A 144179-nucleotide genomic window follows, 5' to 3' on the forward strand; every position below is an offset into this window, starting at 1 on the left:
TGTGTGTGTGTGTGTGCGGGTGCGTGTGTGTGATGCATTTAGGTGTTGAATGCAAAAATCATTGCATGAGAGAAAATACACATGAAGGAAAACAGATTAAATATGAACCACTGGCAGGGATTTGGATAAACGACACAGAGAGGCTGAGGGAGGTTTCAAGAACAGATGAGTTAAAGTGCTTAAGAATAGTAAAATAAAGACATTGCCAGAGACAATAGCGATATAGATCAGCGTGAACAGCAATGTCAGATCGATGGAATTTTGGTGTGAGTTCGAATCAGATTTGTTTCTGCAGGTTTTAACCTGAGAGTGTCATCAGCAGATTGTTGTCATCATTAAGTCTGTATTTCACAGTTCGAGATTCAAACAGCACATGACTTAAGACAGTGAAGTACTTTCGGGAGCAGTGTGTAGTTAAATTTAATAATGGTCAGGACATGGTGTCAGGAATCAGCTCATGGCTAAAGGGTTCACCAAAGTTGTGATTCGTCTGTTTCAAACACAACCTGCATGCTTCACCGACACGCACCAATCCCCACCGCCCCCCACCTCCCACACTCCAAAACTCTCACCACCATGATTTGGAATTATACTGCTGTTGCTTCAGAATCGTTGGGTCAAATTTCTGGAATTCACTCCCTACTGGCATTGTGGGTAAACCCACAGCAAGTGGACTGCAGCCATTCAAGAAGGCAGCTCACCACCTTTTCAAGGGCAAGTAGGAATGGGCTATTAATGCTGTGCAGCCAGCGATGCCCACGACCCAGAAATGAATGAAGAAAGATATTGGCCAGGGACGGGATGGAGCCCCAGGAAGAAAATGGAGTTTGTAAATATAATAGACGACAATGACCTCCACACTCCCAATATTTAAATAACAAGGGCAGAGAGACAATGGTTCATATCTGCAACTGAGTAGGTCAACATAGAGACCCATGAGTAATACAACCAGATGCAAAGAGGGAGACAGGAATTGAACTGGATTCAAAGTCTCACCAGGAACAGTATTGGGGGCAAGAAGTGTAGACTACACGAAAGAACACAAATGCAGTCATAACTGGTTTATACAAAAAGTATCTGGACAGTGAGACTTACCAGGTACACCAACGATAGACAGGAGAGGATAATAAATATATTGAATAATGCGAAGTGCACAATAGATCCGCCATGATAATGACAACCGACCATAATACATAGAAAGATACCAAATAAAATAGGATAAACTCCTGTCCATTGTTGGAACCTTCCAGTCTAATGTTCTCAGATTCTGATCCATTGTTGGAACATTCCAGTCAAATATTCTCCTGTTCTGATCCATTGTTGGAACATTCCAATCTAATATTCTCAGATTCTGATCTCTCCTCGCTTCTGTCTGGAGCTGCTGATCCCTGTTAGTGCTGTTGGTGATTCTCCCGCTCATGCTATGGCATAACACATTGAACGGCACCCATTTATGATTAAAAGATGGGAACTCTCCACTGGGGTATTTAGAACCCATGGAGACTGACATTAATCACAATCACTGAACAAACAGGCTCGGTTAACCTCTTCCTTACATCACATCTCATATCACAATAAAAGGGAATAATATTTACTCATTCTGGATGGAATGGATGAGGGTTACTGGATGGACTATGAATCGTACATTTAAAAATATTTTTCCTTGATTGTACGTGTACTGTAAGAGCACTGCAGGTTTGTTCATGTCCCACTCTGTCTATAAAAGGAGACAGGGTTTAAATGTCAGACGAGCTGCAGAAAATGTCAGGTGAGGAAATTTCTGGATACAGTAACTCAAGGGAGAAAGTGAGGATTGCGGATGCTGAAGATCAGAGTCGAGAATGTGGTGCTGGAAAAGCACAGCCAGTCAGGCAGCATCCGAGGAGCAGGAGAATCAACATTTTGTGTGTAAACCCTTCATTAGGAAAGCGGCTTGAGGCCCAAGGGTGTAAAGAGATAAATGGGATGGGGTGGGGTTGGTGGGAAGGAAGCTGAGAATGTGAGAGGTAGATGAATGTGGTATGTCGGAGAGGAGGGTGGAAGGGATAGGTGGGAAGGATAATGGACGGGTAGGACACATCAACAGGGCCGTGCTGAGTTGGAAAGTTAGATTTGAGATAAGGTGGGGGTCGGGAAATGAGAAAACTGGTGAAATCATCATTGATCCCATGTGGTTTCAGGGTCCCAGGGCGGAAGATGAATCTTTCTTCCTCCAGGCGTCGGGTGGTGAAGGAGTGGAGGTGGAGAAAGCCCAGGACGTGCATGTACATGGCGGAGTGGGAGGGGGGAGTTAAAGTGTTCAGCTACGGTGCAGTTTGATTGGTTGGTGCGGGTGTCCCACAGATGTTCTCTGGAGTGTTCCGTAAGTTGGTGTCCTGTCTCCCCAGTGTAGACGAGTTAACATCGGGAGCAACGGATACAGTGGATGTCACGTGTGGAAGTGCAGGTAAAAATCCAATTGACGTGGAAGTTTCCTTTGGGGTATTGGACGGAGGTGAGGGGGAGGTGAAGATGCAGCTTTTACAACTCCTGCGGTGGCAGGGTAAGGTGCCAAGATGGGAGGGTGGGTTGCTGGGTGGCGTGGACCTGATAAGGGAGTCGAACCGGGAATGTTCTTTATCGAGCACAGGGAGGGTGGGGAGGGAAATATAACACTGGTGGTGGGGTCTGTTTGTAGTTGGCCCAGATGGGGGTCGATGATGCATTGCATCTAGTGGTTTGGTAGGGAGGAAGATGAGGACCAGGGTGTTCGTTCCCTGTTGCGTTTGTAAGGGTGGGATTCAAGGGCGGAGGTGCAGGAAGTGGATAAGATGCGCTGGAGGGCATCGTCGACCACGTGGGAGGGAAAATTGCGATCTTTGAAGAAGGATACCATTTGGGATATACACTGGGTTCAGAGTGTGGTACTGGAAAAGGCCAGCAAGGCTGGCAGCATCCGAGATCGCTTTTGCCTGAAACATCGATTTTCCTGCTCCTCGGATACTGCCTGACCTGCTGTGCTTTTCCAGCACCACATTATCGACACTAACCTTCAGTACCTGCAATACTCACTTTCGCCAACACACTAGGTTCAGCGACTTCCATAATACTGCCTTGAATTCAGTTCTCCCTGCTTTAGAAAATGTGTTGCTAAATTTGAAAGAGTGCAGAAAACTTTTACAAGTATGTTGCTGGTGTTTGGAGTGGGTGATGTTGAGCTACACGGAGAGTACGAATAGGCTGGAGCTATATTCCCTGGAGTGTTGAGTCTGAGAAGTGACCTTACTAAGGTTTATCGCAGTGAATCCCAATTCTCCAGGGAGAGCAACGTCAAAGGCCAGTGAAATAGAAGTTTTACTCACATTTGAAATGGACAATACCACATGGGGCAACACGTTACTGAACGATGGAGATAGATTGAAGAATGGGACTGGCCGGTGGAGTCAGAATTTGGAGGGTCCAACCACAAGAATGAGAACAAAACTAAAAGCATTGCCATATCAGTTGAAGTAATCAGTTCTATCACATTCTCAATCCACCTCAGAGAACCAGCCCAGACACCATAAACCCAGAGAAAATATCTGTTCAGCATGGAGCACTATGCAGACCATGCTCGTGTATTGCTGAACACAACACGGCAATCGGTCCAGAGTAGGACACTGTGCCGACCTCTGAAGTGATTGATCGATAAACCCAGATGAGATATGTGTTCAGTATGATATACTGTGCAGACCGGACTGGTGTACTGTGCAATAAAATCCCTAATCTACACAGAGTGGAAAGTTATGCAGATCACAGCAGTGTATTGATCTATAAGCCTAGATGAGACATGCGACCAGGGTGTGGAAATGTGTCCACCACCCCAGTACGTTTCTCAGTAACACTGCATGAGATCACTCACCAGCGTACAGTATCCTGTAACATTAGCCAGTGCTTCCAGGAATGATTGGTGAATGGGATATTGGTGTGAGTTCAGGAGAATTTTGGATTAAAATTTGTTCTGCAGTATTGTAACTGGGAGTAGGATCAGCACAGACTCCGACCCATTGGGCTGAATCTAACAATAATTTGTCTCGGTGCCATGTTCGTTGAATGTGATAGAGGGATCGTCAACACGAAGCTGAGCTAGTTTCCTGGTGCTATGGTATCGAACTCACCTCATTAACAACCATCCCCTCCCCATGGTGTCCCTCTCATTCAATGCCAGACTGATTCTAACACCCATCATGGCTGGAGGTACTCACCATCGCTCGGATACCCTTGGATATTCCGTGATCCCTGGCACTGTGGCCAGCTTTAAAAGGCCAAACGGGCACATTTTTGAGCTTTCTCTCATAGGAACTGCCCTGCAATGTTTACCCCGAGCATGGCAGATAAGGGGCAATTACACCACAGTTTGTCGGCAGGGGCACGGAGGTCCTGGCGGATGGGCTAGTACAGAGGGGGAACATTCTCTTACCAGAGGGGGGCCACATCACCAGACCCAATGAGCATGATCTGAGCTCAGTGCAGTATCTGCGGTCTGAAGAAATGTCCAGCAATACAGGACAAACATCAATAACCTTCCCCGTTCTGTCAGGATAAGGGTCACCGTATTCTCTCTGCTCCCTCACTTTCACTGTATATCTGTTATAGTACCTACCCCATAACAAGGCTGATCCTCCAACATTCTCACTGCTGCATGTAGCATCTTCCCCCTCTCTCTCTCTGCTTCTCTCACCTTCACTATACCCCCCACACTAACAACACTGCAGGGATACAACACTGTGGACAGACGCCCCTCCAAAAACCTCTTCATTCCCCCCTCACACCTACACCAGCACTAACAGCAGGACCTCCCACACCCAACCTCCCTCCCTCCCTCCCACCCATTCCAGGAGAAACAGCCTAGAATAGGACAGAAAGGGCCAAGCCTGGTGGTGGAGTGCCCGATAGCCGTTCCCTCACTGGCCATGTGGGGAGGACCCTGGTACGAGCCGGAGAAGACCGGGACGCCTCGTGTGGAGATTCTGAAATATCCACGTCCCACCGACCGAGTAAGGAGCAATGTTCAGTGAAGGGAAATTCTCACGTTAAATCCATTGGTAGTTCCGTTTCCTCCTGGCCCAACTTAGAAGTCGTGACCCTGATGGCATCTCCATTTTGTATCGAGCTGCTACAAATGGAATCCAGGCGGTGGGCAAGAGGGTGGGCTCACAACACATCGTCACCACCACCTCCCAGGAAGGGAGCACGGAGACTCAGTCCTACACCTCCCCCTGTAAACAGCTCAGATACTGAAACTAATCTGTGATAGTTACTGCTCTCCCCACTTGTCCTGACGTCTTCAATAATCTGTGCTCATACACACCGAGGTCCCTCTGCTCCTGCACCCACTTTATAAAAGCACAGCATGTTTTCCTTCCAAACTGCATCACCTCACACTGTCTTGCATTGATCGCCGTATGAAATATACCTGAACTCTACACCAAGTTGGCGTTGTCCTGTTGCTGTTGCACTCCATCCTCCACACACTTCACAATTCTTCCAGATTTGCTGACATCAACAAGCATCGAAGTTGTCATAGTGTCACACGCCAGTCAAAATAACTGAAAGAGAATGTGGTGCTGGAAAAGCACATCAAGTCAGAAAGTAAGGACAGCAGATGCTGGAGATCAAAGCGGAGAGTTGGTGCTGGAAAAGCACAGTAAGTCAGGCCAGAATCCGGATTTTTGACAGGGCTGATGAAGGGCCTATGCCTGCAGTGCTAATTCTCATTGTCTTCGGATGCTGCCTGACCTGCTGTGCTTTTCCAGCACCACAATCTCGATTTTGATCTCCAGCATCTGCAGTCCTTACTTTCCCTTACAGAACAATTGAAATACTGACAGATTCACTGATGTGATCAAGGTGTACACTGATACTAAAGGAGCGTCAGAAATAACAACACACATTCCAAAGAGCCATTTAAGAAAACTGACATGCTGCAAACAGAGAAATAGAAATAATATTGTACATTATACAGAGTGGGTGAAATAGTGAGAATTTGCGACAGAGAAAGAGAAATACCGATTGACTCCCATGTTTGTCTCATGTCAGTGTATCTCTGTGTGTGTATTTATTCATATGTCTGCATTTTCGTGCATGTAATAGTGCATGTAACTGTGTGTATTAGTGTGTGTGCGTGTACCTCTGTGTGGGAATGGTCTGGTGGTCCCTGCGTTGGTTAAAGTGATGGAATTTCACACTCTGCTGGCCTTTCCACTCCATTGCACAGACAGTGGCGGAGGGTGAAAACCATCTGGAAGGAGGGAGGGCAGCAGGTCACAGCATCATACAAACTGACACCAACATCAACAGTACACAGACAGACAGACAGACCCAGTCACACACACACAGACACACAGACTCTCTCTCTCTCTCTCTAGACTGGTGTGGAGAGGATTTCAATTGTACTGAGGATCATATGGAGAAATGTCGTGCTCCACAGCATTTGTCTTCAGACGTCTATAAGTGAACCATTGTGGAAGAAGATGAGATCATTTGATAGCATGCTCTGCACGTTCTGCTACTTGCATTTTGATGCTCTGCACTCTGACAAATGATAAGCGCGAAAGCATTTTTAATGACCCAATGGTGCCAGCAGGTCAATGCCAGACATGTCCACCTCCTTCTCTAATATCTCAGAGACAGCATTGCAAGGGATCAGACAAACTCCTCTCTGTTGCCAAGGCTATTCTTTGAAGCATGAATGTGGGTGATGCACAGTTATTGATGCATTCTCAAGCAAGCGATGAGTTTTCTACTTCCCCTGTAGTTCAAAGATGTGCAGATTAAATAGACTGGCCATGCTAAGTGGTCCATAATGCTTACGGATGTGCAGCTGAGATGGATTAGCTATGTGAAACGCAGGGTTAAAGGGATGGGAATGATTGTGGGACTCTCTATGGCTGGTCAGTGTGAACTAGATGGAATGAATTCCAAACTGAATGGATTCTATGAAGCCTACTGTTTGCACAGTGGAGTTGGTGAACCAGCAGAGGATTATTTGATTAGATTACTTACAGTGTGGAAACAGGCCCTTCGGCCCAACAAGTCCACACCGACCCGCCGAAGCGTATACCACCCAGACCCATACTCCTACATCTACCCCTTCACCTAACACTACTGTGCACAGTGGTTAGCACTGCTGCATCGCAGCGCCAGAGACCCGGGTTCAATTCCCGCCTCAGGCGACTGACTGTATGGAGTTTGCACATTCTCCCCGTGTCTGCGTGGGTTTCCTCCGGGTGCTTCGGTTTCCTCCCCCAACACAAAGATGTGCAGGTTAGGTGAATTGGCCATGCTAAATTGCCCGTAGTGTTAGGTAAGGGGTAAATGTAGGGGTATGGGTGGGTTGCGCTTCGGCGGGGCGGTGTGGACGTGTTGGGCCGAAGGGCTTGTTTACACACTGTAAATAATCTAATCTAATCTAATCAGATTATATTACATCATTTTAAACGTACGAACAAACAAGGTGTTATTCCCCATTTCAATTAATCGCCTGTCTCCAAAACAAGAGAGATCCCCTTACACAGTCTTTGAGATAGAGTTTGGTAAACTTTTGATTAATAAGTGAATCAAGGGTAATTGGGAGGAGTGAGGAGTATGAGGTTGAGAAACAAATCGGCCATGATCAAGCAGCAGAGCAGATTCGATGGAGCTAATTCTGTTCGTGTTTCTTATGATCCTTTGATATCTGGAAATAGCTTTGTGAGGGTGCTGTGCAGGCTGGCTTTGATAGATATTTAACCAAAATATAGTCAGTGGTAATGTGGGGCATGTTTGGCACATTTTGCACATTCTCCCTCTTTCTGCGTCGGTTTCCTCGGGGTGCTCCGGTTTCTCCCACAGTCCAAAGATGTGGAGGTCAGGTGAATTGGCCATGTTAAATTGCCCATAGTGTTAGGTGCATTAGTCAGAGGGAAATGGCTCTGGGTGGATTACTCTTCAGAAGGTCAGTATGGACTGGCTGGGCCAAAGGGCCTGTTTCCACACTGTAGGGAATCTAACTTACTCTAATTGAATCTAATCTGATCAAATATATTATAAAATAAGCGCCTTCTAATTAAGGCTGAGTTAAGGATAATCTTTTCTCCTTGCCGATTTTCACATTCCCAGGGAACAGTGACGACTGGGTTACTGAAGGTATTCAAGGCTGAGCTGTACTGACCATTGCTAGACAACAGAGTCAGTGTTTATTGGCAACAAACAGGAAAAGGTTGCTCAGACACAATCATATCAGCCAAGAGCATTATTAATGTTGCAGCAGGCCTGAGGGGGCGATTGGCCAACTGATGATCCTAGCTCCTGTGTTGTTCTCTCAATCCACTCCTCAATGCTGTTACAGAGGGAGAGAAAGACCACATTCAGCCAGTAAGGCAATAAGACAGCGGGAGACCATTCTGACCGTCTAAGGAGTTAGACAGAAACGAGGTGCTGGTATTCAGCCCTCCAGTACACACTACACACCACAGGACGAGGCCATTCAAACTGCCTTCGGTGCTGAGCATTCACAGCAGCCTCTTGAATATAGCAGGAAGTAGTGCTTCGAGATTAGTATTGGTTTGCAGGTTGTAGAACTGATATATATTAATCTCTGAGGTACACCACCACAGTTATTTGGATGACCCGATGGATTGAAGCTATATGAGCTAATTTATCAAGATAGTCATTCAATGCTTTGTCAAGTGGAGGCAGGGAGTCAGCAATGGGATACAGACAGAGGTGGTTTAGTGCGAAAATCTTCAGCAGACACTGTTTAATGTGGATTATGAGAGTGGGTGTTTTAGAAGAAGGATATAAAATCAGTAACTGTTTAAATGGTGTGAGATTTCAGAACTTAGTGACACACAAGGGATTTGTGAGTACTGTTGTATGAATCATGTGAAGTTAGTCACCATGTGTAGCAAATGATTAGGAAAGTAAATGGAATGATGCTGCTAAGGGTATCGGGTTTAATCGTAGGAATGTTTTACTGCATTAGTATAGGGCATCGCTGAGATCACGCCTGATGCAATGTAAAATGTTTTGAATCCTAAACTGACAAAAAGAAAGATTCAAACTGAGGAAGGACTCCATTCAGACCCAAAATGTTAACTTTGATTTCTCTTCACAGAAGTTGCCATATCTGCTGAGAGTTTCCAGGAAATTCTGTTTTCGTTCCTGATTTACAACAGGAAGTTGTGTGTCGAATTTTATATTGATTTTCAGGTTGAAAAACTGAAACCAGTAGAATGCTCCAGGAATCAGTTTATATCTGTTATCCAACGTGCTTTTGGTTTCTGGAAAAAAAAGATGCATTACATTTAGAAACTTCCAAAGATACTTCACTTTATTATTTCTGAGTTGAAGGCTTTGTATTATGAAAGATATGCATTTTAGGTTTCAGTGTAAGTGTTCTTGCTATTGTACTAAACAAGATCTTGAAAACCGTGCATCAGGTGAATACCTGATGGACATTTCCTCTTGTTTGGGAGATTAAAACTAGGGAATTCATTTTAAGAATAAGTATTCACTTTGACACAGATATTGAAAAGTCATTAACCTTTTTTTATAAAAGGTAAAAGAATCATAGTCACAGAATCGAACATCATGGAACCACACCTTTTGTTCAACTAATACTACCAGCCTGAGTTTGGCCCATATCCCTCCAAACCTTTCCTATTTTTGTACCTACCCAAACATCTTTTAAATGTTGTAACTGTACCTGCACCTGCCACTTCCTTTGAAAGTGCATTACACACACTAATATCTCTATTTAAGAACAAATTGTCCCGCATGTACTTTCGAAATCTTTCTCTTCTCACTTTAAAATATTCTCGCTGGTTTTGAATTCCTCCATCCGAAGGAACAGAAACATGCCATTCACCTTAGCAATATCCCTCATGATTTTATAATGTAACCCTTGGATTTTCTGCCCTCCAAGGAAATAAGATCCAATCCAATCTCTCCTTATACCCCAATCCCTCCGTTCTTAGTAACATTCCGGTAAATATATTTTAACTCTCACAAGCTTAATAATGCCCTTCCCCTGACTGAGTGATCAGAACTGGACCCAGTACTCCAAAAGAGGCCTTATCACTGATTTGTACAACCTCAATATGAAATAACGACACCTATTGCGAAACGTCTGAGTGACGAAGGCAAACATGTTAAATGCCTTCTAAAATACTTTTTCCACGTGTGATACAAAGTTCAAAGAATTATGTACCAAGATCCCTCGATCTCTATGGCCTGAAGTACTACCTTGGACCGTATAATTATTTGTTTTACGTCATGAACTTGTTTATTTTACCAAAATGCAGTACCTCACATTTAGTTTATCTAATCTCCATCTGTCACTCCTCAATCCATTGACCGAATTGCACAATATATTTATGCAATCGCAGACAATTGTCTAACTGCCCAATATAACAGCAATCTTAGTGTCATCTGTAAATGTACCAACCATGCTTTCGATCTTATCATCCTAACCTTTTACATCAATGACAAACAAAAGTCCATCCAGTACTGATCCCGGTGGAACATTGCTTGTTATAAGCTTCCAGGCGAAAGTAAAATCCTCTATTCTGTCTCCTTCTGTAAAACCGAATTTACATCCAGTTGTCAAGCTTACCCGCAATCCCATGTGCTCTAACTTTATTAATAGGTCTACCATGCTAATGTTCATTTAAACAACATCTACCATTCTGCTACAATCAATCTTTCTGTTAACTTCATTTAAAACAAATTAAAATCATGTTTATAAGACATGATTCCTCTCATACAAAATCTTTCTGACCAACACAAATCAGCCCTTCTCTCTCCATGCATGTGTTAGCGCGGATGAAATCATATCAGTCCGAGCCGAGAGTGCGGTTCAACAATCGGTAACGTTTATTGCTACAGTAACGCCGGCGGAGACCAACCGAGGTCCGAATCTCGGCTGCGCTGCTGTTCCCGCGCGCAGCTACATATTATATACTTTTAGTTGTCAGGATGTGTGGAATTTGAGGATGAATGGGATGATAGTTCCCCATCATCACTGGAGTAGGTGCAAATAGAATGTTTCCCGCCATCCCAGGAGAGTTGCAGGGCACGCACAATAGGGTGCTAATTGGTTTATGTAAAACCGGTCCGGGTATTATCTGCTTGTCTTTCTCTGTGAGGGCAGGGGCTAGCACCCCCCTTTGTTCCCTTGGGGTGTTGGTGTGTATTGGTCTGATATCAGTCTCTTGATGTGATTAGGAGATGGGTTTCCATATTAATTAGTTCCAGAGTTTTAGTCTATGAGTCATGGGTAGTGTTGGTATAGTGTGGATTTTATCTGTCCTCTGTCTCCTATCTCCCGGTCACATGGACGGACCGGCAGCTGCTGAGTTCTGTGGGTTTAAAGCTGCGACTGCTGTTTAAAACACAAAATGAATTCTTATAGTTGCCTGATGTAGGCATAGTCCCGTGGCAAAAGCAGGGCGGCTCTGATGCCCGCTTGCACATGTAAATCTTATCTTTCAGAATCTCTTCCAACAACTTACTCATCACCAATGTCAGACACACAGTCTATGGTTTCCATGCTTTTCCTTCCGGCCTTTCGAAAGGCGCAGCATTAGCCATCCTCCAGTCCTCCAGTACTTCACGTGTGTATAAATGATTCAACTATATCTGCTGGGTTCCCATAGTTTAAAAGAACAAAGAGCAAAGAAAAATAACGAAGAATATTTCAGCACAGGAACAGGCCCTTCATCCCTCCAAGCCTGTGCCGATCCAGTTCTTCTATCAAAGCATATTTTCTAAGGATCTGTATTCCTTTGCTCCCTGCCCGTTCATATATTTGTCTAGATAGATCTTAAATGATGTTATTGTGTCCACCACTAACACCACTACTGGCAACGCGTTCCAGTCACCCCCACCCTCTGCATAATGAATTTACCACATATACCTCCCATCAACATATCCAATCTCACGTTGAACTCGTGGCCCCTAGAAATTCAGTACACCACTCAGGGGAACAAAATCTTCTTGCTATCCACCCTATCTATACTTCTCATGATTTTGTAGACATCATTCAGATTCCCCCTCCCCGGCCTCTGTCTTTCTAATGAAAATAATCCTAATCTACTTCTCTTCATAGCTTGCACCCTCCATATCAGGTAATATCCTAGTGAACCTCTTCTGTACTCTTTCCAACTCATCCACATCGTTTTGATAATGTGGGCGACCAGAAATGTACCAGATATAATGCTGAACCATAGTCTTATTGAACTGTAACAGGATCTGCCAAATCCTGTACTCAATACCTAGTTCGATGAAGGAAATCATTTCATATGTTTTCTTGACAAATCTATTAACCTGCATTGCCACTTTCAGAGATCAAAGGACTTGAACACCCAGAGATCTCTCTGCACATTAATTTTCCTCCAGACATTTCAACTTACTGTATAATTCGCTCTTGAATTGGATCTTCCAGAAAGCATGACCTCGCATTTGACAGGATTGAACTCCATTTGCAACTTCTCAGCCCAACTCTCGAACCTACATATCTTTCCTTCCACAACGCCCTGGCATACACATTATCTGGTCCCGGAAATTGATCAATCCTTATGGTTTCTCAGACCTTGCACGCACAACAACACCCAAATCTCTCTGCGCTGGTCTTTTGTTTTCACAATCTTTCTCCATATAAATAATCATTAGCTTTTTTATTATTCCTTCTGAAGTGCTTGACCACACACTTTATTAAAATGAACTCTATCTTCCAATTACACAGTGCAGATTTCTTACATCCTAATCACACCATGCACTCCAAACTATCTTTACCATCATCAAATATGCATTGTTTGCATTCTACACCTCCCGCCCCCCCAACAAAAACAACTTTAATACAGAGAGTAAGCAACTGGGAGTCCAAGGGCTGACATTTGTGGCACTCCACTTATTATGTCTCTCTGTACTCACACAGACATGTTCATCAAAACTCACTCCTTTGTGTTCAATCTCTGAACAATAACCCACAAGTTCCTACTTTGTGCAATATACGCTTTAGATGGTACTTTACAAAATGCTTACAAATCTAATTACATAATCTAAGGGTTCACTTTTATTATCACTGCTTCTCCTTTTCAGATAACTCTATTGAGTCTCTTTGATTCCATTAAATTATTCTAAATCACACTATAATGGATACGAGCAGTTTCCTAATAATAGACATAAGGCGACCTGGCCTTTATTTTCCTGCTTTCTGCATTCCTACCTCCTTGAAGACTGAAACAGAAAGGTCTAGGAAGGGGAGGGAGGAGTCCGAGACTGTCCAGGTGAATTTGAGGTCGGGGTGGAAGGTGTTGGTGTAGTGGATGAACTGTTCAACCTCCTCGTGGGAGCACGATCGGGGTGGAAGGTGTTGGTGTAGTGGATGAACTGTTCAACCTCCTCGTGGGAGCACGAGGAGGTTGAACAGTTCATCCACTACACCAACACCTTCCACCCCGACCTCAAATTCACCTGGACAGTCTCGGACTCCTCCCTCCCCTTCCTAGACCTTTCTGTTTCTGTCTCAGGCGACCGAATCAACACGGACATCTACTACAAACCTACCGACTCCCACAGCTACCTGGACTACACCTCCTCCCATCCTGCCCCCTGTAAAAACGCCATCCCATTCTCCCAATTCCTTCGTCTCCGCCGCATCTGCTCCCAGGAGGACCAGTTCAAAATACGTACAACACAGATGGCCTCCTTCTTCAAGGACCGCAATTTCCCCCCCGACGTGGTCGACGGTGCCCTCCACCGCATCTCCTCCACTTCCCGCTCCTCCGCCCTTGAGCCCCGCCCCTCCAACCGCCACCAGGACAGAACCCCACTGGTCCTCACCTACCACCCCACCAATCTCCATGTACAGCGCATCATCCGCCGTCACTTCCGCCACCTCCAAACAGACCCCAGCACCAAGGATATATTTCCCTCCCCTCCCCTATCAGCTTTCCGTAGAGACCACTCCCTCCGCGACTCCCTTGTCAGATCCACACCCCCCACCGACCCAACCACCACTCCCGGCACCTTCCCTTGCAACCGCAGGAGGTGCAACACTTGCGCCCACACCTCCCCCCTCACTTCTCTCCAAGGCCCCAAGGGAAACTTCCATATCCGCCACAGATTCACCTGCACCTCCACCCACATCATCTACTGCATCCGCTGCAGCCGGTGTGGCCTCCTCTATATTGGGGAGACAGGCCGCCTACTTGCGGAGCGATTCAGGGAGCACCTCTGGGCCACCCGGACGAACCAACCCAACCAACCTGTGGCACAGCATTTCAACTCCCCCTCCCACTCCACCGAGGATATGCAGGTCATTGGACTCATCCACCGCCAAACCACAACAACCCGACGGTCGGAGGAGGAGCGTCTTATCTTCCGACTGGGAACCCTCCAACCGCAGGGGATGAACTTGGACTTCACCAGTTTCTTCATCCCCCCTCCCCCCACCTTGTCTCAGCCGGATCCTTCCAGCCCGGCACCGCCTTCCTGACCTGCAGTCTTCTCCTTGACCTCTCCGCCTCCACCCTACTCCGACCTATCACCCTCACCTTGACCTCTTTCCACCTATCACATTTCCAACTCCCCTCCTCCAAGTCCCTCCTCCCTACCTTTTATCTTCTCCTGCTGAACACTCTCTGCTCATTCCTGAAGAAGGGCCTGTGCCCGAAACGTCGAATCTCCTGTTCCCTGGATGCTGCCTGACCTGCTGTGCTGTTCCAGCAATAAAGTTTCAACCATATTTCAACAAATGCCTGGAATATGTCTGGAGTACATTGTTTCGAAATCCAGGAAACAGACCATTAGGTTTTGGCGGATAGTTTATCCGTAATCATTTCCTTTATCAAAGGGGTTGTCCTGAAGATAAGGCCTGCGATCCTTTGGGATATTCTCTGTCGAATAAGTGTCACAACTAATATAAAATAGTTGTTTGAGTTATTTGAGAGTTTCCGTTTTTCCTGTGTGGAATTTCCTGATGTCATCTTCCAATTGTTCCAAAAAAGGTTTTAGATTTTTTATTATTATTATTTTTATTTCCATATGCAGCCTCGTGCTGTTTTTGTTCATACTTTGCAACAATTGACCTTCCTAAATCAATTGTCTCCAACTTTATTCGCTTTACGTCTTTCAGCTTGTGGGCTCTAAAACTATAGTCCCAAACCTCTGGTCTACCAGCAGTTTTCATCATGTGCTCCTTTGTTTTCATTGGGTACACACCCTGACTATTTTTGCTAATCATGCAAAGTTTACCATCTCATCAATTCCTTTTTGATGTTTTTTAAATTTGTTCACGGAATTAGGGCATCATTGGCTAGGTCAGCATTAGTTGCCGATCCCTAATTGCACAGAGGGCAGTTATGAGACAACTACATTGCTATGTGACTGGAGTCACATGTAGGTCAGATTAGGTAAGGATGGCAGATTCCTTCCCTAAAGGATTTCAGTGATCCAGAGAGGTTTGCCCAACAATTGACAATGGATTTATGGTCATCATGAGATTCTTAATTCGAGATTGTTTTTACTGAAATAAACTTTCGGCATCTGCCGTGGCAGGATTTGAACTCGGGTCCCAGAACGTTATCGGGGTCTGTGGATTAACAATCTAGAGATAACACTACAAGACCATCGTCTCCCCGTCATGTTTGATCATTGTGAAATGTTAATTTAAATATCTGTCAACGTTATCAACTGGAATTCCTTTCAATCTATTTTCCAGCTCATTGTTAGCAACAAGTGCTTAAGCTGTTGATTATAACATAAGAACTAGAAGCAGGAGTAGACCGTCCAGCCCTTCAACCCTGCTCCATCATTCAATAAGATTATGGCTGATCTTTTTGTGGACTCAGCTCCACTTATTCAACCTCTCACTGTATCCGTTATTTTCTTCCATTTTTAGAAAAAATATACCTTACTTTAAAACAGTTTCCTGAACAGCGTCAATTACTTCACTGGGCAAAGAATCCCACAGATTAACAACCCTCTGGATGAAGACATTCTTTCTCAATTCAGGCCTAAATCTGCTTCCTCTTGTCTTGCAGCTGTGCCCTCTTATCCTAGCTTCACATGTCTGTGAAAACATACAGTCTATTTCTATCTGATCCATTCCCTTCATTATTTTATATGTTTCTATAAGATTCCCCTCTCATTGTTCTGAATTCGAACTAATATAATCCCAATCTACTCAGTCTCTCCTCATAAATCAACCCTTCTCAACGTCGGAAACAACCTCCTCTGCACCTCCTCCAGTGCCTGTACATCCTTTCTCAAGTACGGAGACAAAATCTGCACACAGTACTGCAGATGTGATCTCACCAGCACCTTGTACAGCTGCAACATTACCTCTGTGCTTTTAAACTCAACCTCTTCAGCAATGAAGGAGAAAATTACATTTGCCTTCCTAACCACTTCTTGTACCTGCAGACCAAAAGTCTGTAATTCATGCCTGATTCTTCTCAAACCTCCAAGGGGTTTTCCCATGTGGATTCAACTATGATCAGCTGACGATGACTAACATGGAGTTTCAATGGATTGACAGATAATAATTGGGAAAGTAATGAGTCAAAGTTGCTTATATCCCTGTCTAACAGGGAGCTTCACGTGTGACGCATTGGGAAGTGAATGAAAATACAAGCAATGACACAGTACCATCAACTGTACAGGGGCTCAAATCATGGTCAAGGAGGGAAACAGAGAGAAAAACATTCATTTTAAGCACAATTCTGGAAGGGAAAACAAATTTGAGGGATCTATGAGAAATGACTTAAGGAATGGTACTAATTGGAGATGTGATGCCAGAGAGAGACACTGATAAGAAAGAGAACTTTAAAATGAGATATTACCATACCAGAAGCCACTGTAGGTCAACGATTATAGGGGTGATAAGTGAATTATACTTCGTGTGAGTTGATGGACAAGCAGCAGAGTTGAGGATAAACTGAGGTTCATGGAGAGTATGAAGTGAGACGCCAATGAGACGATTATTAGAATAGTTGAGACTGGAGCAGACCGAGACATGGATGAAGTTTTCAGATTCAAAGTGTCTAAGGCAGGGATGCATATCGAGGCTGCAATAGAGCTGGGAAATGGGGAAAGTTTTGTTGACAGATGGGAAAATTAGGAAAAAACTCAATTCAGTTTAAAATAGAATGCTGAGATTGTACACAAACTTGTTCAGGCTCAGGTAAAATCTAGGAGAGGAATAAAGTCAGTACATGTGGAGGATCACAGCAGAGTTTGATGATATGGGCTCCTGTGTTATAACAGAACAGTCAGTATTGATTAATGCAGCAATGATCTATGGAGCAGAAGGCAGATATAGAAAGGAATTTATACAAAAAAGAGCATGTCACTAATTTTATCATTGATATGATACATAGAATAAGTACTTGACAAATTAAACAATGTTACAGCCTCCAAAAGATTGATCACCAAAACAAAAGCATGGCCTGTGTAAGATACAGAGCACAGCTCCCTCATTGTCTGTGTGCAGAGATGGGGGTGGGGGTGAGTGGTATTGAACATTTCAGGAAGGATGCTGGATTACAGTTATGCAGGAATTCGTGAGTTTACATCTTGAATCCTATCTGCAGATTTGGTCAGTCGTTTTTGAAAGTATGCAAATACCTTGTATGCTGCTATAGGAAGTTTACTCAATTGAAACTTCAGATATTCAGGCTATCCTTTTTGAAAAGATGATAAGCTGGATTTGTTTACATGAGTGCGCTCAGGAGAGAGGAAAGAATTTATAAAGTACTGTATAATATTCACAATGTGCATATGAAAATGAGGATGTAAATTATTGGTGGCTCCACCTACAGTTTAACATTGCTATTTATCTTTTGATATCATAGATGAGTTGTGTACGATTTTTTTAAACACTGTGTCAAAGAATGTACAAACGGAGGCAGCCGAACTGGGAGCATGCCATTCAGCTCCTTGTGCTTACCCTGATTTAATAAGGTTACGCTGAGCTGATTATAGCATTGAACCTGCATTCCCAACTAATCTGCGAATCTGTTCAACCCTTTCCTGAGCTAGAACCGATCTACTTCTGTCTTAAAAAGGTGTTTGTGGTCTCTGCTTCCACTAAATTTTCAACTCGAGAAATGCAAAATAAAACGACCTGCAGTAAAGGAAAGTTAATTGCTGTTTGGAATGGGTGATCCCTCATGTTTAATAAATGAACTATATGTTTACATGCTATACGTAAGTCGAAGCATTCTATCAACAGTTAATCTGTCAGGATCCAATAGAATGTTTATCAGACCTTAAGCTAACATAGTCTATTCAACAAATCAAGTCTGCTCCACAATTCATTACCATCATGGCTGATTGATGGTCATCAAATCCGCCTTCTAGCCTTATCCCCATAGCTCTTGATTCCCTCACTGCTCAGAAATCTGTCCACCACCTGCTTTGATTAGACTTAGCGGTAGAGTTTCAACAGGCCTATCATCCAGTAACCCTCTGAGAGAGAAGGCACTCCTCACCTCCCTCATAAAGATATGCTCTCTTTGACTGAGGCTATACCCTCTGGGCCTGGACTCTCTCACAAATTGAGACAACCTTGTTGGCAATGAGCCTGTCAAGCTTACTGACAATCTGTTTTTGTTTTCATTGAGATCTCCTCTCATTCTTTCAAACTCCAATGAGTTTTTCTCTAATCTACTCAAGCTCACTCCATAAGAAAATACCTCAATTCTCAGGATTAATTCTGTGGAGCTTCTCCCATCTGCTACCAATATGTCTGTTATCTCCAGTACATATTTCCTTAGAAAATTAGACCAGAACCGTTCACATTTTTGCACGTTCAGTCTGCATAGAAACGTGTACATGTTTAGAATGATATTTATGCACCGCCACGTTTGAAATAATTGCTAATAGTGCATTCGAATTTCCTGAAATTGCTGAATTGCATGCCAACTTTTTAACTGTCAAGCCGAGGGCCTGAACTTCCTGAGTCTTTTCTCTTTTAAATTAGATTCACTCTTCTATTTTAACTGAAAAAGTTAATCAGTACAAGCTTTCCAACGCTATATGTCAGATGTCAACTTTTTGTGCACTCACCTTATTTTTTTCTATCTCATGATAAACTCCTTGCATCATCCTCACGATTTGCCTTCCCACTTCTGTTTGTGTTACTCTCAAATATGGAGGTAGTACTTTCATTTCTATCAGCCAACTCATTGTGCGGTAAATAATTCCGGCCCCAGCACTGATCCCTGTGGCACTGCACTGGTTAAAGCTCATTATCCCAAAAATAGTTCCTAGATGCTTCTCTTTCAGCGGATCCGCTCTGCAGACATGTTATACTCAATTAAACTATCAAGCGAGAGCAGGAATTAAACCCTGCTACTAGTATCGTTCTGTTTGATAGACTAGCTATCTCGGCAACTGAACTTGCCAACACGCAGTGCCTGATACAACTGAAACATTAACATCTACATTTATATTCAATGTTGTTCACAATAACTGATACAATTCTGTGACGTTGCCTCGTTACTTATTGTACCTGCATAAAACGTTTTGCAAATAAAGCAGAAGTGCACGCAGAAGATTTCATTGCATTATATAACTCTGTCATCGCTCATCTTATTTTCTTTCTTCTGTTGGACGATTTCGCAATTCCGCATCTCAGACATTTGCTTCATCTTGTTCATCTGACCTCCTCATTCCGTTTGTCAAACCATAAAAATGTAATGGAGATGGATTATTTGCATAAATTTAAGGGTGGGGGTGCATGTATTCATATTCCCGTTAAGAAGGGGATTAAGCATTTTTGATGGGAGAGGAGAATGTTGGATACAAATCGGAAAGGAGTCAGTCATGATCTTGTTGAATGTCAGAACACGAGGGGCCAAATAGCCCACATCAGCTTCTAGATTCTATGTATATTCCTGTACAATTACTTTCCAGATGACCTCCTTTTCATCAATATTACCTCGAACATGACAGTACAGTATAGGCCCTTTGGCCTTCGATGATGTACCGACACACGGAGCCAACTTCAAAACTCCATGTAACCTATACAGATTAAAAATGACAGGTAAACAACACTCAGCCCAAACCTCATACTATGATTTGTTTTTCTCCATGTTACAATACCAAGGCAGCAGGAAACTCTTTCCAGTGCCAAAAAGACATCAAACACCTGAATTTCTTTGTCTAAAGTGGGTGAAGACCTCTACAATGAAAACATATCTCTGACCAGATCTCTGTAAAGAAGGGAATTCTTATACCACACGGTAAGAATGCAATTACCTTTAGCAGAGTGAAATGTAGACTGAGTATTCTTTTTGAAATGTCCATCACTGTGTGATTCAGGGCAAAGGGGGAGATGTGTTTTCAATAAGGTTTACTCTAAGAAGGAAACTTTCCAGAATGAGACGTGAGTGGAAGTTGTAAAACATCGTGAATGGAGAGGCCGAGCCACACTGAGACCAGAGGAAAAGTGGCAGCACAAAATGCAGCTTGATGCTAGTGCAGGGAAGGCAGACTGGATCAAAGAGCTTCAGGTGATGTTTTTAGGGACAATAATGTGAGAGAATATGCTTTGTAATTGGAGAGGGAGAACCTGGAATCAGGAAGGGGAGACGAGCAGGGAAGAGGATGGAACAGCAATGGCAGAGGTTTCTGGGATAATTCAGGAAGCACAGCTGAAATTCATGCCTAGAATCTGCCAGTAGCCCCTGGAATAAACATCCTAAGTCTGGCCCGATATCAATGCTCATCAATTTGTGATTGAATAGTATCCTTGAGAGCTTTACTCAACCATGGGTGGTTCAACTCCTTATCAAGTCCTTCTTTTTGAGCAGAAACAAATAATTGCTGAGCATTATGGGATATTTACTTGAACGTCTGCCCATGTGTACCCACTGACCTTCCTCTGGGTTTCTATCCACATCACGCTTCTGACCAGATGTGAGTCAGAACTCCCCCATTTAATGTGTGGTTCTTTTCAATCATTCAGATGGAACTTCTGCATGTGGCTGGACACATAATAAGCGGATGGTGACTCCTTTCTCCCAGTTTCTCCGTCTCTGACGATTCTGATTGATGATGCCACATTCTCGTGAGCTGCCTCTGATGTGAGAGCTTTTCCTTCAAACCAGGAACCCCCTAACTACAGGGCGTTATGCTGTGACTGACCTATCTCCCACATTGCCGCCCCCACTGCACTCTCATTCACTTGTACTGTTTCAAATCAGTCCCCACACAGTTGGAGGCCGGCACGGTGGCTCAGTGGTTAGCACTGCTGCCTCAGAGCACCAGGTACCCGGGTCCATTTAGAGCCTCGGATGTCTGTGTGGAGTTTGCACGTTCTCCCTGTGTCTGCGTGGGTTTCCTCTGGGTGCTCGGTTTTCCTCCCACAGTCCAAAGATGTGCACGGCAGGTGAATTGGCCACGCTAAATTGCCCATAGTGTTAGATCCATTAGAGCGAAATGGATCTTCAGAGGATCGTTATGGACTTGTTGGGCTGAATCTAATCTAATCTAAAACATCCTGTAATTGCTGCTCACAGTGCAGTATCCTTCACACCGGGGAGACAAAACAAAAACTGCTTTGAGGAACACTCCCACTCTGTCTGTAGGAATAACCCTGACCCTCTCATTGCTTCCCATTTCAATAACCTACCTTGCTCTCATGCTCACATTTCGGTGCTGAGCTGCTGCAATGTTCCAGTGAAGTACAACCCAAGCTCGAATAACACCTCACTTTACACTTTGGTACGTTACAGTCTGTAAGAGTTAATATTCAATTCGATAACTTCACAGCCTGACTTCACTATGACTGTTCTCCATTTTCATACATTCTCTGTCCTAGTCTCGCAATGACCATGTGTGGTTGTGTCTTCTTTATCTTGCACTCAATAGAGAGAACCCATTTCCCCCATTCGCATCTTTCCCATCACCTTCTCGTTCACCACTGTTAAAAGCCCAATTATCTTTTGCCACACTCTGTGTTGCGCATCACTCGCTCCCCCACCTCTGCCAGGGATTAAAAATCCCATTTTCCAATCCTTTTACGTTCTGAAGAAGTGTCACACTGGACTTGAATCGCTAACTCGGTTTCTCTGTCTCTGCAGAGTCTCCAGGGTTGAATAGGCACAGTACAAATTTCCAAATAAACAAATAATTATGGGTACTGGAAATAAGAACACAAATATTCCTGGAGAAACTGGACCCGAAAGATGAACTCTGCTTTCATTCCACAAGATGCTGCCAGACCTGCTTAGTTTCTTCAGCTATGTCTGTTTTTCAACTAGTTCCACAGACGTCTGTCACAGATGCTCAAAAGCTGTGTCCAACACGGAGCGCTGTGTACCAGGGAAGTGAACAATAACACCAGGTTCACAGATTCATTGGCTCTGAAGGTGCACAAGGCTGCATCATGGGCACTGCAGAGCTCTTCATCATGGTCAGGGAGCGAAACAGAGGGAACCACATTCATTTTAAATGTAGAAGATGTCATTACGGGAATGGAAAAGATTGAGATGAATAAGTTAAAGAATTTAAATAATGTAACAAATTGGAGGCGTGACAGCATGAAGAGATCCTAACAGAATAAGAATGTGAAAATGGAAATTCCACCACATCAGAAACCAGGTTAGATCACGGAGTACAGTGCTGATGAGTGAATGGGTCTCCGTGTGAATTGGGAGACAGTCAGTAGAATTGAATAACAGATATTGCAGCTCAAACTGGGCATTCATGTAATGATGTAGATCACATCAGCAGCAGAACTTTGTTCAATCACAATCAGTAACTCTTTTCCCTGGGATAATCTCTCAATCTACCATTACCATCAAACTGATCCATGGTTCAGTAAGGAGCGTGGGTGAACATACCAGAGTCAGAACCATGTGTACCTAAACCTGATGACAAACCTTTAAAGCTATGGTATTTGACCGGTTACATTCCAAATAGCAGGACTAACATCTGATAGAGAGGACAAAATTATCTCAAGACCAACAGATCAGATCTAAGGTTTGCTGTTTTGCCACATCCAATTATAAATGTCAATGGACTATTAAACAACTCACTGGAGGAGAGGACTCTAAAGTATCTCCATCCTAAATAATGGAACAGCTCTTTACATCAGTGTATAAGATAAGGATATAGTGTCTTCACCATTAGCCAGGATTTTTGAGTGGATTATCCACCTCACCATCATCTTGATGCCCTCAGAATCACAGATGGCCGTCTTTAAACAATTCGATTTTCTGCACGTGACATGAAGAAACATCTGAACACAGTAGATACGACAAAGGCATCGGGCCCTGACACCATTCCTGCAATAGGACTGAAGACTTGTGCTTTACAACAAGTCGTGTCCCTGGAGAAGCTGTTTCATTCCAGCTCTAACTTTGACATCGCCCTGGCAAGGCGGAAAATTACTCAACTCTGCCAATCCCCTAGAAGGGAAAAACTAAAATCTGTCCAATTACCACCCCCTCAGTCCGATCACTATAGTCACATTAGTGGCTGTGCTATTTGACAGAGTTGCCAAGCAGCACAGTGTGGCTTCTGATAGGACCCCATGTGGAGATGGTGCTCTTATGGAAATATCACTGGATTACTAATCCAGACCAGGCTAATTCTCTGGCAGCTGGTGGAAGTTAAAAACAATTAATACAATATCGAGATCTAAACTCTGGTGTCAGGAATAGTGACCTTGAAGCCAATGTCAATTGTAAACAGAATTCCCTTCCCCAGTGTACTTTCAGGAAGTGAGTCTCCCGTGCTTTCCTGGTCTGCCTACAAGTGACCCCAGACACACAGACATGTGATAAACTCTTCAATGGTCTCTGAAGCTTCCAAACAAGTCACTCAATTGTATATAACTGCTCATCGTTCTTAAAGGATAAACCGGGACAGAACACCCGGTCCCAGCCTTGTTGTTGGAAATGGGAATGAGAAACACAGTCCTGACATCCCCGCAGAGACCTCCTTCCGAACGTCTGAGAGCTTGTGACAATATTTGCAGAGCTATCTCACAGACTGCACAGAAACATCTGGAAAGGAGGAGGTCATTCAACACATTGAGCGTCTCCCAATCTAGATAGTGGAGAAAATCTCCTCAGTGCGATTTGCCCCGTACAGTGTTCATATCACTTAACATGTTTAAACGTCGGGATATTTAAAATGGAAACTGCTGTAGTTGCTTTGGTCCATCAATTTTGATCCACCCTTCAATATACAGGCAGTTCGCCACTAGCGCATGTTTATTAAACATGACTAGTATGCAACACAATTTGTGAATTGTGCATCTTCTTTATAAAGCGAGCTCCCATTCACTGTAACGCAATTCCATCCCCGGCACCAGCTGAACAGCAAAACCCAGCCTCAGGATCCTCTATCTGCAAAATGCACACTCAGTGTGTTCACTAAAGCAGGAATGCAATCTGTTCTGCAAGCCTTGAAACCGAGACTGAAACTAGGAATTATTGTCTACATTTAGAATGACCTTTATTTCAAACCGGAATTCCTTGTCAGCATCATGTGGTCTGTCGGCTCACGCGCTTTCTGATGAAGAGCTTGGTGAAAGGTACAGTGCTGTAGTCCGTGACTTTTGGGTGAAAGTGCAACATTTACGGCATTGTTTCATTACAATATATGATTTAAAGATTTTCTTAGACTATGCTCGTGTGTGTTAGATGAACTTAAATTTTTAGTTTTTACTGATTTATTTTTGGGGGGGTGGGTTGTTTGCCCCTTCCCCACTTTTTTCCCATCGACGGCATTATTAATATTGCATGATTTTCTACAACACGGTGTTCCACAGGAATACAACTACCATGTTATTGGAGAAAAAAAAAACATGAAATGATATCTGATCCTCCTCTATCTTCACACGATACTCCTGCTCTCTGTCTATCCCTTTAATTTCCAGAAATCCTCATTTATATTCGGTGTCTTGGCTTCTACAGCCTTATGTGTCAGAAAATTGTCCAAGTTCAGCAATCTCTGAGTGAAGATATTTATTCTCATCTCAATGCAGAGTGGCCTGTCTGTACCTAATTTTGTGGCCCCTTGTTCTTTGACGTCCCAGTCAGGGGAATTATCATCCCTGCTTCCGATCTGTCTCACCCTGTCAGAATTTTAGATATTTCATGGAGATCACCACTCATTTGCCTAAACCCCATGGAATACAGGCCCAGCCGCCTCAAACTCTGTTCGCACAACAAGCCTGTCTTCCCAGAGATCAGTCTGGTCATCCTTCACTGCTCTCCTTCAATGTCAGATTTGTCCTTTATTGGTAAGGAGAGCAAAACCGCACAAAATACTGCACAATGTTCGAGATGGGGTTTCACCAAGGACCCTGTCCAGCTGCAGTAAGACATCCTTACTCCTGTACCCAAATACTCATGAAATGAATGTCAAAAGGGCTATTTATCTTCCAAACTGCTTTCTGTTTCTGCAAAATTGCTTTCAGTGACTGGTGTACAAGGAGATCCAAATCCTTTTCAATGTTACAGCTACCCACTTGGTGAGTCTGTGCACACTGGTCAGTGTGTCAGTGCCATTCCCAGTATTGACTTCTGCTTTCAGAACTCACAGCCCTGCATGGCCTTCACAGGTCGGCGCAGAAGGAAACAAAATGTAGCTTTCGGTCCTTTATAGATCAACACTTTTCAATCAATCCATTTTCAATTGATCTGCTGGCATTCTATTGTTCCCAACAAAGTGCACAACGTCACATCTCCCCCCTTTTCTCTCCTTCTGCCACGTAGTCGGCCAGTCACTCCAGTTGTCTCAAACACCTTGGAGCTTTTTGACATCCTGCTCACCCACTCACAATCCAACATCGTTTCATACCATCAGCAGACTTGGGAATATTGCATTTGAGCCCCTCAACCAAAGATATGATGTGTATTGGGAATAGCTGGTCCGAAACCCTGATCCTTGCTATATCCTCCAAGCCTTCCATTCTAAAAAGAAGTTTTATTCCTACTCACTGTTCCCTGCCAGCTCTCCCATTCTAAAACCATGACCACATATTAGCCCCAGTCCCATGGATTCAAATTTGCACAACAGGCTTGGGGCTTTATCAAAAATCTTTCTGAAAATCCAATCATATGCATTGATAGCTTCTCCATAATTTTGCTAAAATTCACTTTCTTAAATATGATTCCCATTTCATAAATCTATGTTGACTTTGTCTATGCCCATTATATTCTGTTACAATACTTTAGCAACTGTTTAGTTGCTAATTTCATTCTATTCTCTTTTTCTCACCAGACTAAATTTTCATGCTATTGTTGGGAATTTTTTTTTTTGCTTTGGTATCTTCCGCAAAGACAGAATGAAGTAGTTGCTTCATAGTTCTGCCATTTCCCTGTTCTCCATTCTCCATTCTCTGGTTTCCGGCTGTACTGAGCTGCAATTGCTTTATCTTACCTATCACACTGGCATATCTTTAGAAGCTATTACAGTTTACTCGCATAACTCTCATTGATATACTCTTCGGAAAAGCATCAATTTCTGTCTTGAACAGTTTAATGATGAGCATTCCACAATCATACAATCACAGAAGCACAGACTCCATATCGTTCGAAATACAGCACGATCTACATTAGTCCCACTTTCTGACAGGAGGACCAGAACCAGGCATGTTATGACACTGCAAAAACTCGTCCAAGTACTTGGCATTGTTGTGGAGTTACCCGTAACAACCATTCTCTCTCTTCCGGACCCCAATATCTTCTGGATGACAAAATATCTTTAAATTCTCTCTAAACCTCAAGCACTTCACTTGTTCTCTTGTTCCTGACTAAAAGGAACAGCTGCTGTCTATCCACTCTGTCCATGCCCCTCGTAATCTTATCTTTCTGAATCACGTCCCCTCAGCCTCCTGTGCTCCAAAGTAAACAACCGAGTTTATCCAGCCTCTCTCCATTGCTGATTCGCTCCATCCCAGGGAACATCCTGGTGAATCCCCACCAAACCTCATCCTCCTCAGTGTAATGACATCATTTCATAATGTGGCATCCAGAACTGCACACTGCATACCATCTTGCCCTAACCAAACTCCTGTATAACTCTTATAATCTATGTCTACGATTCCTAAGCCTTTTTAGCTCGACTATTAACCTGTTCAGCCACATTCAGGGATGTGTGGAAAAGCACCCTCTGAGATTCTTAGTGTGCTGCCATTCATTGAGTCCTCCCCTGCCGGGTTCCTTCTACTAAAGTGCACCAACTCATATTTATCAGCGTTACATTCCATCTGCCATCGATCAGCACTTCTGACCATTCCGTCTGTATCTTCCTGCAACATAAGGCCTTCCTCCTCGCTGCCAACCACCCGGCCAATCTTTGTGTCCAACTCAAACTGATTTATCACACTATCCCCCACTCTACATTCTCATCTCCAAAATTTATGATAACCATAAATGATAAGGTTAAAAAATCACACACAAAACCAGCTTACAGTCCAAAAGGTTGATACGATAGTACTAGATTTCGAAGCGCTGCTTCTTCATCAGGTGGTTGTGCACTTTGAAAGCTTGTACCTCCAATTAAACCTATTGGACTATAACCCTAGTGTTGTGTGATTTTTAATGATCCTAGTTTCAAACTTCCAGCTCATCACTGTCCCCATGACTTGTCCAGACTTGTCCGACCTGCCTAGCTCCTTTTCCACCTATCCATTCCACCCTCTCCTCCCTGACCTATCACCTTCATTTCCTCCCCCACTCACCCATTGTACTCTGTGCTACTCTCTCCCCACCCCCACCCTCCTCTAGGTTATCTGTCCACGCTTCTGGCTCACTGCCTTTATTCCTGATGAAGGGCTTTTGCCCGAAACGTCGATTTCGCTGCTCATTGGATGCTGCCTGACCTGCTGTGCTCTTCCAGCACCACTAATCTAGAATCTGGTTTCCAGCATCTGCAGTCATTGTTTTTACCTCGTTGATTTTTAATGTTGTCGACCCCAATCCAAAGCCAGCTCCTGCGAATCACAAATATTTGCTTGGATCCTTTCCATTCAGCTAAAATGCTTGGCTAACATTTACTACCTTCCATTTATCTACAATGTCTTCAGACTCTGCAGAATGTACCGGAAAATAAAACATAGTCATCGACTGTGCAATTAATACGTCCATTAGTGCCTTAGTTCTGACATTATGATACGAAGTAAATCTGTTTTTTCAGACTTAGCAATGTCCCATCTAGTTGCATTTTCAAGTACTGCCCTGTTACTGATATAAATTGGCTTTATGTCTATAGTTCCATACGCTCCATCTGATCACTTGATTTTCTCGGTGATTTTCTGCATTTTCCTCCATGAAGAGAGATATAAAATAACTGGTTATTTTCTTGGCCATTTCCTTGTTCTCTACAATAAACTCTCCTCTCCCGATTACACACTTCCACATTTGACATTGCTTTTGTTTTGTTTCCTTTGAATTATAGATAGTAGATTGTTGCAGTCTTTGTGTTCCTGTTTGTTAGCATGCATGTTCGCATTGTGATTTCCTTATCAGCTTCATGGGCCTCGTTTTCTGAATCATCAATGTCTGAGAATTCTCAGGTTTCCTCAATTTCTGGAATTCTTCTGAAGTCACTTCCTACGATTAATACAGTATTTAAAATGTTACGTTAACCATCATCAAGTCACTATGTGGTGGTTGTAAGTTCAATAAAGAGAAGTATTATTCCGAATTTGCAGTACTTCTATAAATCTCCGGATCCTGACCAAATCTATTCAGGAACTCTGCAGGTGGATAGAGAAGAAAATATAGAGCCGTGGTTGGTACTTTTGCAACATCGCTGGCCAACGTGTGAGGTCTTGGAGGACTGGAGGATAGTGAATGCTGGGCCCTTATTCAAGGAGGGCGACAAAGGTAAACCTGGGAGCTATAGACCAGTAGAACTAACATCGGTACAGATAGTTATTTAAGAAGATTCTGAGAGATAAGATATGCAGAGAAAAACGATTATCCGATTGAGATGGACGGAACACTATTTCATTCATTTAATTGATTATTCTGTTAATTGATCTACTCTGGGGCTCGGAGTTTTCTGAGAAGTCTTCTCCCCATTCAGGAGACAAGGCAAGGAGGCATGGGTAGAGTGAATGTACCCAGTCTTTTCTTCCCAATGTTGGACAGCAATCACAGACTGGAGGGCATCAGTTTAAGATCAGGGGGTCAGAATAAAAGGGAAACTGACGAGCAATGATCTTTACACGCATCTTGATATGCATATGGCATGAGCTGCCAGGGAAGTGGTTGAGGTGGATACATTAACAACATTTAAAAGGCATTTGGACAAATATACGGAGAGGAAAGGATTAGAAGGATACAGGGCAATGGCAGGGAAACGGGTTGGTGTGAATGGACATTTTGTTCAGAATGGATCACTTTGAGCTGAAGGACCTGTGTCCGTGCTCTTGGACTGTATGAGTCGAACAACCATTGCTTTTCTACCACTGAATGTTATATTGTACTTTCCCAATTTACTGGAGTGTACTTAACCCTCTACCCTCCAGGCTTCCATGATGCTTGACCAGAATGTTCACACATTCGATATTGTATTCGGGCGCCATGTACAATGCACCTTATTAACGTCACTATTTCTCAAAAGCTGCTGCAGAGTAAGGTTAGTAATTAGTCTTTCTTACCACACAACACCGACTCCGGAATAACCTGCTCTATAATTTTGTTCACAACATACACTTCAACCCAACTCATATACACTTATGGAATTTATTTTTCACAGCATGAGCAGTCACTTAGTTCTGGCAGTTTAGATACAACTTGAGACCATTCAATAAGACTGCAGTATTCACAATACTTGTATGTGTAATTTCCAGAGCACATGATGTTCAGATTTTCTGCTACCGTTTTGGTTTAGATATATAAAACGCCAATGTTTGCTTCTCATTGCTATTTGTAAGCGCTACCTAAACTAATTCTGTGAAAGCTGAGGTAGATGGTCTGTGTCGTTATTAATGATAGACATGGACAAGACATTCGGGGAGGCTCACCTCGACGCTGGGATGATCTGATTAAATGTCCAACAATACAGGACAAGCATGAATAATCTTGCCCGCTCTGCCAGGATTAGTGTCACTGTATTCTGTCTGCTCCCTCACACTCACGGTATACCTGTTATAGATCCTACCCCCGAACATAGATCAAGCTCTGTCTCCAGATAAGGCTCAGGCACTAACACTCTCACTTTTGAATTCAGCAACTTTCTTCCTCACTTTCTCCGTCACTTATGCAATAGCCTCCACACTAATAACACGACATGGATACAACACTTTGGACTGACTGACTCAGAACACCTCACCATGTCACCCCACCTGGACCAGCACTAACAGCAGGGCCACCCTCTCCCCCCTCACATCCTCCCTCCCTTTCTTGCATTCCAGGAGAAACAGCCTGGAATAGGAAAGAAAAAGGCCAACACAGGTGGTGGGGTGCCTGATATCTGTTCCCTCTCCCCTCACGCCGTTTGGGAGGACATTGGTACGAGCTGAAGAGGACTGGGGCGACTTGTGTGGAGATTCTGAAACATCCACGTCCCACCAACCGAGTAAGGATCAGCCTAGGGCAATTCTCACTTTAAAACCACTGGCAGTTCCAACGTCAGCTCTCTCACTCTCAAAAAAAAGATACCTCCCTGCACAGAGATGCAGGCATAGAATTACCTAGAAATATCGGTAAATACCCCAATATACTAACATGTACAATATGTACAAGAAGACAAGCATACACACATATAGAAGCACACAAAGACATATACAGTCACACAAAATGGAAACAAACACAGATAGAAATACACATGCTGGTACACAGACAAATGTAGGCAAACAAATGCTCATATAACAAGCAGATGGACACACACACACGAACACACACAGACACACACACTCGTCTCATTAATACACAAATAGATCAGACTTTGATTTATAAGGGGATCGTGGATTCTAGGCAAAAGGCAGAAGAATGAGGTTGAGGAACAGATAAGAAATTATTGCATGGCATATCAGACTCGATGGATTGAATGACCTAATTCTGCTCCTTTTCTAATTCTCGTGTGGTGTTATGCTATCAGGCGTTCTCTTCCTGTGACAGCAGCAGAGGCTGGGTTGATAAGTATTTGATTGGAAAGAGACAGTGGAAATGTGGGACAGGTTTGGAGTGCGGAATGGCATCTGTCTATTCCTAATTACTGTATCTTTTTATTCTGAATGAAGGTGGTGATTTGATGTTGGGTTAACAAAGTTAAAAATAACGGGTCCTGCAATGAAATAGCATTGTGCTCTCTGTGGTGTCCTCCTTCAGGCTATCAGTATAGATTGTAAATAACTGATGCCATCGGGCTCATATCTGTGGTACTCCAGCAGATACACATTTACCATAATGATCCATTAATCCTGATTCTCCGATTTCTCTGTGTTAAGCAATCGTAATCCCATGCTAATACATTATCCGTCAGACTATAAGCTTCTGTCTTGTGTAAGAACCTTTATTTTGTGATACCTTGTAGAAAATATCTGGAAATCCTTGTGTCTACCAGATCCTATTTATCAAATCCGCTTGTTACGTTCTCAGGGATCTCCAGAAACACGTTGCATGAACTTAAGGGCAAAATATAATTTCCCGTTCACAAAACCACACTGACTCTGCTGAAGCTTTTCTAAATGTCCATGCTGGCCAGGTTTTCCAAACTAAATTGGTCCCATCTGCTTGCAATTAGCGCACATGCCTCTAAATATTTCCCATTCATATGTTTGTCCAAATGTCTTTTCAATGTTACGGCTGTACATGCATCTTCCTCTGGCAGCTCAATCCATACCCTCACCACCCTCTGTGTAAAAAAGTTGCTCCTTCGTCCCTTTTAAATATTTCCCCTTTCACCTTATGCTATACCTTCTATGTTTGAACTCCCCCACCCTGTGGAAAAGACTTGGCTATTCAACCTATCCATGCCTCCCATGATTTTCTAATTTCTATAATGTCACACATCAGTATCCTACACTCCATCTGATGCTAACTTCAAGATTAAGTATTTAAAAGTAAACATCGCAAATTTGAAACAATACTAAAAGTGGCTGGTAAATAATACAATATCCAAATTTCACATTGTGATTTGCTTTTCTCCATGTTACAATGCTAAGGCAGGATGAAACTTTTACTCGTGCCAATAAGTAGTCAACACCTGACTTCCTTTTTCTAAAGGGGGTGATGATCTCTACTGTGAAAACTTACTTCTAGCCAGATCTACATAATACCACAGAGTTAACATTCACTCTCTTGGCCTCCCTATGATCTTGACTGGTTGTGTCTTCTTTATCTTGCACTTAAGAGAAGGAACCCCTTTCCCCCATTCATATCTTAATTTAAACCCGTTTTACATCATCCTCTCGTTCACCACTGATAAAAGTCCGTTTATCTGTTACCACACCCTCTTTTCCCTGGCATCCATCCCTCAACTCTGGCAAGAGATCAAAAGCCAATTTTTCAATCATTTTCAGTTCTGAAGAAGCATCACACTGGACTTGAAACGCTAACTCTGTTTCTCTGTCTCTGCAGATGCTGCCAAATCTGCGGAGTTTCTCCAGAAATGAATAGGAACAGCACAAGTGTTCAAGTCAGCAAGTAATTATAGATACTGGACATAAAAATGCAAACATTGCTGGACAGACTGGGAGCTTTTAGAAGGGTCACTGGAAGAATAAAATCGCCGATATTACAGATAAAACTGGGTTAACATGTGATGCTGTAAAATCACAGCAGCAGCAGAAGTAGAATTTTTTTCAATCATAGTCTGTTACTTTTTCCCCAGGATAATCCCTCAGTCTACTATTACCATCAAGCCAATCCATAGTTAAGTGACAAAGGTGTGTGAACATGCCAGAGTCAGAACCATGTGTACCTAAAGTTGATGATAACTCGTTAAAGCTACCGCACTGGATTGGTTACACTCCAAACGGCGGAAAGAACATCTGATGGAGAGGGAGAAATGATCCCAAATTAAAAGATCAGAACGAAGCTCTGCAGTACTGCCACATCCAGGGATAAAGGTCGATGGAACAATAAACAACTTACTGGCGGAGAGGACTCCTGAAATATCCCCATCCCAAATAACAAACAGTCGTGTACATCTGTGTAAAAGACAAGGATGTAGTATCAACACCATTCTCAACCAGAAGCGTGGTGTTGACGATACACCTCAACCTCACCATGATACCCACAGAATCACAGATGCCAGTCATAAACCGATTCGATTCGCTGCCCGTGACACGAAGAAACAGCTGAACACAGTAGATACGACAGTCGCAATGGGCCCTGACACCATTCCTGCAATAGGACTGAAGACTTGATCTGCACAACAAGCCATGTCCCTTTGGAAGCGGTTTCATTCCAGATCCAACTCTGACATTTCCCTGGCAATTGGAAAATTACTCAGCTACGTCCAGTCCCCTAAGAGGAGAATAATTACAATCTGATCGATTACTAACCCCTCTGTCCCATCACGATATTCAAACCAAAGAGAGTCATTTCCGACATTATCACCTGCTCAGTGTGGTTTCTGGTAGGTCCAGAAAGATGGTGGAGATGGTGGAGTTGTGGAAATGTCACCGAATTATTAATCCAGACCAGGCCCATGCTCTGGCAGCTGGTGGAAGTTAAAAACAATTAATAAAACATCAAGTTGTAAAATCTGGTCAGTAGCAGTGACCTTGAAGCCAATTTGTAAACAGAAATTTCCTTCACTAATGTACTTTGAGGAAGTGAATCTCCCGTGCTCTCCTGGTGTGGCCTAAAACTGACTCCGAACACACAGATATGTGATACACTCTTCAATTGTCTCTAAATTGGCCAACGAAGACACTCAATAGCATCAAACTGCTTTGAGGTCTTAAAGGATAAACCCAGACAGAACACTCGGCACCAGCATCAGTATTGGAAAAAGGAATGGGAAACAGAGTTCTGTTGTCCCTGCAGAGACCTCCTTCTGAACATCTGAGAGCTTCTGATAACATTGACAGAGCTTTTCCACAGACTGCACAGAAACATCGGGAAATGAGTAGGCCAATCAGCACACTGAGCCTTCTCCAATTCCAGCTCATGGAGGAAATCTCCTCAATGCAGTTCACCCAAACAATATACATATCCTGCAACGTGATTAACCACCAGAAAAATATAGTAGTAGAGTGTGCTACCCCGTTCAATACAATGACAGCTGATCCTTTATCTCCACACCGTAAGCCTGTTATCGCCACCGTTTTACTGTCTCGAAATCCTTGTGTATAATCAGTGCCTTGGTTTCCACAGCCTGATCTGGGAGAGAATTCCCCAGGCTCACCAGTCTCTGTGTACAGATAGTTATTCTCATCTCAATGCAGTGTGTCCAGTCTGCACCTAATACTGTGGCCCGTGGTTTTAGACATTTCAGCAAGTGGAATTATCATCCGTGCTCCCAATCTGTCTCACCCTGTCAGAGCTTTATATATTTCACTGAGATCTCCATGCACTTTCCTAAACACCATGGAATAAAGGCCCAATCGCATCAAACTCTGCTTCCACAACAAGCCTGTTATCCCAGAGATCAGTCTGGTCATCCTTCACTGCTCTCCCTCAATGTCAGGTTTGTTCTTTTTTAGATAAGGAGACCAAAATGTACACAATACTGTACAATGTTCGAGATGTGGTCTCAGCAATGCCCTGTACAGCTACAGTCAGACACCCTTACTCCTGGACTCAAATCCCGTTGAAATGATTATTTATCTTACGAACTGCTTTCTGTTCCTGCAATATTGCTTTCAGTGACTGGTGTACATCGAGATCCAGATCATATTCAATGTTACAGCTCCCCACTTGCTGGGTCTATATACACTGGTCAGCGTGCCAATGCCATTCCCACTATTGACTTTTGGGTTCAGAACTCACTGCCCTGCATGGACCTCAGAGGGCTGAGCAGACGGAAACAAATAAAGGATCATAAGTCCCTTTATAGATTAACATTTTTCAACCAATCACTTTTCAAATGGTCGGCTGCTGTTCTATTTATCCAACGAAGTGCACAACATCACATCTACCCATACTGCTCTGCATCTGCCAAATACTTATCCATTCACTCCACTTATCTCAATCAATTTAGAGCTTTTCTACATCTTCCTCACCCACTGACAATGCAACATGGTTTAGTGCTGTGAGCATGCTGGGAAATATGCATTTGGTTCCCTCAACCAAATGTTGAATGTGTGTTAGGAACAGCGGGGGCCCAATCCCCGATCCCTGAGATACACCATGAGCCTACGTCTCCAATAAAAGGGTCCTTTTATTCCAGTGTTTCTGAATCAAGGGCTCATTTCCTGCAGCTTGTACAGTCTGACTTGCCTTTTTTCCCCTTATTTTCTCACTATCACTTTTCTCTCTATAACTTACTGACCTTGTAGCTTGGACAGAATCAGCAGCAACGAGAGCCAAACATGCAGACTTTGAATGGACTCAGGGCATGGCCCTCTGGAGGCCTCAAGTGGAGCACAGTGTATGGACCTTGAGCTGGTCCCAGTGCAGAGGAGAGTGTGTCCCTGCTTACTTTTCCTGAGCAAGCACAGGATCTGGAATTGGCGACTGCTACATCAGCAGGGGAAACGTGTGTGACGGAGGCCCAGTAGCAAACGGTGATGCCAGAGGATCGGGGACTTCGTTGTTGGTTGGGTGGTGCGTTGGTGCTGATGAAGTTGACGATGGAAGGGCATCATGGCAGCATCGCTGAGGTTGGCACAGCAGTAAAAGACATGTCTCTGACATTGGAGGGTCTGGCACTGGGGGTGACGAGACGGTGATGAAAGAGTCTTGGCCCAGCGGCAAAGGTGGCACCTGAGGATCAGCAACTTCGACGTTGGTGGCCTCTGGTGTAGATGGTAATGAAGCTGGTGTCTAGTAATGGGGGATGCAGGTGTCACCAATAGTAAGGAGCTGACTCAGGACCCATGGACTTTCTTCCAGCTATAACTTTCTTTTTCTTTCAATATTCAGTATTCAGATTATTTGAAACGGTGCAGTTCGATGCGGAAATGTCTTGTATTTACGCTGTAAAATACACCTGAGAGCAAACTCCAAATCGATATCAAAATATTCTACTCATTGTTCCCTGCCAGCTACGCCGTGCTAAGGCCAAGTCCATACGTTAGCCCCAGTTTCATAAGCTGTGATGCTGCACACTAGTTTTGGGACTTTACCGAAAAACTTCCCAAAAATTCAAATACATTACATCCATTGCTTCACCATAATTAACTAACCAGCCAGTATCTCAGATATGATTCCCATTTCATAAATTTATGCTCACGTTGTCTATGTTGATTAGTTTCAGTCCCAATATTTTCTATAAAACCATGTATTTACTAATTTAATTCTATTCTTTTTTCACCTGACTTGGGTTTCCTAGTCATGCTGTGAAGGTTTTTCTTTTGTTTGTTGATGTTTTCTTCTGTGAAGACAGAATTGAAGTACTTGCTTCACAGTTCTGCAATTTTCGTTTTCCATTCTCCATTCTCTGGTTTCAGACTGTAATAAGCTGCTATTTATTTGTTTACTTTACAAGAACATACTTTTGGAAGCTATTGCAGTTGAGTAGTACAACCTTTATTAATACGTGTTTTCAGAAACCAGCAATTTCTGCCTTAAGTTGCTCAATGACTACCCCTCCACAATCATATAATCAGAGAAGGAGATATTCTGCACCATCAAAAATACACCACGATATACATTATTCCCACATTCCTACATGCAGCCTGTAGCCGGGAATGTTATGAGAGACTGCTGCTGGTCCATGTACTTCTTAACGTTTGTGAGGTGACCCAGGACAACACCCCTCTCAGGGAGTGCATTCCAGACCACAATACTGTCTGGGTGAAAAACAATTGTCAAATTCTCTCTAAAGCTCAAAGGCTTCACTTTAAATATCGTATCCCTTGTTCTTGGCCTTTTAACTATAAGGAACAACTGCTGTCTGTCCACCTTATGCATGACCCTTGTAATCTTATCCTTCTGAATCATGTTCACTTCAGCCCTATCTGCTCCAATGTAAACAACTCGAGCTTATCCAATCTCCATTCATCCCTGATAAGCTCCATCCCTGGGAACAGCCCGGTGAATCTCCCATGTACCCTCTCCAGTGCAATCACATTCTTACTGTAATGTAGCTCCCAGAACTGCACGTAGCATTCTATCCATGGCCGAACCAATGGCGTGTTTAGATCATATTATGTATGCCTCGATGAATAAACATTCCCTACAGTCCCATGTGCTTTCTTAACTAGCTTATTACGCTGTCAAAACACATTCAGAGATGTGTGGAGAAGTTGAAAATGTGTTGCTGGAAAAGCGCAGCAGACCAGACAGCATCCAAGGAGCAGGAGAATCGACGTTTCGGGCATAAGCCCTTCTTCAGGAATGAGGCTGGTGTGCCAAGCAGGCTAATATAAAGGGTAGGGAGGAGGGCCTTGGGTGAGGGCATTAGGAATGCGATAGGTGGAAGGAGGTCAAGGTGAGGGTGATAGGGCGGAGAGGGGGTGGGGGTGGAGAAGTCGGGAAGAAGATTGCAGGTCAAGAAGGTGGTGCTGAGTCTGAGGGATGGGAATGAGATAAGGTGGGGGAGGGGAAATGAGGAAGATGGAGAAATCCATATTCATCCCTTGTGGTTCAAGGGTTTCTAGGCGGAAGATGAGGTGCTCTTCCTCCAAGCGTCGTGTTGCTATGGTCTAGCGATGGAGGAGGCCAAGGACCTGCATGTCCTTGGTGGAGTGGGAGGGGGAGTTAAAGTGTTCAGCCACAGGGTGGTTGGGTTGGTTGGTGCAGGTGTCTCAGAGGTGTTCTCTGAAACGTTCCGCAAGTATGCTGCCTGTCTCCCCAATATAGAGGAGGCCAAATCAGGTGCAGTGGATGCATTAAGTGATGTGTGTGGAGGTGCAGGTGAATTTGCAGTGGATATGGAAGGATCCCTTGGTGCCTTGGAGGGAAGTGAGTGGGGAGGTGTCGGCGCAAGTTTTGCATTTCTTGCAGTTGCAGGGGATGGTGCCGGGAGTGGAGGTTGGGTTGGTGGGGGCGGTGGACCTGATGAGGGAGTCGCTGTCCCGCAAGTCCCTCCTCCCAACTTTTATCTTAGCCTGCTTGGCACACGAGCCTCATTCCCGTAGAAGGGCTTATGCCCGAAACGTCGATTCTCCTGCTCCTTGGATGCTGCCTGACCTGCTGTGCTTTTCTGGCAACACATTTTTCAGCTCTGAAACTCCAGCATCTGCAGTCCTCACTTTCTCCACCATGTGTGGAGAAGTACCTTCTGAGCTTCCTAGTGTGCTGCCTTTCATTGAGTATTCCCCTGCCTGGCTCCTTCTTCCAAAGTGCATCCCCTCATATTTATCAGGGTTACATTCCATCTGCCATCGAGCTGCCCATCTGACCATTCCATCTCGATCTTCCTGTAAAATAAGGCCTTCCTCCTAACTGCCAACCACCTGGCTAATCTGTGTCAAACACAAAATTACCTATCACACGCCCTGATTCTCCCCTCACACGACCCCTCCACATTCACATTAGATTAGATTACTTACAGTGTGGAAACAGGCCCTTCGGCCTAACAAGTCCACACCGCCCCGCCGAAGCGCAACCCACCCATACCCCTACATTTACCCCTTACCTAACACTACGGGCAATTTAGCATGACCAATTCACCTGACCTGCACATCTTTGGATTGTGGGAGGAAACCGGAGCACCCGGAGGAAACCCACGCAAACACGGGGAGAACGTGCAAACTCCACACAGTCAGTCGCCTGAGGCGGGAACTGAACCCGGGTCTCCGGCGCTGTGAGGCAGCAGTGCTAACCACTGTGCCACCGTGCCGCCCACATCTACAACATTTGTGAATACTACAAATAATAAAATACACTGCAATGCTCCCTGTGGTACACCAAAAGACACTGGTCTATCTCCACCACATTTTCTGCTCTCCAGTTCTCTGGAACCTCCCTTGTGGTCAGATTTGACTTAAACATTTGGGACAGATAATTTCACACTTGTCTGAAACATTATCCTGTGATACAACTCATCTGGACTTTATATCATCCCAACTTGCATCTTATTTGAGAGCTCACAATGCATCTTCTCGAAATCTGTAACTGCATCCTCCGTCTCCAAGGTAAAACAGATAAGAAGCTCGCATGTAATAATCCATTAATGTTCTCCAGCTTCACACACTGATCGCCCCATTGGTTTATAATTGGCTTTAATTGTTGCCAGGTTATTCTGTTCTACTTTATTTTTTTTAGTGTAGAATATCTTGGGATTCTCCCTCACCTTGCCTGCTGAACTTCTTCAAGGACCTGTGTTAGTCAGTCACCTGTGTATGACTTTTCTACGTTTCCCTGAAATCACGTCTTATTCTTTGAGACAGTAGAGAACACGGGTATAATCTCACCCGCACGCCATGCAGCCTGTGCAGAAAGTCTTTACTTCTATGTTCCCGTTCTCTTTAAATGAAAGCCAACTTCACTTTTAACTTTCCATTTCCAAATATCCCTCCTGAACCGCGTTGGTTTTAATATTATTTACTACTCACTGTCTGATCTCTTAACGCTGAATATCTACTTATATCACATCTACTGGTTTTCCGTTGTCTCTGTCTAAAAGAAACAGCTTCAAACCATTTTTAAATAAAAGTAATTAAAGGTGATTTCCTTTCAAGGGAGATCCAAGATATTGGTTTGCCTGATCAGCTCTACACCAGAACCCAAACAAAGTGTTGCATTCATCCTCTCTTTCTTACCCATTTTGGTAAAGATACTGATCCGCTGTATTGTTGTATGTCAGTTCACGTGAGTAAGGAAAATGATTAAGGGTAAAGGACCACGTGGATCGCAACTAGCAGGCACTGCCCTGCAGCAAGGGATACACCCACGGCTGTGGCGTCGGCCTCTATGAACCCGCCAGGGGACTTACCATTAACGCAGAGCTTGGTCATGGAGTACGCAAAACTCGGAGAGAAGATTGATTCAGAGATGGAGGAGACCCAGACCAGCCTGGAACCGATCTCGGCCAAGCTGCAGAAGCATGACTAGTAGATCCAGCGTCTCAGACACATGTCATGGAGGTGGAGCAGCGGACTGCGTCCTCTGAAACTGCAGTGGAATCCTCAGCAGGTTGGGTCCAGGCCTTGAGATGGCGAGTACCGGGCGTGGAGGAGCAGGTGAACTTTGAAAATCGAGGCCATCATAAGAATATCTGCCTGGTCGGGCTGGCCGGTCGGGAAGAAGAAGGCCAGCCCGTCAGTTTTTGGAGCAATGCTCCAGTAGTTTATGAAGCTGGAATTTGAGGCAGGTGGGTGCAGGTCGAGCAGGCAGGTCGCAGTGCACAAGCCCGGGTCAGCCCCCGACCCCCGCCCAGTCCTTGTGCAACTCCAGCACTGGGGAAGGATCTACAGGCTCTTATAGCCAAAGGATCACGAATTATGTTTTTCCAGGACCTTTCTTATTACCGTGACCCACAAGAGGCTGCCCTTTGATAGGGTAGAAAGGAGGCTGAGGGAATTGAATATTCACTATACTGTAAGATATCCTACAATATTACGGTTCAACCACGGAGGGTCCGTGTTTAATTTTCACTCACGAGAAAATGCAAAGGACTTCCAGGACACCTTAAGATAGATTGGCTGGCTCAAAATATATGGACAATCGTGTTCTCTTTGTTTCTTCTGTCGTTTGTCTCCTTTACCTGGTTTCTTTTTTTTAATATGTGTGGGGTCCCATTCATTTCTCTTTCTCTCTTTTCCTTTGATTTTTCTATATTTTCCTTTTCGTTTCTCTCTCTTAGTACGGAATGGGGGTAGTGTTCGCCGCGGTTGGGGGGGGGGGGAGGGTTGCGTTCTTTTTCCTCAGGACTACCTTGAATTTGGATGGGACGGGTTAACTGCCCACTTTTAATTTTCTTGTTGTAAGACACGTGTAAATTTTTAAACATTTTTTGCCTGGGTTTGGGGAGCAGCTTCAGCTAGTAGGAGCCAAGGGGATTAGTGAGTAGCATGAACTTTCCCTGTGGGGAAGGGGGTAAAATCGCCTATTCATCTCCTGGTTCATTGTACAAGGAGTTTTTCGGAGTTTTGAGTTTGTAATTTTTGCTGCGGTATTTTCAAGTTTATACGAACTGTTTACCACATTCGCTTGGTGTGCAATAAAAGGGGTCCTTCCTCAGAGGGGTGTCACGGACCGTTTCAGATGGCTATCGCTAACTGTTCGTTTAAATGTTGCACCTGGAACATTAAACGGGAGTCATTCACCAATTGATGCTTTCAGGCCTTAGAAAGGAAAGGGTCGATGTAGCCTTGGTGCCAGAAAAAAAAATTCTAACCGATAAGGAACATTTAAAGTTATAGAAGAGAGTGTTTGATTGGGTGTTATTTTCATTCTTTAATTCAAAATGTAGAGAAGTAGATTTTCTCATTCAGAAGAACCTTCTATATCAGTTGTTTGATCAAATTAAGGACGAATGTCAGGTGTTTCTGATCCATAAAGCTTTAGTACATAGAGAGGAACATGGGAGAGAGTTAAAGAGTCATAGCGATGTACAGCATGGAAACAGACCCTTCCGTCCAACCTGTCCATGCCGACGCAGATATCCCAACCCAATCTAGTCCCACCTACCAGCACACGGCCCATATCCCTCCAAACCCTTCCTATTCATAACCTATCCAAATGCCTCTTAAATGTTGCAATTGTACCAGCAACCATCACTTCATCTGGCAGCTGACCCCATACACGTACCACGCTCTATGTGAAAATGTTATCCCTCAGGTCTCTTTTATGTCTTTTCCCTCTCACACTAAACCTATGCCCTCTAGATCTGGACTCCCTCATCTCAGCAATAAGACTTTGCATATTTACCCTATCCTTGACTCTAATAATTTTGTAAACCTCGATAAGGTCACCCCTCAGCTTCCGTCGCTCCAGGGAGAACAGCCCCAGCCTGTTCAGCCTCTCCTTGTCGCTCAAATATTCCAACCCTGACAACATTCTTGTAAATATTTTCTGAACCATTTCAAGTTTCACAACATCTTTTCGTTAGGAAGGAGACCAGAATTGTACCCAATATTCCAACAGTGGCCTCTCCAATGTCTTGCACAGCTGCAACATGACCTCCCAACTCCTGCACTCAATATTCTGATCAATAAAGGAAAGCATACCGAACGCCTTCTTCACTATCCTATCTACCTGTGACTCCACTTTCAAGGAGCTATGAATCTGCACTCCAAGGTCTCTTTGTTCAGCAACACTCCCTCGGACCTTACCATTAATGCTGCTAAGATTTGCTTTCCCAAAATGCAGCACCTCACATTTGTCTGAATTAAACTCCATCTGCCACTTCTCAGCCCATTGGCCCATCTGGTCAAGATCCTGTTGTTATCTGAGGTAACCCTCTTCGCTGTCCACTATATCTCCAATTTTGGTGTCATCTGCAAACTTACTAATTGTACCTCTTATGCTCACATCCAAATCATTTATGCAAATGACAAAAAGTAGTGGACCCAGCACCGATCCTTGTGGTACTCCACTGGTCACAGGCCTTCAGTCTCAAAAACAACCCTCTACCGCCACCCTGTCTTCTACCTTTGAACCAGTTCTGTATCGAAATGGTTAGTTCCCCTTTTATTCTATGAGTTCGAACCTTGCTAATCAGTCCCCCATGGGGAATCTTGTCGAACGACTTACTGAAGTCCACATAGATCACATCCAATGCACTGCCCTCATCAATCCTTTGTTACTTCTTCAAAAAACTCAATCAAGTTTGTGAGACATGATTTCTCACGCACAAGCCATGTTGACTATCCCGAATCTGTCCTTGCCTTTTCAAATACATGGACATCCTGTCCCTCAGGATTCCCTCCAACAAGTTGTCCTCCACCGAGCTCAGGATCACCGGTCTACAGTTCCTGGTTTGTCTTTACCACCCTTCTTAAACAGTGGCACCACATTTGCCAACCTCCAGTCTTCCGACACCTCACCTGTGACTATCAATGATACAAATATCTCAGCAAGAGGCCCAGCAATCACTTTTCTAGCTTCCCACAGAGTTCTTGGGTACACCAGATCAGGTTCTGGGAATGTATCCACCTTTTCCCATTTGAAGACATCCAGCACTTCCTCCTCTGTAATCTGGACATTTTGCAAGATGTCACCACCTATTTCCCTACAGACTATATCTTCCATATTCTTTTCCACAGTAAATACTGATGCAAAATACTCGTTTAGTATCTCCCCCCTTTTCGGCAGCTCCACACAAAGGCCGCCTTGCTGATCTTTGAGGGGCCCTATTCTCTCCCGAGTTACCCTTTTGTCCTTAACATATTTGTAAAAAACTCTTTGCATTCTCCTTAATTCTATCTGCCAAAGCTATCTCAAGTCCGAGTTTTGCCCTCCTGACTTCCCTCTTAAGTATACTCCTACTTCCTTTGTACTCTTCTAAGGTTTCACTCGATCTATCCTATCTGAAGAAGGGCTTATGCCCGAAACGTCTATTCTCCTGCTCCTTGGATGCTGCCTGACCTGCTTCGCTTTTCCAGCTACAGCTTTTTCAGCTCTGATCTCCAGCATTTGCAGTCCTCACTTTCTGCTATCCTATTTATAACTGACATACGCTTCCTTCTTTTTCTTAACCAAACCCTCAATTTCTTTTGTCATCCAGCATTCCCTATACCTACCGGCGTTTCTTTTCACCCTGACAGGAATATACTTTCTCTGGATTATTGTTATCTCATTTGTGAATGCTTCCCATTTTCCAGACATCCCTTTACCTACGAACATCTGCCCCCCTTAGCTTTCAAAAGTTCTTGCTTAATACAGTCAAAATTGGACTTGCTCCTATTTAGAGCTTCAACTTTTAGATCTTTACCGTCGCTATTTTAAAACAAATATAATTATGGTCGCTGGCCACAAAGTGCTCCCCCACTGGCACCCCAGTCACTTGCCCTGCTTTATTTCCCAAGAGTAGGTCAAGCTTTGCACCTCCTTTAGTAGGTACATTCACATATTAAATCAGAAAATTGTCTTGTATGCACTTAAGAACTTCCTTTCCTTCTAAACCTTTAACACTTTGGAAGTCCCAGTTGAAGTTTGGAAAGTTAAAATTCCCCTACCATAACGAAACAAATATTCTTACAGTTAGCTGAGATCTCCTTACAAGTTTGTTTCTCAAATTTCCTCTGACTATGGAGGGGTGATCATCTCTTTCTTATTTCTCAGTTCCATCCAAATAACTTCCCTGGATGTATTTCCGGGAATATCCTCCCTCAGCACAGCTGTAATGCAATCCCTAATCACAAATGCCACTCCCCCTACTCTCTTGCCTCCCTTTCTATTCTTCCTGTAGCATTTGTGTCCTGGAACATTAAGCTGCCAGTCCTGTCCATCTCTGAGCCATGTTTCTGTAATTGCAATGATATCCCAGTCCCATGTTCCTAACCATGCCCTGACTTCATCTGCATTCCCTGTTCGGTACCATGCATTGAATAAATGGAGTTTAATTTATTAGTCCTACCTTGTCCCTGCCTGCCCTGACTGTTTGACTCACTTCTGTTCTCAACTATACCAGTCTCATATTGATCTCTTTCCTCACTATCTCTCTGGCCCCCCCTCCCCCACAACCTTATTAGTTTAAATCCTCCCGAGCACTTCTAGCAAATTTCCCTGCCAGCATAGTCCTTCCAATTTAGGTGCAATCCGTCCTTCTTGTACAGGTTACTCCTTCCCAAAAGAGATTCTAATGATCCAAAAATGTGAATCCTTCTCTCATACACCATCTCCTCAGCCATGCATTTATGTGGTCTATCCTCCTATTCCTACCCTCACTAGTTCGTAGAACTGGGAGTAATCCAGATATTACTATGCTTGAACACCTCCTCTTTAAATTTATGCTTAACTCTCTGTAATCTCCTCCAGAATCTCAACTTTTCCATTCCTGTATCGTTGGGTTTAATGTGGACAATCACCTCTTCTTGGTCCCTCTCCCCCGTGAGAACATTCCGCACCCTCTCTGAGACATACTTGATTTGAGCACCAGGGAAAAACACACCATTCTGCTTTTTCTCTGCTGGCCAGAAAACCGTCTGTCTGTACCTCAGACTACATAATCCCCTAACACAATTGATCTCTTGGAAGCCGACGTACGCCTCGTTGCAATAGAGCCAGTCTCGTACCAGAAACTTGGCTGTTCATGCTACGTTCCCCTAAGAATTCATCACCCGCTACATTTTCCAAAACAGCACACCTGTTTGAAATGGGTATATCCACAATAGTCTCCTGCCCAGATGCTTACCTCTCTTACCCTTCCTGGAGTTAACGCGTCTATGTGACTGTATCTGAGACTCCCCCCTTCCTATAACTGCCATCCATCACATATTGTTGCTGTTGCAAATTCCTCATTGCTTCTATCTGTCTCTCCAACCGATTCACTCGATCCGATAAGATTCGCATTCAACAGCATCCAACAACATCTGACAAGAAGTACATAATACTGCAAAGGCCATTTTTGGTCCTTCACAATATACAGACCCAGAAAATAACATTGTATTATTCCTCTACAAAACACAGCACCAGGTTAAATTAATAGCTAAAATTAAATTAAAAGTTTAATCAAGATACTTATCTCTAAAAACATAATCAAGAATGAACCCACTGCAGTCACTACTACAGCCTTTCTACTGGACAGACATAAAACCACGATTAATTGATCTGATTCTGTGTTGTGAACTTCACCCAAACAGGCTTCTCCAAGATTACTCATGAAATTCACTGTTTGTTAATTTTCCCAGATGCACTCCGATGTCCAGCGATACATGAATTCAAAAATAGCAAAGGCAATAACTGTGCAGGTCTCTCTCTCTCTCTCTCTCTCTCTCTCTCTCTGTCTCCCCTCCACTGTTCTCACCAGGTGCTTCCTTTGTCTGTTCTTCCCCCTTTTTAAACTGCTGTTATTTTCACTTTTTTTTCCCAAAGTTCCAAAACAATGCAACATCATAAAACAATGGTTGCTGCTCCTGGAATTCCAGGAAATAATCTCTACCACCTAAAACACCTCAAAAAAAGGAGCAGCTCTTCCAGCCAGAATTGTTTCCCTCCTCCATCTTGCCCCTGGAACATCCCTGATTTTTTTAACAGATAGGCTCTCCAGGTTAATGCCCCTTGGAGGGCGTCATACAATTGTAGGGGGAGACTTTAACCGACATCTGGATCCCAAGGTGGATAGCATGTTTCGGGTTCTCAAGGATATTTTCCTGCAATCCAGGCAGCTGGTGGATCTAAACAGGGAATTGTGCCTGGTGGATGTGTGGAGATGGTTCACTCTAAGGGTCGGCACTTCACCTTTTTATCTAAGCCACATAACTGCCAAACTAGGATTGACATATTTTTGCCCCATTGGTCTTTTTGAATTCAGTGCTGATTTGTAGAATTGGGAACATAGCCATTTCTGATCATGTGGCAGTTTACATGGAGATTAAGGATGGTGGCGACCGGACAGGCTCGCACCACTGGTGCACTGATACTTTCCTCCTGAAGGGTAGGTAGTTTATTGAATATTTTCCATGGGATTTTTTTTTGTGCATTAATTTGGACGGCCAGTAATCCGACCGTGGTCCGGGAGACTGCCAAGGCCTATGCAAGGGGTTGATTATTTCTTATTCGGCAACTCGGAAGCGATAGAATGGAGAGCAGCAGCTGACAGAGCATATTTTGAAGATCGTCTGTACCTACGTTGCTGCAGGTTAAAATACTCAGGGCTGCTCTGAATGCACCCTCAACCAGACAGCAAAGAGAGCGATTTTATTTGCGAAACGGAGGTAATTTGATTATGGTGATAATCCGGGTAGATATCTGGCATTCTTGACCAGAAAGAAGCGTGTCCCCAGTCTATCACATCCATTAGCGAGTGTGCTGTTACTATCACCTGCGATCCCAGAAAGATTAATGCAGCATTCAGGAAGTTCTTTTCCGGGTTGTTCCTGTCAGAGGGCTGTGAGGATAGATTGGCGACGATGGAGCTCTTTGTTTGGATCCTGGAACTCCCAGGTGTAACTTCAGAGCAGATTCTTGTTTGAATGCCCCTCTGACAATCCAAGAGATACAGGAGGCGGTGAGTCAGCTCCAGAGTGGTAAAGAAACCGGGTCCAAATGGATTTTAGAGTAAGATTTAAAAAGAGTTCATAGACTTGCTGGCTGGGCCAATGTTGGATATGTACAATTATTCGTACAGTCAGGACTGACTCCCATCCTCTCTGAGAGAAAGAAATATTTATCTTATTCTCCAGAGGTTTGCACTTCATAAAGGCTTATATCCATTTGGTGAAAATGCTGGCGTTGAAGCTGGAGAATTTTTTGCCCTTCATTGTGAAATAACACCAGACAATTTTTATTAGGGGTCACAGGTCGTCTAATAATATTAGGGGAGTGCTAATATGGTTCAGGTGTGCTAGCAAGGGTCGATTCCAGGCTTGGTCGTGGATGCAATGAAAGCAGTTGACTGAGTGGAGTGGCCGTACCACGTTTATGTCCTCGAAAGGTTTGGCTTTGGAGGGGTCTTTGTCAGGTAGGTGGCAGTGTTATATAGGGACCCTAAAGCAGTGGATCTCACTTATGGTATTCGGTCTGAGAATTTTACCAATGGTGAGGCAGCCATCAAGGGTGTCCCATTTCACTGTTACTATTTACACTGGAGAGGAGCCCGTTGGCAGAGGCCGTCCGGAGGGACCACAATATAATTGCCCTGGAGGCAGGATAAGGATGGCATAAGATCACCTTTTACACAGATGACACTATTCTCTTTCTAACTAGCTCGATGATATCCATGCCCCATTTAATACAAGTGATTAATTTATTTGTATCTTTCTCGGGGTATGAAATCAATTTTATGAAATCAGAGGCCATGCCTGTCTAGGACCCTATTACAGTACCTTATCTTGGGAAGTGGAATCCCATTCCCTTTCAGATGGTCAGAGAGAGTTTCCTGTATTTAGGCATTTTTATCACCCCGGCCTTCAATCAATTAGGTAAAGCTGACTTCCTGCAGTTGCTCGAAAACATGGGGCAGGACCGCCAGTGCTGGAAGGATCTTCCGATATCCTGGTTGGGTAGAATAGCTCTGGTCAAAATGAATGTACTTCCTCGTTCATTATATCCCATGCAAGTGCACCTTTTGATGCTGCCCAGGTAGCTTTTACGGAGATTTACACGGGCAGCCTCTTATGGAGCTCACCCTATTGCAGCTTCCGCGGGGGTTGAGGGATGTGGATTTTGCACACTTTAAGAAATACCAATTGAGTTTGCTCCTAGCCTATGTGGCTGATTGGGCTTGCCAAGAACCGCGGTCAGTGTGCTTGGACATCGACGCCTCCCAGGCAAAACGTCGCCTCATTAATCTGTTGTTTGTGAACAAGATGAGGACTATTATGGGCCATTGCAGAAATCCACTGTCTTGAACATAATTAAATAATGGAAAATGATGCAAAAAAGTAAGGGCAATTTACAAAAATATCTTTCCCTTTTACTCCCGTTGTAGGATCAATGGATTCTGGCTTTTGGCTTTGGGAGTCCAGAGGAGTTTCCTGTTTGGATGACTGATTGGATGGGGAGAGCATGATGCCTTTCGAGCAGCTGAGCCAGAAATATGAGCTATCTAGGAGATTAAGAAAAACACTACACTAATGTTTAGTCCCCATAAGTCGAATATGGATGTGAGAGTCCTTCAGTCCACGGGCACACTCTCGGTCAGTACTCTCTGGCATTTAATAGGAGGTAGTGTCTCAAAGGACATCGAGCAGCTGTGTGGATTTTGGGTTCAGCAATTGGGGGTGGATATCTTCACCAGAGGAGTGGGCAAATATTCGGAAGAAGGTCTGGAAGCTTTCGATTTGCAATAGGATGCAGGCTACGCAAATGAAGGTACTCCACAGGGTTTATTTGGCATTGGAGTGGCTTGTCAAATTTAAGACAAGAACGTCCCCAATGTGCCCAATTGTAAAACAGATGTTGGTACTCCTACTCATTGCTTGTAGCCACACTACAAACATCGTAGGCATTAGGGGCCTATAGCGAATGTTTTGGAAGGGGTCATGGGAACCGAGGTCAAGATAGATTTGATGTCCCGCCTCTTGGGTTCGCCGAATCACCCATTTTTGGAAGAGATTGTTTAGTATCCTTTCATTTTGTGCGAGGCAGAACATTCTGATAGGTGGGTGCTGGAAAATCCCCCAGGATCCTCGGGGTGGTGTAGGTTAGTTATGGAGCACATTCCCCTGGACCTCCTTACAATTATCATGCACCAGAAAATGGAACTTTTTGATAGGACGTGGCGGCCCTTTTTGAACCATGTAGGGGCGGACTTATTGGCTATTTTGTTCAGGGCCTTCTTGTAACCATAAACATTGTGTCTGGTGTCCTAGATGCCCCATGGGAGGAAAGCATTCAGTCTGGAGCTCTGTGATCAATGGTATCCCGCAGGATCAGTTTTAGGACCTCTGCTCTTTGCGATTTTTATTAATGGCTTGGATGAAGAAGTGGAAGTATGGGTTAGTACGTTTTCCAAAAACACAAAGGTTGGTGGAGTTCCGGATAATGTTGAGGTATGTTGTAGGTTGCAATGGAACATGAACAGGATTCAGAACTGATCAAGTTAATCCTGGAAAAGTGTGAAGTCATTCCCTTTTCAAGTTCGAATTTGAATGTAGAATATTGGGCGAAAGGCAGTATTCTTGGCAGTGCGGAGGAACAGAGGGATCTTGGGGTCTATGTCCAGATATCCCTCACAGTTGCCATCCAGTTTGATAGCAAATCGGCAAAAGGGAGGACTGCAAATGCTGCAGGAAAATCATCATTTCAAGCAGGAACTCTTCATCATCTGATGAAGAGCTCCTGCCCGAAACATAAATTTTCCTGCTCTTCGGATGCTGCCTGAACTGTCGTGCTTCTCCAACTCCACCCTAATCTTGACGCAGATTGATGTGATTGCTAAGAAAGTATATATTGTGTTGGCTTTCACAAGGTAGGGAACTGAGGTTCAGAGTTCTGAGGTTATGCTACAGCTCTATAAAGCACGGATTCAACCACTGTTATTAAGTTGAAGGTGTGTAACGTACCTTTTAAGAGAGAGTGAATGTTGTTCTCCACTTAGAGCTTGCAAGCACCTGCCGTATGACTAGCTAGCAGTCCCAGAGTATACTGGAAAAGATAAAACATGCAACGTTTGGCTGTGAAACAGATCCCTTGAGTGTGGTTGCTGTTTTGACAACAATTCGAATTTAACCAATCAGATTAAATTATGCCCCAGGATACTAAAGTCCATCGATTTTGAATTTATTGCTTTGCCAACATCCAACCGAGAGATGATCTAATATTGAGGGGCATAAAAGAAGCAGGCAGTTCGCGAGTTAGGCTGAGAGTAACTGCCATCTAGCGAGAAACTGCCATGCAAAACTCTCTCTGTCAAAGACACGGTTTTTGTATGAAACATCCTTGCACTAAAATTCAGAAGACAACCCAGGAAGAACTTTAGCTGAAAGAAAGAGAACAGTGGAGATGACAGGTACTGTGTGTTTTTGAAATTAAGTAGATGCAATTTTAATATGGGCTTTTCTTGTTGGAACATGATGTTGTTATAAAGTTAGAGGCAGATACCAATCAGTTCAGAGAAAGAGGGGTTTAGAGTTGTGAATAGTTGTTCAATGTCCACTTTTAGAGTCAAGGAATAAATTGATATTATTTATCCTTAAAGAGTGAAATTTGGGATTTGTCACTCGTACTTTGACAGCTTATGAGGCGACGTGAGCTTTTTGGCTGTTTGGTTTAATTAGCGGAAGCGTTCATCGCCATGATGTAACACTGCACGTGGGACATTGTGTTTGTTCTGGTTGCTTTGTCACAGAAAAGGTGTGGAAGCTATAGAGAGGGTGCAGAGGATTTCCTGCAGTGAAATAGAAATATTGACACAAAGCAGACAGAGCAAGCGAAATATTGAGAATGTCGCCACACGAACAAGTAAATACTGGCAGATTCTCCATGTCTGTATAGACATCAGTGTGTTAGTGTGTGTATAGTTTTTATGTATCGATGACAGTGTATCTGTGTGTGCATGTGCATCAGTGCATCAGTATGTGTCTCTGCATGTATTAGTATCTGTGTGACTGCATCAGTTTCTGTGTGTGTGTGTGTGTGTATATGTGTGTGTCTGTATTCATTACTGTGTGCCTTTCCGTGTCTGTATTCCTCTCTGTGTGTACCTGCGTGTCTCTGATTGTATCCGTGTGCATAGAACATATGTCAGCCTCTGTGGTGTTTAAAGTGAAGCAATGCCCCCTCGGTTGGCCTTCACACTCTACTATGTCGACATCATTCCTGGTGAAGTGCTCCGGCCCAAAACATTGATTTTCCTGCTCCTCGGATGCTGCCTGACCTGGATGCTTTTCCAGCACCACACTCTGGACTCTGACCTCCAGCATCTGCAGACCTCACTTTCTCACATCAGAGTTTCAGTCTGGGAGGGAGCCAGGCAAACTGGCAGCACTGTAACCACACACACGCACATACACATATCGGCAGGTATAGGGAGGATCGTAATTGTACTGAGGACCCGAAGAGTGGAGAATGCTCATGTAGAGTGATGTCTGCGCTCCGACTACAATGTGGAACTGATTTGTCTTTGAAGGTTATTCACAGAGTGTACACAATAAAGAGTCTTTCCACTGCAACTGCATCCAATCAACGTCGACTCAAACATTTGTAAGGTGAGATAATGCGTTTATTGCACATTCTTTAACTTGAAATCTTTTGTAATGCACTCTTATTAATTATACGTGAGAAAGAATTGAAACGTCATGAAACTGACCAAGTGATGTTGGTAATATCTCTGGAACAATATCACTAGATATCAGACAAAACTACTCTGGGCTTAAAAAGGGTTATTTGAAAACCCAAGCAGCCGTGCAATCTGAGAGATTCACAGAATTTGATGTCCACTGAAAGAGAAAAAAAAAATGACATTGTGCAGGGGAGACCAGCAGAGGGTGGCATTGTATGGCTCTACACTTAACGTTGACAGACAGTGGAGATGGAGGAAGGGGGAGGGTGTTGGTGTTAATTTCTGTGGATATACCCTAAAAGCTGCAAGACCACGTTGAACAGAGATGCAGACAGATATACACATAAACATACAAAGACATGTTGAACACACAACACATATAGATACAGATATGAACACTTACACACTAAGACATGCACACTCCTGCACACAGAAAAAGTAATTTAATTAAGATAGAGATAAATACGTTTTCCATTAATAAGGAAACCATTTGATCAGTTGGTGAAGGCAAAAGAATGCGGCTGAGAAACATTTCACCCGTGATCAGACGGCACAGCAGATCCGATTGGCTAAATTTCCTATTTTCTGAAGTGATTCATTTTGGAAGATCGAATTCAAATACAGATTACAGGGTCAAAAGTAGCATTCTTGGCCGTGTGGAGGAACAGACGGATCTTAGGGTTCACGTCCGTAGGTACCTCCAAGTTGCCATTCAATTTGATAGGGGTGTTAAGAGGAGTATGGTGAGTTGGTTTTCGTTCACAGGGAGATTGAGCTTCAGTGCCGCTAGATTATGCTGTAGCTCTATAAATCCCTGGTTAAACCACACATGAAGTATTGTGTTGAGTTCTGGTCGCCCAATTAGGGAAAGAAATTGGAAGCTTTCCAGAGGGTGCAGACAGGATTTACCAGGATGTTGCCTGTGCAGGAGGGCATGTCTTATGGGGAATTTCTAAGGGAGCTGGGCTTTTCTAATTGGAGTGAAGAAGGATGAGAGCTACATAATATAGGTGCAAGATGATGAGGCATAGATAGAGTGGACAACTGGAGACCTTTTAGCGAGGTGGCAATGGCTATCACGCAGGAAGCATAACTTTAAAGTGATTGGAGGAAGGCTGAGGGGAGATGTCAGAGACATTTTATTTTTCTATAGATAGTGGTAGGTGCGTGAAATGTACAGCCAGCGGTGGTAGTAGAATCAGATACATTAGGGACATTCAAGCAACTCTTGGATAGACATATGGATGAGAATGAAACGAAGGGTATGAAGTTTAGTTTAGTCTTAGACTAGGATAAATGGTTGGAACAACATTGAAGGCTGAAGGGCTCTGCTGTGCGGTACTGTTCTATGTTCCAATTTACTACACTCTTGTGAGCTTATGGAATCTGGAGTTCATCTAACCTCAGTTGATGCTAAATTTGGTAAGTATTTGATTGTCGGTTGTTAAAGGAAATGTGGACAGGTTTGAGTTTTGAATGGCCTATATCTGTTTCAAATTGTTGTGCCCTGTGTCAAAAGAGTGGTGATTGGATGGAGGGGGATACGTTTTAAGAATAAGGGCATTCCTATTTCTGACTGAGACAGGGATGTTCCTTTCTGTTTAGTTTTGTGTGATCTGTAGTGATCCCACGCCCAAGCAGCAGTGAAGACTAGGTTACTAAAAACATTCAAAATTGAGTTTCAAAAATCATTGATGAACAAAAGAATCCATGTTTATTGGGAACAGACAGGAAAGGGAAGTTTATTTACAATCACATCAACAATTTGAGTACATTACATTAGGTGGTCAGATAACATTATTGCATATTTCATTTAAAAGTTGGAGAAGATGCAACCTGCTAGAGACGTCATGGCATAATGTTTCCTTTGTTTCCTCGTTCCTTCTCACAGCAACGTATGAGAGGGGAAAACTCGTCTTTAGCACTCGTGACGGATACTTGTTGAGGATTCATTGGAATCTCCACACTGCCAGAAGCAAAGGGAATTCAGCCAAATCCAAATGTTCCAGGAAGGAATCCGATTGACAGCAGCTTGCGTGAACAGAATGACCTCAGATGCAGAATACAGTTTAATATTTGCCTTGAATTAAACTTTTGCTACGGAAAGCTCTTTCAAACTGCTATTCTACAGAGTTGTTTTTCCGTTTGTCTTCATGCATGCATTGTGTGTGTGTTGTGCACCTGTGTGTGTAACACTGTGAATGTCTCAGTGTTTATGTCCGTGTGTGCACGTTTCTGTGTAGACAAACTGCGTCTCAGTATACATCGAAAGATAAATATTAAAGTACATATTTGTCCACACTGCTTGTCATGTATCTTTACATCAAAGGTTGAGTAAGTTTACTTTGGTAAACTAACTTTCCCAATTTAATTTATCTACCTGACTTGTCCATAACAAAGAACCGGACCTAGTCTGAGAACTACATCATTGGTCATATTCTGGATTAGTGGTGCTGGAAGAGCACAGCAATTCAGGCAGCATCCGAGGACAGGCAAAATCGACGTCGATTTTGCCTGTCCTCGGATGCTGCCTGAATTGCTGTGCTCTTCCAGCACCACTAATCCAGAATCTGGTTTCCAGCATCTGCAGTCATTGTTTTTACATCATTGGTCATATCACCATTTAACATGTGTCCTGACAAATGGAGGAGCTGGAGTAGAAAATGAAACAGAGACATCTCCATGCCCTGTCTGAACAGGGATGAGGAGAAATTCACAAAAGGCTGTTTGAGTGGGAATGGTCTTCCCCAGAAGTTTGTGGTGCTTGCGTGTTTGCATTTATTCAAAGCCATGCTGCTACGATATTGGATGGTAAAGGACAATGAACTACAGACAGGAAAGTGAGGCTGAAGTCACAACCTGATCAACCACAATCTTAGTGTCTTTTGGAGAAGGCTCAAAGTCTCTCATGACCAACCCTTCTCCTCTATTCCATGTTCCTATGTTCGATTGAAACAGCAGAAACCATTCAGCCAATGAAGACTGTCACACACATTTTGACATGGCGTTGGAAAATATTCTTGGGAAAAGAAAGGGTAGGTGATGGAGTGAAAGATCTCATTCCCCTGTCTTTACAGAACTGTCTTCATTTGTTGGTCATGTTGCCGATCCAGATTCACTGTAAATACAGCGCCCATACCTCACCCAGCGATGGCCCACAAAATCCTCTGGTCTCCCTGATTGCAACGTCCAATAACAGAACTTCCAGGAAAATAACTTCCCAATAACAGAATGAGTGAACGTCAGATACACAAATAGGTCATTCAGCCCTTCTTGTCTTTTTTTCCCGTCAGTATGATCATAGCAAATCTGCAAAATCCTCAGCTATTCTTTTATGCTCAATCCCTGCAGCCCTCAATATTCTGATGCCTCATATATCCATTGTGGCCCCTTCCAAATATCTTAGTGATCTACCTCCCCACTTCTCTGGAATACAGAAGTCCTGACAGTCACTACCCTCTGTGAGAAGGAAACGCCCCTCACAAACATACCGTGACCTATTCACATGAATAGAAGATATGAACACGCGGTAAGAGTGACTGGCCCTGGTATCAAGGCAGGATTTAACTGTGGATTGTATCAAGGGACCCGAACAGAATTGAGTACAATGGGAATGAATTGTAAACTCCCCACTGGTTAGATGCATTCAGAGGACAAGGAAAGATATTTGTGGTTGGTAAGGATAAATCATTTCTGTCACAGGACATCTCAGGGCGCATCCTCAAGGTAGCTTTCTTCAGCTGCTTCAACGTCTTTCCCACATCATACGGTGAGAAGTGGGAGATGTTCACTGTAGATTGTTAAGAATATTTTGCCACCTGTCCATTGCTGAAGCAGTCCATGTCCATGTGCAGCAATGCCTGGATAGCATCTGAACTGTGTTGCTAAAGTGAAGGTAACATTCATGTAGTTGTCCAACTAGTCCCACAGTTAAAGCAAGAGCAGCTCAATCAGCACCTCAAGCTGGTTGCAAGGAAATGTATCAAACCCACTGAAACTATTGGACAAGAACAGGGGTAGCCCATTCAGTCCCTCCTGCCTGTTAAACAAGGAGGGAAGGAGTGTAGACAGAACATCGAGGTGTTAAACAGGTGACAGGAGTTGCCAGGTCAGGTGTTTGAGCCTCTTCCATGTGAGCAGGAAGAGGCCATTCACCTGTCAAGTCAATTATGCAGAAATAGGAAGAGGTCATTGATGACCCATCATGACAAACAGTGAAGAAGCGACTACACAGATAAACTGGTCTATGTTATTCCTCCTGGATCCATTGCCAGTGGTGCACGTGTTACTTTAACTTGGTTGACTGAAGGTGAGAAAGGAAGGGGGATGGTTCGTGCCAAGTCTCATCTAAATAGCTTCTGTCTCGGAGAAGACAGACTGTTTTTTTTTTTATGGAGACTAGAAACAGGTGGGAATGGCTACCTCTTTCAGGAATACGGTATTGTGGCTGCTGACAAATTTCTGAACAGTGCAGGTTTGCACACCAATTGCATACTGAGACTGTGATAGTTCATTCAGAGCCTGGAGCTGCCTCTCAACCAACATGGGGGCTCCGCGCAGGGATGTGAACTATTGGGAATCAAATATCATGGAAAAATGTAATGTTGCACTTGATCACTGTCTTTGTCTTGACAATATGAGTGTTAGTGCCTAATCTTCAAGTTTAAATGTAAAAGACTGTTATTCGCTCACAGCGGCACAAATTAAACACTCATTTTCTTCACACATTCCTCACAGTACCATCATCACAGGAATAAGTCTGGTGAAACTACTTTGCACTATCTCAGTTGCAATGAAATCATTCCTTATAAAGGAGAAAGAATCTGTACTCAGTGGCCTAAATAGTGATCAAGCAACACTCTACAACTGCAGGAAAATGAATTTACTTCAACACTTGAATCATTTTGTAATGAAGGACAACATACCATTTACTGCCCTGATTACTTGCTGGCTCATGTGAATTGTGTAAGTGATAACTGCAGTTCCCAATCTCTCATTTTCTAATAAATTCAAAACGAAAAGGTCTATATTTGTTGCTCACATTCAAATCATTTATTTGCCTTGTGAGCAGCTGTGCTCCAAGCACTGATACATGTGATCCCTATGAGCAATGACCTTTAGTCCAGAGCAGGACCTTACTGTCTGTATTCTCCCCATTATCCAATTCTCAATACATGTAGTATATTCACTCCTTACACAAGGACTCTAACGTTCTTTCTTTCCTGTCAAAAGCTTCCTGAAGATTCAAATACACTGTTCCCATTGGTTCTCATTTGTCGATGTCACAATCAACATCCTCCCCAAACTCCAAGTGGTTTCCCTTTCTAAAATATAGGCTGACTCCGCAAATCATATCATTATTCTCCAAGGATATAGTTATCGCGAATTACTAAAAAAATATAATATTTTCCCTCACATCTGAGATCGATTTATTCATCAGTTGGTATTCTGTTTTAAATATTTGCCGTCACAGTAGTTACTTTAAAGTCTGCAGTATCCTTTCCATAACATAAAATGCTTTGACAATCTTTGCCCTCACTCAAAGAGTTAAGGAATTGACTGTACAGAATCAGGCCATTCTGTACCTGCTCCCGAAAGAGCTACCTGGCAAGCACAAGTCTCCAGCCCTAACTCTGTAACCCTCTCAAATCGTAACTCATTTAGTCCAGCAACTTACCAACAGTCAATCTAATGAGCTTTGTTTTTTTTCCCCAGTACTTCCTCTTTGATAATTCTAACTTCTTGCAATTCCACATTTTCGCCAGTCACCCTAACATTTCGGGAAGATTTTCTATTCCTTCCTCTGTGGAGACATAACCAACATATTCACGTCACCGGACGGAGATGGCCTCCGTCACCTTGTGAGTACATGAGAGGATGGCACTCTGGCAAAATGAATGCTTCACCCATTCCTACTTAGAAAGTTCCAGAATCAAAACAGTTGATGGGCATTTTGAGTACTGTCCTCTCCTTGGTGTGAGACTACAGTTTGTGCTGATGGAGCTTTCACAGCTCTGTGACCTCATTGTTGAAATTAACTGACTTCATACTTTGCACATGGAAAGGTTCATCATTTGGAAATATTTGTGGAAATCTCAGAAAGGATAGTCTGGTGTCCTCCTCCTTCCTTTGCAGTCTCTGCAGTCCCAGACTCTCTCCAAAATGCAGTGCTCAAACCTTGTCCAGAGTGGGGAAACCAGACCCTCAGGTTTTCCTAAATCATTGCAGTAGCTGATAACACAAACCAAGAAAACAATCCAGAGAGCCTCCACTCACTTTCCAGTGACGGGTACAAGTCAAATCTCTGTATACATGTCACACCCACTCAGAGTTTAGAAATGACTTTTTCTCCTCAGTTTCTATTCCTGGCTGACAAACCATTGCAGCTCTGCACAGTTCCTGTGAGCTGAAATATTACTGGCCCTGTTCTTCTTTGAAATAGTCGACAATGTAACTGAAACATTTTCTTTGCCTCAGTCACAATAACAGCAACACTACCCATTACCAGTGTAGATGCTGGGGATCCGACGGTCTAGTGCTATTCTCTCCAGACTATTAACCCAGGGGCCCAGCTAATGACTCAGACCTGGACTTGAATCTCGCCTCATCAGATTATGGAATTTGAATTCAATGTAGTATTTGGGTTAACAATCTAATGAAGATTGTCAATTGTCAAATAAAAGCAAACACCTAGCCCACTTGTGTCCTCCGTGGAAGGAAATCTGTTACATTCACGTGGTCAGGTCTACGTGTGAGACCAGACCCAAAGAAATGTGATTGACTCTCAATTGCCCTTTGAAATGGCCAAGTCAAACATTCAGTTATATCACCACAAGATCTCAATGAAATGAAAGCAGACAGATCTAAGCACTAGGTAAAAACAATGACTGCAGATTCTGGAAACCAGATTCTGGATCAGTGGTGCTGGAAGATCTAAGCACTGGCAGCCTACAGTATTTGGGCTACATTGGTTCAAGCAGGCAGCTCACCAACACCTTCTGGTGGGCAACCCGGAAAGTGAAATATATACTGGCCCAGCCAGTGACACCCAGGTCCCATTATTGAATAAAAGAAGATGAACATACTCAGGGAAGAGAGACAGAGGGGACATACCTCGTTTTAAGCAGAGACTTGGATATATATCTACATAGGCATAATACTCAGGAACATGGAAAAGATTTTTAAAAATCAACGAGATTAATATCACATTTTATTTCCATCCCAGCTGATCATCGACAATTCCTTTGTTTGATTATTTTTCTCTATCTCTCTATTTCTTCATATATTCACCTCTCTCGACCAACACAATTTAACTATTTCCCAGCTGCTTTCAGATCTGATGCATGATGAGTGTACTGAAAATGCTAACTCAGTTTTTCTCTCAATAGAAACTGCCAAACCCGTTCAGTTTCCCCAGCACTTTGTGTCTTTTTGTTTCAGATCTTCAGTAGCTTTCATTGTTTGATTTAATGTTTATTTTTGGTATTTCATGGGATGTCATCATCACTGCCAAGGGCAGCATTTGATGACTATCACTAATTGCCCTTTATTATGACCATTCCACAATACAGAGCCAAGCACATTGTTGTGGGTCTGAACTCACTCTCAATCCAGATCCGGTTACGACGATAGCTTACTTTAGCAAAGGACATCAGTGAAACAGGTAGATTTTTAGACAAAATGTTCCTCGTTTTATGGTTACAGTTTGTGCATTTGTTTTTATTTAGATTCTTATCATTTGAATTTAAGTTCTGCGATCAGCTGTGGTAGGATTTGAAACAGTATATTTAGTATTCTGACCTGTGCCTCTGAGTTACCCATCCAGCGACATTACTACTCTGACAGTGTCCCTGTCATGAACTTACTTTAGAGACATTACAAGTTTGTTATCGATCTATTCGTAACTGGAGCAGTGGCTAGAAGAGAACTGCATCTGTAAAATCTGACCTTTACGAAGGCATAGATAATGGTTTATTCAGCAACAGCACTGACACAATGGTGGACACTCAGGGTGTTATGAAGCTGGTAGTGAGCAGGTTTGGTGATGGAGACAATACCAAGACATTAATCAGTTCAACGCAAAAAGGGTGCTCACAGTTTTGTTTCAAATGTTTGTGAGAAAGATGTCTGAAATTTGTGGATAATGAGTGGAATTTATAACGAAACTAAATATAGTATTTTCTGTTTTTACCAGATATAGATAACAAAAAAAAACCGCAATGAAGTTGAACATGGTTTATGTAATTAATAAATAGATAGAGGTGGAAAAACTTACCAGGAACACCAACAATAGCGAGACTGGGATAATAACCTGCCTGAATAATCAACAGTACACCGTATATTTGCTCTACTAATGTTGACTATGAACAGGAAAACCAGAAAAGACCATCGGATAAACTCCTGTACATTGTTGTAACATTCCAGTCTATTGTGTTCAGATTCTGGTCGAGTATTGGAACATCCCAGTTTAACGTTCTTAGATTCAGATCCATTGTTGTAACATTCCTGTCTAATGTTTTCAGGTTATGATCCATTACTGGAACTTTCCAGGCTGTTGTTCTCAGATTCTGATCTCTCCTTTCCCTGTAGCTGCTGACTCCGTTAGTGTCGGAGGTGGTGTATCTGCACTCGATGTTGCGCCGACCTAGGAAACCTATCTGAAGCCCATCCAAACTACACTACACCATTTTTCATCCACGTGCCTATCCAATGATTACGTAAATGGTTTTAAAGTTGGCGAGTCTACAACTGATGCACGCAGTGCTTTCCACACCCCTGCTGCTCGCTGAGTAAAGAAACGACCTTCGACATCTATCCTATTGCTCACAGTGAGAACGAAAGAGTTAGGTTACAGGAGGGTAGAAAAGGATTGTTCAAATGGCCACATCAATGACCGAAAAACTTAACACTGCAATATGTGAGATGCTGCACTTCGAAAGAAGTAACAAATCAAGGCAGCACTCAAACCACGGAGATAGGCTAGATTTGCTTTTGCTTTACTTTGGATCAGAGAAGGTTATGGGGTGAACCTGACAGAGGTGTATAACAGCATGAGAGATATAGACAGAGGGAACAGACAGCAGCTGTTGCCTTTAGTCAAACGGTTAAATACAAGGGGATACATGTTTAAAGTGAAACACAAGAGATAAGTGATGATGTGTGAAATCTGTTTTGAACCCAGAGGGTGATATGCTTCTGGAATGCATTGCCTGTGACGGTGGGTGAGGAAGGAAACCGTGCAAACTTGGCAAAGCACTTGTGTCAACACTTGGTGGTGCCCGATATGATAGGCATCTTCTTTATTATACGATTCCACTGTTCTTCACAGTGCAGAAGCTTGGTAAACACTACCTGCACCACCAGTAATACTTACTCTCAGCTTAACTGGCACGAGATGCACAGCTGGCACTACCTCCCAACAGCCATTTTGGATGGAACAACACCAACTGGACTGGGACTTCTCAGCGGCAATTAATGTTGGACTAGCTCCATTAAAATCCCGAATGATTTTTTGAAAAATCCAGTTTACTAATAATAATTGAACAATGTAACCATGTTATTGATCTGATGAGCTTGTTGCGGACATTGAAATAGTGTGATATATTTGCAGAAACCATACCGTGAATACATTGAAACAAAAGGCCAACTGACAGCCCAGGTCAAGAACAACCACAAGTTAATGCAGCATTTAATCAGCAGCTGAATGAGCACAAAATGCCAGAGCAGAGTTGTTCATGCGCCTTGAGTTAACTTTCATTAATGTAGTTTGGTGTTTTCTGATTGGTGTAGACATGTTGCGCTGAATGGCCTGTTTGTGTGCTAGAAGACTCTATCACTTTAATTCTTGAAAACAGAAAATAGTCTCAGGATTTCCATAGCTTGTGAACATCAATTGGTGAAGAATATAGTCTCCAAGGTCACGTTGCATCCTGACTTGAATTGAAACCATTGTCCCTTCACTGTCACTTGTTCAGAATTCTGTAACTCTCTCTGAAACAAAAATGTTAGTGTTCCTGCACCACGAGGACCACTGGGGTTCACTAACACATTATGAGTGGAAATCAAACATAGGCGACGGATCGGTGTCTTTGCAAACGAAACTCATCTCACAACAACAACTGGAAGGCAGCTGCATTATTAAGACATCAATTCGACATTATCTAATTTCTAAAGCAGTTTCAAAGGAGTTTTTCCCTTGTTTAAAAAAACACACATTTGGAACGTTTTGCCCATCAATCTGAAAGGGAAAGTCTTCATGTTGATGAGAATGATCTCCTAATATTTTGGAAGCTGAAGACAACAAAAAGTTGAAGCTCGCATCAGGCGTCAGTGTTCCTTCTTTGCCCTTACAACGTTAGTGTGTCATTTTTAGTCAAGAATCTCCCTGCCTCTGTCTCAGGAATATTAAATATCCTCGCCTTCATCCCTCTCTAGGAAGAGACTTTCACAAATACAAAAAAAATTTCAGTGGGCTGAAACAACACACATCTTATGAAATGAGATAGTCTTCAGTTTTACTTTCCATCCACTAATTGTAATCTCTCATACAAGCTGAAATATTATTTCAGAATTCAACTTAAAAAGACTATTCAGAATGTTCTGAGGTTAAACAAGATCACAGATTGCCCAGCTAAACTCCAGGAGATCCAGGGCCAGTCTGGTCAATATTTACTCCTGAAGTACAATTCTTCACAGGAATCAGTTGAGTGAATCTTCTCTGGACTGCTTTGCATGTCATTATGGCGATAGCTCTTTCGATGTGGTCTCACCAATACCCTGTAAAACTGTAGAAAATTCTTCCTACTTCTCAATGAATTCGGTTTCAAAAAAGTTTCAACATTTGTCTGGCCTCTCTAAAACCTTGATGTACACGACCTTTTTTGTGTGATCCAGGTGCCTGATTCCTCTGTGCCTCAATTCAATCTCTTCATTCAAATAATTCGTGCGTTTCCATTAAACTTCAAAAATATTTGAACACAGACACATTTTCCATTCTACCTCCATACAGCAATATTTGTTCATTTGACCAAATTATATTCCTTTATTAACTTGTGTATGCTTCATATACAAATAAATACAAAAAAATTAAAATATGACATTGTCAAGTCCATTGGGATGAGGCGACAGCCTATGTCTTTGACGAAATATTCTGTCTGTATTATGGAAGAATACAAACATCTGAAATTGTCTGTGTCCTCTCAAGCAGGTTCACATGTTTATATTCTTCCAGAATGCAAACAGAATATTTCGTCAAAGACATAGGTTGACGCCACAATTCAGTGGAATCGACAATGTCATATCATTAGTCCATGTCCAAGCTATAAATTAGCAACAATGCTGAAGTGTTTTGCAGTCCCATCACTCAGTTGCCATCATTGAAACATGGACAGATGGTGCAGAATCTGTGTGGATGGAATTGAGGAACAACAAAGGTTAAAAGGCAGAAAACAGCGAATGAGGATAAAAATGATCATGTCAGTATGGTAGCCAGTGACAAGTGATATTCCACAAGGCTCAGTGTTGGGACCACGACTTATTACTTTGTAAATTCTGATTAACCTTTCAGATGATATAAAGATAGGTGGAGAGACAGGTAGCATTGCGGAAGTGGAGAGGCTGCAGACGGTTTTAGACACGTTAGGAGAGTGGGCAAAGGAGTGGCAGATGGAGTACAATGGGGTAGGTATGAGGTCATGCATTTTGTTACGAAGGATACAGGATTGGACTATTTTCTAAATTCGGGAAAAATCTCCAGTCTGAAGTGCAAAGACACTTGGGAGTTCACGACCAAGATTTTCTCAAGGTAAACTTGCAGGCGAACCAATTATCAGGAAATTTTTATATCACGACACAGTGTGTTTTAAATTCTAACATTCACCAAAAGAACTGTGAGTCGGCCCATAAACAACAACATCTTTTTATTGAACTCAATTAATATTAGTGCAATAAATTGTACTGTAACGTGACGAAACACACTACCAACTATCATATGCTTTAACCTAACTCTGTATGGTCATATAGCACTCCAACAGAATATTGTCGGGCTCCACGTGCTGATTTCTCTTTCTTACGATGGACTTGGAGGTATCTTCTGCTTTGGTGGTTATTCTCGATTTACTGCGCTAAGTGGGGTTTTTCAGTGATTCTCATTCTTCAGAGACTTCACCTCATTTTGAGAGGATATGCAATGATCTGTCAACAGAATGACCATGTTGGATAACTCTGATCAATCAGACCCAACCAAGGGTTAACGCATTGATGGCCCAAGGGCGGCATTTCGTTGTCCCATTCAAGTTCAACTCCCGGTTTGTATTCCATGGTCTGTAGTTGTCAAGTTCGTTTACAAACCGTCTGTGCGTAGCTGCAGCTGTTTGGATTCTGCAGCATATGGATTAGCACAGAGAGTTTACTCAAGGCCGAGATCCATTTCCCAGCATACTTTAACCATTGTTCATTTTTGCAATCCCAGGGAAATTTGTTATTTTAGATTAGATTAGATTACATTACAGCGTGGAATCAGGCCCTTCGGCCCAACAAGTCCACAACGACCCGCCGAAGCGCAACCCACCCATGCACCTACATTTACCCTTTACCTAACACTATGGGCAATTTAGCATGGCCAATTCACCTGACCTGCACATCTTTGGACTGTGGGAGGAAACCGGAGCACCCAGAGGAAATCCACGCAGACACGGGGAGAACGTACAAACTCCACACAGTCAGTCGCCTGAGGCGGGAATTGAACCCAGGTCTCAGGCGCTGTGAGGCAGCAGTGCTAACCACTGTGGAAACAATTCCCGCCTCAGGCGACTGACTGTGGAGTTTGCACGTTCTCCCCGTGTCTGCGTGGGTTTCCTCCGAGTGCTCCGGTTTCCTCCCACAGTCCAAAGATGTGCAGGGTCAGGTGAATTGGCCTTACTAAATTGCCCGTAGTGTTAGGCAAGGGGTAAATGTAGGGGTATGGGTGGGTTTCGCTTCGGCGGGTCGGTGTGGACTTGTTGGGCCGAAGGGCCTGTTTTCACACTGTAATGTAATGTAATATTGTCTATCATAAGTTCATTATTTCAGGTGGCACGACTGGTCACAAAGGCAAATACAATTATGACATTTATTTTGAGAGCACTTGAATATAAAAGCATGGATGTACTTCTGAGACTCTATAAGACTCTAATCAGACAACATTTGAATTATTGTATGATGTTTTGAGCCCCATATCTCAGGAAGGATATACTGGCCTTGGAGCATGTTCAGAGGCAGTTCACAGGAATGGCCTCAGGAATGAAAAGCCTAACATACGAGATTTCTGGGATTAAACTCGCTGAAGTTGAGAAGGATAAGGGGATCTAATTGAATCATACAAAATCCTAAATGCCTGGCCAGAGTAGATGTCAGAAAGATGCTTCCATTGTTTGGAGGGAAATGACTCAAAGGCATAGTCTCATAGTTAAGGGAGGACCTTTTATATCGGAGATAAGAAGAAACGTCTTCAGCCAGAGAGTGGTGAATCTATGGTACGGATGGAAGTTTCCTTTCTTAAAGGACATTAGTGAACCACATGAGTTTTCCCTTACAATCGATTCATGATCACCATCAGTCTCTTAATTCCACATTTGAATTCAAGCTCCACCATCTGCCATGGCAGAGTTCAAATCCAGGGCATCAGAACATTAGCTGGGTCTCTTGGTTAACAGTTCAGCGATACCACCACCAAGCCACTGCCTTGTCCAGTCCCCCAGAGTGTGACTAACTTGTGTAATATGATTTGCCTGAGAATTTTCCCTCAAGCTATTATTGATGTCCGTGTCAAATTATGGATGATTTTTCTCCATAACGCAATTCATCTTGCTCTCACCAATATACTTTAATTGAGAGGTTATTTAGTATCTCCCTTCGTCTTTACTTTTTTTTAATATCTGTCCTGCTCTTGATAGTTTTTTTTTTTTCCTGGCCATTCCACCCAAGCCAACTCCTTCCTTAGCACAATATAATTATCATTGCTCAACACTAAAACCGTCATGTGTGACTCTTGCCTTTTACATTTAATCTGAGTTTGAAACTACAGTGTGTTGCGGTCACTGGTTCCAAGAGGATCCTTAACTGCAAGATCATTAATCAATCCTTCCATGTCACATAATATCAAATCTGAAGTAAACCGTTCTCTGGTTGAATCCATGACATGTTGCTCTCAAAAACAATCCTTCATGCAGTCTACGAATTGTTCTTCGATGCTACGTTTGCCAAGTTGATTAATTGAGTCAATATGCATGTTCATCCCACTGTTGTGCTCTTGTCACCAGCCGTCATTATTTCCGACCTCAGAAATACTTCGGGGGGACGGTAGCAGAACATTACTCTTCCCAAGAGATGTCTCCTCTTGCTTTTTATTTACAGCTGACTGATTTACATGCCGTTCCCTCCTGCCAATATAATTTCCTAATGCAGCCTTGATATCATACTTAACCAATACATCAATTCCACCTCTTGCTCCTCCTTGTCTAACCTTCCAGAAAAGTGAGTGCCCTTGGATAGGTCACTGCCCTGTCTTGATCTCCCTGGAACCATATTTCAGCAATCTGTGCCAGGTCATACACATTTTTCTCTGTACCTATTGACAGCTCATCAGTATTTTTCCAAATACGTTGTGCTTTTCGGTACAAAGTATTTAAATAAGTTTGATTGGTTTGTCTTTCCCTTCTCATACTTTAGCTTCCTGATCTCACACACTTCGCTTCCTCACATCCCCCAAAGTGTCCAACTTTATTTGTTTATCTCTGATAATTATGCACCTCATCTCTATCAGTTATTCCAATCTCCAACTCACATTTGGAATTGACATGTTCCATCCTTCATCATGGTCATGAGACTGGCCATGCCTGCTGTCCTATTCACATTTACCTTCTGCTCAGCTTCTGACTAGCTGCTTTGGTTACCAACCTCCTGGTTTATTCGTTTAAATCCACCCGATTTCCACTAGCAAACCTCCACATTATGATCTTCCAGTTAAGGTGCAACCTGTCCACTTATGAAAGCTCTCACTTGCCCTGGAAGAGAACCTAATGATTTAAAAATTAAAACCCTCACCCCTGTACTAGTTCTTTAACCACATATTAAACTATACCACCTTCCTAATCATTACCTCCTTTCTACGTGGCACCGGGAGTAATTCAGACATTCCAGCGGATTGTTCTCTCTCTCACACTCTCTCTATCTCTCACATACACAAACACACACACGCATGCACATGTGCACACACAGACAGACGTATACACACAGATGCGCACTTAAACACACACACAGACACACACAGATATACGGACAAACACACACCACATTTCTTTGTAGAAGTATACCCAGTGACCTTATAAATAATCAGAATGACAACTGGAATGAACGAACTAGTTAAAGGTATGATGCGGGGGTTACTCTTCATTAAGCAGAACGGACAAAGCTGTGAAATTATTGCAGGGCTCAAACTTATAGAAAAAATGACAGCTTAAAATGCGAATACTCTGTTTCTGTTCGTTGGCATTACAGCGTCTAGGAGTCTTAGTTTCAAGATTGTCAGCACAAGAGCTAGGAGAGAGATAAGGAAAAACTTCTTTATTGAGAGATGTGTTAGAAATTAGAATGCTCTGTCTGGAAGAGTTGAGAATGAAGATTCAAAAGGGAACTGGATATATATTTGTTAGTTACGAATGTAAAGGGCTGCAGAGACCGGGTGACAAATGGGAGGAGTTTGGGAAACATTTCCGGAGCTGATGTATACATAGTAGCCCAATGACCTCTTTCTGTTCTTTAAAGTTCTGTGCTCTATCATGTACAGATGCAAGCCAACATCAGTATCTGATTATTTCCTGTTGGAAATGCTGGTAAATATCTGATCATATTTGCTGCAACATAATCACTTAAAATGCAAGTATTGCAATGTCAGCTTAATTATTATTCAGCGCATAAATATTTTAAATCTTGTATCCCAATTACTAAAACAAATATTTCTTTGCTTTGGCACAAAACACTTTGTAAATGTTTGACTTTTCTCTCATATGGAAATATGTTCAGCGTTTTTTATCACTAACCAAATTTCGCATTAAATGCCATTCATTCTTTAAAAAATGCAAGATTTCATATTATTGTTCGCTTCAACGTAATATCACAAATCATTTATTTACGGTAATATTCACAGTGCATGTAGAATTTTTGTCATTTCTCAATTGTTGGTAAATAGCTGAAGCTCGTACATTTAAGTTAGAAATCAAACTGATTATTAAATAAATATATAAGAATGCTTTTTTCTATATGATAATTCAATTATTTTCTCAATCTGAATATGTAATCGGTCAGACACTAGGCACTTTCCAAATGTTGGTGTGACAATGTATTTATTTGAATACCGACAATGAGCATGTAATTGTAATCACGTTAATAGTCAGATCGCTTATTCTTTGTTCGAAATAAAATAAAATGTGCATTCTTTATTTTTGAGTCATTAAATGTTGACAGGGGTTTGTATTTTTGTTCCATAAATATAACATCAACCTCATTGTTTTCAGAGATGATGCAATTGGTTGAATAATTATACTTCACATCTTATTTTTGCGCAATTCATGAAACATAGCAAATATCTGATTATTTTTCGGATCATAAACTCATCATCTTGCAATCATAAGCTTCATTGAAAATAGATTTAAAAGGATCTGAATTTAGGCAGAGTGTTACTAAACCTCGTAGTTGCCTGTGGTACTTAGTGAGATCCTGGCCTGTACCGAAATGTATCCAGAGCACGACCACGTGATTCAGGGCAATCATTCAATCATTATTTCACAACAAATCGTTTGGAATCCAACTCGGGCCGGGGGAAAACTAGCCACCAGACTATCATTGGTCTCTTATGTAAGTATAAAAGCTTTCCAAATTAGACATCAATGACTGGCTAGCAACCAAGCTTCACAAATGCATATTCAGTCAGACCTGGCCGGGGGAGCAGATGTATGGACATGGAGTGTCAGAAGCACACGACACAAATTACTTACAGCGATGACATCTGGCCTACCTCCCAGACTCCATACATCTGCAACCTGGACAGACACTGTTTGGAGACGTTAACAAGGCGAAAGCGAAGACAGCAGATGCTGGAAGTTGGAGTCATGAGGCTGGAGCTGGAAAAGCACAGCAGCTCAACAGCGTCCAAGGAGCAAGAAAATCGACGTTTCGTGAAAAAGCCCTTCATTAGCAATAAGAATGGGATCCAAGAGAGTGCAGTGATAAATGGGAGGGGGTCAGTCTGGGGAAAGGTAACTGAGAGTGCGATAATTGGATGGAGGTGAGGATAATGGTGATACATCGGAGGAGAGGGTGGAGCGGTTAGGTGGGAAGGAAGCTGGACAGGTGGGCATGGTGTCTCAGTGGTGAGCACTGCTGCCTTACAGTGCCAGGGACCAATTTCAATTCCAGCTTCAGGCGACTCTCTGTGTGGAGTGTATGGAATGAGCTGCCAGAGGATGTGGTGGAGACTGACACACTTGCAACATTTAAGAGGCATTTGGATGGGTATATGAATAGGAAGTGTTTGGAGGGATATGGGCCGGGTTCTGGTAGGTGGCACGAGATTGGGTTGGGGCACCTGGTAGGCATGGACGGGTTGGACCGAAGGGTCTGTTTCCATGCTGTACATCTCTCTGACTCTATGTCTGCATGAGGTTCATCCGGGTGTTCCGGTTTTCTTCCACAGTCCAAAGATGTCCAGGCCAGGTAAATTGGCCATGTTAAATTGCCCATAGTTACAGGTGCATTCGTCAGAGAGAAATGGGTTACTCTTTGGAGGTTTGGTACTGACTTGTTGGGCCAAAGGGCCTGCTTCCACTCTGCAGGGAATCTAAAAAAAATCCATTCCCACTTAGTATAAAAAGATGGGACGGGTCATGAGGGTGGTGCTAAGCTGGAAGTTTGTAACTGTGATAAGGTGGGAGGAGGGGAAATGTGGAAACTGGTGAAATCCACATTGATGCCATGGGGTTGGAGTGTCCCGAGGTCGAAGATGAGGTGGGAAGGGAATGGCGATGGATGAAGCCCTGGACCTGCATGTCCTCAGCTGAGTGGGATGGGGTTTGAAGCGTTCTGCCAAGGAACAATGGGGTTGCTTGGTACGGGTGTCCCAGAGATGTTCTCTGAAGTGCTCTGCGAGTAGAGGTCCTATCTCCCCAGCGTTTGGAAGACCGCATTGGAAACAATGGATACAGTAGCTGACATGTGCGCAACTGCAGGTGAAACCTTGATGGATGTGGAAGGATGTTTAGGGCCTTGGGGGGTCGGTGAGGAGGTGTGGGCTCAGGTCTTGCATTCCTGTGGTGGCAGGGGAAGGTGCCTAGACAGGAGGGTGAATTGTTGGGGACCTGACGAGCACTACCTATCTTTTATCCTGTATTCTGCATTCAAATTTGGTTTTCCAGAATGAATCTCTTCACACTTTTCCAGGTTGAAATCCACCTGCAACTTATCAGCCCAGTTCTTCATCCTGTCAATATCCTAGTGCAAACTACAACAGCCCTTCACACTATCCACAATTCTATCGACCTATGTTCCATTGACAAATATAATAGCCCACCCTTCCACTTCCTCATCAAAATCATTTATAAAAACCTCAAACAGCAGAGTTCCCTGAGCCGAATCCTATAGAACACCACTTTTTACCGATCTGCAGACTGAATATTTCCCGTTTACTACCACATAGTATCTCTATGGGCCAGTCAATTCTGTATCCAGACAAACAGGTTTCTCCGTATCACAAGCCTCCTTACTTTCTGAATGAATCTAACCGGGGGAATGTGGTCAAACGCCTTGTTAAAATCCAGGCACACCGCATCCACTACTCTACCTTTTTCAATGTGTTTGATCCCATCCTCAAAGAATTCCATAAGGTTTGTGAGGCATGACTTGCCCCTCACAAAGCCATGCTGACTATTTCCAATCAAGCTATGATTTTCCAAGAAATCATAAAGTCTGTCTGCCACAATCCTCTCCACTACTCTGCCCAATACTGATGTAAGACTGACTGGACTGTAATTCTCAGGATTATCCCAATTCCTTTTCCTGAACAAGGGTGTAACATTTGCCACCCTCAATCATCTGGCACTACTCCAATGGAGAGTGAAGACGCAAAGACCATCGCCAAAGGTGCAGAGATGGCTTCCCTCTCTTCCTGTAGCAACCTAAGGTGTTTCCCCTCTGGCCAAGGGGAGTTATCTATTCTTATGTTTGTACTTCAATTAGTCTGTACTTCACCTGCAATTGTCTCCTCCCTGTCCAACCAACTGATTGACCGCTTTCCATTTCAGGGCTTTATACCGTGCTGCTTCACTTCGCACGTATGGTTCCCAATATCCTGTGAAGCATGGAATGAAAAATATGGGAAGGCATGAATGCGCGCCTGATGAAGGGGAAATGCCCAAATCTTTGACTCTTTTGTTCCTCAGATGTTGCCTGACTGGTTTTTCGTTTTCAGTGTCACACGTTTCGACTCTGATCTCCAGCATCCACCGTCCTCATTTTCCCTATTACTGACGGCTGTCCCCTCTGTACACTGAGCAGGGATTTAATCAGCAGAAACTTATTGCATGCGGAACAATCTGTTCAGTTCTGGAAAATTGCATTAGATTAATACATCTATTAAAAACGAAATTGCGTTTCAACAAATACTAATTCAGTCCCAGAGTTACAGTTTTGGTTCATGAATTGGGCAGCTTGATAAGTGACAGTGAATGACTGAAAATCTCCGGGGGAAAGAGTATTCCAGGTGTTATATTCCAGGGTGGATATGCTTTACCTTAATGCTGGGAATATTATCGGACAGACAGATGAGATAAGGGAAAAAGATGACGTGGAAACGTGACAGTATTACCATTACAGAGATGCGTTTGAGGGAGGACAGAGCTGACAACTCAATATCCTGTGGTACAAGAACTATAGGCAGGACAGGAGAGGGGTAAAAGAGAAGGTGGTGTTGCATAATTAGTTATGGAGTCAGTTACTACAGTAAGGAGGGACGATATCTTGGAAAGATCTTCAAATGAGGCTTGGTGGTTAGAGCTCAGGATCAAAACCATGGCAGAGGCACTGCTGGGGGCATATTATAGAGCCCAAGATCAAAGAAAGTACAGGAGCAGATATAAAACCAATTTACTGAGGTGTGTAGAAACAATAATAGGTTTATTATACACAGGCATTTCATTTTCAAGCATTAATTAGGGCAGTGATAACTTTTTAAGAGGGGGAAGATGCCTTGAACGTTATTCCAGAGAGCTCCATGTATCATCAAGGAGCAGATACAACAAAGGGTGGGGCAGTAATGTGCCTCACTGTGGGGAATGAAGCCAGTCAGTATATTGCAGGAGAGATTGGGAGAGCATTATATGGCCAGTGACCGTGACATCATACATTTTATGTTTGGTAAGGAAAAGATAAAATAACGCGCTATCTGGTAAATAAAAGATTTTTGGATTAGGGAGACAGATTTTATGAAAAAAAAATGACAAGATCTGGCCAAAGCTCAGTGACTTCTGTGTGATGCTGTAGCAGAACACCGTGTTGAGGGGAGTTGGGGGATCATTTGATCAAAATGGAATTAGTGAGAGTGTCCGCCCAACGTGTTACACTAAAGATAAAAATTTGGAAAACAATCCCAGAGAACCTCGGGTGTCAACAAAAATAAAACATCTGAACAGAATTAAAAACGAAAGAGAATCTTAAAGCAGGTACAAAGTGAGCAGGTCAATGGAAGCACTAAATGAATATAGAAAGTGTCGGGCTAATCTTAAAAAGTCAGCAGAAAAGCAGAAGGGGGATCGTGATAAAACATTAGTGGGTAAGATCAACAAGGATCCAAAGACATTATATCAGTTTATTAAGAGGAAGAAGGTAACAGCAGATAGAAAGGGGAGTATTAGAGACCAAGGGGACAGCCTATGCACGGAACCACAGGATATGTCAACCACGGGCTTCATATCGGTCTTCAGTTGGGAGAAGCAGTTCCTGGATTTAGGGAGAGTTACAGTGTGCCCCTTGAACGAATTGATAGAGAAGCCAACGAAGAATTGGAAGTTTATGCAGGGTAAAGAGTGGAGAAATCCCCAGATCCGGGTGAGCTGTAACTTAGGCTGATGTGGAAGATGAGGGAGACGAGTACAGGCTCTGACATTTTTAGTTTTTTTCTCTTGTCTCTGGCCACAGCGAAGATGTGATGGGACACGATAACATCTAATGTTAGCACATCTCTCACATAGAGTGCTAGAAATAAGGTATGGGATTAAAAACCACCAAGTCCCCCAACAGTGAGAGGGAAATAATTGGAGAAAATTCTGAGGGCTGTAGAGGCTAGATCAAAAAACATCTTGAAGCCTGAGGCAGACTGATTTTTAAACAAGTGTTGGTTATAGTGAAAATGCAATAAAGTAGAATGGGGGATTATCAGAATAAATATAACGGAATTGAACAGAAAAGCAGACTTAGTGCGTGGATAGCCAGAATGTTGCTCCAATGTCTAATGCAATTCTTTTTCCAACAGCTCTGTATTCACTTGAAGATAGCTTCTCTCTCTTTGGAGTGAGACACAGTTTGGAATGCAATGGACGGATTCAAGGATTCCATAAATGCAGTAGTAATAGACAGAAAGGACCAGGGGACTGCGACAACGCGGATTGGCTGTTGGGGTGAATATTTGCCTCAGCGCAGTCACCAGCAGCAGGAGGAAGACTCAGCAAGACACCCTCTAAGTACAAATAATAACGTGCTCTGGAGAGCAGGTTTAGATTACATTACATTACATTACAGTGTGGAAACAGGCCCTTCGGCCCAACAAGTCCACACCGACCCGCCAAAGCGTAACCCACCCATACCCCTACACCTAACACTACGGGCAATTTAGCATGGCCAATTCACCTGACCTGCACATTTTTGGACTGTGGGACGAAACCGGAGCACCCGGAGGAAACCCACGCAGGTTGTCATGGGCTTGGTGTCAAGGACTGCTTAAGGCACAAACATTGCATTACTGTAGTGTCTCCCTTCTTCCCTAAACAAAAGTAAATGTGGCGGAATAAAGAATATGCAGTTGGCAGCAGAGTAAGTAGTAAGTCATTAGTTTGAGAGGCTTCAGACAGGAGCAGCTCTGAACAAAAGTACAGGCAAGCTCAAATAAAGTCCTTTTAATTTAGTATTACAGCAGTCAAGAAGGCAGTTAGGCCAGTTGTACGTTCCTCCTGTCGGATGTGGGAGTTCAGAGAGATTTCCACCGTCCCTGTTGACGACACGGGCAAGAAGTGTACCTAGCTGCAGGTCCTGGGAGACCATGTTTGGGAGCTGGAGCTGATGCTTTCAGGATTATCGGTGATGCTGCGAACTTTGTATATATGTGCTTTATTTTGGTGGTCCCGACCAAGACCCACCCCTGACCATGTTTCCATAATGACTATTATGGCACAGTCCCACATAAACATCAGTGCCCTGAGTTCATCAGTCTTACCTGTCAGCCCTGTTGCATTTAAATAAACACAATTTAATCTAACAGACAGTCTTGCTCCCTATCATGTTCCAGGCAGAGAGTAGGTTTGGAATGGCAAAGGGAGGAGCAGAGAGTGCAGCTATTCCCTATGGCTATTCCCCTCGAAAGCAAGTATACCATTTTAGGTACTGTTGGAGGGAATGACCATTCAAGCGAAAGCAGTAGTCGCCAGGTTGGTGGCACTACCATTGGCTCTGGGGCACAGCGGAAAAGGGTAAATTTAAACAGGGTCTTAGAGATAGGAGAGTCAATTGTTGGAGGGACAGATTGGAGATTCTGGGGCCTCAAATGGGAAACCAGCAAGTTGTGTTACGTCCTAGGTACCAGGGTCCAGGAAGTCTCCGAGCGGCTGCAGAATGTTGTCAAGGGGGAGGATGAGCAGCCAGAAGTCATTGTGCACGTTGGCATCACAAATGATACACGTAGTTATAGGAATGAAGTCCTCCAGAGTGATTACAGAGAGCTAGGAGAAAAGTTAAAAAACCAAGACCTCGAAATGGTAATCTCCTGATTACTTCCTGTTTCATGAGCTCATGAAAGTAAGAATAGAAGGATATGGTAGATAGATGCATAACTAAAGAATTAGTGCAGGGGAGAGTCACACAGATTTTTAGATAATTGGGTTCTTTTCTGTGACAGAGTTGACCTGTTCAAGAGGGACAGGTGGCACCTGCACTGGAGGGGTGACCAACATCCTGGCGTCAGTTTTGCTCATGCTCCAAAGGGAGAGTTTGAAAGAGATTGGCATGGTTTGAGATCCTCCAGAGCAGGGAGATAAGTGCGAGGCTGGAAGGAGATACTGTAATCAGAAACAGTAAAGTGAAAAGACAGGTGAGGCTGGAACACAACAGGGAGCAACAATGCCTGTTTTTATTAAAGTGCTTTTATTTCAATGCAAGAGGACTGACACATAAGGCCGAAGAACTCAGAGCATGGGTAGCTATGTGGGACTGGGATATTACAGGCATAACAGAAACATAGATAAGTGAGGGACAGGAATGGCAGCTTAATGTGCCAGGGTATAGCTGCTTTAGGCAGGACAGGGATGGTAGAAAGAGGGGAAGGGGTTTTGCATTTCTGCTGAAAGGGAGTATCACAGAAAGGAAGTAACAGAAAGGATCAAACAGCGAGGATTTGTGGATGGAGCTAATAAATAGGAAGGTGTATGGTGATGTTATAGGGGCTGTACTATAGGACCCGAAATAGTCACCTGGAATTAGAGTAACTAATATACAAGCAGAGAGGTGGGACATGCAGAAGCAAATGGATTGTCATAATTGGGGATTTATTTTTTATAACATTGACTGACTGCCAGAGCGTTAAGGCATGTAGTGTGGTGGAATCCATTAATTGTATCAGGAAAATTCCCACAAGCAGTATGTAATGCCTACTCGGAAAGGGGTAAAATTCGACCCACTCTTAGGAAATAAGACAGAACAGGTGACGGAGGTGACAGTGTGATACCAACTGGAACCAATGGCCATAGTTCTATTAATTTCACATATTTATGTGAAGCGCTTCTATGAGGTTTCCTCTGGCATTACTCCGACATCACAGAAGCACTCCACATGAGGCTCTCAAGCACTGAGGATGTCACCTAGACAGGGGACGGAGCGTCTGCAACACAAATTCCAGCTCGGCGAACAGAACCACAACAACGAGCATGCAAGCTACAAATCTTCTCCCAAACTTTGAATTTCTCCTCTGTGTTTAACATGGAGAAAGACACGAATACTTAGGAACTTGGTGAAGTTCGTGCTGATTTCTTAGGGACTGTCCACATCACAGTATCGGAAGTACTGGACATACTAGACTGCTTGAGGTTGGATATATCTCACGTTCCTTAACAGATATATCCAAGAGCACTGTAAGGAGCTAGAGAAGCATTTGCATGGGACCTAGCTGATGGTTTTGATCATCATTAACCAGAGTTGAGATCCGAGAAGGCTGGAGAATATCAAATATTGTGCCCTTACTTAAGAAGGACAGAAAAAAGAGTCTTCAAACTATGGAGCAGAAAGTTTAACTTCTGTGGTAGGTACATTACTTGAGAAATTATGAAAGACAAAATGTACATTAATTTGGAAATACAGGGTTTGATTAGGAATATTGAATATGGCTATGTGCTTGAAAAATTTCTTAAAGTTATTTGATGATGTGACCAGGAAGGTTGTTCGGTCGGGGCGATAGACGTCAAAAAGTGTGGATCTGAAAAAAACACAGCAGGTCAGGCAGGAACAAGAGGATCGACATTTCAGGCATAAGCCTTTCATCAGGAATATCCAAAACATCGATTATCCTGTTCCTCGGATGTTGCCTGACCTGACAGTACCACACTTGTCGACTCTGATCTCAAGCATCTTCAGTGCTCACTTTCTGCTAGGTTGGTAGATTTAGTCAATATGGATTTCAGTTACACCAGGACAACATAAGGCTTTTCAACCCCGGGAGCCTGATATACAGTTACAGGAGGAGGCCAATCAGTCCACCGAACGTATACAATTGTACCGAGATTATATCATGCAGCATCAGTATCCTGTTATGCAGCGACAGGATCAGTCTATTCAGCTACTTCAGATCAGTAACACAGGAAATGGAAGAGACCACAAACTGACTGGACTCTGGGGAATGCTGGGATATAACGAGGCTCTTTGGCTCCTCAAATCTGCCCTTCCCTTCAGTAAGGACAGCGCTGATCTGTTCTTGGCAGCAATTTCTCTTTCATGCCATAATCTTCGTAGCCCTCGACTCTCTCAAAATCAATTGACACCCTCCTCACCCTCTCCAAATCATTTCAGGGATGCAACTGTCTTGGATAGAGAAGTCCCAACAATCACTATCCTCTGAGAGAAGGAAAGACTCCCCACACATATACCTTGGCCTACTGACATGACCAAAAGATATGAACACAGCGTCAGAGTGACTGGCCCTGACATTACATCAAGATTTGAATCAGCAAGGTTTCAAAGGGTCGGAACAAGATTGAACTTAATAGGAATCAGTTGGAAACTCCCCACTGTTTGGGTCATTCAGAACATGATGTGGCTGGTGGACATCAATCCTCTCACTCCCTGGATATCTCTGTGGGTGATCCTCAGGGTAGCTTCCTCAGCAAAAATATCTTCAGCTGTTAATGTGCAGGTAACATTCGTGTGTCAGCACTGCTGGACCCTGAACTTTTCCACAGTATGGAAAGAGGAGCTCATTCAGCATATCAAGCTGGTTTCCTTGGAATGTGAGAAAGCCATTCAGCCCATCGAAACTATTCGATAAGAAGAGACACAGCCCATTCATTCTGTTGTTTCTTACACAAGAAGAGTTTTATTTTAAAAGCTGCAAATGTTAGAATTCAAAGTAGACAGCCAGGACGCCCAAACAACACAACAAAAGAGGCGGCTTCAGGAGGTGAGATGTCAATGACATGAGTAAAAGCCTTCTTCAGGACTGGGGGTGTGGCGGGGGGGAGTGGTTTAAGGGGGTCTACATTTAAAGAGGCGGAGTGGGGGAGGAGGAGACAGGATGGTGAGGTGGGAATAGGTGAACAAAAGTCGAAGTTATGACCGGGTTGGTCGATGGGAGGAATGAATCCAGTTGGGAGATGGAAAAAGGGCTGATCAGAGGAATGGAAGGGAGGAGGAGGGGCTGGGAATGTATTTGGGAGATTGGAGGGAAGGTTATTTGAAAGTGGAGAACTCAATGTTGAGTAACCCGGGCTGTAGGCTGCCCAGGCAGAAGATGAAGTGTTGTTCCTCCAATTTGCGGCTTGTTTCATAGTGGGAAAGGAGGAAGTCAAGGATGGCCACGTTGGAAAGGGCGTGGGCGGGGGAATTGAAATAGGCAGTGACTGGGAGGTCAGCTCAGCCCTTACGGGCCGAGCTGAGAGGCTTAGCAAAATATCCCCTTAGTTTAGGCATGGGATCGCCGATATAGTGAAGACCACATCGGGAGTACCAGATACAGTAAACCAAGTTGGATCCCAACACCTGGCCCATTTTACACAAGGACCATTCCCTTCGCTAATCTTTGGTTCGTTCCCCACTCCCCACTAAACCCTCCAATCCCCACTGACAACTGCCCCTGCAAACGGAAAAGATGCATCTCCTGCTGGCACCCAATCTACCTCACCTCGAACCAGCGCCCCAACAGTCCTTCCAGGTGAAACAGAGATTCACCTGCCTCCCTTCCAACCTAGTGTACTGCATCAGGTGCTTCCGATGTGGTCTTCCCTACACTGGGGAGACCACACATAAACTAAGGGCACATTTTCCCAATCATCGCAGCCGGGCCTAAAGGGACCGACGTGAGCTCCCAGTCACCACCCAGGTCAATTCCCCTTCCCCTGCTCTCCCCAGCCCCGACCATTTCCTTTTCTCTTTATCTGCAGCTCTCCCCACCCCCACCCCCAATCCTGAAGAATAGTTATACCGGAAATATTGACTTCTCCACCTCCTGATGCTGCCTGGCTTGTTCCGTTCTCCAGCCTCCTGTTTGTCTATTATTACACAGGACGATAAGGAGTCGAGTCAGCACAACTAGACTCACCCAATAATGATCCTCTTTCCTGGGATGAGGAGGAGGATATGCAACCCCTCGAGACGCTGCCACACGAAAAGAAGAGACCATTCAGCCCCTCCAAACTGTTACACTGAAATAGGAGGATGTCATTGATGCTGCAACACGACAAACCAATGAAGCAGAGACTGCACAGACAGACTGGCTCAAGTCGGTCCTCCTGGCTCCATTGCTAATGCTACACATGTGTTACATTAATGTGTTTGCTGATGGAGAGGAGCACATCGGATGGCTTGTCCCAAGTCGCAAGGAGGCATCTGCCATCTCCGAGAAGACAGACTCGTCTTCTGCATGGAGATCAGAAACGTTTGGGAATGGCCAACACTATCAGTGTGTATCTGCTGACATGTTTGTGAACCACATCATGCTTAGTGCAGGATCTCACTCCAACTGTACGTTGAGATGGTGAGAGTTCATCCAGAATCTGCAGCTCTCTCACAACCAACATGTGGTCTCCACAGAGAGTGTAAACTATCAGAGATTCATAGAGTTTAACAGCAGGGAGACAGGGCCTTTAGCCCAAATTGGAAATGCCAACCAAAATGTCCACTCATGTTAACTCCATTTCCCTACACCTGGCCCATGTCCTGCTAAACCTTTCCTATCAACACATCTGTATACATATGAAAACATATACTGCAGGAAAAGACATGATATTTCACGCTATAATTGTTTTGTTTTGTGAATAATGAGTCCGGTTCAAAACGTTCAAGTTTTATTGCAATCACGTTTTAATCTTTTGCAGCAATACAGATTAATTACTCATTTCCTTCAGACTCTCCTCATGGTACCATCACTGCAGTGATTAAACTCTTTTACACTATCTCACTGTGGCAAGGAGATCATTCCTTATAATGGAGAGAAAATCTTTTCACAGTGCCACTCGTACTGTCTCAATATCTCTCTACAACTGCAGGGAGGTGTCTTCACGCCTATATTTGAATCATTTTTCAATGAAGGACATTATACAAGTTACTGTGCTGATTACTTGCTGCTCTGTCTGAATTCTGTCAGTGACTCATGACCAAGGGCATTCAGCTCCTTTTCAGCAAGAGCACTTCCCATCATCTCACCTTCTCATTAATACAAAATGAGAAGGATGGTATGTCTTGCAAAATAATTTCTTTGCCTTGAGAAACGCTGTACTTCCAGCACAGCCACGCCAACAGCAACATCACTACTGCCATTGGAGATGTTTGGAGATGCTGAGGAGGCGATGGCCTAGCTGCATTATCTCCGGATTATTAATGCAGCGACCCATGTAATGACCCAGAGCACAGATTCAATTCCCACCACAGCAAATATTGGAATTTGAGTTCAATCGTATATCACGAATTAAGATACAATGAAACGATTGCCAGAAAAAGCCTATCTGGCACACTGATGCCCTTCAAGGAATGAAATCTATCATCTTCACCTGATCGGGCTTACATGTGACTCTAGACCCATAGCAATGTTGTTCACTCTCGGATGCCGTTTGAAATGTCCAAGCCCAACCACTCAGTTGTATCACTCATTATAAAGTCTCCAAGAAATTAAACCATACGAAACTAAGCATTAAATGCTTACAGCCCACAGACTGCAGTGGTCAGGATGGCAGCTCACCAACAGCTTCTCAAGGACAACGTGGATACGGAATTGCATGCTGTCCCAACATCCCATTAATGAATGTTTAAAAATATTATTACTCTTGGGAAAGGGAGACAAAGGGACATAACTCACTTCAAACCGTGACTTTGATGTATACCATACATGGACAGGATTTTCGTTAATATGGCAACAGGAGAAAAATAAATAAGATTAATCTGATTTATATTTCCATTCCAGCTGGTCATCAACAATCCCTCTATTTTCTTATTTCCCGATATCTCTCTCTTAATCTATCTGTTGAACTCCCTCCTAGTGACCAGCTAGTTCACTCAAGGAAGATCCATTCTACACTAACTTTAAAGAATTAACCAAGTTACGGTCTGGGCTAGTTGCTTAAAATGTTCTGTGGAGTCGGGCCTGTTCCAAAATAGAATGGGGGCCATTTGCGGGATTTAGGAAGCGAGTGGCAAGTATTAGTGTCTCCTATTCCGTGTGCTGATTTGGTGGGGATTCAGAGCTTTAGATAGCAATGGCTCTTGCAGGAACCAAGGATGGTTTGGAGGTGGAAGAAGTGACCGTGGGTTTTTTACAGAATGCACATAAGTCCAAGCTGCGGGAATTAGTAGACAAGCTTGCGTTGAAGCTACCTCCTAACGTGAGGAAAGATGAGATGATTGCAGCAGTAGCTCAGCATTCCAAATTGCTGGAATCTCCATCAGGATCTGCAGAGATGAGCAAACTTCAATTGCAAATGACGCAGCTTGAGATAAAAGCGGAAATGAAGCAGTTTGAATTACGGCTAAAATCAGAAGACAAAGAAAGAGAATGAATAGGTTTAGCAGAAGAAAGAAAAAGTAATGAATGTCCTTCGTAGGAGAGAAAGAAAAATAGAGAGGGTTTGTGCTTCTGAGATGGACACTTAGAATGGAAAGTTAGCTTAAAAGGATCGGGATGAAGTCTGAAGGTGAGCTTAGTGAAGAACAGAGTGAGGATGAGTGACTCATGGTAGTTAAAAGCCTGGTGAGAAACATTTTAAGTATATTCACGCCTTACTTAAATTTGATGAGTAGGATATGGAAACCTTTTCCATTTCATTTGAAAAAGTGGCTAAACAATTGCAGTGGCCAGTGACCAGGTGGGTTTTCTTGATCCAAATAAAACTTGTAGGTTGAGTTCGGCAAGTATTCGCAACACAACACTATCAGATGAGGGATCTGGAGTGTACAAGGAGGTAAAGAAAGTGCATATGAGCTTGTGCCAGAATCCGACAGACAACGTTTCACGAATATAAGGAGGGATCTTGATCAAACATATATTGAGTTTGAAAGGATCAAAGTAATTTTGATAGCTGGAAAAGAGTATTACAATGCTCTGAGAGCGACAATTACTCTGGAGGAGTTCAAAGACTCACTGTCTGACATAGTGCAAACACATTTGGAAGTACAGAGAGTTAAAACGGCAAGGCTGGCAGCTGAAGTGGCTGATGATTATGAATTGGTCCATAAAATATGGTTTGGCATCGAGAATCAATTTTAGTCCATGAGGGATAGAAACTGGGGCAAAAAGAAATCCTCACGTGGGAGGGAAGGGTAGATCTCGAAGAAAGTCATAAGGATAACTTCGCACAGGCTAAAAAGGAAAGAAACAAATAAGTTAAAAAGGTCCGGCGTTTTCATTGCAATAAATTAGGTCACGTGAAATCACTGAGCTGGTGGGTTCAGAAAACAAATATTGATGCAGGAAAACAGGATAAGCTTGGAAGTTTTGTTGGAGTGGTAACATAAAGCACAGTGGAAGCTAGAAAGCTGCATCAGTGTGTATAAGCTGATCAGAGGTTTGTGGAAGAAGAAGTGGCAGATCCTTTTAGAAAATATAAATGCAAACGGAAAGTTTACAGACATAGGGCATGTAAAGAGGATGCAATATTATGGGACACAGGACCGTCTTAGTCCGTGATGCTGAAAGATCAAGAGATATATACTCCAGAAGGACTATTTCCAGAAAAGGTACTGCTAAAGGGAATTCATCTTGAGACAAAAAGCGTATAATGATGTAAAGTGAGGATAGAGTGTCCAGAAAAATGTGGAAAAATTGTGGTTGGAGTATTGGACAAACTCTCAGCTCCAGGAATACAATCTATCCTTGCAAAAAATACAGCTGATTCAGCGGTAGGAGTACTGCCTACACTGGTTGAAAAGCCATTGGAGACGCAGGCAACGGAAGAAATGCAGGACTCTTATCCTGGAAGTTTCCTGAGTGTGGGTAACGAAGCCCCAATGTCACCAGTTGAAACAGGAGATATAAAAAATGCAAAGATAAGGAAGCTGAAGTGGCATTTACAGGGACTTTGTTCCATCACATAGTTGTGAAAAAAACTATTGAGCCAACAGGGCATTGTTCAAATATTTTAGTTCATTTAAACTAATTGAGTTACAGCAGAAAGATAAAAGATAAAATGAGATTTAAGACTGACGGCAATTTGGGAATTTCGCATTCTGTTGAAAAAAGGAGCAGTTACTGGGATCAAGTCGATTTAATCGTATGTTTGTGCCTCATTTTCGCAGTGTGACTGCTCCACTCACTGAATTGTTAAAGAAAGGCAAGAGGTTTCAGGGGACAGAGGACTGTCAGAAGGCATTTGAGGCATTTGAAATATGTGTTAACCACTGCCACACGATCAGACACACCCGATTATGCAAAACCATTCAAGGTGGATTTAAATGCGAATGCTGTGGATTTCGGTGTTGGGATCTTGCAGGCAGATGACGAGAAGACAGAGAGATCTGCTGGGTATTCCTCCAAGAAGTTCAATGTTCATTAGTAGAAATATTCAACAATTGAGAAAGAGACTGTGAGCTTTGTGTTGGTATGACAACATTTCAGTGTTTATATTAACAGCAACGTATCTCAGACAACCATTTACACTGATCATAACTCAATGAAGTCTTTTTGAGAAATGTTAGGACAAAAATGCGGGACTGTTTAGCTGGAGCCTGTTGCTAACCAAAACGTTGATTAACCTGCTCCTCACATGCTGCTTGACTTGCTGTGCTTTCCCAGAACTACATTTCCGAATGGAACATCTCTCAACCAATTTTCTGTAATACATATGATGTCCCGATCCCATGTTCTTAAACATGCCCCGAGTTCATCAGCCTCCCCTGTAAGACACTCACATTGAAATAAATGCAATTTCGTGTTTCTGAATTACTACATACTTTTGACTCTCTCGTTTTTCTTTTCTAATTGACGTGCTCTCCTCACATTCTAAAACTTCTCCATCCATCCTACCATGTATAATTCTATTCGGAATATCCCCCTTGTCAACTCTATCAACATAAAGTCTCCCTACATAAAAGCAGCAAATCTCCCTGCTAAGATATTGGCTGCTTTCCAGTTTAGATTAGACCAATCCTTTCTGAACAGGTCACTTCTATTCTAAAATAGATTCCAATTTCCCAAAATTCGAAACTCCCTCAACAACATAGTAGCTCTTCAGCCGTTGTTTTTTCTCCGTGAACCTTTTGTTCCTTCCCAGTTGGGTTTGGCATTGGGAGTAAACCAGAAAGTATTGTTTTAACGGTTTTATTTTTAATACCCTACCTCACCTCTTAAGTTCACTCTATACTGCTTTAATCTTTCCCTAAAAACTGTCAGTCCTGCCAATAACTACAATAATGTTTCTCTACTCATTCTCGCCTTTAACAACGTGCTTGAAATGTTTCGAGACGTTCTGAATCTTAGCACAGGGAAAGCAACAAACCCTCCTCAATTAACGATCACTGCCACCGAATCTTCTGTTAATGCCCCTGATAAAAAAGTCCACTGAAGCAATAATTCTACTGAATCTTCTCAATCGCTGCTGAACACAAGAATCATTCCAAGTGTCCAATAATTGATGCTCTTCCGTTTTCCTCAGAGAGACAATCCCCTTCAGCTGTTCTAAAAGCTGAAAAACATTTTGTTCGAGGAATAGCCACCGGAGACATTTGAGCTATTTTCTTATCTTTCCAGAGAGCCACACATCTATATGACTGATATGCTGGATAATATTTTTTTTCTAAATCTTCCAGCCATACACACTGTGCCTTATATGTGACCTTAAGAATATTACGCTGAAAAGCAGAATTTTTACGACACCTTCTGTTACCTTTCATTACCTACAGACAATAATGTTAAAATCGAAAAAATATATACATATACGTATCAAACATAGAAAAATTAAACAAAATCAACCATTTAGCTAAATAAATTAATAAACATGTTCCTCTTCAATAAAGTCTGAGAAGAAAATAGTCTTCTCCAGAGCTAAAAATGTGTAGGGTTCTCCGGAAGGAAGGTAATTAATTAATTGTACAAAACAAAAAAAAATTCTGCAGTGCAATAAAATAAACATTTTAAAACATAAATAGACTTTTCTTTATTTTGTAAACCACCATTAAAAAAAACTCTTTAAAAAAAAAGGTTCGTTTGAAAGATAATCGTGAGTATTTTTAGCTGTTTTGTTTGTTTTTGAATGTTAATAAAACAAAATCGAAATAATTACGTTAAATTAATAAACAATAATATCAACTGCAAAAAGAGTACTTTAAATATTTAACTGCCTGCAATCCCAGGAGCAGCTATAAGATCCATGCTGTTCTAAGAACATTTTTTGAAAATGTTTTTACAATATGAAATAATTTCTTTCCAGTTCAAGGTAGACTTGACGATATGATTTTATCTTCTGCTGTGAGTCGAGATATAGAATTTAGTTGAATTTTTATCCTCATCACTCCAACTCTTTCAAACAAAATTATGAATCTGACTCTATTGTAGAAACAGAAACTTCCTTTAGCTCTGACTATTGCAGGAAACAATACAAAAAACATTATCCAGGTCCATATGGAACACAGATGCTGCAGTGAAAGCCATTTAATCCTAATCCAATACTAATTACGTCCAAGCTTAATTGATAAAACATACAGAGGAGCATAGTATAAAAGTAGAATTCAGCTCCATATCCAAAATAAAATTTGTGGCTCCCTCGGGAAAAAATAACTCAACTCTATCACGCTGTAAATTCCCCAAAATAGGAAAAACAAGTGAATGGAATTCTCAATGCTTTCCCTGTGAAAAAAATCTGGAGAACGGGAGAAAATCCGGGTTTAGCTGTGAACTTCATAAACGATGATGATGAGAATGGGAGGGATGGCGTTTGGAGGGAATGATAAATAATGTTGTGGATGACACAAAGATGAGCTGGTGGTTCACAGTGAGGAGGAACATGTGATGGTACAGGAGGGTATAAACCGGTTGTTCAGGTGGACAGATCAATCGCTAATGAAATTCTACACTGATACCTTTCAGAAGTAACAAGACAAGAGTGTACTCAAACTGAAGAGGGGCTGGGTTTACTTGATTTTACTTTTAAGCAAAGAAGGCTGAGAGGTGCTCCTGATGGAATTGTTTAACAACATGAGGGGTCTAGACAAGGAAAACAAAGAGTAACTCTTCCCCTGACTCGAAGGCTCAATAATAAGGAAATAATTCATTGAACTGAATTGATTGAAATAAGACACTGGTTTTTCCATTCCACTCGTCATTGTGCTCAAACACAGGTACATTTTCCTAACATTATCCAAAGACCAACACGTGCCCGTTCCTTGACATGCCTAGACCTAAAAAAGAATTAAAAGTGACTTACCTGGGGACTCGGGCCTCCATTTGCTGAGATGTGTGAGGGAGGAGCGAACGACTTCTGGGAAGTCATATATTTGTGTGGTTGCGTTACTCTAAACACTACACGGGTAATGTCTCCCACCCATCTCCTCCTCTGACCAAAACAAATACTTCTGTGCGCCAGATTTGTAAGGTAGCGAGTTTAATTTTTATTCCTTATTTTTCAACAGTCTCTTTGAGAATTTAGAATCATGGGAATGGAGGTGAGGGCAGTTGAATGTTCCTTCTGCAGAATGTGGGAGGTAAGAGTCACCACTCGTGTTCCTGTGATATTAACATTCAAAAACAAACAAAACAGGAAAAAAACCTCACGATTTTCTTTCAAACGAACCTTTTTTTTAAAAGAGGTTTTTTAAAGGGTGGTTTACAAAAAAAAAAGAAACGTCTTTTTATGTTTTAAAATGTTTATTTTATCACACTGAAGAAGTTTTTTTTTGTTTTGCAAAATTAATTAATTAAAATAAGGAGGTGTACCTTCCTTCCGGAGAACCCTACACAGTTTTAGCTCTGGAGAAGACTATTTTCTTCTCAGACTTAATTGAAGAGGAATATGTTTATTAATTTATTTAGCTAAATGGTTGATTTTGTTTAATTTTTCTATGTCTGATACGTATATGTATATATTTTTTCGATTTTAACATTATTGTCTGTAGCTAACAAAAGGTGTCATAAAAATTCTGCTTTTCAGCATAATATTATTAAGATCACATATAAGGCCCAGAGTGAATGGCTGGAAGATTTAGAAACAAAATATTGTCCAGCATATCAGTCATATAGATGTGTGTCTCTCTGGAAAGATAACAAAATAGCTCAAATGTCTCCGGTGGCTATTTCTCATTCAAAATGTTTTTTTCAGCTTTTCGAACAACTGAAGGATATCGTATCATAAGGAAAATGGAAGAACAATCAATTATTGGACACTTGGAATGATTCTTATGTTCAGCAGCGTTTGAGAAGATTTAGTAGAATTATTGCTGCAGTGGACTTTTCTATTAGGGGCGTTAACAGAAGATTCTGTGGCAGTGACCGCTAACTCAGGATGCTTTGTTGCTTTCCCTGTGCTAAGATTGAGAACGTCTCGAAACATTTCAAGCACTAGTTAAAGGTGAGATTGAGTAGAGAAACATCATTGTAGTTATTGGCAGGAATGATATTTTTAGGGAAAGGTTAAAGCAGTATAGAGTGAACTTAAGAGGTGAGATAGAGTATTAATAATAAAACCTTTAAAACAATACTTTCTGGTTTCCTCCCAATGCCAAACCCAACTGGGAAGGAACAAAAGGTTAACGGAGAAAAACCAATGGCTGAAGAGCTACTATGTTGTTGAGAGATTTCGATTTTGGGAAATTGGAATCTATTTTAGAATAGAAATGACCTGTTCAGGAAGGATTGGTCTAATCTAAACTGGAAAGCAGCCAATATCTTAGCGGAGAGATTTGATCCTTCTATGTAGGGAGACTTTATGTTGATAGAGTTGACAAGGGTGATATTCCAAGTAGAATTATAAATGGTAGGATGGATGGAGAAGTTTATGAATGTGAGAAGAGCACATCAATTAGAAAAGAAAAACGAGAGAGTCAAAAGTATATAGTAATTCAGAAACACGAAATTGCATTTATTTCAATGTGAGTGTCTTACAGGGGAGGCTGATGAACTCGGGGCATGTTTAAGAACATGGTTCGGGACATCATATATATTACAGAAAATTGGTTGAGAGATGTTCAACTCGGAAATGTAGTTCTGGGAAAGCACAGCAGGTCAGGGAGGAGCAGGACAATCAAAGTTTTGGGCAAAGGCCCTTGATCAGGAATGGGCTGATGAAGGGCTCTTGCTTGAAGCGTTGATTTTCCTGCTCCTTGGATACTGCCTGACCTGCTGTGCTTTTCCAGCACCACTCTCTCGACTCTAACTTCCAGCATCTGCAGTCCTCAGTTTCGCCTGAAAAATGCTCAAGACTGGCAATTCAATGTTCCAGCTATTAAGTTTCATAGAAAGGGTGGAAAATATCTGCAGAGGGAAGGGGCGGTCTGCCATTTTTGATTAAGGAGTAAATTACTGTTGGAACTCGGGGCGATATTTCTGAAAAATGATCCAGTTAAAATATGCAGGTAGTATTAAAAGTTTTAAAAAGTCCACTTTGAACAAATTGCACTAAATGGTCTTTTGTGAAAAACCGTCCTGTGAAAATATATTGATCGAAATTAAAAATAAGAAAGGAAAGAACACGTTGATTGTATTGTACATATGGTCTCCAACAGTAAGAAAGAAATTGAGAAACAAACATGTAGGGAGATCTCGGATATATATAAGCTTAATAAGGTTGTAATAATGGGGGATTTTAATTTTCTTAAAATTAATTGGGACTACCACAGCGTTAAATGGTTTGATGGTGATGAATTTGTCAAATATGTTGACGAAAATTTTCTTCATCAATATCCGGATGATTCTAACAGAGAAGGAGCAAAACTAGGCCTTCTTTTGTGCGTTAGGCAGATCAAGTGACTGAAGTAAACGTGAGGGAATGTTTTGGGCATTGCAATCATAATTCTATTAATTTCGTAATGGTTGTGGAAAAGAATAAGCCTTTCATTTTTTTTATATTGGAGTACCATAAATTTTAATGGCATGGGACAAGGACTTATCAAGTTTGATTGGAGTAGACTGTGAGCAGGTAAAAAAAATGACTGACAAATGGGAGGCATTCAACAGTGTGACGACGGGAGTTGAAAGGCATTATATTCCTGTTAAAGTGAAGGGAAGATTAAGGAACAATGGACAACAACAGTTATTGAGCTTTTATTCAAGAATCAAAGAAAACCTTACTTTAGATATAGACAACGTTATTCAATTTTATCTCTTAGTGAATATAAAGAGTGTGGGGCAGTACTTCGAGAGAAATCAGGAAAGCAAGAAGGAGATATGAGATAGCATGGGCAGATAAGGTTAAGGATAATCCAAAAATATAGTGCAACCATATTAACAGCAAGAGGGTAACCACAGAGAGGGTTAGGCCTCTCCAAGATCATGAAGGATATCGATGTTTTGAACCCAGGAGATGGGGAATAAAATCATCCCATTCCTGGTGCAACAAACAGCAACAAACTCACACTATCACCTGCACCTCACATTCATCCAGATTGAACTCTGTCTGCTATCTGTCAATCTACTGACCCATGTCATCAAGATCCATTTGCATTCGTAGAAAAACTTCTTCAATGTTCACTGTGCCACCAGTTTTGGTGTCCTCCACAAACTTACGAACCATGCCTTCGATATTCTCACGCAATTCATTTTCATAAATGACAAACAATGAAAACTCAGAACCAACCTCTGTGGAACACTGCTGGGCACAAGCCTTCAGTTCGAAAGGCAACCGCCCACCCTTACTCTGTTTCCTGCCATTGCACCAGTTGAAAGTGCTGGAGAGAAATCCCACTGTTCAGGCAATATCGGAGTAGTGAAACGTGGAATTAACTTTTTTTGAGTCCAACGTAACTTGTTCAAGATAGGGTCATATAAGACTCGATATGTTAACTCTGGTTCTCTGCCAAGATCCTTTGTCATCTGTTGCATTTCTCCATCATTTTGCATTTGCATTTCAGATTTCCACTATCTCTAATATTTTGCTTTTTCTTGATTGGTCTGGATGTTGGTTATATTTGGACAATATGCTCCATTCCTGTTCCTATCACTTGTGTCAGTGACACAAGTATTGCACTGGAGTCTGATTCTTCTTTAAGTTCTGAAAATAAATGCGTGGATCTCACCAATGTGATTTTGATTTAAAAGGCCTTTTAGAGACAGCTACACCTGATGAAAAGTAGGAATAGTTTATTAATTATGATATTGTCTGTGTGTTTTATGACTAGGCATGTCTCCTCAGTCTCTGAACATTTTCAATACGTTTCTCTGAATAATTAAAACTATGATGGTTGTCATGCAGCCCATCATCTCTGTACCAGCTCAGTATAAGCTGTGTCTTCACTCTTACTCTGCTTGAACTCACTGTAACCCAACACATTTTGTAATCTGTGTCTGTTTTTATTTCTGTATATCCCGTCCCAATATAAACAATCTTAACAAACTGCATAACCTGTGATTAAACAGTCTATATAAAAAATATAATTATATACATCACATTTAAAATTGTCCTATTCCGTTCACATTGTCGTTCAGCATTCCATGTACCAAAGGTCATTCTGTTGTCTTGCTCTGCACTACATTTCATTCCATTTGTCAGAAACAGTGATGGCAGAATACTCGTGACTGGGAGATATTACTGCATTCCCCTCAGGTCTCCTCAGCCACTGGCCGCAGCCCTTTCTGTCTCATAGCCATTATCATATTCATTCCATCCCTTACTCATTACTTTAATAAACAAGGTTATTGTACATTGTTATGGGCTAGGCCAGAACCACTCAAAACATTCTGAAGCACGTACCTCAGTCCGTAATGTTGCCATTTGTTGAAGGTATGTGTATAGTGAATATTCCCAGAGTGAATTAGTTGGTCCGACTGCCTACTTTTGAACAAACAGAATGTATTTGTAAAAATAAGGAATGAAATACAACGAACCAAAAACACCACACCTGAATAATCCATCCTGTCTAAAACTGAAATGCTACCTTAAGGATGCTGATCCAAATCACTTGCAACAATCCAATAAACAAACTCTTGAGTACAAAGAGTAAAAGTTACACAAAAGAGCTTATAGGTTACAAAGTCAGAGGACTGAAGGAGCGGGAGATGATCCAGTTTCAACTGTGACCCTGACTCAACTAACCCTCGAAATGAACTGACCTGTGCAGCTGGAGAACTGGCCACATCCTCTTGATTACACCAGTTTTCCTAAAAGGCTTGAAAGACTTCTGTTTGAGGCATTATCTGTTTGCAAAAAACAAAGGACCCCAATGAAGCATTCAATATTGAGACATGTTGGAACATTGGGTCGTCTAGAATCTCTCTGAAAAAAAAAATCAAGGACAACATAAACTTGTAAAGATACTACCTGTGTGACACCTCCCCCAATATATAACTGAATCTTCAATATCCAAGATAGCTTCAGTTTTCAAAACTCACAAAAAATAGTAGTTCGTACTCTGCAATGCGCATGTGCCTTCATTTACTATAAACATGCAAACATGCACAATTACATCCAGATTCAGTGTGTGCTACTTCCATCATTGAGTGTCTCCATTTGTCACTCAAGTCTCAACAATGCATTGGAAATCATGTTTTCATGACCTGCCACGTGCGCAATTTTCGAATTGAGTGGCTGTAGCAACAGGCTCGAGCTAACAGTCACTGTCAACGGGGGTGGTACCAGGGGACTGGAGAGTGGCGAATGTTGTGCCCTGTTCAAAAAAGGGAACAGGGATAATCCCGGGAATTACAGGCCAATTAGTCTTACTTCTGTGGTCGGTAAAGTAATGGAAAGGGTACTGAAGGATAGGATTTATGAGTATCTGGAAAGGCACTGCTTGATTAGGGACAGCCAGCACGGATTTGTGAAGGGTAGGTCTTGCCTTACAAGTCTGATTGAATTCGTTGAGGAGGTGACCAAGCATGTGGATGAGGGTAGAGCAGTGGATGTCGTATACATGGATTTTAGAAAGGCATTTGATAAGGTTCCCCATGGTAGTATTATGCGGAAAGTCAGGAGGCATGGGATAGAGGGAAATTTGACCAATTGGATAGAAAACTGGCTAACCGGTCGAAGTCAGGGAGTGGTGGTAGATGGTAAATATTCAGCCTGGAGCCCAGTTACAAGTGGAGTTCCGCAGGGATCAGTTCTGGGTCCTCTGCTGTTTGTAATTTTTATTAATGACTTGGATGAGGGAGTCGAACGGTGGGTCAGTAAATTTGCAGATTATACGAAGATTGGTGGAGTTGTGGATAGTGAGGAGGGCTGTTGTCGCTGCAAAGGGACTTAGATATGATGCAGAGCTGGGCTGAGGAGTGGCAGATGGAGTTCAACCCTGCCAAGTGTGAGGTTGTCCATTTTGGAAAGACAAATAAGAATGCGGAATACAGGGTTAACGGTAGGGTTCTTAGTGAGGTGGAGGAACAGAGGGATCTTGGGGTCTATGTTCATAGATCATTGAAAGTTGCCACTCAGGTGGATAGAGCTTGTAAGAAGGCCTATGGTGTATTAGTGTTCATTAGCAGAGGGATTGAATTCAAGAGTCGTGAAGTGATGTTGCAGCTGTACAGGACTTTGGTTAGCCACATTTGGAAAACTGTGCAGTTCTGGTCGCCTCACTTCAGGAAAGATGTGGAAGCTTTGGAGAGGGTGCAGAGAAGATTTACCAGGGTGTTGCCAGGAATGGAGAATAGGTCGTAGGAGGATAGGTTGAGAGTTCTAGGCCTTTTCTCGTTGGAACAGCGAAGCATGAGGGGTGACTTAATAGAGGTTTATAAGATGATCAGAGGAATAGATAGAGTAGACAGTCAGAAACTTTTTCCCCGGGTACAACAGAGTGTTACAAGGAGACATAAATTTAAGGTGAAGGGTGGAAGGTACAGGGGGGATGTCAGGGGTAGGTTCTTTACCCAGAGAGTGGTGGGGGCATGGAATGCGCTGTCTGTAGGAGTGGTAGAGTCACAATCTTTGGTGACCTTTACGTGGCAATTGGATAGGTACATGGATGGATGCTGAAGCTCGGACAAATGTTCGGCACAACATCGTCGGCCGAAGGGCCTGTTCTGTGCTGTATTGTTCGATGTTCTATGGGCTCTCACCAAGGCCCTGTACAGCTGCAGTAAGACACCCTTACTCCTGTAAGGCAAGCCCCTAGAAATGAAGGTCAACACACCATTTATCTTCCTGCCTGCTTTCTGCTCCTGCAATATTGCTTTCAGTGACTGGTTTACAGGGAGATCCAGATCCTTTCCAATGTTACAGTTCCCCACTTGGTGGGTCTGTGCACACTGGTCAGCGTGCCAATGCCATTCCCAGTATTGACTTCTGCCTTCAGAACTCACTGCCCTGCACTGACCTCGGAGGTCACAGCAGGAAAATAAAAAGAACATAAATCCCTTCAAAGACCAACATGTTTCATACAATCCCTTTTCAAATAATCGGTTGCTGTTCTTTGTTCCCATGAAAGGACACACCGTCACATCGTCATCTGCCACGCATTTGCCCATTCAGTCCACTTGTCTCAATCACATTGGAGCTTTTTTTTTATATCCTCCTCACCCACTAACAATCCAACATCGTTTAATGCTGTCAGCAGACTGGGAAATATTGCATTTGATTCCTTCAACTAAATGCTTGACATGATCCTTCCATTTCAAAGCTGTTGAATGCTTCGTGTCAATTCTCCTCATCTAAAACAATGCTCATATTCTAGTCCCAATCCTGTAACTTTTGAGTTTGCTCATAAGGTCATAGTTTTTATCAAAATCTTTCTGAAAATCTAATTGCATTGCATCCATTTCTTCTCTATGTATTGACCAGTCAATTTCTCAAATATGAACCCCATTTCATATTTACCCATTACATAAGAACGGACAAACTAGGAGGAGGAGTAGGCCATCTGGCCCTTCAAGCCTGTTCCACCATTGAATAAGATAATGGCTGATCATTTCATGGCCTCAGCTCCACTTACCCGCCCAATCACCATAATCCTTAATTCCTTTACAGTTCAAAATATTATCTGAGTTCAAACATAATCATTGTCAAATCATCAACTAGTTCACTGGGTGAAGAATTCGACAGATTCACAATCTTTTTGGTCAAGAAGTTCCTTCTCAATTCAGTCCTAAATCTGCTCTATCTAATTTTGAGACTTTGCCCTGTTGTCCTAGTTTCACGTGCTTCTGGAAACATCCTTTGTAGTTCTATCTTATCTACTCCCTTCACAAATATATATGTTTCTATTCTTTCCCCCCTCATTCTTTCAAATTCCAATCAATGTATAATTTCAATCTATTAGGTCTCTCCTGATAACCACCCCCCTCACCTCTGGAACCAACCTAACGAGCCCCCTCTGCATCCATTGTAGTGCCAGTTTTTCCTTTCTCAAGTAGGGAGACCAAAACTACACGTACTACAGGTGTGGTCTCCCAGCACCCTGTACAGCTGCAACATAATCTCCTCGCATTTACACTCAATCCTTTTCGCAATGAAGGACAAAACTCAAATTGCCTCGTTAATTTGCTGTTGCCGCAGCAGACCAACTTTTGTGCTTCATGCACAAGGACGCCCAGGTCCCTCTGCACAAGAGCATGCTACTTTTTTAAACAATTCAAGTAAGAGTCCTCTTTACTATTTTTCCAATCAAAATGGGCGATTTCACATTTAATATAATTGAACTCCATCTGCCCACTCACTTCAACTATTTATGTCCCTTTGTAAAGTTTAACACTCCTCTGCACACTTTACTCTGCCACTCATTTTATTATCATCTGTAATCTTTGAGACACTACACGTGGCCCCCTACTCCCAATGATTTATGCAAACTGTGAATAATTGCTGTCCCAGCACCGATCTCTGAGGCACTCCACTAGTCACTGATCAGCAACCAGAGAAAAAATCATGTATTCCCACTCGTTGCTTCATGTTAGTTAACCAATCCTGTATCCACGCTAATACATTACTCGTAATGCCACACCTTACGCAACAGCCTTTTTGGCGTCACTATATCGAATGTTTTTTGGAAATCTCAGTACACCACACCTACTGGGTCCCTGCAGTTGTAATATCTTCATAGAATTCCAGTCGGTTAGTTACACGTGGCCTGCCTTTCATGAACAATCACTGTGTCTGCCCAACGGGACAATTTCTATCAAGATGAAGTGCCATTTATTCCTTGATTACAGATTGAAATATATTCCCCTGCAGATGTCAGGCTAACTGGTCTATAATTCCCCACTTTTTGTCTACCTCTCTTTTTAAACAGTGGTCTGCGAACACCTGTTTTCCAATTTGCTGGAATTGCATCAGAGTTCAGTGAATTCAGAAAAATGTCCACAAACGCAGTTGCTATTTCTCTCATCACCTGTTTGTATACATTCCATCAGGGCCAGGAGACTTATCTATCTTTGGTTCCATTAGACTCCCCACATTACCTCTATCTTTGGAATTGTTGTTTCCAGGTACTCCTCACTTACGTTCCTCTCTTTGACAATTGCTGGCATGTTATTACTGTCCTTCATTGTGTAGATAGACTAAATAACTCTTCAACTCCTCATCCATTTCCTCATATCCCATTACTGGATCCCCCTTCTCTAAAGGACCATTGCTTACCCTAGCCATTCATTTCGTTTTGTATGTTTGTAGAATATTTTCCTTTCTGCCTTTATATTCTTAGGTAGTTTACTCTCATAACCTATCTGATGGTCTCGATACCTTTTTTGTTGCGTTATTTTGATATTTAAAATTTTCCGAATCTTCTATTTTCCCACTGATCTTTGCCATTATTTATGCCATTTATTTTAATTTTATAGCCTCCCTTATTTCCGGAGACATTTCCGGCAGATTACTTTTTTTCTACAGTCCTTCCATTTCACTCTTATATGCTGTTGCTGAGAACGTTGAAAAATTAATTTGAAAGCCTTCCACTGTTCATTAACGGCTCCACCATAAAGTCTTCACTCCCAGCCATCTTTAGCCAACTCCTGTCTCATTTTATTGGCATCTGCTTTGTTTAAACACAAGACCTTGATATAGGATTTTACCTTCTCACCTTCCATCTGTGTTCTAAATTCAACCATACTTTCAATCCAATAATTTCTCCCAAAACATTTTTTTTCCTAATTTCATTCTTTTTTGCTGACGAGAGTTAGCCTTCCCAGTCTTGCTGGGAAGATTTAATTTGTTTCGTTTGTTTCCTTATGTGAAGACAGAACTGAAGTAGTTGATTAATAGTTCTGCAATTTCTCTGCTCTCATTCTCTATTCTCTGGGTTCAGAGTGTAACGAAGCTGCATTTGTTTTCTCTTATCTTTTCCATTGACAGTTCACCTTATAACTCTTATTAATGTTGTTTTCAAAAATTCAGCAATTCATGTCCACACCATATAATCAGAGGGTCATGGAACCTGCACCGTCAGAAATACAGCACAATCTATATTAGTCCCACTCTCCTACACCAGGCCCATAGCCGGGAACTTTATGACACTTTAAGAGCTCGCATAAGTAGGTTTTTAGCAGTTATGAAGTTATCACAATAACTCCCCTCTCAGGAAGTACATTCCAGACTACAAAATCTTCTGGGTGAAAAACAATCAGCAAATCCTCTCTACATCTCAGACCCTTCGCTTTAAAAGTGTGCTCCCTTGTTCTTGGCCCTCGGACGAAAGGAACAGCTGCTGTCTATCCTCCCAGTCCATGCTCCTCATAATGTTATCCTTCAGAATCACATTCCGCTCAGAGTTCTCTGCTCCAATGTAAGCAATCCGAGTTTACCCAGCCTCTCTCCATAGCTGATATGCTCCATCCCACGGAAAATCCTGGTGAATCTCCTCTGCACCCCCTCCAGTACAATCACATCCTTCCTGTCATGTGGCTCCCAGAATACCACACAGTAGTACTTCTTGGCCTAACCAAAGTCCTGTATTACTCTAGTAATCTATGTCTCGGGGTGTAAAGGTTATGTTTACTATTCCAAACGCCTTGTTAACTCCACTATTACCCTGTCCAGTCCCAATCAGGGATGTGTGGAGAAGCACGCTCTGAGCTTCCTCGTGTGCTGCCATTCATTGAGTACTCCCCTGTCTGGTTCATTCTTCCAAAGTGCACCTCTTCACAATTATCTGGGTTACATTCCATATGCCATCAATCTGCTTATCTGGCCATTCCATCTGTATCTTGCAGTAACGTAAGACCTACCCCCTCACTGCCAACCACCCGGCCAATCTTTGTGATAAACGCAAACTCACATACCACACTTCCCCACGGTTTCCACTTTTATATCTACATTATTTATGAGTATCACAAATAATAAGGGTCACACCATTGACCCGTATACAACACCACTGGACACTGATATCGATTCACACAGTTTCCAGAACAACACTCTTTCTTCTGCCAGAAAGACATTGTTAATGTCACTTACCAAGTTACCCTTGATACCATGAGAATTTACTTTCTTTATCAGTTTCCCATGTGGGGCTTTATCAAAAGCCTTGCTGAAAAAACACAAATGGTCAACCATCTCGAAAAAAGATCAATAAAATTCGTTCGGCATGACTAACCTCTGATGACTATCCCTCTCTAAATGAAGATCCATTTTCTCCCACCCTAGTTTCCCCAATAGTTTCACTGACACTGATCTGATACTCATTGATCTATAGCTCCCTGGTCTACCTGCACCCACTGTTTCTGTAAAAGGTGTTCTGCGTTCCACTGGCTCCTGCCCTGTGACCAGAATTTACTTAAACATTTGAGTCAGGGCCCTGCTCCGACAGCAGCTTGTGATACAAACAGCCAAACCTGTGGACTTGTCCAATTGAATACCAGCCAAAACTAGCAATCCTTGCTCGCATTTCATATCAATCTGCTCACGAGTTTCCCGGTCCATCTTCTTGAACCACGCCTCCTCTTTCTCCTGAGTAAAACAGATGTTAATCTCTCATGTCACAATCTATCAATGTTCTCCAGCTTCGCACACTGATTATCTTCTTGGTTTCTAATGGGCTGTAATTATTCCCTGGTTATTCTCTCCTACTTGAAGTCCTTGTGGAATATCTTAGGGTGCTCATTAATCCTGCTCGCACTTTTCAAAGCCCCTATGTTCTTCATTGCCCTCTGTGTGAATTTTTTCAAGCAACTTTTCCATCACCTCTCAGTTTCTGAAAATCTACATAATACAGAGTTCCCTCCTCGGACAATCTTGTCACCCGAGGGATTAATCTAGATAATGTACATTCAGTGTATGGGATCGGTATGTTTTACTTAGATCAGAAAATCAAAACTGTACACAATACTCCAGCTACAGTCTCACCAACACGATGTGTCACTGGTGTAGAACTTCACTTCTACTCGGAGCGAATTACTACAGAAGCTGGGATCTGTACTGAAACCAATGCTAGAGTTCACAGCGAGTTAGACAGCATCCGTGTAGAGAGAGAAAGCACAGAGCTCTTCATCGTCTATATTCTGATTCCCTTAAAAAAAATGAAACTTGACTTTTACCTTCCCCCATTTGCATATGTTCTTACCAATACAATTTGCTTTATTGTTTTAGGGCTAACTTACCGTATGAATTTTTAAGAAATTCTCCTGACATACAACTATACCATATCACTTGTTCTCCATTATTTATATCGACAAGGGACATCTTCAAGCAAAAGTTTTGTAAATGTTGTCTTCCCTTTCAGAAATCTAGCATCATTCTCTAGACATTTGCTATAATATTCTAAGTTTCCAATATCACATTCTGTATAATAAATTCCGACAGATTCCCCACTGTGAACAATACGTTAACTCGTCTGTAGTTCACCATTCTCCCACTTCTTTACTTTGTAAATCCTTGGAATGCGCTTATAACCTTCCAAACTGAATATGGAAAAATACAGTGACTCCCAATGCAACTATTATACCCATTTCTGCTTTCTCTGAAATTATGGTATGAAGTACATTTGGTCTGTCAGACTTATACATACAGTTATGTTTTCAAATGCTGCCTCCTTACGGATATGAATGATTTTACTCTTTAGTTACACAAGTCCCATGGCCACTTGGTATTTCTGGGAGATTTTCTGGACCTTCCTCCGTGAATACAGACATAAAGTAACTGTTTAGTTTCCTTATCATTTTTTTCTGTTCTCCACAATAAATTATCCTGTCCACACATTCACTGTTCCACATTTGACTTTGCTTTTATTTTCCTTTCAAATATTGATGGCAGTTTTTCATCAGTCTTCTTGCTTCTGGTTAATTTGCGTTCTTGTTCTCTTTTTAATTTACTTAACAGTTTATCAGTCTTCCTTCGTTGCGTCCAAAATTTCAATGAATCCACAATATATGACTCTTTTCTAAGGCACTTTCATCGGACTAATGCAATTCTTAACTTCTTTTGTTCGCCATCGTTGAATCAACTTTCGTTTTTGCGATTTATGCCTTGGAGGGATATATGTATAAAGTAGACCTTACAGTGTTTCGGTAAATAACAGACATTGCCTGTCTTTCATTAATTCATTTAATGTACTTTTCAAATTCACTAAAGCCAACTTTATTCTCATCTCTTAATGGCTTGCATGACTCAGGTATATACCCGAAATATAAGAAAAAAACTTTTTTTGTATTCAGACGTCATATAAAATTTAACATATAAAGATCACTATTTCCAAAACCTCCTTTACAGGAAATTCTTCGTTTTGCTCTGTTAATCACGCAACACCAACTCCAAAATTGCCTGATTAACAGCTCGTTGCTCAACATACTACTAAAGCAAGCCACCTCATACATACTCAACATTAACATTCACTTGGTTAACACTGGGTAGAAGTAACTTCAAGCTGTCCATTATTACTGCAGTACCCACAAACCTGTATGTTAATTTCCTGTTTTATGGCATATCTATATTTGTATTGCAGCTTTCACTTTGATACACAACTCCCATGAACGTTGTTTCTCCTTGCTATTCCTAAAATCCACCTCACCAGATTCTGTGGAATCTGAGTGACGTGGGCTCTAGGGACATTAATGGTAGATTCAGGCGAGATGTTTGACGAGGCATATCTCATCATTTAAATTATCTCACCACATCTTACCCGTTCCTCTCAAATGTCATTGTGAGATTTTCTCCAGATCTCCCGTTATGCTGGTGAAGTAGAGAAGGGCAATGATCTTTCAACAATGCTGTGTATTCCCCCAGACAGCTGAGCCTGCTCTAACCTGGCGATCTTACAGCAGGCTGGTAGAGCGTTGCTGCTGCTGTACCGAATCTTGGTGAGATCACAACTGGAGTACTGTGCACAGATTTAATCTCCTCCCTGAGGAAAGGATATTGGAATTAACTCAGAGGTTATTCCCTCAACTGTAATGAAGGTGTTATCATAAAATTTCTACAGTGTGAAACCAAGCCATTTGACCCATCGACTCCACACTGATCCGCCAAAGACCATCCCATCCAATTCCACCACCCATCCCACCTAACCTTGTAACCTGGTATTTTCCATAACTGATACACATGGCCTCCACATCTCCGAACAGTATGGATGATTTAGCGTGGCCAATCCACCTAGCATGCACATCTTGGGACTGAGGGAGGAATCTGGAGACTGAAATTGAATCTGAATCCCTGGTGCTGTGAGGCAGCAATGCTAAACACGATGTTACCTAGTGTGGGGAACACAACTTGCCTGCACAGTTCAGTCCTTGAAAAGTGACATTTGAGCCAGGAGTTTTCATAACTCCCCAAACCTGTCATTGAGCAACAGGAAGAGGACATTGAGGTCTTGAGCGGCTTGGTCAGAAACAGGTGCAGGACATTCAGGCGATCAGGACTAATGTCAGAACACCAGGAGGACTTTCAGTCCCTCGTGTGTGTAAAGCCAGAACATAATGGGTCCATTTAGTCACTCATCCCTCTTGTAAAGCAACTGGAACAGATTTTTTACATCCTTGTACCTGTTACACAGGAATTGTGAAAAGGAACGTCGAGGTTATAGAAAGGGAAGGACTTCGAATAACCAGCTTCACTGGGAAATGAAAAGTAGTGAAAAAACTATTGGGATTGAAGACAAAATGTTAGAATACGTCATGAAGGAATTAATAACAGGAGATTTCCAAAGCCAAGCCACAATCCAGCAAAGTCAACATAGTTTTATGAAGGATAAATCATGTTTGAATGAGTTGACTAACTTCCTTTAAAGAAAACGTAACAAGCAAGATGAATAATGGGGATCCTATCGATGTATGACATCAGTGCGTAACGTGCATCGCAAAAGATTAATAGGCAAAACAAGAACGCATGGGGTTAGGAACAATTTACTTGATGGGGAGAGGATTATCTAATCAGTAAAAGACATGATATGGAGCCACTAGTTTTGGACTGGGTTGGACAAGGACAAAAATCAAATGACACCAGGATAGAGTCCAATGGGTCAACTAGTAAACACAAGGTTTCATTGTGCTGGAACCTTCATCAGGTGTAAGAGAGAGGAAAACCTTAAGCACAGAAGTCATAAGGGAAATATGAAAGGCTTGTACAACTCATGCACATGAATTGTCCACACAAATAAGATGGCTCTTAAGTAATTAATCAGTTATTGCGGAGGTGCGAGTTTGATTGATTAATATGCAAATCGCAGAATTTATTTCAAGTCACTGCCTGGGGATACCTTCAGGTACTATCGATGCAAATGGAGTAACACTTACGATCAGACAATGTATTCTAAGCGTGAGGTCTTGTTTGGAATCTGTCTGTGTCTTGACTGGTTTTATTTAGAAAGTAGGAGTAGCACGTGTGCATATGTGAGTGAGGTGGAGTGTGCGTATGAGTGCGGGAGGGAGAGAGACTATGTGTGTATGCGTGTGTGACAGAGTGGAGTGCATGTGTGGAACGTGAGAGAGGGGGAGTGTGAATGTGTGTGAGGGGCGGTTATGGAGAGTGTGCATCATTGTATGTTACGGGGAGAGTGAGAGTGTCTGCTTGTCCAGGCTAAGATACAGACTGATACGGCTGATCACTTTCCCCACACACACTCACTAGCTTCCCCTCTCTGCAGCCTCTTTTCCATTTGTTGTTCATGTTACAGACCCAGATGTTGTAAATATAGTCCCCATGCTCCATCCAGAGTTGGTCACCAAATCCTCAGGACTCCCTAAATGTCTGAGGCAGCTCACAGCACAACCTCCAGCAAACCATCTCCAGCCCCTCCATTAACTTTTCAATAACAGGAGTCAGTCACAAACCCTTCAGCTTCAAGTTAGATGCCTGGTCCTTTACAATTATACTCAAGAGTCTTCCTCGTGTTACTGACCGCGCAATCAACTGAGAGAGATAAACAGAGGCAGGCGCACACCAAGTTTGAAAAACGCGAGTCAAAGCTCCTGGAAAACCTGTCCATGGAGCACCACATGGGACATATCGAGAAGTGAACAACAGCCTGACACACACCATTTCACTGTTTCTGAGGTTTACCATGCCAGCACTCGATACACGAGAAAGTCAAAAGCCAAAGCCAGGGAAAGATACAGAAAAAAGTCAAATAATTAATTAACTGATAACTTGGTGAAAATGTGGATAAGGAGATGGGGGGATTGGAATAACTGGATAAGTGAGACAACAGTGGGTCCAATCACAAGAATGCACACGTTGAAAGACATTGCAAGATCATCTGGAATGGTCCATTGCCTCAAATTTTGAATCTGCTTCACAGAACCAGCTCAGACACCATAAACTGAGGTAACGGCTAAGATGGAGAGCTATGCAGACCGTGCTGGTGGACTACTCCTTTAACTGGACTATCTGAACAGCATAGGGGGCATTGCAAACCTTTGCCAGGATATTGCAACCCTCTACCACCACTCTCTGTCTCCGACCTTTGAACCAAATGGCTAGTTCTCCATGTATTTCACATGAATCAACCTTGTTAAACAGATGACAATGCACAATGTTGTTCAACGCCTTACTGATATCCATATCGACAATGTACACCACCCTATCTCAATTAATCTTCTTAGTTGCTTGTTCAAAGAAATCTCAGTCAAGTCAGTAACACAAAATTGCTTGCACAAAGCCATATTGACTATCCCTAATCCGTTGTTACATTTCAAAATGCATGAACATCAAATGCCTCATAATCCCCTCCAACAACTTACCCACCACTGACGTCAGGCTTACTGGCTCTTCCTTATTACCCTTCTTAAATCCTTTAAGTAGTGGCACCACATTAGCCTACCTCCAGTCTTCCGGCACTTTACCTGTGGCTATCAATGATAGCAAGGGACCGAACAATCAGTTCCGTAGCTTCCCACAGAGTTCTAGCGTACATCGAATAAATACCAGGACATTTTCCTACCTAAGTATGTTTTAAGACCTCCAGCAGCTCCTCTGTAATACAGACACTTTCCAAGATGTCACTACTTATTTTCCAAGTTCTCTAGCTTTCATATCCTCCTTCACAGTAAATACTGATCCACAGTATTAGTTCAGCACCTCCCCCATTTTCTGTCGTTCTGCACATGGGCAGCCTTGCTGATCTTTAAGGATGTCCTATTCTCTCCACAGTTACTCTTTTATCCTTGACGTATTTGTAGAATTCCTTTGGATTCTCCTTAAGTCTATTTGCCAAAGCTATCACATGCCCCTTTTTATGCTCCCAATTTCCCTCTTAAGTATACTCTTGTTGCCTTCAGACACTTCTAGTGATTCACTTTAAATCAGGAATTAAGAGGCTAATAATGACCATTTCGATTGTCAGAAAAATCCATCTGGTTCACTGACATGCTTTAAGAAAACAAACTGCCATTCTTACCTGGTCTGGCCGAGAAGTGACTCCAGACTCACAACAATGTGGTTGACTGCTATATGCCCTCTGGGCAATTAGGGATAGGTAATAGATGCTTGCCTAGTCAGGGACGCTCTCATCCTGTGAATGAATTAAGAAACAACCCTCAATTCCTGAAATGTACTTCCCTTTTATCCGTGACCAGAACCTCAACATTTCCGATTCTCCAGCATTCCTTACACGTACCAGCCTTACCCTTCACCCTAACAGGGCCATAATGTCTCTGTACTCCTGACATCTCACTTTTGGAGGCTTCCACTTACAAAATGACTCCCTCTTCTGAGAATATATGTCCCAATCGAATTTGGAAAATTCTTAGTTAATGTCATCAAAATTGGATTTCAACAATTTATAACTTTGAGTTTTAGACCTGGTTCATCCTTTCCATCTCTATTTTAAAACTAATATAATTATGATGATTTGCATAAAATGCTCCCCCAATGATACCTCAACCACCCCCTCCCCACTGCCTTATTTCCCAAGTTAAGATGACGTTTTGCTCCTTCTCTGTGATGGAGTGCATTGGCCAAGCAGCTGCAGCGTTTTAATTGGGATTTTTGTCAGCAAGGTCTTCGACTCATTGGATTGAATCGAACAATAACTTGTCTCAATGCCATTTTCACTGAGTGTGACAGAGGGATTGTCTGCACGAGGCTGAGCTAGTTTCCTGGTGCTATCTAATCGGCATCAACTCATTACCTACCCACCCCACCCCATAGTATCCCTCTCATTCAATACCACCCGATGCTCCCACCCATCAAAGTTGTAGATAACCACCATTACCCGCATGCCCCTTGGTCTTCCGTGATCCCTGGCACTGGTGCCATCTTTAAATGGCACATGGTTGAGCTTTCTCAGGTTGGCACTGCCCTGCACAGTTTATCCTGACCATGGCAGATAAGGGACAATTACACCATGGTTTGTCGGCAGAAAGACGGTGGTTCTGGTGGATGGGTTAGTACAGAGGGGGACCATTCTCTTCCCAGCGGGGGCCACACCACTAGACATAGCGAGCATGGTCTGAGCTCACCACCAAGCATGCAGCATCTTCCCCCTCTCTCTCCTTCCCCTCTACTATATCTCCCTCACTAATAGCAATGCTTGGATGCAACACTCTTGACTGACTCCCTCTGGACACCTCCCCCCCTCCCTCACCTACAACAGTCCTAACAGCAGCGGGGTCATCCACTCTCACCCTCACTCCATTCTTTCCAGTCTCTTATTAAAGGACAAACAGGTCGGAATAGGATACAAAGAGTGAAGCCGGGTGGTAGAGTGCCCGATATCCATCTCCCCACCCACAACCCCTTTACCTGTGTGTCTGTATTTGACTCTGTGGGCATCTATACGTGGGTGCAGGTCCGACAGTCTCTGTGGTGTTTAAAATGACACAATCGCTCCCTCAGCTGGCCTCCACACCTTACTGCAGTGACAATGAGAGGGTGATAACCTTCGAAGATTCAGTATGGGTGGAAGAGAGGGCAGCAGCTCACAGCACGATCTAAACTGACAGCATCATCATCACACACACAAGACACACACACACACGCACACACACACACACACACACACACACACACACACACACATATACTCACACACAATGCTGGTAGAAGGTGGAGGGTTGCAAATATACTTAGGCCTGTCAGAATGGAAATGCTCACATCTGAGAGAACAGTTTTGTCAGGAGATGAGATGAATTGATTTCACATTCTGTGACTTGCAATGCTTAAAAAATATGTGAGAATGTATTGAAAAGTCCCGAAAAAGGCCCAGTAGTGTTGGTAATGACGCAGGAACAACATTGCTTAGTATCAGACAAAACTGCTCTGTGCGTCCAAAGATATTATTTCAAAAATCAAATGGTTGTCTAATTTGAGAGATTCACAGCAAAGGACTTGTTATCTTCTCAGAGAGTTAAAAACTGTGCAACTGATGCAGTGGTGTGGGGAGGTCAGCAGAGGGAGGTATTGTATGAATCTAATCATAAAACTCGATGGTTCGCACTGAGCCTCACAGTGCCAGGCACCCATGCTCAATTCCACCCTTGGGCGACAGTCTGTGTGGAGATTCACATTCTCCCCGTGTGTGTGTGGGTTTCCACCGGGTGCTCTGGTTTCCACCCACAGTCCAACAATGTGGATGTTATGTGAATTGGATACGATAAATTGTCCATAGTGCCCAGGGATGTGTAGGTTAGGGGCATTAGTCAGGGGTCCACGTAGGATATCATTTGAACTGGTTTGGTTGGGTTACTCTTGGGAGCAGACAGGAAAGGGATGTTTAGTTACAATCGCATCAACAATGTACATTCTGAATTGTGCAGCAGGGGCTGAATGGCCAGCTGCTGGAACTAACCCATGTGTTGTTCTCTCAAGCATTCAGTAATGTTACAGAGGTAAAGGGAGATCTCATTCAGCCAGTCAGCATCGTTATAATGAGACAGGAGGAGACCATTCTGTCCTCTAAGGATTTATGCAGGAATAGGTTGATGTCATTCAGCCGCTAAGTACATTACACAACATAGGATGAGGCCATCCAACCTTCCTAGCCTGCTGCCCAGCAACAGGGGAAACCCGGTTAACTATCAGGGATAAACATTTGGGATAAATGTTTATTTTCAGGTTGAAACGTTGTAACTTGGTGGAGTGCCTCAGGGATCAGTGTGAGATTATCAACTACTTACAATCTATACCAATGATTTGGATGAGGGGACTGATTGGAGTGGAGATCAGTTAGCTCATTCACCAAGGTAGTCATTTAACTGGATATGGAGACTCTGCAATGGGAAACAGACAGGGGAAGTTCGTGAGCAACACTTTGGCAGAAAATAGTATAATGTGGGAAAGGGAAATCAGTGCTGTGTTGAACAGGTAAAATATCAGTAACCTACTTAAATGGAGAGAACATCGATGAACTCATTGTTACAGAGGGATTTGTATGTCTTCTTACATGAGTCAGATAAACCTAGTCAGCAGATTCAGCAAGTGATTCGGAAAGTGTATCGAATGATGCTGTTTCATGAAAACGCTATTGGGTATAATCATTGGGATGTTTTACTGCATCTGTAGATGACAATGCTGAGACTTCATCGAATATCTTGTGTGTAGTAATGAACCCCTAAACTGAAAGAAAACATGCAATTGTTTTAGAAGCTTTTCACAGATGATTTACTTTACTTCTTGCTGGAATGAAGCCCTGATGGAATCATAGTGTTATACAGCACAGAAACAGACCATTCAGTCCAGCTCATCTGCACCGACCAGCTATTCCAATCTGATGTAGTACCAATCTGATGTAGCAGCATTAGATCCATAACCACCTAAACGCTTCCTATTCATATACCCATCCATTGTTTCTTAAATGTTGTAATTGTACCAGCCTCCACCACTTTCGCTGCCACTCGCTCCATGCACGCACTACCCTCTGCGTAAAAAAAAGTTACCCTTCAGGTATCTTCTTAATCTTTCCCCTCTCACCTTAAATCACGACTCTATGGTTTGGACTCCTTCAGCCTTGGAAAATAACCTTGGCTGTTCCCTGAATCCATGCCCCTCATGGCGTCTACAAGGTCAGAGCACTTCAAGCCTGAGAATGAGACATGTTCATATTGAACCATATAAGCCCGTGAGGAGAGTTTATTGGAGTGTAGTTAATGGATGAGAGAATAAAACTAAGCATTCAGTTTTCGAAGACAAGATATTCTTTTTAATACAGGTACTATGAAGACATGAATTTATTGTACAAAAATAATGCAGATACATCTAATCATACCTTCAAATTATATATTACAAATTATTCCAAAATGGAGCATATAACAGGGATGGAGTCATCCAATCAGGGAAATGTTCCACCAGACCTTATACATGGTGTTCGGGTCACATTATTGCATGTTTCAGATCAGACAGGGAGAAAATGTAACCTGTCGTAGAAGCAAACGTTTTTTTCTCTATATCTACTTGTACGTCTCTACAGCAACATATGCGAGCTGAAAACCAATCAGCCATCATTAGCACTCTTTGAGGGTTCCTGTTGAGGATTCATTGGAATCTCTCCACTGCCTGCAGAGAAGGGAATTTAATGAAATCCAACTGTTCCAGGAAGAAACCCCAGTGCTAGCAGCTTCTGTGAGGCAGAATAACGATTGAAACATTTTCAATTTTGCTTTTCTCATAAAATTAACTGTTATTTGGTAAAAACCTCTCCAAACTAATATACTGCAGAGTTTCTTTTTTTTCTGTTTGCATTCACGTGTGAGTGTGTGTGTGTGTGTGTGTGTGTGTGTGTGTGTGTGTGTGTGTGTGTGTGTGTGTGTGTGTGTGTGTGTGTGTGTGTGTGTGTGTGTCTGTCTGTCTGTCTGTCTGTGTGTGTATGTGTCTGTGTGTGTCTTTGTGTGCAAGTTTCTGTGTCTCAGATTTATAGAAAAATAAACGTTGATGTATATACTGTCAATGTCCAAATGGTATATCATTTATGTATCCATTGTAATTCCAGTAACTTTCCTTGGGTGTTAGATGAGTTATTTTTACAAATTAAAGAAACGTATCTGACTTCTTCCTAACATTGAACTTGACCCAGTCTGAGACGGATATCAGTTACCAAATTACACACTTAATTACACTGATAATTTCTCGTGACTTCTCGAGGAGTGGGACTATAAAAAGAAACAATGACTTTCTAACCTTAGTAGGAACAGGGATAAGGAGGAATTCTCAAAGTGGGAATTTTCTGCCCCATAGATTTGTAATACCTGTGTGTTTGCATTTATTCAAAGGTGTGTTATTTAAATATTTGAGGGGAAAGTGACTCAATGATAATGAACTGCAGAAAGGAAAGTGGGCTGAGACTACAATCTGGTCAGCCATAATCTTAGTGCCTGGTGGCAGGGACCCACCTCTGTTCGTCAGTCCTACTTTGCTCCATTCCATTCAACACCTCAATCTGCTACACAGGAACAGTTGAAGTTCACTTGCTCCTACTACCTGGTGCACAGAAATAGAGGAGACCATTCAGCCCCTGAATACAGTCAAACATGACTTGTTGTGGATTGGAAAACTTTCTTGGGAAAAGAGTGGGTGTTACTGTGAAACAGTCCCTTCCCTTCTCTTTACAGAAGTTCCCCAGTCTCCATTCATTAGTCATTTTGTTGACCTAGATTCACAGTGATTACAGCCCCCATTCTGTAACCAGATATTGCTCACATAATCCTCTGGTCTTTTTGACTGCAACAATCCTTCACAGGACTTCCAGGAAAATAACAACGATGAAACATCCAATGACAGATTGCAAGAACATTAGAAGCAGGAGTAGGTCATTCAGATTAGACAGCCTGCCTTTCCCTTCTATAGGATCATGGCTGATCTGCTCGAGGCCCCAACTCCCACAGTCCTTGACGTGTCAAACATCCATCTATCTCTGTATTCCAACTATCTCAGTCATCTCTCTCCCCTACCTGTCTGAGATAGAGAGGTCCCGACGGTCACTCCCCTCTGTGAGAAGGAAACATACAGCACACATAAGCGTGAACTTTTGACATCAGCAAAATATGCGAACACCACCACCTCAGTCCCGGGACAACTCTATGAGAGATCCACAGCACAAGCATCTTCAATTGCTCCTCAATGTCTCCCCCCCGCCCCCACCACCACCATCATAAGCTCAGAAGTCGGAAAGATCAATGAAGACCACACAATGTTCAGAATAATGTGTCCTCCCTCAGCTCCTGTAGCAGTCTGTGTCCGTGCGCAACAAGACCCCGGGCAGCATTAAGGCTTGTGCTGTTAGAGTGCCGGTAACATTCATGTAACAGTACTGCTGGACACTGTGCATTACCACAATAAAAGAAGGAGCTTATTCAGCACCAAAGCCCACTTCACAGCAATGTGATGAGCTCATTCAGCCCATAAACACTATTGGATAAGAATAGCGATAGCCCATTCATTACCTCCTGCCTATTACACAGGAAGTTAAGGAGCCCAGTCTAACACATTGAACTGTTAAACAGGAGCCAAGGATTGCCCAAACAGCCACCCAAGTCCCTTGTACAGAAATAGAAGGATGTTATCAACGCCCCAACATGACAAACCAATGAAGTAGAAACTGCACTGATAGACTGCTCCATGGTGTTCCTTCTGGCTCCATTGCTCATGGTATGCAATTGATACATTAATGTGGTATTTTGACGGTGAAGAGGAGACAAATGTTTCATGTGAAGTCTCAACGAGGCATCTTCCATCTCCGAGAAGGTAGAGTGGTGTTCTCTTTGGAAGGAAGTTGGGAATGGCTAACTGTTTCAGAAGTAAGGTATTGTAGCTGCTGACAGTTTGTGAACAATGTGACACTCAGTGCAGGGTCACACACCAACTGCACATTGAGGCAGTAAGAGTTCAGTAAAAGCCTGAAGCTCTCTCTCTCAATCAACATGGGAGCTCCACAGAGCTACATAAACTACCAAGAAGCACGTGTCATGGGAAAAATGCAATTTCTCTTGCCACCAATGCCTTTCACTGGAAATAATGTATGTTTGTCCATGATATTCAAGTTCCAATGTAGTCAACTCTTATTCTCTCACCGTGCTACAAATTAACATCCAATTCCTTCACACTCTCCTCATGCTACCATCATCCCAGTGATTATTCTGATAAAACTCCTTTCCATTGTCTCTGTGACAGGGAGGTCGTGGATTTATATAAGAAAGAATGTCTGTCCATAATAGCCCAAATACTGTCTCAACAATACTCCACAACTGTCTTTACTCCTAAACATGATTCATTTTGTAATGAAGGCTGGCATTTCATTTCCTGTCCTGATTAACGGATGCCCTGCATGAATTCTGTTCCTGGCTTATGACCAAGGGCATTCCGGTCCTTTTTGCCAAAAGCACTTCCCAACCGCTCACCTTCTCATAAATCCAACATGAAAAAGGTTGTATATATTGTTCACTTTCAAATCATTTCTCTGCATTATAAATAGCGGTGTTCCAAGCACTGATACAAGTGATACACAATCAGTCGTGGCATTCTGTCCAAAGGAGGACGCTCGTCTCAGTGTTCTCTCTATTACCCAATTGTCAATCCATGTAGGATATCTCTCCCTTACCCAAGGTCTGTAATTTTCTTCACTTACCTGTGTGCAACCGTGTCAACCTTCTTCTGACAATTTAAATGCACTATTCTCACTCGTCGATGTCACAAACAACATCCTCCATAAAATACAGTTTTACTGTCCGGAATCTAGATTGACTCTGCTCAATTATATCATTGTTCTCCAATGATCTATTTCTGAGTATTTACAAAAATTGCTCATAGTTTCCTCACAACTGACATGAACTTATCCCCCAGTTGGTTTTCTATTTTCACCCTCCATCTTGTTGTAAGTATGTGTGGTCATAATACCTGCTTTCCAGTCTCAAGGATCCTTTACAGAATCTATAGACTTTTGACCTCCCTCATAGAATTAAGAAAAAGGCAGGAGAGAAGGAGGCCACTGATCTATCGTGTCTGCACCAGCTCTGAAAAGAGTTATCCAGCGAGCTCAATTCTCCAACCCTATCTCTGTAGCCCTCTAAATCCATCACTCATCTGGTCCATCAGCTTACCAACCTTCAACACAATATTTTTTCCAGTACCTCGACTTTACTAATTCTAAATTTCGTAACTTCCTCACTTTTGTCAGTCACCCTGTTCTCTAACATTTCCAAACATAATTTCTGTTGCTCCTTCTGTTTGGACACAACCAATGTATTCACCTCACTGGACAGAGATGGCCTCTGTCACCTCGTGAATACGTGAGAAGATGGGACTCTGGCATGATTGATATGTCCCCCACTTCTGTCTGTCAAGTTCCAGAATCAAAATGGTTGATGGGCAATTTTGAGTACATCTTCTCCCTGAAGTGAGAATGCACAACTCTGTGACCTCTTCATTGTTGAAATAAACTAGCTTCATTCTTTGCACCTGGTAAAGTATACTATTGGCAAATATTTGTCAATGCCCTGTGCAGTCACTGCAGACCCAGATACACTGTAAAATCTACCCCCATACCTTGCACAGAGTAAGAATACTAGGCCCTCTGGTCTCCCTGAATCAATGCAGCAGCTGACAACACAAATTCAAGAAAACCATCCACAGAACCTCCACTGATTTTCCAATGTCAGAAGCAAATCAATGTTTGTATATATGGCAGATCCACTCAGTGTTGAAAAGCCTACCTCTCCTATGTTTCTATTTCTGGCTGATAAACTGTTATATTTCTGTGCAGTCCCTGAAATATGAATAGTTCTGCTCTCCATGGAAAGCGTTGTCAATGAAACTGCACAATTTCCTGCACCTCAGTCACGATAGCAGTAAAACTGCTATTGATGGTGGAGATACTGGGGAGGTGATGGTTTAGCGGTATTTTCTCTAGACTAAAAATTCTGAGATTTCCACAAATATTTCCCAATGGTATATCTTTCCCAGGTAATGACCCAAACCCAGACATTGATCCCTCCACAGCAGATGGTGGAATCTGAATTCATTAAATATTTGGAATTAACAATTTAATGAAATATTGCTGGTTGTCAAAGCTAAGAACATCTGGCTCACTAGTATCCTTCAGGGAAGGAAATTTGCTATCTTCACTGGTCTGGATTACATGTGATTCCAGACCGTCAGCAGTGGTAGACTTTCAGATGCCCTTTGAAATGGTCAAGCCAGCCATTCAGTTATAACACTACAAGGTCTCAAAGAAGTGAAACCAGACAGACTGAAGCAATGTCGGCCTACAGCACATCGAAGTGCAGTGTTCAGAAAGGCAGTTCCCCAGCACCTTCCCAAAAACAACTCGGAAAGAGAAGTAAATACTGGCCCAGACAACAACAGCCCTGTCCCATTAATGAAGAAAAGAAGATGACCAAACCCAGGATAGAGAGATAGGGACTTGGATATATACCTACATGGGCATGTTACTCAGGAATATGGGAAAAAGTGAAAAATAAATGAAAATGGTCTCACAATGTATTTCCATATCAACGGATTACCCACAGTCCCTTTATTTATTTTTTTCTATATCTCTACTTCTCCATATATTCAACTCACTCTACCAACGCATATTACACTATATCTCAGCTGTTGTCACATCTGATGCATGGTGAGTTTTTCAAAATGCTGACTCTACTTTTCTCTCGACAGAGGCTGCCAAACCTGCTCCGTTTCTCCAGCACTCCTGTTCCCTTTTGCTTCAGAATCCCAGTATCTATTTTTGAATTAACCTTTTTTATTTTATTTTATGGAAAATTGTCCCGTCGAGTACACACAGGCCCCCTGTAGAGCATTGCACCCAGACCCACCTCATACCCCATTCCTGCATTTCCCATGACTAGCCCGTCCCCTACCATCTCCCTGCGTCTCCCATAGCTAACACACATAGCTGCACATGATGGGTAATTTAGCATGGTCTCTCTACTGAACCTGTGTGCACTGTGGGAGGAAACTGAACCTAACAGAGGTATATAAGAGAATGAGAAGCATGAGCCGAATGAACAGACAACAGCTGTTCCCCTTCGTCAAAGTGTTAAAAACAAGGAGGAAGACGTTTAAAATGAAAGACAAGACATTACGAGAGTATTTGCGGAATCTATTTTGATCCCAGAGGATGGATTGTGCTTGGAATGCATTGCCTGTGATGGTGGATAAGAAAGGTAACTCCACGAACTTTATAAAGCACTTGTATCAGCATTGGACGGTGCAGACTCGATGGGCCTTGTCTTTATTGCATGATTTCATGTGGTGGCAGCCATGAAAGCTCTGATACATTCTGAAGCAGCAGCCACAGGGACTTGTTGGTTTGGTCCATCGCACTGTGCTCAGTAAATGGCGAGATTACAAACCAGCATCATCCCATTGAGTATCAGAATTTATTAAACCTAGGACAGTCCAGCCATCTCTGAAAACATCCAGGATATTTCACATGCTCAGGGGCAGAATCGTTCAACGACAGCATCAACATTATTCCAGCTATTTGATACCATTATTTTAAGGACACCAAAAACAAATAAACAGACTGCACATCATTATTATATAGACTTCTGTTGGAAGAGTGTTATTTCTCTGAAGACTAATAAATTCCTTCCCATATATTCATATTGACAAATGATCTGTTATCCTGCGAGCTGTACATCACAGCATGGGGGCTTGTGTAACACTCCATCCACCACCAGTAATATTTACTCCCAGTTAAACCAGCACATGAGATGCACAGCTGGCACTCCCTTTCAACAGCCACTTGGATGGACCAACGTCAACCGGACTGGAACTTCTCAAGGACAATTAATGCTAGTCTAGCTCCATTAAAATGAACTGAAAAGACAATCAGATTTTCTATAATTATTGAAAATTGTAGAGATTTTTATTGATCTGATGAGCTTGTCGCTGTCTTTGAAGTAGTGTGATCTATTTCTGTGAAACCATTTTGTGCATATATTGGAAGAACAAAAATGCTCAGGTCACAGATACACGGTAATGCAGCAATTAAACGCAAAATGCCAGGGAATAGTAGGCTATAGATTTTCAGGTAATTAGGAATAATGTAGTTTAGTGTTTTCTGACTGGCGTAGATGTATTGGGTGAAAGGCCTGTTTGTATGCTGTAGGACTCTGAAGCAGAAGTGGATATTGGGGCACTGGAAAATGACGCTGGAGAGATAATAGTGTGGAATACTAATAGATGAGAAACTAAATAATTATTTCACATCAGATGTCATGGTGGAAGATATGAACAATATTCCAAAAAATCAAGAGAGTGAGAAGGCAGAGCTGATTGTGGGCGGCACGGTGGCCCAGTGGTTAGCACTGCTGCCTCACAGCGCCAGAGACCCGGGTTCAATTCCCGCCTCAGTTTGCACGTTCTCCCCGTGTCTGCGTGGGTTTCCTTCGGGTGCTCCGGTTTCCTCCCACAGTCCAAAGATGTGCAGGTCAAGCTAAATTGCCCGTTGTGTTAGGTAAGGGGTAAATGTAGGGGTATAGGTGGGTTGCGCTTCGGCGGGGTGGTGTGGACTTGTTGGGCCGAAGGGCCTGTTTCCACACTGTATGTAATCTAATCTAATCTAGAAGTTGCATGAAAAAATAAATGGATAAATAAGTTGGATGGAGTCATTAATGGTGATCTTCCAGGAATCACGAGAATCAGGGAGGGTCCCAGAAGATGAGAAAATTGCGAACGTGACACCCTGTTTTTTTAAGTAGATACTTTTTATTGAAAAAAGAACATTTTTGATTTTTTTTTACAAAATTACAAAAATAGTAAAACTAGTGTTTTCTGCTTTATAATATAAACAACCCTAATATAGAACTTAAAAACAAACTACAATCTACTCTACAAACCACCAAAACATGAAATAGGATAGCCTGCATAACTAACCATAAACAAAAGGAGAAAAGAAAACAAATAAGTAAATAAATAACTAGATACACATTTAAAATACATTTATATCAAGTATTAACAAAACCCGTATTTATACTGGATTTCTCCTCCCGGGAGCCCCTGAACCATCCAGAACCATCCCTACGGCTAAGCAAAGGCCCTGAACAATGTGGCTGATATATCTGTATCAACGTAGTTCAAAAAGGGCTGCCATGTTCTATAAAATAATTCCGTTTTTTGGTGCACCATATTCGTAAGGAAGTCAAGGGGGATATATTCCATGACTATTCTGTACGAATTTGAAAGTCCTGGGGGATCCTTCGGATACCCAATTCAATAAAATGTTTTTCCCAGAAGGGAAAGGTTAATGAATAATTTCCTGCCGCATACATCCAAAGAGGGGAAATTTGGGGAGCCAAAAAGGAGATACACTGGGTCTAACCCAATCTCCGCAGCCAAAATCTTTGCCAAGACATTCGCCACTCTATATCAATACCTGCAGATCTTATGGCATGTCCACAGACAATGAGTGAGAGTACCAACTTCTATTTTGCATATAGGACACACTGGAGTGCTCCTGCCTTGCAATTTGTATGTCACTCAGGTGCCATGTCAGCCTTCTGAAATATCTTCATTTGGATAGCCTGAGTTCTATTATAGATAGAGATCTTTCTGTTGTTTTCCTAGACGTTCTCCCAATTCTCTAAGGAGATTTCCATCCCCAATTGTTGACTCTAAGTTTTATATAACCGCTCCATGTCCTTCGATACCTTATTAAATAGTTTATGGTAGAGAGTACTGACCACGAGAAAACCCATTGGCCGAATCAATCTCCTTTCCTTATGCGATTTATTAGAATTAATTATCCATGTGGTCTTCTTTTGTATAAAGTCGTATTTGAAAATATCACAAAAGATCTTTACTCGGCAGCCCAAACTTCTGATGCAGCTGTTCGAAGGACATCACGACCTCCCCATCAAAAAGATCTCCCAAATAGGAGATACCTCTGGACTCCCAGGTTTTGAATACAGCATGTGAGCCCTGGCTGGAATCACAATGTTCCCACTGTAGAGGATAAAGGTGAGGTTTTTTGTAGGTTACCCTCATCCTGTCACATTATCCTTCAGGCTTTGATTGTATTTAATGCAATAGGATTTTTACAATAATCCGTAATAACTCTCAACTTGTCCATAAATTGGAGATTGATATGGGGATATTTGCTTGGGAGGCCTCATTATGTAACCAGATTGATTGTGGGTCACAAGACACACAACCAGCTGCGAAGGATGATAGAGAGCTCAATTGGTCCCTCCTGAAATCCGGAAAATCCAGCCCACCCCTTACTAGTGGAAGCTGCAGCTTTTCTAATTTAAGAAGGGGCCGTCTATGAATCCAAATATAGGAGCCGAGTCAACCATAAAGTTTACACAGCGCCTGTCTCAGCAGGTTCAAGGGGAGCATTATCATAGGGTATGAACGGCCAGGTAGGATGTTCATGTTGAACAAAGCTATTCTATCTTGCCAAGATATCGGGAGATCTTCCCATCGTTGTCGGTACTATCATATTTTCTCCAATAAATGTGTATTGGCTTTATATAGCTGACCAAATGCCAGAGTATTAAAAATACCGAAGTAAAGAAAACCTCCCAGTGACCACCGAAAGGGGAAACTGGATTGATCTGGAAAATTGGATATACTGGCAAGACCTCCCAGCGACATGGCCTCCGATTTCACAAATTGATTTTATAACCTGAGAACATGACAAATAAGTTAACCGTTGATTTCAATGGATCATTTAAGAAAACAAGGACATCAACTGCAGAGAGAGCAAGTTTGTACTTACCTGATCCAACCTCTGGAGCCATTATATTAGGGTCAGCTCATATAGCTTCCACCAACGGCTCAATCACTAGCATAAATAATAATGACGAGAGAGGGCATTGCTGACAACAACCTCTGCCAACGCTAAAGCTATCTCAACTTAAACTGTTGGTGATCACCTCTGCTTTGGGATCATTATATAATACTATAACCCATTTCGTAAAGACCTCTCCAACACCAAACCGTTCCAGCAGATAAACGAGATATGGCCATTCTGACCGATCGAATGCCTTCTCTGCCCATAGGGAGACAAATAATTCCAGTATCACTCCCTGCTGGCAGGTTTGTACCATATTTAAGACTCTTCTAATGTTATTAGTTGATCTGCGACCCTTTATAAACCCCATTTGGTCTTCTATAATAATGAAAGGTAAAACCCTCTCCAGTCTTAATGTCAACATTTTTGAGATAATTTTAAAATCCACATTCAACAAGGATATAGGTCTATAGGAAGAACAGTCACCTGGGGCCTTTCCCTTCTTAAGAATGAGAGAAACATTTGCTTCTCTCAGAGAAGGCGGGAGGCAGCCCTGACTATGTGAATAATTAAACATATTTATAAGTAGCCCGACCAATTCCCCAATCATGTCTTTAAGTAACTCAGCCTGGAATCCATCTGGCCCAGGCGTTTTGCCACTCTGGAGTTGCCTCACCTCCTCCTGTACATCCTGGTTTGCCAGGGGGCATTAAAGAACAACATCTGTTCCGAGGTTAGGCCCGGGAGTGCAGGTTTTTTTAAATGTCTTCCTCATGCTATCCTTACAGCCCTGTGACCTATACAATTCGAAATAGAACTTTCTAAAGGCTTCATTGATCTTTTTACGATCACAAGTCAGGTACCAGCACTCTTTCTAAAGACGTAATGGCTTGGGGAGCCTTTTTCTTTCTGTCAAGGTATGCTAGATAACTGCCAGGCTTGTCACCATACTCAAATAATCTCTGCTTCCCAATTAATAGCTGCCTCTTTGCTGTTTGAGTAAGTTTGGGATTCAAAGTTGCCCTAAGGGCTGTGATCCCCTGTAGTTTAGTAACGGAGGGTCTATCAACATACACTGTCTCAGCCGCCTTCAGGCGAGCCCCGAGCAGACACTATTGTTCTCCCTTTTGTCTTTTCTGAGTCGCAGAACATGAGATGACCAAGCCTCACGCATATGGCTTAGCAGTCTTCCACATCACCGAAGGGTTACTGGCCGTGCCTGAGTTGATATCCCAGAATGTTTTAAATTCCTGCGAGAAATATTTTGTGAACTTACTATCCTTCAATAGGAAAGTGTCCATACGCCAATGTCGGGAAGCTATCTCGTCATCGCTGGTCTTAACCTCCATATTTACTGCGGCATGGTCGAAAATAGTTATATTACCTACTTTGCAAAACAATATTGAGTTCAAACAGATCGAGTGGACCGAAACATGTCGCTTCTGGTATGACACTTTTGTGGGTTAGAATAAAATGTAAATCTCTACCCTCCGGGTGAAGACACCTCCACACATCCACCAGCCTCAACTCTCTACTCAGATCCGCCAACTGCCTAGATCCCTTAGATATGGCCACAGAGCACATATGTTTTCTGTCCACCCCGGGTCGATGATACAATTACAATCTCCCCCTATAATTGTATGGTGCACCCCGAGAGCCATCAACTTGGAGAACGCTTCCATCACAAATTTAAAAGGGTGCACCAGGGGACAATATAGATTCAAAAACCCATATCCCTCTCCCTACATTAGGGCTTTAATTAATATATATTGTCCAGACTCATCTTTTATCTGGCTTAGCATTTGGAAGGGAAGATTCTTCCCAGTAAGATTGGCAACTCCCCTACTTTTTTTGCTGAAAGATGAAAAGAATACCTGACCAAATCCACCCTGTTGCAGCTTCCAATGCTCCTTATCAAGTAGATGTGTCTCCTGTAAAAGGGCTACACCCACCCTTACATTTTTAAAGACTTGATAATATATTTTTCCTTTTGATTGGTGAGTGGCTCCCCTTGACATTCCAGGTGCACCACCTAAACGAATGACGATTCAAGCAAACCAGAGACCCCCCCAGGAGGGAGATACCGTCCCAAAAGACACTGGATAAAAACCAAACATGATTCACACATAAAATACTCTTTAATACAGCTAAATCAAAACAACTAAGAATTATTCCTAAAAACAAATAACATAAAAATTATTTAAAATGAGATTTTCCCCCTTGTTCAGAGGAGACACTACTACCTTCCAATAATCCCACGATACCTGCCAGAGGCATGCCCTCGGCCCAGGCATTACAATGTAGAGTAAGTAAATTTCAACATCTTATAAGACAGAAGTTAAATGTGGGCGACCCCCCACACCAATACCTCGATACACTTAGCAAAACAACGCCAGATTAAAATACATAAAATTACAAAATTACAATCCCAGCAAGTAATAAGCAACGAAAGTTTAAAAAATCAGAAACGTCCCCCAATAATAAAATAAACTGCACGAGCTATAGATAAGAGTCCATAGAAAGCATAAGGAACTAACATTCACCCTCCCCCATCACCACGGAAAGATCGAGAAGAGAAATAAAGAAAGAAAGGAGGAGGAAAAAAAAGAAAAGAGGGGCAAAATAAAGTCATTATCCATACAGTTCAAATCCTGCAGTCTAGTTGAGAGCATCCAGGCATTATTTTACTTTCCTATGTGATCTGAAGTCATATACAGATCCTCCATGACTGCAGCATAGCGTTGCCGGATATTGAATATTTAAATCCCTCAGACGCTTCTTGGCCTCATCACATTCCTTCGTCTTGCGGACCACAGGCAGAGAACAACATTATCCTGGAGCCCCTGTATATCATGGCATGGGGATCCTTCCCCAACACACTGGTGGACTCTAGCAGCATCTGTTTTTCCCTCTAATGTTGAGTTGAACTGGGACCTGGCGGCGGCGCTGGTCCTACTCGAGGCGGCGCACAGCAACCCGACGGGCCTGCTCAACCTGCACCCGGCCCAGCTCTGACTCCAGTTTATGCAGTTGTGGGAGCCATTGCTCCAGGAAATCAACAAGCTGTCCTTCCTCCTCCTGTTCGGGAAGGCTGATGAACTCGATTTTCGAGGTTATCAATATGTCCCTCTAAGGTCGGGACACGATGTTCCAGTGCCCAGACCTGACCCATGAATGGTGACCCATGGTGTCGGAGGCCGCGGCCCGTTGCTCCGCCCCATACCTACGTGCTGCCCGAGTTTCTCGATCTCTCTGCCATGTTTCTGCAGCATGACCGAGATTGATTCCCACCTGGACAGCGTCTTTTCAATGGACTCATCAATCTTCTCTCGGAGTTTAAGAAACTCCGAGATTAGGCTCTCCCCAGCAGGCCAGGCCCCCGGGGCGGCTGCAGACCTCTCTGTTGCGAAGGGGTATTGGGGGAAAAGTCCCTGCTTGTTGTGAACTGCGGGAGCCTTTACCTCTGGTCATTTTAAAAAAAAGCATCAGACTGCTAAAGTTTGATGTAGAATGATCAAGGATGCTGGCAAAAAATATTTTAGCAATTTAGCAGGTGAGGTGAGGGTGGGTACCCCACTTTGCCTGAGTCTTGGGTAGAGCTCTGCAGAATCATATCTACTGGGTCGCCGCCATCTTGGATCTCGCTGACACCCTGTTTAAAAGGGGAATAAGGCATAACCTCGATCGTGGGTAAATTCCTGGAATCCATTGTGAAGGATGAGATTTCTGAATAATTAAGTAGGACGAAGTCAGTATGGTTTCATCAAGGGGAGGTCATGCTAATGAATCTGTTAAAACACTTTGAGGATGTTAAAAGCATGTTAGACCAAGGAGAAGTAATGGATACTATGTATCTGGACTTCAAGAAGGACGTTGACAAGGTGCCTCACAGGAGGCTGCTGAGTAAAATTAGGGCCCATGGTGTCAGAGACAAGGTACTCGTGTGTACAGAAGCTTGACTGTCTGGCAGAAGGTAGAGAGTGGGAATAAAAATGTCCTTCTCAGGATAGCAGCCAATGACAACAGGGGTTTCGCAAGGGAACCAAAACCTTTTACTTTGTACATTAACAATCTAGATGAAGGAACTGAGGCAATCCAGCGAGGTTTGTAGATGATGCAGAGGTAGATAGAGGGCCAGGTATCATTGAGATGGCAGGGAGGCTGCAGAAGGATTTTGACAGGGTAGGAGAGTGGGCAAAGACGTGGCAAATGGAGTACACTTGGTAAAGTGCGAGGTTATGCACTTTAGTAGGAAGAAGAGATGCATGGACTATTTTATAACTGGGGAGAAAATTCAGAAGTCTGATGTGCAGAGTGTTGCGAGTTCCATTCAGGATTGTCTCAAGGTAAATGTGCAGGTTGTGTCAGTAGTTAGCAAGGTGCTGTATCTGCCACACAGTGTGTTTGAAATCTTATATTCAGCAAAAGAACTGAGTCAACTCTTATAAACAATGATATTTGTTAATATTAGAACAATAAAACGTATTATACTGTAAAGAAAATCTCTACAATCTATCTTATGGTTTAACTTAAGTTTGAATGATCACATACCACCCACCAGCAGTTAACCTTGTTCTTCTAATGGTCTTGTAGGCGTCTTGTCTTTCAGTGGATATTCTCGAGTTACCACTCTCTGAGGGGTTTTACAGTGATTCTTATCCTCCCAAGTCTTCACACCTTTTGGGATGGTGTGGAGAATGTGCCAATGGAATGATCAGGTTCATTTACCCTGATCAATCAGGTCCAACCTGGGGTTGTCACATTAATGGCCCAAGGGCGACATTATATGGTCCCATTCAGGTCCAACTTCAGGTGTGTATTACAGGGTCTGTAGCTGTCAGGTTTGTTTGCAACCATTTGTGGGTAGCTGCAGCCTGTCTGCATTCTGCTGCATGTGGATGAGCACAGAGACTTTGGTCAAGGCTGGGTTCTACTTCCCAGCATGCTTTAATCATTGTTCGTTTTTGTAACTCCATGGTAAAATTATTATTGTCCATCGTAAGATTATTATTTCAGGTGGCCCATCTGGTCAGAAAGGCAAATACAGTGATGACATTTCTTTTGTGATGACTTGAATGGATGGATTTCCGCGGCTCTATAAGACTCTGGTCAGACCACATTTTTTGTATTGTGTACTGTTTGGGGACCCATAACTCAGGAATGATGTACCACCCCAGAGTGTGTTCAGAGGAGCTTCATAAGAATGGTCCTCGGAATTACAAGCTCAAAATATGAGGTCCCATGGTCTATACTCGCTGCAGTTTATAAGGATGAAGGGGGATCTATTAGAAGCATACAGAATACTGGTTGCCTGGTTAGAGTAGACTTTGGGAAGATGTTTCCACTGTTAGGAGAGAAAGGACTCAAGGACATAGTCTGAGAGTCAAGAGAACATCTTTAGAACAGAGATAAGGAGAAACGTCTTCAGCTTGAGAGTGGTGAATCTATGGTAGAATGGCAGTTTCCTCCCCTAAAGGACGTCAGTGAACCAGGTGAGTTTTTCTTGGCAATCTATTCATAACCACCGTCAGTCTCTTAATTCCAGATTTGAATTCAAACTTCGCCACCTGCTGTGAGAGGATTTGGAGCCAGGTCACTCGAACATTATATGGGTTTATCACATCAGAATTCAATGATAACACCATGAGGCCATTGACTTGCTAAAATCCTCCCCAGTGTGACTAACGTGTGCAGTATGACATGCAATGGGATTTGCCTTCATGTCATCCTTGACTTCCTTATCAAGATATGGATGTTTTTTCTCCGTAATGCAATTCCTCTTCGGTCCTTAGCCAAATTTCTTCAGCTGTCCTGCCTTTGACTGTTCTTTTCTCCCTCCAGACAACTACAGCCAAGTCCTTCCTTATCATTGCCTAACACTAAAACTCTCATGTATGACTCAATCTTCACTCTTTCAATCTGAATGTGAAACTCCAGCATGTTGTGGTTATTCCAAGGCAAAGATCATCTACCATTCCTTCCTTGTTACATAATATCAAATCTAAATTAGATTAGATTCCCTAAAGTATGGAAACATGCCCTTCGGCCCAACAAGTCCACCCTGACTTTCTGAAGAATCACCCACCCAGTCCCATTTCCCTCTGAGTAATATACTTAACTCAATGGGCAATTTAGCACGGCCAATTCACTTGACCTGCACATCTTCCGACTGTGGGAGGAAACCCACGCAGACCGGGGAAGAATGTGCAATCTACACGTAGACAATCCCCCGTGGCTGGAATCGAACCTGGGACCCTGGTGCTGTTGTAACCACTGAGCCACCGTGCCATCCCATTCCCTGGTTGGTTCCATGAAGTCCTGCTCTCAGAAATAATTTCTCATACATTCTATGAATCTTTATTCAAGGATATCAGTGTCAAGTTGATCTATTGAGCCGATTTGCATGTTTAAACCATCCATAGTTACTGTTCTGCCCTTCCTACAATCCCCCACTCATTTCTACCTCAGACGTACTGTGGGGGGGGGGGGGGGGGGGGGGGGAGGTGACAGTGGCTGAAAATTATTTTTCCCAAGAGGTTTCTTCTCTTGCTTTTTATTTGCACTGAGATGGATGTCAAATATTTTTTGGCGAAAAACACTTTGAAAAGGTCTGAGTTCCCACTCCCAGGAACAAATGTTTATTTTCTTTTCACTAGCCACATTTCATAGTAAATATCGAGGATTTAAAAGGGCCAAAAGTGGTCATGAGATATCAGTAGCAAACAGGGTTGAGGAATATCCCAAAGAGTTATTTTCATATATAAGGAGCAAGAGTGTAACTAGAGAAATGTTTGGGACACACAAGGACAAAGGAAGAAAGTTATGCATGGAGTCAGATAAAATGGGTGAGTTTTGTAGTGAGTACTTTGCATTTGTCTTCACCAATGAGAGGGACATAACAGACGTTGAGTTTAAGGATAGATCTCTGAGTACCCTGGGTCAAGTCAACATAAAGTGGGAGGAAGTTTTGGATACTCTAAAAGGTATTAAGGTAGACAAGCCCCCAAGTCCGGATGGGATCAACCACAGGTCACTGAGGGATGTGAGTGTGGAAATAACTGGGGCTTTAACATATATCTTTGCAGGATGATTGGACATGGGTGAGGCCCCGGAGGACTGGCCAATTCCAAATATTGTCCCCGTGTTTAAGAATGATAGTGGGATAATCCAGGTAATTGTAGACCGCCAAGATTGACATCAGTGGTCGGGAAGCTGCTGGAGCAGATACTGAGGGACTTGAGGAAGGCGTTTTATTAGGTTCCCCATGGTCGGCTGATGGAGAAGGTGAAGTCGCATGGGGTCCAGATTGTTCTATCTAGATGGATAGAGAACTGGCTGGGCAACAGGAGACAGAGAGTAGTAGTAGAAGGGGTTTTCTCAAAATGGAGACCTATGACCAGTGGTGTGCAACAGCGATCCGTGCTGGGATCGCTGATGTTTGTGATATATATTAATTATTTGGAAGAAGGTATCGGTTGCCTGATTAGCAAGTTTGCAGGTGACACAAAGATTGTTGGAGTAGCAGATAGTGATGGGGACTGTCAGAGAATACAGCAGAAAATAGATAGATTGGAGAGATGGCCACAGAATTGGCAGATGGAGTTCAATCTGTGCAAATGCAAGGTGATGCGTTTTGAAAGATCCAGTTCAAGCGTGAACAATGCAGTAAACGGATAAGCACTGGAGAAAATTGATTTACAGCGAGATCTGGGTGTTCGGCTCCATTGTTTCCTGAAGATGCCAACACAGGTCAGTAAGGTGGTCAAGGTGGCATATGGCATGCTTTCCTTCATTGGATCAGATGTTGAGTACAAACGTTGGCAGGTCATGTTACAGTTGCATAGGACTTTGGTTTGGCCATTTGGAATACAGCATATAGTTCTGGTCACCACATTACCAAAAGGATGTGGATGCTTTGAATAGGGTACTGAGTAGGTTAACCACAATACTGCGTGGGATGGACGGTGCTGGTTATGAAGAAAGATTGAGTAGATTAGGAATATTTTCATTACAAAGATGAAGGTTGAGGTCTACAAAATCAAGGCAGATATACACAGGGTGGATAGCAAGAAGCTTTTTCACCAGATTGTGGAACTCAATTACTCGGGGTCATGAGTTTAAAGTGAGTGGGGAAAGGTTTAGGGCAGATATATTTGGGAGGTTCTTTACACATAGGGCGGTGGCAGCCTGGAACATGTGGCCAGCGGAGGTGGTAGGAGCAGGAACGATAGCATTATCTAAGATGTATTTAGACAGATACATGAATGGGCAGGGATCAGAGGTATACAGACTCTTAGAAAATAGTTGGCAGGTTTTGAAAATAGGGGATCTGGCTTGGGCGGCCAAAGCGTCTGTTCCTGTGTTGGAATGCTCTTTGTTCTTTATCATTCATTCTAAAAATAGCAAGTTTTCAACTTATTGTTTGCTACAATTTAATAATGTAAATGATTTATTTATTTGATAGTGCATGTCAAATTATTGTCATTTCTAAATTACAGTCACAGGGTCAAAGAGATGTACAGCATGAAACAGACCCTTCGGTCCAACTTGTCCACGCCAACCAGATATCCCAACCCAATCTAGTCCCACCTGCCAACACTCAGCCCATATCCCTCTAAACACTTTCTATTCATATACTCATCCAGGCGCCATCTAAATGTTGCAATTGTACTAACCGCCACCGCTTCCTCTGGCAGTTCATTCCACGCATGTCCAACCCTCTGAGTGAAAAAAGTGCCCCTTACATCTCTTTTACATTTTTCCCTTCCCAACCGAAACCGATGCCCTCTAGTTCTGGACTCCCCTAACCCAGAAAAAAGACCTTGTCTATTTACCTTATCCATGCCACTCATGATTTTATAAACCTCTATAAGGTCACCCCTCAGTCTCCAACGTTCCAGGGAAAACGGCCCCAGCCTGTTCAACCTCCAGGTGCCGCTCAAACCCACCAACCTTGGCAATATGCACGTAAATCTTTTCTGAACCTTTTCAAGTTTCACCTGATCGATCAGGTCCTGGGGATTTTTCCACCTTCATGCGTTTCAAGACATCCAGCACTTCTTCCTCTGTATTATGGACATTTTTCAAGATATCACCATCTATTTCTCCGTATATCTACATCTCCCATGTCCTTCCCCTGAGTAAACATTGATACGAAATACTCGTTTAGTATCTCTCCCATCTCCTGCGGCTCCACGCAAATGTACCTTTCTGATCTTTGAGGGCTCTATTCTCTCCCTGTTTACCCTTTTGTTCTCAATGTATTTGTAGTCTTTTTGGATTCTCCTTAACTCTATTTGCCAAAGTTATCTCATGTCCCCTTTTTGTCTTCCTGATTTCCCTCTTTCGTATACTCCTTCTGCCTTTATACTCTTCTAAGAATTCACTCTATCTATCCTGCCTGTGCCTATCATATCCTTCCTTCTTATTCTTAAGCAGACTCTCAATTTCTTTAGTCAACCTTTCGTTTTACCCTAACAAGAATATACTGTTTCTAGTCTCCGGCTATCTAATTTCTGAAGGCTTCTCATTTTCTATCCGTCCGCTTACCTGCGAACATTTGCCACCATCAGCTTTTAAAAGATCTTGCCTAATACCGTCAAAATTGGCCTTTCTCCAATTTAGAACGTCAACTTTTAGATCTAGACTATCCTTTTCCATCATTATATTAAAACTAATAGAATTGTTGGAAAATAACTGAAGTTAACATTTCAGGTGAGAAATTAAATCGATTGATTATATTTAAATGTGTAAGCGTTATAATTCTATTTGATTGTTCAATAATTTGCTCACTATGAATATTCAATCAGTCAGAGGTCAACCATTTTGCAAATGATAGAGCGACAATTTAGGCATTTGAATACTGAGATTCAATGTGTAATTGTGATCACCAGCATAGTGAGACAACATGTTCTTTTTCGATAAAAGCAAAATGTGCATTCTTTACTTTTGTATCATAAAAGGTTGTTCGGTGTTTATATTTTAATTCCATCAATATAGAATCAATGTTATCGTTTTCAGAGTTGATGCAGTTATTGTTCAGTTGAATAATTGTAGCTCATACCTTATTATTGCCCAATTCACAAACATGGCAAACCCCTGATTATTGTTCAGGTTAGCAAACCCATCAATTTGCATCATGACCAACATTAAAAGTGGATTCCAAAAGGGTGAATTCATGTACAGTGTTACTGGACCTCACAACTGCATGTAGCACTCAGAGAGACACTGGCCTGGTCCTGAATCTGTGAAGAGAGTTTCCCACCTGGGTTAGAGCAGTCATTCAAACATTCCCTCACAGAGAATCACTTGGAATTCACCTTGAGCAGGAGGAAACTAGCTAACAGGCTATCACTACTCTCAGTGTAGGTACAAATGCTGTCTAAATTAGATACCAATGACTGACCAGGAACCAGGCCTTATAAATTCATCCTCAGTCAGAGCCTGGCTCATGGAGCAGATGTATGAACATGGAGTATCAGAATCACATCGCACAAGTTACTTATGATGATGCCATCTGGCATGTCCCCCAGACTCCATACATCTGCACCCTGGACCAGACACTGCGTGAAAGCGTTCACAATTGACAGTCTATTGCAGTATTTTGTGTCTCACGGTGAACCCTCTGAAACTATATCCAATAAGTGTACCTTCACATTCAACAGTATCAAAATAAAATTATAAATGCCTGTGGATAGTCAGATACTAATTCATAGGTCACCCAACAGAATGTATCTGAAGAAACCAGGAACAAACCTTGCAAGCCAAAAATCGCTTTACGAACTGAACTTGGTGGATTTTGTCTGGTCTAGATAACCACACATACTCTGCTGACACTCAGATGAATGTAACAATTACATCAAAATTGGTAGTCTTGGTCTAACGCCCCTCCCCACTTTCCTGACCTCACACACCTCACTCCCTCACACACCTCACTCCCTCACACATTCACCAACTGACGAAAATCCACAATCTGATGAAATTTGGAACATTGAACAGTAGAGCACAGTGCAGGCATTTCAGCCCTCAATGTTTTGCCAGCTTTTATCCTACTCTAAGATCAGACTAACCTACATAACCTTCAATGCACTCACTTTCGTGTGTCTATCCAAGACTTAAATATTCCTAATCTATCTGACACTGCTATCACCGCTGGCGTGAAGCCCTAGCCGCACAACCTTTCTTTGTAAGACATGCCCTCCAGTCCTTGCAGCACCCTGGTAAGTCTCCTCTGCACACTCTCTGACGCTTCCACGTGTTTCCTATAATTAGGCAACAGAACTGAACACAATATTCCAAGTGTGGTTGAACTACAGCTTTATAGAGCGAAGGAATAACCTCGCTGCTCTTAAACGCAATCTCCCGATAATGAAAGACAACACACCACATTCCTTCTGAACAGCCCTATCAACTTGGGTGGCAACTTTGAGAGATCTATGGACAATGACCCCAAGATCCCTCTGTCACTCCAGACTGCCAAGAATTCTGCTTTTAACCCTGTATTCTTTATGCAAATGCAACCTTCCAAAATAAATTGCTTCACACTTTTTAATGTTGAACTCTATCTGCCACTTATTCGCCCAGCTCTGCATCCTGTCAATATCCTGTTGCAACATACAATAGCCCTCCACACTATCCAAAAGCCCAGCAATCTCCGTGTCATCGGCAAAGTTACTAACTTACTTGTCCACTTCCTCATCAAAGCCATTTATAAAAATTGCAAGGAGCACAGGTCCCCGAGCCGATCCCTTTGGAACACCACTGGCCACTGAGCTCCATACTGTATACTTTCCATCTGCAACCATCTTCTGTCTTCTATGAGCCAGTCACGCCTGTATCCATACAGCCAAATTTCTCTGCGCCCCATGCTTCCGTACCTTCTGAATGAGCCTACAATGCGGAATGCCTTGCTAAAATTTTTGTTGACCACATCTACTGGGCAACTTTTATTAATGTGTTTTTTTACATCTTCAAAGAATTCAATAAGGTTTCTGACAGAGGACCTGTTCCTCACAACGCCATGCTGGCTATCTGAAATCAAAATATCGTTTTCTATGTAATTGTAAATACTGTCTCTCAGAAACGTCTGCAATACTTTGCCCACCACTGATGTAAGACTGACTGTTCGGTCATTCCTAGAGTTATCCCTATTGCCTTTCCCGAACAAGGGAATAACATTTGTCACCCTCCAAACATCTAGCTGGCACTGCTCCAGTGGGCAGTGAGGACGCAAATATCATCGCCAAAGGTACGCCAGTCTCTCCCATCACTTCCTGGAGTAACCTAGTGTAAGCCCATCTGGCCCAGGGGGTTCACCTATCCTTATGGTTGTAATTCATTCAATCAGTGTATATTTCCCTTCAACTTTTCTACACACTGTCCAACCAACTGATTGATTGCTTTCCATTTCAGCGCAGCATACAGTGCGGCCTTCCTGAGTAAGTACAGTTCACAACATTCTGTGAATCATGGAATTAAAAAATAAAGGAATGCACCAATGCCTTCCTGATGAAGAGATTATGACCGAAACATCGACTCTCCTGCCCCTCGGAGGCTGCCTGATCTGCTGTACTTTTCTTGCACCACACTTTTTGATTCTGAACTCCACCAACTGCAGACCTCAGTTTCTCCATAACTGAGGGCTGTCCCCTCTGCACACTGAGGGGGGGAATTAACCATCAGGATTCATTGTATGTGGAGCTGACTGCTCAGTTCTGGAAAGTTGCACTTGATAAATACATTTTTTTTAAAAAGGAAATTACAATTCCACAGATATTCATTCAGTGCTAGAGTTAGAGTTGTGATTCATGGTTTCAGCAGCTTGATAACAAACAGGATATGACTGACGAACTCCGAGGTACAGGGTATTCCAGGTATTATAGTCCAGCTTACGTTAATGCTGAGAGTATTTTCAGACAGGCTGACAGATGTGATAAAGGAATGAGTTGATATGTGGAGGTGTGACATTTTTACCATCACAGAGGCGCATTTGAGGGAGGTCAGGGCTAACAACTGTACTGTAACTATAGGCAGAACAGGGCAGGATGTTAAAGAGGATGTGGTGTTGCTTTATGAATTAACAAGTCAGTTACTGCTGAAAGGATGGACAATATCTTGGAAGGGTCTTCAAATGAGGCTTTGAGGGACGAGGTTTGAATCAAAATGATGACACACACACTTTTAGCTTACAGCACCTTTTAGCTTACAGTGTGGAAACAGGCCCTTCGGACCAGCAAGTCCGCACAGACCCTCCGAAGAGCAACATTAAGATTGACAAGTCGCCATGCCCGGATAAGATTTGTCCTCAGCTGCTTTGGAAAACGAGAAATATGATTGCTTCGTCACTCTCGAAGATCTTTGCATCCTCGGTCTCCACTGGAGTCGTACCTGAGGACTGGGGGGAGGCAAATGTAATTCCTCTCTTCAAGAAAGAAAATAGTGAATTCCCGTGCAATTACAGTCCAGACAGTCTCACGTTTGTTGTCTGCAAGGTGTTAGAAAGGATGCTGAGGGATAGGATTTATGACCATCTGGAAATGCATGGCTTGATTAATGCAGTCAACACGACTTTGTGAGGGGCAGGTCATGATGAGGGTCGAGCTGTGGATGTGGTGTATATGGACTTCAGCAAGGCATTTGATAAGGTTCCCCATGGTAGGCTCATTCAGCAGGTCAGGAGTAATGGGATACAGGGGAACCTAGCTGTCTGGATACAGAATTGGCTGGCCTACGGAAGACAGCGAGTGGAAATAGAAGGAAAATATTCTGCCTGGAAGTCAGTGTTGAGTGGTGTTCCACAGGGCTCTGTCCATGGGGCTCCACTGTTTGTAATTTTTATTAATGACTTGCATGAGGGGCTTGAAGGATGGGACAGCAAGTTTTCAGACGACACAAAGGTTGGAGGCGTCGTTGACGGTATAGAAGGCTGTTGTAGGCTTCAGAGGGCATTGACAGAATGCAGAGATGGGCTGAGAGGTGGCAGATGCAGTTCAGCCTGGATAAATGCGAGGTGATTCATTTTGGAAGGTCGAATTTGAAAGCTGAGTATAGGATTAACGATAGGATTCTTGACAGTATGGAGGAACAGAGATATCTTGGTAGGCAGGTATATGGATACCTTAAAATGGCCACCCAGTGGACAGGGTTGTTAAGAAAGCATGTGGTGTTTTGGCTTTCATTAACAGGGGGATGGAGTTTAAGAGTTATGAGATCTTCTTGCAGCTCTATAAAACTTTGGTTAGACCGCACTTGGAATAACGCGTCCAGTTCTGGTCGCTCTATTATAGGAAAGATGTGGATGATTTGGAGAGGGTTCAGAGGAGGTTTACCAGGATGCTGCCTGGAATGGAGGGTTTATCCTATGAAGAGAGATTGACTGAGCTCGGACTTCTTTCATTGGAGAAAAGGATGAGGAGAGGGGAGCCAATTTGGGGTATACAAGATAATGACAGGCATAGATAGAGTCGAACACCAGAGACTTTTCCCAGGCCAGAAATGGCTAAAACGAGGTGTCATAGTTTTAAGCTGGTTGGAGGAAAGTATAGAGGGGATGTCAGAGGCGGGTTCTTTACACAGACAGTTGTGAGAGCATGGAATGCGTTGCCAGCAGCAGTACTGGATGCAAGGTCATTGGGGATATTTAAGAGACTGCTGGACATGCATATGGTCACAGAAATTTGAGGATTCATACATGAGTTCCAACGGTCAGCACAACATCGTGGGCTGAAGGGCTTGTTCTGTGCTGTACTGTTCTATGCTCTATTCCAAAGTCCTTGTACCAAATAATAACTTGGCTGTGGAACTGAGACCCATCATTTTAATGCTCCACACTGTGAGTTGTGCACTGTTTTCAACATATTATTCTAAAGATGAACTGAATAAAAGGAGGATTTTGTGTTTATTGGACTATCTAAAAGTTGATATTATGAAAGGATGTCGGACCTTCAGTAAAAAAAGACTTTGCCGTTAATGGTTAGAACAATGGTGCAAACATTTACACAGAGATTTCCAGCTCAAGTCACAAACAAGAATGTTGGACTTGGCTGATGCCAGCCATAAATGGAGCTGCACAATTCTGTTTGGATACTGACATTGTGGAAATAACATACACTGAATATGGTTTATGAGGGATTCAATGTAAGATGCCATGTGCTGCAGGAACCCTTCATCTTTATAACACATTCATTCAGGATTGGGTCCAAGGTACAAAATTACAGAGTTTAGGTGGCACACCAGAAGGGATATACTTGCAAGACATGGTTGTTTACTGGTCATTGTTACAAATATTCAACTGCATGTGGACCAGTGCCATGTGCTCGTCCATTGACCAGTCTGACCCATACACATCTCCCTGTTCTTCAGGTATGTATCTAACCAGTCTATTGTGAGGGATTGTGTGACTAACTGCCCAGCTCAAGTTAGGAAACTCACTGAACAGATTTTGGAGATGGAAATGTTTTTGGAGGTCGTGGTGAGGGCCAGTAAAACTGTCCCTGAATGTAGGTTTTTTCTCAATGTCATTTCCAACAGCTTTTCTGTCTGCAAGATGGTGTGTTCACTGAACTGGACATGAATTGGCTGTTTACTATAGTCACTGAACTGTAATACTTAGGTGTGCATTCTGGTAAGCCCATTATTGTTCACTTCAATTGCATTCAACTGAAAAACAATGATGTTTGGTTTATTTTAAAATATGTAAGAAATAAAGTGATATTAACTCATCATTATACAGAATGTAAAAGTGACCTGCTGTATATTTCCCACAGACTAATCAAGCAACAATCAAATATTGTCTGGAAAACAAGATTATGTGAACAGGACTATGTCCCAGACAACATCACCATCCTCTGTGGTCGGTTCTGTCCCACTGACAGGACACAGCCAGGCACTGGCGGACAGCTCCTTGACATATAGTCAATATGGGGAGGCATGGTGGCTCAATGGTTAGCATTGCTGCCTAATAGTACCAGAGACCCAGGTTTGCTTCCAGCCTTGGGCCACTGCCTGTGTGACGTTTTCACATTCTTCCCGTGTCTGCATGGCTTTCCTCCCACAGTCCAAAGAAATGCAGATCAGGTGAATTGGCCATGGTGGCGGATTGCTCTTTGGAGGGGGTTGGCGTGAGATGGTTGGGCAGAAGGGTCTGTTCCCACAAAATCTAAAATAATCCTAGTGCTCAGCATTGATGTTGGATCCTGTGGCGGCTAGACTGCTCTGCGGCAGGTTATGGGGAACCAATAAAAGGGAAACCAAAAATTGACGACATCATCACCGATCTGCCTGCTGCAGACACACTCCTCCATTTCATAAATCGGTAAGAATGGTCACTGCACAGTCCTGACGGGGAACAAGGGCTAACTTCACATTTTGCAGACCCTCCACACCATGCTATCTACTGAATGGTACAGACTTTAAACAGATTAAGCAACCAATGACGATGCATCCATGAGGTACAATGGACGAACGGCAGCAGCACAATCATATTCTGTACAACTCATACAGTCTGCAACTTCCTGGACCGACAGAAATCCCACTGTACAGTAACCAACACGGCTCGACATATCCCCCACTCACAGTTCGACATACCTCCCACTATACAGTAACCGTCACACCCCGACATCCCTCCCACTGTACAGTAACCATCACGGTCCGACATTGCCGCCACTGTACAGTAACCATCACGGCCCGACATACATCCCTCTGTACAATAACTCTCCCACTGTACAGTAACCATCGCGGCCCGACATACCTCCCACTGTACAATAACGATCACGGTCCGACATACCTCCCACTGTACAGTGACCATCACGGTCCGACATCTTTCCCACTGTACAGTAACCACCACACCCCCAAATACCTCTCACTGTAATAGTACCATCACGGTCCGACATACCTCCCACTGTACAGTAACCATCACGGCCCAACATAACTCCCACTGTACAGTAACCATCACTGTCTGAAATACCTCCCACTGCACAGTAACCGTTGCGGTCAGACTTACCTCCCACTGTACAGTAACCATTATGGCCTGACATACCTCCCATTGTACAGTAACCATCATGGCCTGACATATCTCCCACTGTACTGTAACCATCATGGCCCGACATACCTCCCACTGCACAGTAACCGTCATGGCCTGACATACCTCCTAATGTACAGTAATCGCCACGGAGAGACATACCTCCCACTGTACAGTAGCCATCACAGCCAGACATACCTCCCACTGTATAGTAACCATCAAGGTCTGACACACCTCCCACTGTACAGTAACCATCACAGCCCGACATACCTCCCACTGTACAGTAACCATCAAGGTCTGACACACCTCCCACTGTACAGTAACCATCAAGGTCTGACACACCTCCCACTGTACAGTAACCATCACAGCCCGACATACCTCCCACTGTCCAGTAACCATCACGTCCCAACATACCTCCCACTGTACAGTAACCATCACGGCCCGACAAACCTCCCACTGTACAGTAACCATCACGGTCTGACATACCTCCCACTGTACAGTAAACATCACGGCCTGACATACCTCTCATTGTACAGTAACCGCCACGGCCCGACATACCTCCCACTGTACAGTAACCATCACGGCCCGACATACCTCCAACTGTACAGTAACCATCACGGCCCGACATACCTCCCACTGTACAGTAACCATCACGGCCCGACATACCTCCCACTGTACAGTAACCAGCACGGCCCGACATACCTCCCACTGTACAGTAACCATCACGGCCCGACATACCTCCAACTGTACAGTAACCATCACGTCCCGACATACCTCCCACTGTACAGTAACCATCACGGCCCGACATACCTCCCACGGTACAGTGACTATCATGGCCCGGCATACCTCCCACTGAACAGTCACAGTCATGGCTCGGCATACCTCCCACTGTACAGTACCCATCACGGTCCGAAATACCGCCCACTGTACAGTAACCATCACGGCCCGGCGTACCTACCACTGTACAGTAGCCATCACATCACAACATGCCTCCCACTGTACAGTCACTGTCATGGCCCGACATATCTCCAACTGTACAGTAACCATCACGGCCCAACATACCTCCCACTGTACAGTCACTGTCATGGCTCGACATACCTCCTACTGTACAGTAATCATCACGCCCTGACATACCTCCCACTGTACCGTAACCATTATGGCCCGACATACCTCCCACTGTACAGCAACCATCATGGCCCGACATACCTCCCACTGTACAGCAACCATCACGGCCCGACATACCTCCCACTGTACAGTAACCATCACGGCCCGACATACCTCCCACTGTACAGTAACCATCACAGCCCGACATACCTCCCACTGTGCAGTAACCATCACGGCCCGACGTACCTCCCACTGTACAGTAACCATCACAGCCCGACATACCTCCCACTGTACAGCAACCATCACGGCCCGACATACCTCCCACTGTACAGTAACCATCATGGCCCGACGTACCTCCCGCTGTAGAGTAACCATCACAGCTCGACATATCTCCTATTGTATAGCCACTGTCACACGGCCCAAAAACACTCCCACTGTACACTCACAGTCATGGCTCGACATAACTCCCACTGTACAGTAACCATCACGGTCCGACATCTCTCCCACTGTACAGTAACCATCACGTCCCAACATACCTCCCACTGTACAGTAACCATCACGGCCCGACAAACCTCCCACTGTACAGTAACCATCACGGTCTGACATACCTCCCACTGTACAGTAAACATCACGGCCTGACATACCTCTCATTGTACAGTAACCGCCACGGCCCGACATACCTCCCACTGTACAGTAACCATCACGGCCCGACATACCTCCCAATGTACAGTAACCATCACGGCCCGACATACCTCCCACTGTACAGTAACCATCACGGCCCGACATACCTCCCACTGTACAGTAACCAGCACGGCCCGACATACCTCCCACTGTACAGTGACCATCATGGCCCGACATACCTCCCACTGTACAGTGACCATCATGGCCCGACATACCTCCCACGGTACAGTGACCATCATGGCCCGGCATACCTCCCACTGAACAGTCACAGTCATGGCTCGGCATACCTCCCACTGTACAGTACCCATCACGGTCCGACATACCGCCCACTGTACAGTAACCATCACAGCCCGGCGTACCTACCACTGTACAGTAGCCATCACATCACAACATGCCTCCCACTGTACAGTCACTGTCATGGCCCGACATATCTCGAACTGTGCAGTAACCATCACGGCCCAACATACCTCCCACTGTACAGTCACTGTCATGGCTCGACATACCTCCTACTGTACAGTAATCATCACGCCCTGACATACCTCCCACTGTACCGTAACCATTATGGCCCGTCATACCTCCCACTGTACAGCAACCATCATGGCCCGACATACCTCCCACTGTACAGCAACCATCACGGCCTGACATACCTCCCACTGTACAGTAACCATCACGGCCCGACATACCTCCCACTGTACAGTAACCATCACAGCCCGACATACCTCCCACTGTACAGTAACCATCACGGCCCGACGTACCTCCCACTGTACAGTAACCATCACAGCCCGACATACCTCCCACTGTACAGCAACAATCACGGCCCGACATACCTCCCACTGTACAGTAACCATCATGGCCCGACGTACCTCCCACTGTAGAGTAACCATCACAGCTAGACATATCTCCTATTGTATAGCCACTGTCACACGGCCCAAAAACACTCCCACTGTACACTCACAGTCATGGCTCGACATAACTCCCACTGTACAGTAACCATCACGGTCCGACATCTCTCCCACTGTACAGTAACCATCACGGCCCGACATTGCCCCCACTGTGAAGTAACCGTCACGGCCCGATATACCTCCCTCTGTACAGTAACCATCACGGCCCGACATACCTCCCACTTTATAATACCTGTCATGGCCCGACATACCTCCCACTGTACAGTAACCATCACAGCCTGACATACCTCCCACTGTACAGTAACCATCATGGCCCGACATACCTCTCACTGTTCAGTAACTGTCACAGAGAGACATACCTCTCACTGTACAGTCAACATCACGGCCAGACATACCCCCCACTATACTGCAACGATCACGGCCCGACATACCTCCCATTGTACAGTAACCGTCACAGAATGACATCCTCCCACTGTACAATAACCATCACGGCCCGACATTGCCCCCAATGTACAGAAACCGTCACGGCCCGACATACCTCCGACTGTACAGTAACCATCACGGCCCGACATATCTCCCACTTTACACTAACCATCACGGCCCGACATACCTCCCACTGTACAGTAACCCTCACGGCCCGACATACCTCCCACTGTACAGTAACCCTCAAAGCCCGACATACCTCCCACTGTACAGTAACCCTCACGGCGCAACATACCTCCCACTGTACAGTAACCATCACGGCCTGACATACCTCCCACTGTGCAGTAACCCTCACGGCCCGGCTTTACTCCCACTGTACAGTAACCATCACTGCCTGTCATACCTCCCACTGCACAGTAACTGTCACGGCCCGACATACTCCTACTGTGCAGTAGCCATCATGGCCCAACATACCTCTCATTGTTCAGTAACCATCACGGCCCGACATACCTCCCATTGTACAGTAACCGTCACTGAGAGACAAACCTCCCACTGTACAGTCACTGTCATGGCGCGACATACCTCCTACTGTACAGTAATCATCACGCCCTGACATACCTACCACTGTACAGTAACTATCACGGTCTGACATACCTCCCACTGCACAGTATCCGTCACGGCCTGTCATGCCTCCCACTGTACAGTAACCATCATGGCCCAACATACCTCCCACTGTACAGTAACCATCACGGGCCGACATGTCTCCCACTGTACAGTAACCATCACGGCCCGACATACCTCCCATTGTACAGTAACCATCATGGCCCGACATACATCCCATTGTACAGTAACCATCACAGAGAGACAAACCTCCCACTGTACAGAACCATCACGCCCTGACATACCTACCACTGTACAGTATCCATTAACGCCTGACATACCTCCCCCTGTACAGTAACCATCACGCCCTGACATACCTACCATTGTACAGTATCCATTACGGCCCGACATACCTCGCACTGTACAGTAACCGTCACGGCCAGACATACCTCCCACTGTACAGTAACCATCATGGCCCAACTTACCTCCCACTGTAAAGTAACAGTCTTAGCTCGATATACCTCCCAATGTAAGTAACCATCACGGAACAACATACATCCCAATGTACAGTAATCATCACGGCCCGACATACCTCCCACTGTACAGTTACCATTATGGCATGACATACCTCCCTCTGTAGAGTAACCATCACGGCCCGACATACAACCACACCCCCTTCCCCCACCCCGTACAGTAAAAATCACGGCCCAACAAACCTCGCACTGTGCAGTCACTGTCATGGCTCGACATACCTCCCAAAATACAGTATATATCACGCCCTGACATACCTACGACTGTACAGCAACCATTATGGCCTGACATACCTCCCACTGTATTTTAACCCTCACGGCCCAACATACCTCCCAATGTACAGTAAGCATCCTGGCGCGACATACCCTCCAGGATAGAGTAACCATCATGGCCCGACGTATCTCCCACTGTAAAGTAACAGTCACAGCTCTATGTACGTTCCACGGTACAGTAACCATCACGGCCCAACATACATCCCACTGTCCAGTAACCGTCACGGCCCGACATACCTCCCACTATACAGTAACCATCACGGTCTGACATACCTCCCACTGTACAGTAACCATCACAGCCTGAAATTCCTTCCACTGCACAGTAACCATCACGGCCCGACATACCTCCCACTGTACAGTAACCATCACGGCCCGACATACCTCCCACTGTACAGTAACCATCACGGCCCGACATACCTCCCACTGTACAGTAACCATCACGGTCCGACATACCTCCCACTGTACAGTAACCATCATGGCCCGACATACCTCCCACTGTACAGTAACCATCACGGCCCGACATACCTCCCACTGTACAGTAACCATCACGGTCTGACATACCTCCCACTGTACAGTAACCATCACAGCCTGACATTCCTTCCACTGCACAGTAACCATCACAGCCTGACATTCCTCCCACTGCACAGTAACTGTCACGACCTGACATACCTCCTACTCTACAATAACCATCATGGCCCAGCCTACCTCTGACTGTTCAGTAACTATCACGGGCCGACATGCCTCCCACTGTACAGTCACCATCACGGCCCGACATACCCACCACTATACTGCAACCATCACGGCGCGACATACCTCCCACTGTACAGTAACTGTCACAGAGAGACATACCTCTCACTGTACAGTCACCATCATGGCCAGATATACCCCCCACTATACTGCAAGCATCACTGGGCGACATACCTCCCATTGTACAGTAACCGTCACAGAATGACATACCTCCCACTGTACAGTAACCATCACGGTCCAACTTACCTCCCACTGTACAGTAATCATCACGGAACAACATACATCCCTCTGTAGAGTAACCATCACGGCCCGACATACAACCACCCCCCCCACCCCCCCAATCCCCCCGGAAAATATAAATCTCGGCACAACAAACCTCCCATCGTGCAGTCACTGTCATGGCTCGACATACCTCCCAAAATATATTATCCATCACGCCCTGACATACCTACGACTGTACAGTAACCATCATGGCCCGACATACCTCCCACTGTAGAGTAACCATCACAGCTCGACATACCTCCTATTGTACAGCCATTGTCACATGGCCCAACATACCTCCCAATGTACAGTCACAGTCATGGCTCGACATACCTCCCACTATACAGAAACCGTCACGGCCCGACATACCTCCCACTGCACAGTAACCCTCACGGCCCAACATACCTCCCACTGTACAGTAAAATCATGGGCCAACATACCTCTCACTGTTCAGTTACTATCACGGGCCGACATGTCTCCCACTGTACAGTAACCATCACGCCCGACATACCTCCCACTGTACAGTAACCCTCACAGCCCAACATACCTCCCACTGTACAGTAACCATCACGGCCCGATATACCTCCCACAGTACAGTAACCATCACGGCCCGACATACCTCCCACTGTACAGTAACCCTCACGGCCTCGCTTAACTCCGACTGTACAGTAACTGTCACGGCCCGACATACCTCCCACTGCACAGTAACCATCACGGCCCGTCATACCTCCTACTGTGCAGTAACTGTCACGGCCCGACATACCTCCCACTGTACAGTAACCCTCACGGCCCAACATACCTCCCACTGTACAGTAACCCTCACGCCCGACATACCTCCCACTGTACAGTAACCTTCATGGCCTGGCTTAACTCTGACTGTACAGTAACTGTCACGGCCAGACATACCTCCCACTGCACAGTAACCATCACGGCTCGACATACCTCCCACTGTACAGTAACCATCACGGCCCGGCTTACCTCCTACTGTGCAGTAACCATCATGGCCCGACATACCTCCCACTGTACAGTAACCATCACGGCCCGACATACCTCTCACTGTTCAGTAACTATCACGGGCCGACATGTCTCCCACTGTACAGTAACCATCACGGCCCGACATACCTCCCATTGTACAGTAACCGTCACAGAGAGACAATACTCCCACTGTACAGTAACTATCACGCCCTGACATACCTACCACTGTACAGTATCCATTAACGCCTGACATACCTCCCACTGTACAGTAACCATCAAGGCCCGACATACCTCCCACTGTACAGTTACCATTATGGTCCGACATACCTCCCACTGTACAGTTACCATTATGGCCCGACATACATCCCTCTGTAGAGTAACCATCACGGCCCAACATACAACCACACCCCCCTCCCCCACCCCGTACAGTAAACATCACGGCCCAACAAACCTCGCACTGTGCAGTCACTGTCATGACTCGACATACCTCCCAAAATACAGTATATATCACGCCCTGACATGCCTACGACTGTACAGTAAACATTATGGCCTGACATACCTCCCACTGTATTTTAACCCTCACGGCCCAACATACCTTCCACTGTACAGTAAGCATCCTGGCGCGACATACCTCCCACTGTACAGTAAGCGTCCTGGCGCGACATACCTCCCACTGTACAGTAAGCATCCTGGCGCGACATACCTCCCACTGTACAGTAAGCATCCTGGCGCGACATACCTCCCACTGTACAGTAAGCATCCTGGCGCGACATACCTCCCACTGTACAGTAAGCATCCTGGCTTACATACCTCCCAGGGTAGAGTAACCATCACGGCCCGACATACCGCCCCCCCACTGTACAGTAACCATCACGGCCCAACATACATCCCACTGTACAGTAACCATCACGGCGCGACATACCTCAAACTGTAGAGTAACCATCACAGCTCGACATACCTCGTATTGTACAGCCACTGTCACGGCCCAACATACCTCCCACTGTACAGTCACAGTCATGGCTCGACATACCTCGCACTGTACAGTGACCATCATGGCCCGACATAACTCCCACTGTACAGTAACCATCACGGCCCAACATACCTCCCACTGTACAGTCACGGTCATGGTTCGACATACCTCGCACTGTACAGTAACCATCACGGCCCGACATTCTCTCTACTGTACAGTAACCATCACGGCCCATCATAGCTCCCACTGTACAGTCACTGTCATGGCTCAACATACCACCCAACAGGCAATACAGTTGTGTGGGGAATATCCTCTCTCACAAACGTGATGGATTATTTTCAGGAAATCTCAAAATTGATTGATGAGGGCATGGGACTCGATGTTGGCCTTTTGGACCTTAGCAAGGCCTTTGATATGGTTCCTTATGGCAGGCTCATGCAGAAGATGAAGTGAAATGGGATCAGCGGTCAGTTAGTAAGATGGATAGAGAACTGCTTGGTCATAGAAGATAGAGTAGTGATGGAACAGTGTATTTGTGACTGGAGATGTGTAAATAGATTGGCGGAGTTCCAAATTATGAGGATGATTGCCAGAGAATACAGCAGGATTTAGGTCAGCTGCAGACTTGGACAGAGAAAACACAGATGTAACTTTATCTGGGCAGTTGCGACGTGATGCGTTTTAGAGGGTCTAATGCAGGAGAGAAATATAAAGTGGATGGAAAATTACTGGCCGCATCAACATCCGAAGTGATCTGGGTGCACAGCTCCTCAGTTCCCTGAAAGTGGCAACACGGGTGGAGAGGGTGATCAAGAAGACTGACGGCAAACTTGCAGACATACACCGCAGCATGCAATATGAACATTAGCAGGTCATATTGCAGTTGTAGGGAAACTTAGTTCGAGGTACATTTAGAATGTTGTGTACAGTACTGGTTGCCACACCAGCAGAACGATATGGAAGTGTTGGAGATGGTATGGAAAAAGTTTTATCAGTATATTGTCTGGTCTGGAGGGTATTAGCCAGAAGGAGATATTGAACAAACGTGGTTTGTGTGCAGCTGAGCATCATTGGCTATGGAGCCACCTGATAGATATTTACAAAATTATCAGAGACATAGATAGAAGGACAGTTAGGTTTTAGGTAAAAGGGAGAAAGTTCAGGAGATGTGATAGGTAAGTTTTATTTTGCTGTTCCAGACAGAATGGAATGCACTGATAGAGGTGAAGAAGCCAATATAGCAAGGTTTAAGAGGCATGTTGGCACAAGTATTAGTAAGTAGGGAATAGAATGACATAGAAAGTATCGGAGCAAAAACTTTTATTTTAACTTTAGAATGGCATAATGTGTCAGTGCGGGCTTGCTGAGATGAAGGGCATATTCCTGTGCTGGGCTGTTCTTTAAAACAAGATTTGAGTGCGGGAGTGGCAAGATGTTGACTGAATGATGACTGATGATCAACAGCCACATTCAGTGGATCTTTGAACAACTTGCAGCTTCATACCCTCCCACCCACGGCAGGGAAAATCAATATGAATAATTGGACGTGAAAGTCCGAACTGGTAACTGGTGATCCCATCACGCCCCTCGCTCCTGCAGCCTTTTATCTTGGACACCGACATCTCAGTGGACACTTCACAGACAGAAGTTGCATGTACTCCACACCCACCAATGCTGGCATCTGACACATGCCAGCCTCACCATGCCATCCCAGCACATTTCCGACACACTGACAGTACGCTTCTGTATTTCAATGCTGCAGCTCAGGGTGCACTGACAACTCTCCTTGCAATACTCCTGCAAGGTGTTTGTACACACTCAATGCTGCTGCAAGGACACTGTGCTCAGGGATACACACCCAGCTCATGGTCTGTCCCTCTGGGCTGCTCATTCGGTGTTTGTACACACTCACTTTGAACTGACTTGAATACTCACAGAATTATTGCATTGCCTTACCCTGCCCTCAGCAGTGTTTCCCCTTAGCCAGAGCTACCAGGATCACCCGCCTGCTGCATTGTTTTGGTGTTAAGCACAGACACAAACCCAGGAAGCTTGATATCATTGTCCACAGTCAGTCACGGTGCCCAGTGCAGTGAGACAAGAGGTGTCTCAGATCCCAGTCTGACAGCTTGGACACGGTCAGTCAGCCTTTCATGGTTGTTAGGGTCAGGATCCTTCCCCTTTGATGGGGTGAGGAGCCTAATGTTTGGGAAACCCCTATCCCTCTTGGCTCTTTCTGCTCTCGTGTGGGGTGGTTCCTTCCGAAATGTGACAATTACCAAGCGGTATTAAGGAGGTGGAATTGCTTGTAACAGTTGGTACAATTCGAGAGAAGTTGCTGTATTCAGTGACAGTGGGAGAACATGAGCCTTTGTAGGAGGTGGGTGCAGTAACAGAGAGACAGTGAGGGCGAGGTCACAAAATGCAGATGGTGGCACTTACAATGGTGACGTGGAGATGGTCACTGACCTCCTTCCGACACTGCTTGGCATTCACCATGAACGCTGGCACCTCACTGACACAGGGATCAACCTCCAACCAAGCTGGCAGGGTGTAGTGTCATGGCCTCCCTTGCCAGTCCTGGAGGAAGATAATGTCCCTCTCTTGCACCATGCCATCCACCAGAACCTCAGTGGCTTTGTCTCATAGTGAAGCCCCAGTTTTACCCC

This window comes from Chiloscyllium plagiosum, unplaced genomic scaffold (assembly GCF_037043375.1).
Source record: "Chiloscyllium plagiosum isolate Xiang-an unplaced genomic scaffold, Cpla_swu_hap1 HiC_scaffold_44, whole genome shotgun sequence".
Taxonomy (NCBI): Eukaryota; Metazoa; Chordata; class Chondrichthyes; order Orectolobiformes; family Hemiscylliidae; genus Chiloscyllium; species Chiloscyllium plagiosum.